General features: G+C 42.6%; 1 long non-coding RNA gene across 3 annotated transcripts; it reads right to left on the bottom strand.

The window, feature by feature from the left end:
* Positions 1–2,297: 2,297 nt before the first annotated feature.
* Positions 2,298–65,334, bottom strand: LOC310704814. 3 transcript variants are annotated; one of them, XR_014525038.1, is made up of 3 exons: positions 65,268–65,334; positions 63,448–63,555; positions 2,298–2,332 (listed from the first exon to the last, which is right to left on the bottom strand). It is a non-coding gene; the product is annotated as an uncharacterized lncRNA (long non-coding RNA). The 3 variants fall into 3 exon arrangements; XR_014525039.1 differs by lacking the exon at positions 2,298–2,332 and adding an exon at positions 45,529–45,618; XR_014525040.1 differs by lacking the exon at positions 2,298–2,332 and adding an exon at positions 62,900–62,983.
* Between the last annotated feature and the right edge of the window lie 78,845 nt (positions 65,335–144,179).

Consider the following 144,179-nt stretch of genomic DNA (forward strand, 5'->3'; position numbering starts at 1 on the left):
TTTTTAATGACAGTTAAGGAAATATATCTGAACAGAAAGTCATAAAAAAGATTAAATATTAATACATGCCAGAAGCCTGAGGCCAAAGAAATGGTTGATTCGTTCAAAGGCATAAGTGAAAGCTGCATTCCTTTGGCTACAGGCTCAGCTGCAGCAGAAGTTATCCTACAAAAAGTCCTTCAAAATGGCCCCTATGATAGGATAGAGAACCTCAGAGCCAGGGGAGAAATGTTCTCCCCCAGGCCTCTCTATCTAGCCCTTGTGGTTTGCCCAAAGCCATGTCGCCTCACACCAAACCACAACAGTGGGACTTGGAAACCACTGCCACATGACCCCAGTAAGCGAGGCTTCAGCACAGAGGATGGGGGCAATGGGGGCAGCATCTTCCCATTTCACCTCTGGCGTAGTCAATCATAAAAATCACCAGCAGCAGATCCTATGCATTTCCAGAGAGGGAAGATACAAAAAACCCACACGAACTACCCCACATAGAAAGGGCAGGAGTGGCAATTGTCCTTCCCCTTCTGACTGTCCAACCTAAGCACATCAGAACCATGCATTCAATGGTTGTTTTCTGTGAGTCTGTGTAGTTCATTCCCTTTCTAGCTTGTAGCAGTGGGTGGAAGGGGGAAGAGATGATGGAGAGAGAGGCATGTGAAAATAGATAAATTCATCCATTCATTTTTTATGTTGAGCTTGGTTCTGACGAGCCTAGACATAGTGATCCATGTTTTGGCCATGTCGAGGTTTGGCTACTGCAACACAATCTTCATTGGGTTGCCTTTGAAGATGGCTCTTCAGCTGGTTCAGAATGTGGCCACCAGAGTCCTGATGTGGGTGAGGCAGCTGGAATTTGCAAGCACTGTTTTACCCTTTAGATCCTTAAATAGATTTTGGGCCCAAGCTACTTGAAGGACAACTTGCACCTGGCATCAGCCTGTCCACATAGAGTGGTACCTCAGGTTACAGATGCTTCAGGTTACAGACTCTGCTAACCCAGAAATAGTACCTCGGGTTAAGAACTTTGCTTCAGGATGAGAACAGAAATTGCGTGGCGGTGGCACGTTGGCAGTGGGAGGCCCCATTTGCTAAAGTGGCACCTCAGGTTAAGAACAGTTTCAGGTTAAGAACGGACCTCCAGAACAAATTAAGTTCTTAACCCGAGGTACCACTGTATTGAGATAAACAAATGAAGTTCTCTTTATGTGTCTGTTGTCAAGGTCACTAAGGCTGGTGGCTGCAAGGGAGTCTTTTCCATTTTGGCCCCAATATCCCCCCCCCCCCCCGGTCAGTGGATTTGCAGTGATTTCCCATCCTTCAACTGTTTCAAAAGACCCTAAAGATAGATTTCTTCTGCCTTATTCATTATTGGTGTTTTATGGCCGAGACTGGGGTTCACTATTGCTGTGGAAAGTGTTTTAATTGGCTGGATGATACTTTTACTTACAGTTCTCTTAGGTTGTTGTATTGTTGATATTTAAAAATATTTATTATTCTAAGCTGTCTTTGAGAGGAATTGCCCAGAATGACTGCCTAGAAATATATTACATAAATCAAAATTTTTAAAAAAGTGTGCCGTGCCTGCTTTACTTCATGCAACAATTTGAGTAGGGGGCTCACATTGTTGAGTGACCCTACTTGAAATTCTCATCCCATCTTTACTTTGCACCCTTGATTTAACTCTTGCCTCAGAACTCCCAAACTCTTACATCCCATGGTCTTTGGACTTCTTCCTAGTAGTCACTTGTACAAGACTTAATCCCAGGCAAATTAAGAATTATCTCTTCCCTTATAAAGCTAGACTGAAAAATGTTTGGTTCTCTGAACCAAACTGAGCAACTGAAAATACTATATCATGACAGCTGCTCACCCAATCCATGTCAGAGGCTTCACTGCCTTTAGCACAAAGCAGATACATGGTTTATTAGAGGCAATCATCTCTTTTAAAGTTTCTTTATGGTGAAAAATTCCTTCAGTACTGGGAAGACGTCCAACCTTGTGAATACCTTTTTAATGCCAGGAAGGAAAATCCTATCACAGATAATGAAGTGATGACAGAAAGCAACAATAACATACACACAGACACATAGGAGACAAAAAAAAAAAAATACTTCAATAGGCTCTCTTTTATTTTAAACTATGGATTAATTTGCCAGCAATTTATACCAAATTGTTCAGGGCTTGTCATACTGCCAGGAAAATCTCTATTAGCTGCTAGCAACTTACCTCAGAAAGCTCCATATTTCCTCAGAACATGATCACTTCCTCTCAAGCTTCCCAATACTTCCATTTCATCATCCAGGAGAGGTGAGCCCATTGTTGCTTCTTCCATCTTCTGAGAAATGAAATTGTCAGCAAGGCAATTGAGGCATTTGTTGGACCTTACATTCTTAAAACAAACCATCATTCCTTTTTTTTTTATACTGTGTTATTCTGTAGAGACCAATTTAACATTTGTAAGCTTCTTTACACTTTTTTTTTGCGTTTTAGCTAATATTATGTGGTCTTCAGGTTATGGGTGCTTAATGTCACCTGTGACGTAACATGATGTCATGATGTCGTGACATTTTGTTGGTGGCACAGCGGTGCTTCTGAGGCCTTGTGGGGTCCTGGAGGTCACATCTGAGGACTTGTGAGACTTCTGATGTGACTTCTCGTTTCTACTGGAAGTTTCATTCAGAGGCTTGGCAGGGCCTCCAACATCACTTCTGAGACCTCACAGGGTCTTGGAGGTCACGTCTGAGGCCTTGCAAGACCGCCAATGTGACTTCTACTGGCAGTCGCCTTCCGAGTCTTTGCAAGGCCTTGGACGCCGTCTGGGAGGTCACATCAGGGCTCCAACACGACTTCTGGTAGAAACCAAAAGTCTTGGCGGAGCCCTGTGTTGTGGGTGCCTGGCACCTGGGGCCCCCTACATCTGGTGCCTATGGTGATCTTCAAATAACACTCCACTGTTTGTGTTTTAACTGACTTAACCTTCCCTACAAAAATAACCATCAAGTATGCCACAGGTCATTAAATGCTTTCTTTTTATTGTGTTCTAAAAAATGTGACCTATCTAACTCTATTGAGTTTTCCAATCTCAATAATTAATTTGTAACTTGGATAATTGTTTTGTCTAGAAGTATGAATAATAACAACAACAGCAGCAACAACAATAAATCCATCTGTGGCAATAGTGCTAATGCTTCATGGGTCTGTGTCAAATTGTGTATTGGAAACTTTGGAAAAAAGGCTTTCTGTCAAATGACCTGAAAGCAACGTAATATGGTCAGTGCAACATGTGGAACTTCATTGATAGGTGCCTCCAAATAAATGCTTCTAAAGCAAGTCCCTGTGGGAAGTTGTAATGCCCATGCGAACTTATAGTTAGCTATGGCAAAGCCCTAATGATCTGTTTCTTTTCAACCAAATATCCATCATCACTGGCAGAGAAGACAAGTGCCACAGAAATCCCCCACTTTTAAAAAGTGTATTTCATACTAATGGACGTCTGATTGCATCATATGGCCATTGCACTTTCTTTTGAATTTCCCAGTCTCAAACTTGGCAGTAACAAAATTGCCAACTGATACCAGTACTTCAGTGGCTCTTTCTGCTCCTGCACTTTCTTTCAGGATAATCAGGTTTGCCACAATTGACCCCTCACAGCCGGAGGTTCCCTACGCCTGGCTTAAAGACTATTCCGTACTCCAAGCACTAGAAGCATGTGACATTTCTTCCAGATAGTGCATCTGCTGTTATTGTGATTGCCACATAAAATGAAGCTGCACAAGGGTTGCAAGGTGCTGAACATTGTCTGTGTCACGGTTACTTGTTTTTAAATGAAAGAACTATGAAATGTCTGAGTCTTTAAAGCAGAGGCTGGATTAGCCTTATCAGGGATGCTGTAGAAGTTTACTGGATTGGCAGCATGGTAGACGACATGACCTTTGAAGTATCCTCTAATTCTATGATTCTATGCTCTTGTTTATTACTGTTATATATTTATCTTATTTTTTGGCTGTTTGTCTGCTTTAAAAATACTCAAAGCACTAGACAGTCTCTCCCCCACCCCCGCTCTCTCTCTCACACAAAATATCAAAAATGTTAACATTCATTACCCAACACAACCTTCTGATAAAGAATCTAAAACAGTAAAAATAGTTTTAAATTGAATATTTTCCAAAAGGGCTGATCTCACCCTTTGAAAACACAACCTTTTCTGGAAGTGTGTCCAGATAATTACTCAAAAATTGAAAACCTAAAGTTATTTAAGGAAATCTAGCTGCATCTTTGTTGCTTTACTTTTTGCAGGTCCTCCAGCCTTGAATTGTTCCTAACTGGTTGAAGACTGTTTACAACAATTCCATTCAGCCACAACCCTGGCAACAATACAGTGGTGCCCCGCAAGACGAATGCCTCGCAAGACGAAAAACTCGCTAGACGAAAGGGTTTTGCAGTTTTTGAGCTGCTTCGCAAGACGAATTTCCCTATGGGCTTGCTTCGCAAGACGAAAACATCTTGCAAGTTTGTTTCCTTTTTCTTAACACCATTAATACAGTTGCGACTTGACTTCGAGGAGCAACTCATAGAACGCGGTGTGGTAGCCTTTTTTGAGGTTTTTGGTGATTTTTGAAGCTTTTCCAAAACTTTTCAGACACCGTGCTTCGCAAGACGAAAAATTCGCTTGACAAAAAAACTCACGGAACGAATTAATTTCGTCTTGCGAGGCACCACTGTATAGGATGTACTTCCTTTTGTGTCCTATATTGAACTTTCTGACTCCTTTTGTTATCTGCCTTTCCATTTTAATTATCTCTCTCTAGGTGCCTTGTCAAATTAGTGTAAACAAATTACATGCTGTAAATTAAAAAATAATGTAATTACTATATAGCTTCTTATTAGCTGTTAACACATATGCCTTTGGACAGGCTTAACCCACATGCATTATAATGCTTAAAGTGACCTGCCAAGAGCTTTAGAGAAGTTATTTCTTGAAAAAAGATTGAAGCAACACAATTAATTAAAAGATTGCACACACTTGAGATGGTTGTTGGATCCAGAGTTTCTATTGTGTTTGAAAAGTCATATACATAAAGAGAGCCACTGAGGCTTGGAGACTCATATTCAAATCTCCACAAGCATAGAGTTCATGGGATGACCTTGGCCCAGTCATATTTATCAGGCTTAACTACCTCTCAGGGTGGTTCTGATGATAAAATGGGTCAGGGCAACTGAGAACATTGCCTTGAGCTCTTTGGAGCACGAGTTGGACAAACACGTAATAAATAAAAGTAAAGGCCAGATTCCCCGAACTGAGATCACACTTAGGTGTAATACCGCTGAGTGAAAATTGTAGCATTTTCTCCACAATAACTTTTGGTGGTTCTTTGAAAACCATGTGGCCACATCCATGAAAAGCACTATTCTACCACCCTAACAGTCATGGATTCCTATACCAGAATCCTGTGAACGGTACCTTTGAAGGTGACTCAGAAACTACGACTAATTCACAATATGGCTGCCAGACTGTTGACTGGGAGCAGCCACCGGGACCATATAACACAGTCCATTGGCTCCCAGTATGTTTCTGAGCACAATTCAAAGTGTTGGTGCTCACCTTTAAAGCCCTAAACAGCCTTGGCCCTGTATACCTGAAGGAGCGTCTCCACCCACATTGTTCAGCCCAGACACTAAGCTCCAGCTCTGATGGCCTTCTGGCAGTTCCCTCACTGCAAAAAGTGAGGTTACAGGGAACCAGGCAGAGGGTCTTCTCAGTGGTGGTGCCCACCTTGTGGAACGCCTTTCCATCAGATGTTGAGGAAACAAACAACTATCTGACTTTAAGAAGACATCTGAAGGTAGCCCTGTATAGAGAAGTTTTTAATGTTTGGTGTCTTACTGCATTTTAATTTGTTGGAAGCTGTGCAGAGTGGCTCGGCAACTCAATCAGGTGGGTGGCATATAAATAAATTGTTGTTTGTTTGTTAAGGGTGCAGGGTGGTGATAGACCGATTCCCTTTGTGGAGCTACAGTTCCCAGAATGGTTTAACAATCAACATATCATCCCAGGATCTCTGGGAATTGTAACTCTGTGAAAGGAACAGGGGTCTCCTAACAATCCTAAGCACTTTTGTAACTGGGCTTTTGGGGGTAAGCCATGTATAGTATAATTGAGCTTTAAATGTATGGCATGGCTATAGCCTGATTTTAACACAAAATCAGTTCTATGATGCTAAGGGGTTCTCACTGGTGCATAGTAAACATGTTCTTTACACCAGCGCCTTTTTATGGTTTTGTGTGAGGGGTTCTGTTCAACAAGGAAGGTTATAACAAGAATAGAGGGCTAATAAGCAATTTCATTAGCATGCTGCTATGAGATTTCCTGCGCTCATCAAAAATATATGCTGTCTGTAGTTTTATGATGTTAAACTCACTAAGGTCAGAACATCTCAAAATAAATTGGGCAATATTACAAGGTAAAAAAAAAAATCACACTTTGAAAGAAACTTACAGATAAGAAGATTCTAGTGTCACATTGAAACTTTCTAACTGGATGAAGAAAGGTGAATGGACAAAGCCATTTTATGCAAAAGTATGGAATAAAAAAACCCTACAAAACCTAATTGTTTATTTGTGTGGTTTTTTGCAATATCTTTGCATGCACTTTAAGTTCTACATAAAGGAACATTTTTAGCTTTGCCAAGCTTCCACATTACTTTGTTCAGAAGGAAGGGTCATGGAAAGACCAATTTGCATTGTATTTTTCTTAGATGAACAACTAAGATATTTAGAAATACATATGTCAAATGTAAATTGTGAATGTGACAAAAATGTGTATTATACAATTATACTTGTCAGGGAGTGATGACTGCCTCTCTCTGTTGAGTGCTTCTGTACGTGAAACCTGAAGAGTGAAAAGACCTTAACACTGCAGTGCTATACATATGTATGTGGGAGTAAGACCCATACTCCTTTTATCGTTTCCCAATGCTGTTTCCTGCTTTTAGCGCTGTGTTTTCAGGGAGTTACTGAATTAGTGTTCTGTGACCAGCAGATGACCTAAATTAGTTCTGTTGTGTGAATAGTTAAGTATGAGCCATGCATGCCCTTGATTTGTTTTAATTTTTTCTTTGTGCTAATTCATTGGGACTCATATAAATATGTGCAAGAAGCATTTATGGGATGTTGCAAGCTCTGCCCCTGGCTTTCACGCTCACTCATCCTTAACCCTGCTAGAATTAAGAGATATACATAATAAATGATTCATTATGAGCAATTATCTCTGGAGATTTTTTTTAATCTTATCAAACCATAGACTATGTCAATCATATGCTAATTCTCACATGGAATTACATCTAATAAGCATCCACTTTTAAGTTTGGTAACTCATTTCAATCACATAGTTTTGCGGAGAAAAGGATCTCTGATTCCAGGAAGAAATACAATGATACTTTATTTTAATCCATCCACAACCACATTAGCTATCAACAGAACAACCCCTGGAGTCTCCAGGATTTCTCATAAACTTTCATCAAGAGCAAATCAATCATTTCTGGGGGAAAATAAGCATCTAGATCCCAGTGGTTGAGTACAAACTTCAAAGAGATGACATGTATTAAATGAGATGTTTGATCATGTGATTCTGTGAACATGTGTTAATACTCATTTCTCATTGAAACAATGCCTTGCAACAAAGGACCCAGAGCAAATATTATTGGAAGAATAGAACACAACATTAATAATATACTCTGTGGTAAACATTAAAAAGCATTGGGGGAAAATACCAAATTGACAAAAATGACACTCTCAAGAAATATTAAAAGGCTAATATTCTGTATCAAGCAAGCAACTTCCATTAAGGTTAATTGGAAATGTGAGGCAAATTGCGTTCATGAAAAGAATACTTTCAGTATAATTAATCTGCTAGGCTATAGTACCGCTGGAAAGGACGGAGGAATTATAATGGATGACGAGTTTAACATGAGTCAATAATGTGATGCTGTTGCAAAAATGGAAAATGCTATTACAGGATCAATTGATGAACATCTATGATAAGCAATAGCACTGATTTACTGAAGGGAGGTGGATTTTTAAATTAGATTCTAGGGAGAGCTTCCTAGCCATGAGACCATTGGGCCAGTGGAAGAGCATATGGAAAGGTGGGTGGAATTTTATGATCATTTTACCAGGTTTATCTTATCTAATGTTTTGACTTTGCTTTAAAATAATGTGGATTAGTGACTCATGCATTATCCTAGTCCTGTAGATGATCCAAAAGACGTCAAAGCTTCAGATTAATCAGAAAGAGCTTTGCTGGATCAGACCAAAGGTCCGTCTAATGCAGCGTCTTTGTTCTCACAGTGGCCAACCAGCTGCCTCTGGGAAACCTGCAAACATGACTTGAGCACAATAGCACTCTACCTACATGTGAGTGCTATTCCCCAAAAGCTGATGTTCAGAGGAATGCTTTTGCTAATGTACTGAGACCCTAATTCTTCATGAATTTATCCAAACCCCTCACAAACCCATCCAAGATTGGTAGGGTACGGAGGGAGGAGAGGAAGGGGAAACGTCATTGCACAAATGAAATGCTACTTTCATGATTCTGGATAAAACCCAATAAATAAAATACAAACTTTGTTCTGAGTTGAATCAATAGCACACTTCCCACTGATTTTAAAATATGGGGTTTGGAGTGCCATCTTGTCAAGCTTGCAATATACGATGACTACAGTTATGTGTACTGTGGATTGTACTCTTAGTAACAAAATCCACACAGAACTGTAAGTGTAAGCTTTCTAGTGTTCACAACCTTTAAACAACAGCATAGCCATGTTTTCCTTTGCTTCCATCAGCACCTTGTGAAGAACAACCTGAGGTACAAAACTTGCCGGTGCAGAAAATAAGTAAACATAGAACAGAAAATAAGTAAGCTGTGAAACAGCGACAGTTGCAAGTTCCAGCCTCAAGGAAACATTCGGAGGATCAGATCACTTAAAGTGATTTTCAGTACAGCTGAGCAGCGATATTGGAATTTCAACTGGATTTATTCCAGTCAGTTTGTTCACCATTATTTTATTTTGTTTTTTATCATTTAATGAATTTATACTCCGCTTCCCACTGTATGGCTCAAAGCAACTTCCAGTGAAAATAAAACTTTGTGTGAGGGGGACAGACAAGGCCACAGAGTGACTTGGAAGCTCAGTGAGTACCTCTGATCCGAGATGCCTTCTTAACAGGTTGATCCAACTCAGAAATTTTGTGCAACCACAATCATTGCAAATATAGCTAGAGACCTGCAGTGAAACATCTCCACATTACTTCAGGCAATATGCAAAATACAAAGCACACAGTCATCACTGGTGATCTTTTTGAACCCTTCAATCCAACTCTCCCTTGTGTGCCTTATCTATTTTGTCCCATTGTTCCTGTCCTTCGTAAAAGTTGTTTCCTGCTAGGTAAGGTAAATTTGATTCCAGACTTTTTTTGCTTCCCCCTCCCTAATTATTGCAATAAAATTTTTTTATTCTTGTTCAGTTTTGCCTGTGAATGTGAGAAATACAGAGTTTTCTTTTGGGGAAAAAAACTAATATTGTGAAGGGAAGATAGAATTAGAGGTCAAAAATGAATTATTATTCACCTCCAATGAGCCATTAACGCTTTGGGGAGTTGAATACACTCTATGACTGACTCTTCAAAGGTGAATAATTGACTAATGGATACAAAGGGGGTTATTAATCTCCACTCCCCAGCTTGGGGCAAAGATTGTGGAGTGTCACAACCAATCATGATGGCTGTTTTGATGGACAGGTCCTTTGTGCACGCCTTTTCTTGAAAACCATAGGAATTGATTGGCTTGTGGTGTAAAATGAAGTCCTGGCAGGTCACTTTTTGAATTTTGCCAGAAAATTATAACTTGCATGACAAGAGCAGAGCAGCCCATTCCTAGGATGCTGTTTTTGCCAAATATGAAAAGCAGCTTTTTCATAAAAGCTGTTTTTTAAAAGATAAAAATAGAGGGGGAAATAAAATTTGATCTCTTTCTGTTGGAAAATGAAAACTGGAAAACGTTGCATGTTTTAACAACAGTAAGGATCCCCCCCACTCCTGTCAAATCTTATTTCCCCTTTTTTAAAAGGGAGCCATGATTGCCTCTCTCTTTTTTCTAATGCCACAACAGTATGTACAGAAAAAGTGAAAAACTTTAGCCTAAGGGTCTTCACAAAGTTATGAATACATTAAATGGAAGTATTTATGTGAACATTGAGGGCAACAGCACAGCAAACACTGTGGCTGTCCAATCCTTATTCCTTTCAGTGTGACTGTACAAAGCCTAGACAACTTCACATCACTGTGAACTGAGCCTCCTGCTACAGCACTGACATACTTAAAAGATGAGAGCTTCCATTTCAATCTTCTTTTAAATATGTGCCCTTAAATTACTTGCTCGCTTTTATCTATTTCAACAACTACTATGCACGTGTTTACAAAAGAGATACAAAGGGGGTAGTTCAAATTCATCAGAAAAGCTTACTTAAAATGCCCGCTGAAGTAATAATAGTAAAAGTTTACACCTAACATCAGAAGACTAACAATAAAGAGGCCTGCCTGCCTGTCCTCAACTGAAAGGGAGTTCCACAGGCTCACAATACTGAATGCAAGGCTCATAGCCAGAGCTGGCCCACCCATGCGGTGGGATGAGGCAGTCGCCTCAAGCAGCACCCCCAAGGGACAACACTCCCATTCCACCACCCAGCTTTGCTGCCAGTCTCCTCGGCCTCTAGGGGCAGAGAGGACCAGTGGCAAAGGTCTGTGGAACGCCTCCCCTTTGCCAGATCAGTGAGAGGGGAGGCTTTCTGCCATCTAGCTTTGCTGCTGGGCAGGAGGAGGAGCTCTCTCTCCCCCCACCTGACAGTGGGGCAGGGCTCTGGTGTATCTTCTCAAAGGCAGTGCAATGCCCCATTGCTGTGTGGGATTGCCAATTGGGGGAGAGACTCTGCAACACAGAATTGGAGATCTGGAAGGAACTACAGGGGTCATATAGACCAACCGCCATGTGTAGAAAGGTCCTCTTTTGCCAGGCTGCAATGCAGCCCACTATATAAAGGTAAAAGTAAAACCGGTTACTCTGCCCACTTCTGCCACCACTGGCATACGGGCTCCAGACAGTTGCACCCATGACAGAATGCAGCCCTCAGGCTGAAAAAGGTTCCTCACCACCACACAACTTTCTTAACCATTACTAGACTTCTCAGGGCCAAACCAGAGGTGATGCTTAAAAAGTTGCTTGAAGTTTTGTTATTTTTCTTGCTTTATTTATTTTTTTAGTGCCAATAGCTGTAATGTGGCAGATTTTTGTCAGGATTATGGCATGTGGGAGAAGAAGGGGTTGCTTATTTATTATGTATACTGTTTAATATGCAGAATTCCTATGGGGATTTTTTTTGTACATAAAAGATACTAAAACCAATATAACTATCTATCTATCTATCTCTTTCACAGAAGACACAAAAATGTACAGAAATATATCAATGAAACAGCAGTAGAACAAGCAGTACAATAAACCCTTATGAGCCAGGAAACGCCAACAGAAAAAGATAAAGTCTTCAGGAGACGTTTAAAGATGACTACTGTTTCCACCTCATGAGCTACACCCAGGAGGATTGCTGAAGTGGTGGCTCAGGCACCTGCAGGCTCTGCAATGCTCAAAAAATCAACGTGGGCCTGCATGTTGTAGTCCTGTGCTGCCAGCCATGGCAGAGCTCAGGGGAGGGGGAAGCCAGCCAACCAGCAGAGTCTCAGGGGGGTACTTGCCTGGAGGCAGAGTCCATATACAAGGTACAGTCCAGTTCTAAAGTCAGGAGTATCTCAGTTCATGTAGTCAGACTATAGGGGGGTCAAGAAAGCCAAGGATCCAAGGTCATGAGAAGCAAGAAGCAGCAAGGTCTGGTCAGGAGCGACAAATATTGTTTCCAGCAACTGACTGAGGCCAGAACCCCTGCTTAAGAAAGCTGGAGCCAGCTAGTTCTCATCAGGAACAAGAAGGCTGATGAGCAGCAGATGGAGTCACTTCGCCTTCTGCTCCTTCAGGCTGCTGCTCAGCAGGTGAAGCAGACTGCTGGCCCATGACACTGCAGGGCACCAGAGAGGAATGGGGCTCGGGCACTGAGATTCTGGCGCGTCGTGTCCCTTCCTGCTTCTCCCCACCTTCCGTGCGTCGTGTCCGCACTCCAGGCGCCTGCACTGCCCCGGGCACCCAAGCAGCTAGCTACGCCACTGTTCAGGCAAGAGTCTTTCCCATTCCTATGTGCAGATGATGGGGACTAAGCTTTTGCATGCAAACAGTTTGCTCTACTATTGAGCCGTGGGCCTCAGGTATCTTGAAGTTAGGGGATCATATCATTGTCCAGTAAAATATCTGACATACTTTCTCAGCATATCTGGCAAGTGTGCACCTTCCCCCTCCTTCCCACACTTGCATTAGTCGTGATCCTGGCCTTTGCGGTGAGATTCACTTACAGCCCAAAGCGCAAGAGCATAACCTGCTCAGGCTGAGATATAAATGATGTTTCTCTTGTCTACTAGTGGAGAACAAGTAATTTACAAAAACCAAATGGCTATTAGATGCTTCCATTAAGATTATACAACCTTACTAATTGTGCTCAAATGCTGTCCATTATGAAAGTACAGGTTCATATTGATCTGCACAGGGCATGGAAATGTTGCTCAGGTGGAAATGGGGGCCCATGGCTGAAAAAAGTTTCTTAACCCTGATATACAGTTCTCCATATTTTCCAGGTTTGTTGATCGCTGACATTGAAGACAGGTGCCAGGATTTAGCTCCAGCAAGCACAAATGAAGCCATTGCCATTGCACCAAAATAGCAAGCTGATCACCCATGTCATGGTTCTGATTAGAACATTATTTTCAATTAGACCATCCTCCGCTGCCCCAGTGTGGGATCTTATGGGAGAAAGAGGTGAGGATCAATTCATCCAAATGGAGGGCTTATCCACACTTTAAGGCACGATCTGCTCTTTAAAGCTCTGTGTCCGAGCTCCCTTTTTCTTGCTTCATAGCTTTCCCTGCAAAAACCCACTCTTTAAAGCTCAGTCGGAGCAAATTTCAGCTGGAACTCGCTGGAACTCAGTTCCGGCAGCTCTCTGGTGGATGTAGTTTCCATTATAAGAAAATAAGGGAGGTGTTCATAGTGAGTTCTGGCACCTCTTTTTCTAGAAAAACAGCACTACAAATAGCAATCCTTTTAAAACCCAAATTGATGTTTGCTCCGGTTGAGAGCTAAAGAGTGGGTTTTTGCAGAGAAAATTCTGGAGCAAAAAAACCTCTGTAACGCTTGAACATGGAGCTTTTAAGCACGAATCTGTGCCTGGAAAGAGCAACAGAAAGGTAAATAAGCCTGGCTGTACTTTCATTTTCTTTTATGACATTAAACCAGAGGCTGGTTGTTACGGTATATATCACAGCCCCATCCCTTTTTGAAGTCCATTCAAAGCTTTTCCATGTTGCTGTTGGATGACACATCTTTTATCTCTCTACCCTGGTACCATAATTAGTGCAACACCTTCGACAAAGTCACTTGTTTTTCCAACCTCTTTAGTTTATACTGTAAAGTGCAGATGAAACATGTTTTTCTACCACTGGGAGCCATTTAGTTTTAAGATGCATGTGAATTAGCACTTACGTATTTCTCCTTGTTGGGTTCCCCCCGCCCCCAATCTCTTGTTTTGAAAAGCAATTGCATTAACTGATGGCACCAACACCTACTGCACCATGTGGAAGAGTATTGTTAATGTATTTTCACAGGCATATTCCACTTGACTGTCAGGAAGGTGGGTACTTAGAAACACACTTCATTTAGTGCAATGTATTAAAGCAACATTATCTCTGCACCAATAAAGCAAACAGCATAATGCATCACAGGAAATATGGTGAGGCACCAGATGCTTGAGAGGCCAGGGACAAAAGAAGCCTCTAGTAGGCACAAATAGAAATAGCAGAGGCAAGTGACATAAGAAAAGGGAGGTCAGTACGCAGGAAGGGATCCATGGAGATAAATCACTCAACCCAGGCTTCTCTGGGTATTTGGACAGCATTCAAAATGAACAGTGATTGTGTAGTCCTCAATCATAACCCTTTGTGCATCTGCTTCTCAAGGCAAGTTAAGAACTTCAGAGCCTCATTTGCAGTGAAACAGATGATCAAAGAAGTTGATGCTCACAACACATATGTGTCCTTAACTAAGGATCCTGAAAAGTTTAAGGTCTCCAGTCACTTTCGGAGGAAGAGGAGTGCGGGGGGAGCGCACCGCCCCGGCAGCCCGTTCCTGGTGAGGTGCCATCACGACTGCCCCCGCAGGCGGTGCGCCACGCCCCCAGGATGCGCACAAGTCCTGCCCCCACCTGCTCTCCACCCCCGGTGCTGGAGCATGAAGCTCCGCCACTGTCTCCAGTAGCTAGAATCAAAAACACGATCAGACTGAAGAAGTCGCAAGATCCAACAGGTCAAAATAAAAAAGTTTGACAGTGATTCTATCAAACATAGTCAGTCCAGCATAAAAATGCCACATTCAAATGGTTTCATTCCAGTTCACAATGCAACCTGGTCCAGAGTGGGTTCAGAACCCAACACAGTTGTGAAAGGTTGTGCTCCCTGAAAATGTCCTCATTAAGCCTGGCATAGCCAGCTGATGGAGTCTGGGAGTTCTGGAGGTTTAGACCTCCAGAAAAAAGTGGCCTCCTAGACTAGTCCAGTGGCAAAGTATCTGCTTTGCATGCAACAGGTGAAAGGTTCAGTTCTCAGCATCCTCAGGTAGAGTTGGGAGGTACCCTGATCTGAAATCCTGGAGAACTACCACGAGCCAATGTAGAAAATATTGAGCTGGAGGGTCCAATACTGAGCTGACACAGTACAAGGCAGCTTTCTATATCCCTTTGTTCCTATAAGAAATAAAAAAGAGATCATTCATATATACCATATATATCCTTTCCTAGGAATCTAGAAAGCTCTTAGGCTATACCCTAATGCCTGATCACAAATGATGCAATGTCTTTCGTTTACCCTGATCCTGTTTGGGGTTATTGGGTTGTTCTTGTTTTTATTTTGATTATGTATTTTGTGATTTTATATTGTGATTTTATCCTGTGAACTGCCCTGAGACCTGAGGGTATAGGGCAGTATACTAATTTAATAAATCATCACCACCATCATCTGAGCCCATGCAGTCAATATTCCTATTTCTTTGCTCAGAGTAGATATCCAGGAATACTCTGTAGGTACATCCCAGAATCTTTATGTAATTGAAAATTAAGTGCAAGCCACTTAGGCTGCAATCCTAACACAGTTACTGAGGAGCAGGGGTAGGGGAGAAATTTGATTCAGTTTGCATTTAAATGTAAACCTATCTAAGCCACTCTTTCTGAAACAACGTGCAAACCAAAACACAGCCATCCTTTGAAATTCACGTCTCCTAATTTTGCAACACAGTTCTCCAGCCAAGTAGTGCGTACAAAAATTCATATATTGGAAAGTGTGCATAAACAAGTGAAAACAACTTACAAAAATGCATCATAATATAGGGATCTGCTTTGAAAAAATATTATTCAAAATGTATTAAAATGTGTATATTAGAATAAATTCACACTTAAAAGGTTGGTGAATTTTAATGAGTACTTTTAAAAAATTGCTGAAAGTGATGGGAATGTGGAGAGTTGAAATTACAATTGAAAAAACTGAGAGAAACAAAAATTGTTGAATTTGCCCACTTACTTGCATAGACTGCATTGTCTATAAGACGAATAACAAAACCTATCCAATACGCACATGTGTTTTGTTACCTGTTAAAACATGCCATTCCTGCCTTTGTCAATATATGGCCAATTTATTGGAAAAGTAAATAAAATTTATTGGAGATCTGCTCTCAAAGTCCCAGCGCTGTCTGTTTAAGGGGCACTATAATGATTTGTGACAAACCATGTTTATGAGAGAGAAGGAACACGAGCGCATAAATCAACATACCATATTGTTTTAGAAAATGAGTTGTGAAGTTATAGAGTAAGTCATGAACTTTGATAATGAATTTTAATAAGCTCTACTAACAGCCTCCTGAGGATGGATGGATGTGAGGTGACTATGTGATGGTCTTTTAATAGTAAAAGACAAGGGTGGCATTAAAAAGTTAGCAACGATGCCCAGTATATAGCGTAATCCCATAAGCTTCATGGGCATTCCCAAGAATCATGTTATAGGGACCCAGTTCTTATGTGAAGCTGCTATTGAAGATTTTATCCTGTTACTTTGACTGTGAATGCCCTACTGGGCTTTCTTTTGTCAACCAGCCTCCCTTCTTTCTTTGAGTTCAGAGATAGGGAATGTCAGCCCTGAGGGCGAAACCTGGGCTTTGGAACTCTCTCCAAGTTGCACCCTCACTCACCAGGAACTAAGGGATTATACAGTAAAGTCCCTAGATTTAAGAGTCAGATTTCAGTAGTTCAGGTTATCATGGCAGCGAGAAGGCCTCTGCCTCTCTTGACAGATGCAGGACATCTCTGCAGCTGTGGTGGCAAAAGCCAATATTTGCACTGGTATAGCTACAATGGACAGTGGATTTATAGGATTCTGTTTTTGTTTTTATTTACCCAAGTGTTTATATACTGCTCTCTCACATCAGGGTGGTGTATTGCAACATAAAAAACCTTTAAAAGCAATACAGAACGATGATTAATTGTAACTGGCTACTCCTGAAAATGTTAAACAACTGCTTAGGCCTGTCAGCGTATTGCTGGACTATTTGATTTGAATTTCTCTTTTATCCCTATCCTTAACCCAGCAATTTTGGGTTAAGAGCTAAATACACCAACTGATCATGCATCAACAGCAACACAAAGTGTTGACTGTATTGTCACTACTTCATAAAATGCTGTGAATATTTCAAGCTTTCATAATAAACAATAGATGGTACTGTGAGTTGAAATTTCTTTACCAGTAACAAAATGGCTGTTTTGTCGCTCTTCAGTGGGTTCTCTTAATTCCATGTTCATTTTACTAGCCATTCCTTAGCACTTCTTTAATTCCTTGTGCTTTATTCATGTTACAACTAACTTCAAGGCATAAGGGTGCACTTGCAAATCAGAAAAGCTTGTCAGAAAGCCAGACATGTAAGCTATGCACTTAGGACCAAACTACCTTTTACATATGTTAAAGAAACACACTATTACATTCATTGTGATCAAATTTTCAAAGCCAAATAGTGTGTGTGTGTGTGTGTGTGTGTGTGTGTGTGTGTGAGAGAGAGAGAGAGAGAGAGAGAGAGAGAGAGAGAGAGAGATCAGGTTCAGGGTCATGATGAGCAGAGATGAATTTAACTCTCTACTTTCTGCAGTGGTCTCGATGTAATTATTCCCCTAAAGCTGCTACATATTTGTATTGAGAGGGAAGCCCATATAGCGGTCAAAGTTTATTGAATTTTTGCTTTGGCAGGTTTTTGGCATCTTGGGCTGTTATTTCAATGCACTTTTAGTAGACTGATCTGTGGAGGTATAAATGCTGGGCCCCTCTAATTATGGAACACTATTGACACTTCATTTTCGCACGGGGAAGCATTTGTGTGAAATAGCTCCCATTAGAAACATTAAGAAGCGGGGGGGGGGGGGGGGATGCCTGCAAACTGCACCACCTCAAAAACAAATGTGCAAAATTGGCCTTATCATTGGAAGTAAGGCTAATTTCAGTCTATGAATTTGTTAGCCAGGGAAAATTAAGCATTTGATACCTTGAAGGTGGGGGTGAGGACCCATTACCTCTTTCCCTCAGCAGCCCCACACATGCCTAGAAAGCATCTCTTGAAGGTCAGGGCCATCCTAAACAATGTGGGGAGGGGCAGTTCGGGAACTTCATGACCAAATGTCCATGTACTCAGCCCATGCAAAAGCACTTAGGATTCTTTTGCCACAGTAGTAAAAAAAAAATGTTTCTTTTTCTACCTACCCCAAATGCAAATCACTAGAGGGATATGTCTGGTTTTCTCCATGTGGAGAAATCTTACTGAGCGTGTAGAGCAATGCCAAACTACCTGTGAATAATTTGACTAGTCAGCAAGCTATTGTATGATCAGCTCAGTTTGTCAAATTTGCTAAATGAGGGCCTTTTTCACATTCCTTCTGCTTCTCCCCATTGTAATAAATTTGGATTGCGTGTCAATTATCCAAATTTATTGGCTACCCGCCTCTCAGGTCTGAATATGTATGTGATTTTTAATTTAAGGCTTTCTCGAGGTACAACATTTATTATCAGTCCCCTCTTTTAAACAGCATCGAGTTAACCAGTATTTTGCACTCCCAAAACGTCTTCCCTTTTCAAGGTCATCAGTTTTGCGACACCGCTGGAAATGAAGTGAGACGTATGGTTCGGTTTAATCAAATTTCATGCTCTGCTGCCTCCTACTTATGGCCTTTCTGCTAATTGATCAAGTTTTCAATTAAAGTCTCCATCTTTGTTTTAATTCTTTGTTAAGGTTTTTATTCCATTACATGGTTTCATAGGATCTAAGTTGCTACAAGTACAAACTGTCTCCTCCTATTCTATCCACCGTCTAGTTACAATCACACACAAAGTCCTTGTTGGAATAACTGCATCTATTCAACTTATTTGTGAATGCTAAGAGAAATGGTTCATCTATCAAGAGGAGATTAGTTTGTGTCTTGTATTATCATGGGTAAGAATTTCTCCTTTCGGGGAAAAACAATTAAGCATATCATGGTTTTCAAAAATGACACCACACTGAATAAATAGGGAAATGAGAATTGGATGCTTCTCTGCTTCATTGAGGGCTGTTCTAGTAACCGAGTAAATGTCCAAATGTAATTTATTTGTAGGGCAGTGAAGATCCAAATGAGTTCCATGTCTGTTGTGATGAACTATAGTCACACACTGAGAAGCTGTGCCTCTGTGATATGAGTTTCCATCCTTGGAGCTGGAGACACTTCAAGTTATGCTATTTTTTACAAGTACAGAAATAACAATTCCCAGCCCAGGGCCATCTCTTAGGCAGCTCTTTTCGAGATGCCACGAAAGGGCACCAGATTGCAGGACTATACACAGGCCCCTTGTGTCTCCTTCTAATGGTCCTTTAAAAACGTTTCTCAACTGGTTCTGAGTTGTTCTGTGCTCTGTTCACTTTGATCTATGATTCAGGTTCTGAGCCAGCACTGCTTCGTCTAAAGTGAAGCTCTGCATCCCTATTTACTCTTACGGGGAATCTAGAAGACCTCAAACACCTCCTTTTGGCAGAAGCAGGTGAAATATGCCGGCACAAGGACAGAGGTAGCCCATCACATTTTGTCACCTGCGGAGAAATGGGAAGGTGCTGCACCTTGCTGCCCCTGATGAAGCATCGCTTACCAGGGTTGTGTGGCTGCAGCTTCTAGGTTCCAGTGAGCTCTCACTAGAGCCCTTTGAGATTTTGTAAGGCTTCCAAGTGATTTTGTGAGCCTCTCACAAGAGCTTTCAAGGCTCTCACAAGTTCTTGCTGGAACCTAGAAGCTGTCGCATCACTTTTCCTTACTTCTTTGGCAGGGGGTGCGGCATGCACACAGAAGCACCCCTTGGATTCTGCCAGTGGTGGCTGAAGCCACTCAGGCGCCTGAAGCGACATGCCCGGGGTGGGGTGAGGCACCCATAGGGGCAGGACGCACTGCAGGGCCTCCGGAGCCTGCCTGCTTCCTCCTACTCAGCCACCCTACAGCTGGGGGTGGGGAGAGAAGGCAGTAGGCGGACCGATTGGGCAACGTGGGACCTGTGCAGGCCCCGCGGTGAGTGCCACCTGGCATTTTGTCACCCCCTCAGTGGTGACACCTGGGGCAGTCTGCACCCACCGCACCCTCCTTCCTCCGCCCCTGGATTCTGCTGCCTAAGGCAGTCACCTCAGCCTGCCTCATGGATAGGACAGACCTGCCGAGGAGCCATTCCAGAGCGGATTAAGTCTACCAAATTGCAGCTCCAGGGGCTTTTGTGGGGTTAGTAAAAGGAAAACAGTTTCCTCCCTCACCCATATTTGTGGAAAAAATATCCAAAATCCATATCCATTCCGAATTTTGGGGGTGGGTGGGGAGCAGTGGAGGTTTATCGCTTGCTCTTTCTTACTCTAAAACAATTAAGAGGAGGTTGAGTGTTGTGTATTGCTTCTACTTTTTATTATTTACAGCTTCACATTGGCTAGCTTAGTGTACTTGCCTGTGTTGGAAGGGCAATTCCTCCAATAGGAATTTAAAGATGAAGCTGTTAATTCTCTTTGTGGAGTGCTGAAGAACTCCAGGTGATGTTTACCTCCAAGAAGAGCAGTAGCAGATGGATTTTTTAAAAAAAAAAGTTAAATGAAGCTTTTATCTTTTTTTAACAAAAACTTCTCTGTTTTGCTTTAACACAAAAAACATTCAGAGATTTCTGAGATTCTGGAGACAGCATTTGTGGGGGTCTTATAAAAAGTCTAGCTCTAGAGTAAGGAAACGCAAAGACCTTGAAAAACATATAACTGAAAAGTAGAGACTATGGAAAAACATGGTAACAGAGCTACACGAGGCTTTGTGAACTGTAAATCACCTCCAGCAAATTAAGTTACTAGCCTAATCCAATTCGGGGCTCTGACATCTCAGTTCAACTAGAAGGAGGGTAGAATCACCTCATTATTCAATCCCAGCACAGAGTGGTTGAACATTTCTAGCAAGTATTGCAGTTAGTTATTTAATGCTTTATTATATATTTTTCACTCCCTATGAAAAATTGGTTTTGGCGCTGTGGGTTAAACCACAGAGCCTAGGACTTGCTGATCAGAAGGTCAGTGGTTTGAATCCCCGCAACAGGATGAGCTCCCATTGCTCGGTCCCAGCTCCTGCCAACCTAGCAGTTCAAAAGCACATCAAAGTGCAAGTAGATAATTAGGTACTGCTCTGGTGGGAAGGTAAACGGTGTTTCCGTGTGCTCCTCTGGTTCACCAGAAGCGGCTTAGGCATGCTGGCCACATGACCCAGAAGCTGTACGCCGGCTCCCTCTGCCAATAAAGCGAGATGAGTGCCGCAACCCCAGAGTCGGCCAGGACTGGACCTAATGGTCAGGGGTCCCTTTACCTTTACCTAACAGTACAACTTGGCCAGCCTTGGGTGTTACTTACATAGACTTGGGGACAGGGGGTAAAACCTCAGGCAGCAAAGTTTATTTGACTGGCCCTGCCTCAACCCAATAGTCACCATCAACTGGACTTAACCCCATGATTCTCAGACACCTTGCCCTGCCAATATATAATATAGACCTAAGCTGGCTTGACACATGAGTAAGACAAGATTCCCTGTGCACCAAGTCAGCCAGCATCTGTTGAGACACTTTAAGTAAGGAGAGAGAGAAAATGCAGCTACACAAAGAAAAAAAATTCATGATTTTTCTAAGGCTAACAGTATCATAATCCTAACTTAGTTGAAACAGACTTATAGCCTCCATTGATGAAGGAGAATATTGGGACCTTCATTTGAAGGCAAAGAGGGACAGGGACAGAAAATCCCATCTCAGATTATATGAATATGAGCTCTAGTAGAGGTGGTGGTAGTTGGGCAAAGGGGTCAGACGTCAATCAGAGAGGTTTCTTCAGTCTGCAGGTTGAAAGAAAAGAATACTTAAGGTCTGGCCAGGCCAGGGTTTTTAAATTTTCCTTTTCATTTCTTTTTCATTTTGAATTGTTTTATTCTTGTTGCAAGATGTCCTGAGAATCTTGTTATACAGTAGCCTGTAAATATTGTTAATATTAACAACAGCCAGAAAAATTCTGAAAAAGAATTGACAGGCAAAGAAGATATGAGAGATGAAGATATGAACCCCAAGTTAAACCTCAGGTTTGCACAAACAAAAGCAAAAGATATTCTATGAACTTTGCTGCAGTAAAAATATCCCCCTTTGCACAATGATTTTCGACATTCCTTTCAATGGGGATTGGATACACAGCTGGTGTTAGATGAGTACTAACATGATGGCAGCTGGTAAATTACAATTGTGGGTGTTTTTAATGTTCCTTAAATGTCCTAAAATGGTTCTGGAGTAGCTGCTGTATTGCCACAGAATTTCCTTTGTTGCATTCATATAGACCAAGGAAATGTTTTATGCAGAAGATATGTACCACAGGCAAAATACTCACAGCCCATATCTCCCTCAAGTAGCTGTCTGTCACATTTGTTCAAAGTTTGCTGCTGGCAACATGGTAGTTATTAAAATCAATATTTTCTGAAAAGCTAAAGGAAGTGTGTCAATGGGATCATGGTAAATACATTCTATACAACAAAGTCTTGTTTATTAAAGCATAGCAATTAACTTAAAAGGTGGACTTTATGCTTGGATTCTGAGGCACGGAGCTCAGTGGCAAGTAGATTGTGGATTATTCCCTGAAAAAATTGCAATGAATGTCAAGTAGTCTTAAAGGTTTACTGTTCAGAGCATTTACAATGGGAAAAATTCCCATTTTATGATAATCTTCAAATATACAATGAAAGCCTATAAAACATTTTCCTGCTTAAGATGCAGAAACAAGCACACTTTCTACTCCCAGTGATCTGAACATTAAACCAGGACTGATGCACTGATCAGAGAGTCACTGTAGCTCACAACAATTCCACCGTGGTTCTTGTTACGCATTTTAGTATGCCGGCGAGGTGCAAAGTTTTTCTAGTTCTAACGGCTTTGCCCTTCAGGCATTCCGATCCACAAAATGTATTAGCTGGATTTAGATTGGCTTTACACTCTGATCTAAAATACATTTACTTGGAAGCAAGTACTGTTGATGTCAGTGGAATTTGGGAATGGAACCCCCTCTCCCCCCCCCCAGTTAATCTGTTTAGACCACATCCTAAAAGTCCAAAGCTGTGGGCCTTCATTAGCTACACCTGCTCCTCTACAGCCGAAGTGGTATTAAATCCAGAATAAGTGCCAAGCCAACTCCTCTGCTAGGAAAGGCTGACTGCACTAGTTTGGCTTGCACTGCCTTGCATTTGCTGTTTTCACTTATCAAGCTGTAATATTACCCTCCTCTTTATGTGTGATGGCCTGGGATTCCGAGTCTGATAGCGATCCGGAGGAATCCCAGCCGGCACAGGAGTCCCCGCCTCCAGGGCTGGCTGAACTGGGGCAAGGCCTAGATGCTGAGGAAACTCAAGAGCAGGCACCAGGTGAAACCATTCTGGCCCCAGAGGTGCTGGATGACTCAGTGGCCACAGGTGAGCCTCCTCCAGGGCCCAGTAACCCTTTGGCCTCTCCTGATCTGCAGAGGCTTAGGGCAGAGAGGCGAAGGGAACTGGTTGCCCCCAGGAGGAGTGCTCGCCTTAAGGCCAGAGGAGGCGGGGCTCCTGGGGGTCGGGACCGCCCCTGACCTTAGAAGAGGATAAAAGCCCAGTCAGGCCGGCCCCAGGTTGCGGGAGCAACGTCGTTGTTGGCTTCGGACCTTCCTGTGTTCTTGATCCCTGCTCGGCCTCCTGTTCCTGACTATCCGGTACTCCTGTTCCCTGCTCGGCCTCCTGTTCCCGACCATCCGGTGTTCCTGTTACCTGCTCAGCCTTCTGTTCCAGAGTTCCTGTTCCCCGCCCGGCTCTCTGCATCGGACCTCGCCCCTCTTCGTGTGGACTCTGCTACACTCACGGTACCTTACCCCCGGGACCAGCACAGTTTGCTCCCGCCACACCCGCACTCCCCCTTCGTAGGGGTGCGTTCGGGAAGAGTCAGAGGCCATGGCCGACCAAGCGGCTACACTGTTGGCAATAGCCCAGGAGAACCAGGCTTTGAGGCACACCGTGCAGCAGCTCAGTAACGCGGTTACGGCACTGCAGCAGCATTTGGACGCCCTACTGGCTCCTGGGGCCAACGCCCCGGCTTCTGGCAAGTACCCAGTGGCCTTGCCTGAGAAATTTGATGGGGCCCCGGCCAGCTTTCCCATGTTCCTTGCCCAGGCCAAGCTGTATATTCAGGGGTGCGCCCGGAACTTCCCTGACGACCGCACCAAGGTGCATTTTTTGATTAGTTTGTTAAAGGACCAGGCGGCCAAGTGGGCGTTGCCGCTGCTCAGGCAAGACTCCCCCTTGCTGACAGACTACGGGGGGTTTTGCAATCTGTTGGAGGCCGCGTTCGGCAACCCCCAGAAGGGGAGTCAAGCCAACCGGGCGATTCGGCGGTTGAGGCAGGGCAAGACCACGGTGGCCGCATACACCACAGAATTCCGGCTGCTGGCACAGGACTTGACCTGGAACGACTCGGCTCTCCGGGACCAGTATCTCGAGGGGCTTTCAGATGAGATACTGGACCAGCTGGCAACAATGGAACGCCCCACCACGCTAGACACCCTTATTCAATGGAGTCTACAGATTGACGATCGGCTAGAGGACCGGCGTCAGGCTCGGGACCGCCGGCACCTCCAGTTCTTGGCCCCAGTGTCTACCAGCAGCCCCACGGGCCCAGCTAAGTCATTGGAGGAACCTATGCAGCTTGGGGCAGTGCGGCCACGCCTCTCCCCCGCAGAGAAGTCGCGGCGTCGGGAGGGGAATCTATGTCTCTATTGTGGCGGAAGCGGACACTATGCAAGGTCCTGTCCTGAGAAACGCCAGCCGCAGGGAAACCACCAAACCCCAGTAGCTGATGGCCCTGGCTACCTGGGGTCCCAAACAGCACAGAATGGGGCCGCACCAATTGAATTACAACACCTTATGGTTCCGGTACATCTATACCCTCCAGGAGGGCCATGGATTCTTACCCATGCGCTGGTGGATTCGGGCGCAACCCGCTCTTATATGGACGCTGCTTTTGCTGCCCAGCATCGGGTGCCACTTCGGAACAAGCCAGAACCGGTGCAGGTGGAGGCAATCGACGGACGGCCCCTGCGTTCGGGTGCCGTCACTCAGGAGACCCAGCCCCTGGTCCTGTGCCTCCAGCAGCACCGTGAGATGCGAACTCTGGATATTGCCTCCATGCCCCGGTTCCCCCTGGTGCTTGGGATGGACTGGCTGGAGGCTCACAATGTGCGGATTGACTGGGTCAAACGGACTGTACACTTCCCAGACCCCAGTTCTCCTGCTGAGACTGAGATGCTAGCAGCTGCGCCCACTGAGGAGGTTGCTGCAACGCTCCCCGCTGAATACCGGGAATATCACGACGTGTTTGAGGAACGGGGGGCAGACCAGCTGCCGCCGCATCGGTCCTTTGACTGTGGCATAGACCTCCAGCCCGGAGCGCCTCTACCGGTGAGTCGCTTATACTCGTTAACAGAGCCAGAGCGCGAGGCTTTACAGGACTTCTTGCGCAAGAACCTGGAGCGTGGGTTCATTAGGCCTTCTACCTCGCCCACTGCTGCGCCAGTGCTCTTTGTTAAAAAGAAATGTGGGGAGCTCCGCCTTTGCCATGATTACCGGGCCCTGAACAAAATTACCATCCCGGACCGGTACCCCTTGCCCCTTATTTCGGAGTTACTGGAGCGGGTGCAAGGGGCGCAGGTGTTCACCAAGCTAGACCTCCGGGGTGCCTACAATTTGATTCGGATCCGCGCCGGGGATGAGTGGAAGACCGCATTTGGGACCCGGTACGGACAGTTCGAATACCTGGTTATGCCCTTTGGTTTGTGCAACGCGCCTGCTGTGTTCCAACGGTACATCAACCACGTGTTCCAGGACTTGCTAGACAAGTACGTGGTGGTGTACTTGGATGATATTCTGGTTTACTCCCGTGACCCGGCGTGCCACGAAGGCCATGTCCGGACCGTGCTGCAGCGCTTGCGCGAGCATCGTCTGTATGCAAAGCTCAGCAAGTGCGAGTTTCATCAGCGGTCAGTGGACTTCCTGGGTCACCGACTCTCACCAGGTGGGGTGCAGATGGATCCTGGGAAGGTGGCAGCGGTTCGAGAATGGGCGGCACCTCGGAACCGCAAGGACCTACAGCGTTTCCTGGGGTTCGCCAACTATTACCGGACCTTCATTGCGGACTATGCTCACCGCACCACCCCGTTGACCCGACTACTGCGCCCCAAGACGCCGTTTTCCTGGGACAAGGAGGCGGAGGAGGCGTTTCAAGGGTTGAAGGCCTGTTTCCAGAGAGCGCCAATCTTGCAACATCCGGATCCTTCTCGACCCTTTGTGGTAGAGACTGACGCCTCCAGTACGGCTCTCGGTGCCGTCTTGTCTCAGCAGCACGGACCGGAAGCGCCACTTTTACCCTGCGCCTTCTATTCCCGCCAGCTCCTCCCAGCGGAGCGTAACTATACCGTGTGGGAGCGGGAACTACTGGCCATCAAGGTGGCCTTTGAGGTTTGGCGCCATCATCTTGAAGGAGCACGACACCCGGTGGAGGTGAGAACCGACCACCGGAACCTGGAATACCTCCAGACCACCCGCAAGCTGAACCAAAGGCAGATCCGGTGGGCGTTGTTCTTTTCCCGGTTCCAGTTCCGGATCCGCTACATCCCTAGCTCCCAAAACCAGAAGGCGGATGCCCTGTCCCGGAAACCCGAAGACAACGTAGACACGGTTCAGCAAGCAGCACCCACCACGATCCTACCACCAGCTGCATTCCTGGCCACCCAGGAGGTTGAGCCACTGCAGGCTCGGGTGTGGGAACAGCAGCGGGTCGACGCTTGGGCCCAGGAACGACTCCGGGAACTGGCCGAAGGATCATGCCCTCAGTATCCAGGGCTGGTCTCACATCAGGGTCTTCTGCTGCACCACGGGCGCCTGTACATCCCATCAGGGCCGCTGCGGGCTGAGATTCTCCGGATGACCCATGATGCGCCAGCGGCGGGGCACTTTGGGCGGTATCGGACCACCCATCTGGTAAGCCGTGAGTTTTGGTGGCCCCGTTTGAAGGCCGACGTGGCTCGCTACGTCGCTGGTTGTGACGTCTGCAGGCGGGCCAAGGGGCCTACCGGGCGACCCCCCGGCCTTCTTCAGCCGTTGCCGGTTCCACCACGTCCTTGGCACACAGTTTCTTTGGACTTTGTAGTGGAGTTACCCCCGTCTCGTGGCTGCACCTGCCTTCTAGTTTTCTCCGACCACTTCACGAAGATGGTGCACTGTGCCCCCTGCCCATCCGTACCCTCAGCTAAGGAAACCGCACAGCTGTACCTTCAGCATGTCTTCCGCCTGCATGGCCTACCTGAGCGTGTAGTGTCCGACCGTGGCGTTCAGTTCACGTCCCGGTTTTGGCGTGCTTTGCACCAGGCCCTCGGGACAGAGGTCTGTCTCTCATCTGCTTACCACCCACAGACTGATGGCCAGACGGAACGGGCGAACGCGGTGCTGGAACAGTACCTCCGGTGTTACTGCAGCTACCAGCAGGACGACTGGGTTGACCACCTAGCATTGGCGGAGTTCGCTTATAACAACGCGGTGAATGCGTCCACCCAGCAGACCCCGTTCCAAGCCAGTTATGGTTTTCATCCACGGTTGTTTCCGGATGTGCTGCCGGCATCTGCGGTCCCTGCGGTGACAGAGTGGCTTCAGGAGCTCCAGTCCCAGCAACAGCTGTTGATGGAGCAGCTGCGCCAGGCCAAGGAGGCGTACAAGGTCCAGGCCGACCGCCACCGCCAGGTGGGGCCGGAACTTCACGTCGGTGACCTGGTGTGGCTTTCCACTCGCCACCTCCACCCTTCTCGACCTTCGCGGAAGCTGGACGCCCGGTTCACCGGCCCATTCCCTATCGTGAACCAGGTCTCGCCTGTGGCATTCCGTCTCCGGTTGCCAGCACACCTGAAGGTTCACCCGGTATTCCACAGGTCCCTTCTGAGTCCGGTGGCCCCACCCGACGAGTTCCACCCGAACCGTCCCCGACCGCAGCCAGTTTTGGTGCAGGGAGAGCCTGAGTACGAGGTGGAACGCATTCTGGACTCCCGATACCGCAGGGGAAGGCTGCAGTATCTCATTGACTGGAAGGGGTATGGGCCAGAGGACCGTTCCTGGGAACCAGCGGCCAACGTCCACGCACCTGCCTGCATCCGAGAGTTTCATGCGGCGTACCCCAGCAAGCCGGGTCCGGACCCTCAAGTGAGGGGGGGCCTGGGAGGGGGGATGGTGTGATGGCCTGGGATTCCGAGTCTGAGAGCGATCCGGAGGAATCCCAGCCGGCACAGGAGTCCCCGCCTCCAGGGCTGGCTGAACTGGGGCAAGGCCTAGATGCTGAGGAAACTCAAGAGCAGGCACCAGGTGAAACCATTCTGGCCCCAGAGGTGCTGGATGACTCAGTGGCCACAGGTGAGCCTCCTCCAGGGCCCAGTAACCCTTTGGCCTCTCCTGATCTGCAGAGGCTTAGGGCAGAGAGGCGAAGGGAACTGGTTGCCCCCAGGAGGAGTGCTCGCCTTAAGGCCAGAGGAGGCGGGGCTCCTGGGGGTCGGGACCGCCCCTGACCTTAGAAGAGGATAAAAGCCCAGTCAGGCCGGCCCCAGGTTGCGGGAGCAACGTCGTTGTTGGCTTCGGACCTTCCTGTGTTCTTGATCCCTGCTCGGCCTCCTGTTCCTGACTATCCGGTACTCCTGTTCCCTGCTCGGCCTCCTGTTCCCGACCATCCGGTGTTCCTGTTACCTGCTCAGCCTTCTGTTCCAGAGTTCCTGTTCCCCGCCCGGCTCTCTGCATCGGACCTCGCCCCTCTTCGTGTGGACTCTGCTACACTCACGGTACCTTACCCCCGGGACCAGCACATTATGTCTAGTAGCACGACCACAGAGGTGCCATGAGCAAGGAGAGCTGTGGGCACTGTAGTTTATTTAATTTAATTTATGAACTAGTTTGTACATTACTAGTATACCTGAAAGAGCACCTCCACCCCCATAGTTCAGCCTGGACACTAAGATCCAGTTCCGAAGGCCTTCTGGCGGTTCTCTCACCATGAGATGTGAGGTTACAAGGAACCAGGCAGAAGGCCTTCTTGGTAGTGGTACCCGCCCTGTGGAACACCCTCCCATCAGATGTTGAGGAGATAAACAACTAGCTGACTTTTAGAAGACATCTGAAAGCAGCCCTGTTTAGGGAAGTTTTTAATGTTTGATCTTTTATCGTGTGTTGTTGATGTTGTTGTTGTTGTTGTTGTTGTTTTGAAGGTATCTCAAAGGGATTTGCAAACAGAAAAATATTTAAAAAACACAACACATATCAAATATACCATCTAAATTAATGCAACATATTAGCACTAAGATGTTCACCCACAACTAATGAGTTACAAAATCATAGAATGTTGTTTCCCACCTAACATGACAAGCATGTAGATAAAATTCAAAGCCACCAAAACAAGAGCTAAACTTTTGCCTAAATGCCAGGCAGGGGTGGGAGGGAGGAATAAAAAGTATGTTCCTGATGTTCTAAAGATGCCAGTGTTGGTGGCAAGTGGACCTCCTTGGGGAGAACATTCTACAAATGGACAGGCATCACCAAAAAGGTCTATTATCTTTTGCCCACTTCCAAACTTCTCTCTCTAGTTGTGAGACCCCCCAGAAGCACTTGGCTGCTTGGGATGCTAGACTAAATAAACCTTTAGTATGATTTAGCAGGGATCTTCTTATATTCATATGGATTTGGTTCTTTACTGCCATGGCTGGCGTCTGATTTTGGCACCTGCCATGGCCCAAAGCCCTTTCAGGGACCACTATCAAGACACTCAGCTATACTGCTGCAAATAAAATGTTTTAAGTGTGTTGTAAAGTGCAGTATACAAATGTGGCACTAGATGGTGAAGGTGAGCTATGGCAAATCCAATTTATTTTTCAAAACATTTTTAAAAAAGTATTTTCATATTTTTTTCAATATGTGTGTAGATTCCACCATGGTTGGTGGAATGTAGAGAGCTTCATTTATAGTGAATCTGAACATTTGCCCATCTCAGTATTGTCCACCCATGTGGCCTTCAAGATCATCCATGACCACTGGTCATCTGGCAGGGTCTGCTGAGAATTAGAGACCAACAAGATCTGGAGGGACAAAAGGTTTTCTACCCCTGGTCTACACTGACTGGCACACTGGCTCTGCAGGGTTTGAGATGGGAGTCTTACTTAACCCATCTATGGATCCCAGTAATTGAATCTGGGTCATTCTGCATGCAAAGATGTACCCAGGGGATGGACCGGGGAGCCATTTTGCCTGGGTCCCAAGTGCAAAATGGGTCAAATATATAGACACTTATTTTTAGCATTTGACAAATTTCACAGTTTGACTTTATTCACATTGGACCAAAATATGACATAAAGGTAAAGGTAAAGGGACCCCTGACCATTAGGTCCAGGCGTGACCGACTCTGGGGTTGCGGTGCTCATCTCGCTTTATTGGCCGAGGGAGCCGGTGTACAGCTTCCGGGTCATGTGGCCAGCATGACTAAGCCGCTTCTGGCGAACCAGAGCAGTGCACGGAGAGGCCATTTACCCTCCCGCCGGAGCGGTACCTATTTATCTACTTGCACTTTGATGTGCTTTGGAACTGCAGTGGTACCCCGCAAGACGAACGCCTCGCCAGACGGAAAACCCGCTAGACGAAAGGTTTTTCCGTTTTGGAGACGCTTCGCAAAACGAATTTCCCTATGGGCTTCCTTCGCAAGACGAAAGCCCATAGGGAAATCTCCGGGACAGGGCGTCTTGCCCACTGTCCTCGGACCTCCTCCCGCCGCCAGGCTTCGGAAGGCTGCTCTGAAGCCTGGCGGGGGGCGGAGAGGTTTTTTAAAAACCCCGGGACAGCGGAGGATTTCTCCGCTGTCCGGGGCGATTTTAAAATGCTGGCGGGCGGCAGCGCTGCCGCCCAGCAACATTTAAAAAAACCCTGGGACAGCGGGGGACTTCTCCTTTGTCCCGAGGTTTTTTAAAATGCTGGCGGGCGGCAGCGAAGGCTTCGCTGCCGCCCGCCAGCATTTTAAATTCGCCCCGGACAGCGGAGAAGTCCCCCGCTGTCCGGGGCGATTTTAAAATGCTGCCGTGGGGGGGGGGAGCAAAGACTTTCGCCCCCCAGCCTTCTGAAGGCTGTCGGGGGGCGAAAATCTTTGTCCCCCCTGCCTGCCTGCCTGCCTTTAAAAGCCCTCCCGGGGGAGCGGAGAAACGCGCTGCGTTTCTCCGCTCTCCCGGGAGGGCTTTTAAAGGCAGACAGGCAGGGGGGACAAAGATTTTCGCCCCCCGACAGCCTTCAGAAGAGGTCCTGGACCTCTTTGTCCCCCCTGGCTGCCTTCCCGGGAGGGCTTTTAAATCGCCCCGGACAGCGGAGAAGTCCTCCGCTGTCCGGGGCGATTTTAAAATGCTGCCGTGGGGGGGGGAGCAAAGACTTTCGCCCCCCAGCCTTCTGAAGGCTGTCGGGGGGCGAAAATCTTTGTCCCCCTGCCTGCCTGCCTGCCTTTAAAAGCTTTTAAAGGCAGGCAGGCAGGGGGGACAAAGATTTTCGCCCCCCGACAGCCTGGACCTCTTCTGAAGGCTGTCCGGGGGCGAAAATCTTTGTCCCCCCTGGCTGCCTCCGCTGTCCTCCGCTGTCCGGGGCGATTTTAAAATGCTGCCGTGGGGGGGGGAGCAAAGACTTTCGCCCCCCCCCAGCCTTCAGAAGAGGTCGGGGGACAGATTGTCCCCGGACCTGGTCTGAAGTCGGTTTCCATAGGAACGCATTAATTGATTTTCAATGCATTCCTATGGGAAACCGTGCATCGCAAGACGAAAAACTCGCAAGAAGAAAAAACTTGCGGAACGAATTAATTTCGTCTTGCGAGGCACCACTGTGCTAGGTTGGCAGAAGCAGGGACCGAGAAACAGGAGCTCATCCCGTCACATGGATTCAAACTGCCGACCTTCTGATCAGCAAATCCTAGGCTCTGTGGTTTAACCCACAGCGCCACCCGCGTCCCTTAAAATATGACATACTAAGTACGCTGTCCGGGGCGATTTTAAAATGCTGCCGTGGGGGGGGGGAGCAAAGACTTTCGCCCCCCCCCCAGCCTTCAGAAGAGGTCGGGGGACAGATTGTCCCCGGACCTGGTCTGAAGTCGGTTTCCATAGGAACGCATTAATTGATTTTCAATGCATTCCTATGGGAAACCGTGCATCGCAAGACGAAAAACTCGCAAGAAGAAAAAACTTGCGGAACGAATTAATTTCGTCTTGCGAGGCACCACTGTGCTAGGTTGGCAGAAGCAGGGACCGAGAAACAGGAGCTCATCCCGTCACATGGATTCAAACTGCCGACCTTCTGATCAGCAAATCCTAGGCTCTGTGGTTTAACCCACAGCACCACCCGCGTCCCTTAAAATATGACATACTAAGTTGCAAATTTAAGAAAATAAGAGGTGTGACTCGTAAAAGACATATTTAGCTAAGTCATTGTGCTAGCAGAAGCCAGTGCAATGATTCTTAGTAGTGCAGTGGGACTTTTCCCCGCTCTCCTCCCCAAAACAACGTTCGTGTGTGTGTGTGTGTGTGTGTGTGTGTGTGTGTGTGTGTGTGTGTGTGTGTCGGGGGGAAGCGGGGAGATCATTCCATCAGGTAAATAGAACTGCTTTCACTGATGGAACAATCTCCTTAGCACTGTGTTTTCTGGTGTGGGTGCTTTGCATATTGCAGCCATTAGAAAACACCCGCAAATATTTTTAAACAAATGTGTGGCCTGGCTTCAAGAACAAGTGTGAGCCTTGACTCACTGAGGCTCAGCTTTTGAACCTTCCTTCTTTCAGTGTGCTTCACAATGTTTGAAGTTACAATAAAGAAGAGTGTCTTTGAGCATGTACAAGCTGCCTTACTTCCTGATTTCCTTTGCAGTCACTTGGGTGTTCCGGTGCCATTTGGGGCATTCCATTCATATATTCAAAGGCTGTAAAATATGGTCCATAAAACATTTGAATTCACTACAAACTGGGGCATAAAGGATCACCCCTCTAAGAACAGTGTGATGTCAGTTCATTCTGGTAAGGTGTGCACAAGACACTCATAAAATGTTGGTTGCACAGGTGGTAAATTGCAACAGATATCAGTATGCAATGGGGAAGGGTGGGGAACATATCCCAATCTGTCAAAACCTTTCTGCTTTGCATTGCATCAGCATTATACCCAGTAGATGCATTTGGCTGCCATAGAAATTCTTCCCAAATGAGGGGGGTAAATCTAAATCACCTTCTGGCCAAGCGCATGCTCACCCAAATTTGTTCTGATTTTTAAATTTATGATGTGTTCTGCCTTGTCACATTTGAGCCATATTATGCAATAAATTTAAAACCAATTTTACCTGTGAATGCATGTTATTGATTTAAATTCTACTTGCTTACAAGAGAGCAGCAAAGAAGAGCAAACAGGGGAAGGAAAACTTCAGATTTTTTTTTTCCTGACAGAGAAATGTAAATTTCTGTTGAATGCTCAAGGTCTCTGGACGGTTGGTTTGATTTCCTGGCTAAGTTTTTGGCAGCACTAGTTATGGATGTTCTAGAAGAGGGTGGTCCAACTTGTGGCCCAAGGATGCGGCCCTCAAGACTTTTTTTGTGGCCCTCAGCAACATTTGACGTTCTCCCCTGCAGGCTTCGTGCTGCCTTCCCAAAGCTGGGTAAGTAAGGTGCCTGACTTTAGAAAGAATGCATGACTGCTCTAGGGTTCTAGAGCCCTCCACTCTCCTTCCCAAAGCCTTGTTAGCACTTTCCCAGCTTGGAAAGAAAGGTTGGAGGATTCTAGGACCCTGGAATTTAATATGTGGGAATGTCTCTTCATGCCCACCCATTCCGAACTATACATTTTTAATATATACTGAGCCCACAATCAATATATCCCTAGTATCTGACTGATTCTTTCATCAGCACATCATACAGCTGACTGGTTACTTTTCATTTCAGTTCTCCACAAAGCTTTTAACACATAACTTATTAACTTTCTTTAGGGCACCAGCCAACATTGTTACACTGAGCTACACCATCCCCAGAGATAACAGCGTGATTTCCTGTAGCAAAAAGTCTGGAACCGATCTGCTTAACATTAGAACTTAATGACTCTAATGACCTTATTTTTAAAACCAAAGCATGTGCTGTGCTCCAAACAGATCAATATTCATGTCTTTAATGATGCAAAAATAAACAGATAAAAAAGTATACTATTGTGTTTCAAGATAATTCAGAGAGAAATGAAATTTAAGTAAGGAGATATGGCATATAATGTGTTCTTTTAGGTAGAATGCCCAGAGTAGAAAATTAGCATTAATTAATAATCTAATAAAAAGAGGTATATAATGAAGAACAAAATCTTTAGGTTACTACAAATTCTGCAACATTGTTAAATCCAAAGTGCAATTGAAAGCTGCAGTGCAATCTTATGAAAGAAAACCTAATGTAGTTCATTTTTAAAAAAAGTTACCAAGTATTTGTGATTAGCTGGAAGTTAAAATAATCATTTCTGGAAAAGCAGTTTAAAGTCTGAGGGCCAAACAAAACCCTTGAGCCAAATCCACCACTTGCTTCTCTACTCGTAAACCAAGAAATCTTTTCCTGCATGTCATCTAAGTCGTCTGTGCAACAATCTTGTAAGGTAAGGCAACCATTTATTCCCATAATGCAGATGTGGAGCTGAAGCCTATTCTGAACTTAAAAATGGAAAGTGTAATGCTGGTGGTAAACAAAAGAGGCTTAAAGACAGCCTCAAGGCAAATCTAAAAAAAAAGTAGTATAAACACCAACAATTGGGAAACACTAGCCTGCGAGCACTCCAGTTGGAGAACAGCCTTTACCAAAGGTGTCATGGGCTTTAAAGACATTCGAACTCAGGACGCAAGGGAGAAACGTGCTAAGAGGAAGACATGCTTGGCAAATCCACACCGTGATCAGCTCCCGCCCGGAAACCAATGTCCCCACTGTGGAAGAACGTGTGGATCCAAAATTGGACTCCACAGTCACTTATGGACTCATTCTTAAAACCGTGTTTATGGAAGACAATCTTACTTGGCTACGAGTGATCACCAAAGAAGTGAGAGCCAGTGTGGTGTAGTGGTTAAGAGCAGTGGACTCGTAATCTGGGGAACCAGGTTCGCGTCTCCGCTCCTCCACATGCAGCTGCTGGGTGACCTTGGGCTAGTCACACTTCTTTGAAGTCTCTCAGCCCCATTCACCTCACAGAGTGTTTGTTGTGGGGGAGGAAGGGAAAGGAGAATGTTAGCCGCTTTGAGACTCCTTAAAGGGAGTGAAAGGCGGGATATCAAATCCAAACTCTTCTTCTTCTTCTTCTGAATAGGGCTGAGGTGAGATTTGAAATGGACACATACAGGTTCAAAAAGTTTGGCACTCCTAGACAATACACTTCCTCAGTTATCATTGTAGGAGGACTTGGAGCCAGTTACTGTGAAAAGGTTAATATACTTAAATGCAGTGTTTTCAGATTAGAACTGTAAATCACCTCAAGTAAATTAAGTTACCAGCCTACAAGAGATAGGAAGACTTATCACCAAATCTGGGCACCCAATGCCCCAGCAGCATGCTATCAGTCTTTCAATGTATTGCAAGAGTTCCACCTGTTTAAATTGCCTCATCGAGCAGTTTTTGCTATGCAGTATGCAGAGTCTGTACAAAATGCACTGCAACGATTGGAAACAAGCAGATGGCATCCGCTGAATTAAAAAAAAAAAGCAACAACATTTTGAGACTACAATTCAATTTAATCAAAGTGCATAAGAGAAAGAGTGCTGCAGTACCGCATTGATTTCCATAGGTAATGGTTCTTTTCGAAATGTGGCTTCGAGCTGCTGCAGGAATCAGCATTGCTTTGATTTGGCTTTGTCAAAACTATTTAGATCCACTGTGTTAGAGAAAGCACATGAGACTCCACCTGCCAAACATGCTTCAGTTTAACCTTGAATTTTGATAATAAGAGTCATTCAAATTCCCAGGCTGGGTAAATTCCTGGGTGGGACATGAACCAGCCCAATCAAACTGGCTAGATAGGTCTGCTTATAAATTCTTTCTCATTTTCTCACAGAGTCTTATTTCATTTTAGTCCCTAGCTGATTTGTACCTGATTTGAGCTGCTAAGTCTGTCTAGTGTAGCATTCTGTCTCTGTCAGTAGCCTGTCCTGATAGAGTTCTCAAGGAAGCCAGGGCAGATTTTGGTAATCTTTTGTAATATGGCACCCTGTGTGAACCCAAAATTTGGCACTCCCTAATGGATCTTCTCAATTATGGATCCTCTCAGTTTTGCACCCTCTCTGCTTGGAACCACCTGCACCACACTAAAGCCAGTGCTGAAGCAAGGCATGAAGCTCACAGCTACTTCATGATGTTGGTGTCTAGCATCTGATAACATGAAGGTAGTCATCACGGCTCAAAGGCTTTGATTGATCAATCCTCCTGACATTTGTCCATTGTCCCCAACCCATATTGTGCAGTGAGTTCTAGAACTGCCCACAGATGCTCTCTGGCCCACTGGTAAGAGCAATTAGGTTGGTGAACATTAGGGACACGGCCTTCTCTGTTGTGACCACAGAACTCTGGAATGCCCTCCACAGAGAAATTAAGATGGGTTCCTCTCTGTTGTCCTTCTAGGGAAAGCTAAAGCATTTTAAAAATTATGGTCTGTATAAGAATGGTGTCCTGATTGTTGTTTTAAGAACTGTTGTATTTGTTCCTGTTTTAATGTTGATCTTTAAAAACAAAAACAAAACAAAACCTCACCCCTTGTTCAACGGTTGTAGCTGTAGCAAAATGTCCCTCTGTGCCAGGACTGAAGGACCCCTTTCAGCCTCAGGGACACATTCCTTTCTAGATAATCTTCCTGGGGTCACACGTGAAGCAGGGCTGCAGAAGGGTGTGGCTGTGATCTGGGGAGAATCCTGAGGGCCAGATAGAGAGGGTTGAAGGAACACATTTGGTCCCTGGGCCTGAGGCTCCCCATCGCTGCCTTATGCCAACAGTAAAGGTAAAGGTAAAGGGACCCCTGACCATTAGGTCCAGTCGTGGCCGACTCTGGGGTTGCGGCGCTCATCTCGCTTTATTGGCCGAGGCAGCCGGCGTACAGCTTCCGGGTCATGTGGCCAGCATGACTAAACCGCTTCTGGCGAACTAGAGCAGCGCACAGAAACGCCGTTTACCTTCCCACTGGAATGGTAGCTATTTACTTTCACTTTGACATGCTTTCGAATTGCTAGGTTGGCAGGAGCAGGGACCGAGCAACAGGAGCTCACTCCATCGCGGGGATTCGAACCGCCGACCTTCTGATCGGCAAGTCCTTGGCTCTGTGGTTTAACCCACAGCACCAGCCGTGTCCCTCTACACCAACTGTAGATGCATCCTTTTATCATGTCATGCTGCTATGCAAGGGAGAGTAGGTTCCAGGGTCTAGTCATTCAAGGTCAAATTCATAGGTTTTTGAAGTCAGTGGAAGTTGCGCTCTGGGCTTTGGGGAGAAACAGTAGCACAAGGGTTTGCAATTTCAATGGACGACATAAACAAGCAATATGCAAGTAAGTACAGGGAAGAAAAGATGGATGGAATGTGACAGCAGAAACAGTATGACAGCAGTGAAACACAATGCTTGCAGCTTTAGTGGCCCCATGGTGTTTGTTTACATTTTACTATTTTATTAAGAGCCAAGATTCTACAGTGAATCCCCCAAAGTCCAAACTTGGAGAAGATAAAACATTATTTTAATGCTTACCAGAAACCTGAAGGCTTTTAGCCAGTGCACTGTGACGGAAATATGTAGTCTTACAATCCCATCTGATTTTGTTGCCATAAATATATTGTCTGAGTAAATAAAACGTTTTGACTCCTGAAGATATTAAGCAATGAATTTGATCTCATTGCCAGTACAAATATTAGGACACGGACAAAGCCGTGCCTTAAGTTACTTTCCGCGAATATGGCATTGCTCAGAAGAGCAAGGAAAACTGAGGTTTTATATTTTCCTGTGATTTGGTCAAACAGAATAGTCTAGTCGTAAATCAGCCAGAAAGACAGGAAACCAAGTGAACTGAAACCTGCTTGCACAGAGTTGGACTGCTAAATCATCAGCGTTATCCTTTCCAATTAGACAGGCATACTTGCTGCATATATTTTAGATGCTTGCTAAAAACTTTTTTGTCTTGGCAATCATACCCAGATATCTAATTTAGGGTGGTATTTGACTATGCTTTGCTCAGAGTAGACTCATTGAAATATTAGGATCTAACTTAATCATTTTAATGGGTTTACCCTCAGTTGAACCCAGATTTGGTCCTAAAAGTGTGATTTAGCTAATCGTTGCTTTAATGCCGATGGTTTTTATGTATGTTTGATTTTTAATTGGCTTGCAGATTTTAACTGTGTTTTAGCTGCCTTTTTTTTTGTATACCACTTGGAGAGTTTTTTGATCAAGCTGTTTAGAAACATTCTAAAGAAATAAAGAAATAAAGTCTGATGATTCGGACTCACTGCTAGTGTATACTGCAGAATGATGCTACACTATTTTGGCCCTAACATGCTGCTGCTGTCATTGTCAACAGACTATCTATTCTAAGTCGATCTCTCAAATAGATCCAGGGCTGATAAAAAATAAAGTACTTCTTCATTCAGGCTCAGCATATAATTAATCTATGGAATTTACTGCCTCAAGATGTAGTGATAGCCTTTGACTTAGATGACTTTTAACGGGCTCAAACAGCAGGACCCAAGAGTTTTACTGTAGAGGCTGAATGAGCTACTGGCCCAATCTGTGCTACGTCATCGCTTATCACAGTGTGAGAGAGAGGGTACTACAGCTCTTCAATTCAGCTGGATCAGGAGATCTGAAGAACCCATCAAAGTCTGGCTCCAGGCCTGATTTCTCAGTCTTAGTAAATTGTCTCATTGAGTTCCCTAGGAAGAGGGATCTCCTGTTGACCTCCCTGTCTGCATTCCCCAGCAAGATCCAGGCTAGGTTGCGATAGGCGATCCTTCTCAGTGTGAGAAGAACACACCCCTCTTTCCTGCCCCCCCCCCCCTGGCAGGGGAAAGAGATAGACAGAAACATATTTACATGCCTTTATTTCTGTCTTTGCAGCGTTACAAAAAACATGACTGCTCTCTTCAAACTCCAGCAGTAAAAAAAACCACAACACTTCCTGCACTTCCTGTACAGGAACAAGAGGAAGAGCTCATATTAAACTCTGAGCTAATTCTGGTGCTTCGCACTGTGAATAGACTGTCCCTCGGTTTCCCACGGACTGTCCCAACATTCCCATTATGTTTTGCTTTCAAGCTACCAGCAGCTCCTGGCTGCATTGCTTCAATATCGTAACAAATTGATGGCTAGATCACTCAGTAAATTGTAGCTCTGTGAGAGGAACTAGCAAGTCTCACCATCCGTAACAAACCACAGTTCCCACAATTCTTTGGGGACTGTTAAAGTATTATTATTATTTTTTAGATTTATTTGACACCCCTCATCACAAGATCTCAAGACAGTACAACAGTGCTTTAAACGTATGGGGTAGATATTGTCTTAGACTTGCTGGCTGAATCTGGAATATGTCTGTCAGTCCATCCTTGACCACATGTTTTACCTCTGTTGCTTCACAACTGTCTTCACCAGAGTCTGATCCTTCAACCACAGCTTCTTCCTCTGGCCTATCTGTGCCACAACTGGACACTGGCTGCAGTCTATGTCATAGCTTGACAAGAGGTGTGTGTAAATAAATTCAGGAAGGATATGTCTACTAAGGGCCATTAGCCATAGTAACTGAAGTGGAACCTGAAGTTAATAATACTTCTAAATGCTAGTTCCCAGAGGGCTAACAGTGTGGGAGAGCCATTGCCTTTGTACTTGGAATGGGGAATCTGTGACCCTCCATATATTGTTGTGCTGCAATTCTCATTGTCCCAGCCAGCCTGGCCAAGGATCAGAGATGATAGGAGGTATAGTCCAACAGCATCTGGAGGGGCCACAGGTCCCCCCAACCCAGCTTTTTGTAGTTTGGTGGAAGTAACTCTGACTGGTCTCTGTGGGGAACAGGATGCTGATTTGGTTCAGAAGGCTCTTATGATTTGGTTCAGAATGTTCTTATTAAAGCTAATAAGATTTGTATATACTAAGTCCGCTGTAAAGCTTTCCTGTAAAGGCCCAAGAGATGAATGGGAACAGAACAAGCAGAATTTGCTTTTACACTTCCCCCCTTCATGTCAGCTTGACTTGTGCAGGGGAACTACTTGGTGGATTGTGCCCTGCAACAGTTCCCTTCATGGGAAAGGGCTGGCATTGCCTAGAATCAGCCTACATCCTACATATTGCCTCTGTATGCACTTACACATACGTCTTTCTTTATTCTGTGCTGTTAAAAGCCGGCTATACATACCAACATTATGGCTTTTATTTTTAGCATCAGGTATCATAGATCTGCATGGAGTTGCCAAGATTTTTGCAAGACAAGCAAGTGGCCCTGGAGAGCAAATGATCTAAAGTTTCAAAGCAATGACAGCAGTATTTATGGAACATACTGAATAATTTTATACCTTCAGCTTTTGGGGACTTTTATAAAGAAATTAATAATTAAACAAGCCATTGTGACTTTAAAATGCACCACTCTTTAGAGGGAAAAGAAAACTGAACGTGATTTATCACAGGGGAGATATGTTAACGGTGCGTTTTCAGCTTTTGTACGATGAAAATGGTGGAATGCATTCTAGTGAACTGTGGGTGTCTAATAGGCCCTTCAGTTTAAGCACTAGTTTGAATTTCTTTTAATTCAGTAATACAATGACAAGCTAATGGAATTTATGCAATTTCAAAACATTTTTCATTCTGCAATTAGAAATGACTTTCTGATTGGAAGATATTTGGGAATATTGGAAAATCATTGTGATATGTGGAAATATCTGAGAAAAAGTGGGAAAGCTGTAAAATGGGTGGATGAGTTTTGAATGAAGGCTTTTCTAAAATTAGTACAGTGGTACCTCAGGTTAAGTACTTCATTCGTTCCGGAGGTCCGTTCTTAACCTGAAACTGTTCTTAACCTGAAGCACCACTTTAGCTAATGGGCCTCCTGCTGCTGCCGCACCGCTGGAGCACGATTTCTGTTCTCATCCTGAAGCAAAGTTCTTAACCCGAAGCACTATTTCTGGGTTAGCGGAGTCTGTAACCTGAAGCGTATGTAACCTGAGGTACCACTGTACATACTGACTGAACCTATGAATATTTGGATGTGGGCGGATAGGCAGGAAATGTCCTTTACTGAGAGAGTAATTTACCTTCCCATATTGCATAGATTTAACAACATAGATCAACTTCCACAAGCTGGTGCCCTCCGGATGTTTCAGGCTGCAACTCTCATCATCCCTGCCCATTGTTTTTGGTGGCTGGGGCTGATGGGAATGGAAGTTTTTCAATTTTACACTTCTCCAAATTTCATAACACACTTCTTGGCTCAAAACAAACTACAAAATGTGTATTTTGGGACATCTGTACTTTGAGAGAAAGTATTTATTTAAATATGAACACACACAAATTAATGCAAAAATTGGATGGAAAAGATTTATGAATTAACAAAGACTAGAAATTGATTGCTCTGCCCACCCATAGGCTAGATGTCAGCTTCTCCTGACACATAATATCTGCATGATTTACTGGTTATCTGAAAAACAGAGCTTAAATTATGAGATCTTTCCTATATCAAAGGAGAGGCCAGAAAATGTAATGCACAGTTCTGATGAAAATTACACTAAGAAGAATAAAGCTACCTAATATTAGACCATTCTTTTGTGGCTTTGAAAATACCTAGCAATGACAGAGTTAATCTCACCTCAGCATGTCCCCCCCCCCCATGATAAACAGAAAACATGAACAAAAATTAAGTTATTAAACTGCTTATGCCTTTGAGCAAAAATGAAGCGCTGAACATCTAGCCCCAAACCTGCCTGTTCTGCTAACTCGTTCCACTGATTATGGCAGACAGAATATATTGCTTCTAGTGATCTCAACAACACTGAAAGATTTCGGTAGCACTGAAAAACACTCTCACTCTGCCTTGTGCAGATAAATAATTGACACACCATTCACTTGAATATTTGGTGGGCTTGAAAAAAGAAATATAAAATGTAATTAGCTCTTATCTGCACCATGATTCCCAACACAGCATAATGAAATGTAAGAATTTAGAAAGAATGGATATTTTCACATACACATAAACAAGCTATACCACTTGTACTTGAGTTGGTTTTTCAGCTCTGTTATTGCTTAAGCATGTGCTTCATTGCTTACCCACAGCTGTACAGGCACAACCAATTTGCAATAAATAGGGAGCCATTCAAGAAATGTATGACTCTGGAAAGTGGTTTTTAAGCTACCCATTCATAAATTACAAGACAGGGGAAATCGCCCAAATAAATACTGGCAGCATTGGATTTAATTAACCAACAGTGTTTCGTTCCCATGTTTCTCCAGCTCTTGTAAGCAGGGATACTTCAAAGCTGAATTGGGATCATTCCACTTGAAAATAATATGATTACCCACTATTCAAAACCAGCTTGTGCCTCTTGTGTGTTCAGGCAAAATCTGTGCTGCCATAATCTTGCCCTAGTTGCAACAGCCTTTCAGCATGCCCACGAAGACACTACCAAAGTCTTATTGTCAAACCTCCAGGTGGGCTTCCTAAGAGTCAGCAGTTTTCTTGAATCAAGTATTTGTGGATGCTCTCTTGGGTTTTCAATCAGCACTGAGGAAGGCACATGTCTTCTTCAGATGTTACGCCCCTCCTGGGATGACAGAGAGAGTGGCGAAATCTCCCTCTGTTGCATTACCGTCACTTTCTTTGCTGCCCTCCCCCAGTTGGAGAACAAATGTCTGCAGCAAGGATCTGTTGCACTTGTGTAATTTCCCTGTGTGACTTAGAACCTGATCTTCCAGGGTTCCAAACTGGGTGATGAGTAAAGAAGGATTTTCACTTGCAGGTGTTACCCTCCTAACATGCGGTGAGCTTGACCTGGTCAGGGGAGAGTCAGAGGAGGTGGGGTGAAGAAGCACAACCCACTCTTCTCAGATTGAATTGCATTTGGGAGGGAATGTCTGAAGAGGGCTATAAACTATCCGGTCCTATGGACTCTCTTAGCAGGCACAAAGCACTGTGATATAGCTACAGTGTTTAAGGGGACAGAGACATCCCCACCTGCCCACCTGCTATGTATAGAAAAGTTGTATTGCTGTTCTTGGATGCCTATCTTTTATATATGGTGGTAAAATGTTGCATCCTGGATTTACCAACTGGAACAACCTATCACTGGCACTGTGTAGGAAAGGAGCTGCAGCAGAGAAGGTTTCCTCCATTGCTACCCTGACGAAGCTTGATTAAAAGGTTATTTGCTTCAGTTGGTCAGTTTTGATCAATTGAACACTGCCTATACTCTAGTAATCTACTCTGCCCTTTCCAGCTTCAAGTTCTCTGTAAATAAAGGGGAACTTGTACCAGTCAAGTGACAAAGAAGGATGTTTGGAAGCAGTCTCAGTTTTGAAGTTGGCCTGGTATCTCTAGTTGAGCTTTGCTATCCACAAAGCAGTTGTTAAATTTCCCCCAGATCTTTCTACAATCCCATTATTATTATTATTATTATTATTATTATTATTATTATTATTATTATTATTATTATTATTTTATATACTGCCCTATACCTGCAGGTCTCAGGGCAGTTCACAGGAAAAAATCAGAATATAAAACCACAAAGTACATAATCAAAATAAAACAACAACCCAATAACCCCCCCCCCATTTTAAAAGGGCATAGGATGTCAATCAAATCAACTAAAGGCCTGGTTAAAGAGGAATGTTTTTGCCTGACATCTAAAGGTGCATAATGAAGGCACCAGGCAAACCTCCCTGGGGAGAGCATGCCTCAGATGGGGAGCCATTGCAGAAAAGTCTTGTTCTCGTGTTGCCACCCTCCAGACCTTTTGTGGAGGAGGCACACAAAGGAGGGCCTCAGAAGATGATCTCAGGGTCCGGGTAGGTACATATGAAAAGAGGTGACTATTCCATGAGATTGTAGGAAGAGAACATCTTAATAGGTTGGTCAACCTATTTGTGTAACAGTAACCACTTGTACTGATGACACGGTACATAGAATGAACTCATGGGGAGAGGTCAGAATCATACTTGTAAACAATTTTCAGCAGTTCATCTAGATTTTTGTACCAAACCCACATACAACAAGAAGTGTCAGGTCCATAATATAAGTGAAAGGTATAAGATGAAGATCAGGTGACATCCACACATATGGGTATACTTGCAAAGAGCTTGACTATCTGAGGGGGTAACCTGGCCCAATCAGCACATACAGAGGAGTCCTTCATACATATGGCAGTGTGAGTGAGGCCAGTCTGTGCCTGCAACACCCCGCTGCAGTTCACATATTATTTCCCATTCATTATTTTCTATGCTGCTCAGGTCATCCAGATAAGTGAATTGGTATACATTTATCTGCTGTGCTGTGTTCAGTTTTAACACAGCAGTTGTCTATTTCTCTCATGTACTAGCAAGCAATCATATTAGCGAGCATTCCAGGAAATTCTTTTTGAAGTTCACACTCTAAATCTGGTTTTGCTCAAAACTTGCGGGCTACTGGAAAAAAAAGGAAAGAATTGTGTTCTGTTCTGCAAAGTGCATATCAGTGATTTGGTCCAATCTAAATGGACACTCAGTTTCTTTCACTGAACTTCAAACCCACTCCCTCGCTGTCAAGAAATAAAGGAAATGCATGCACAGCCAGCCTCCTGATTAAAGCAATTGTGATAATCAATGTGATTAGTGCCCTCCTTGCTTTGACCTGTATTTTTATTAAGCATTTAGAAGCATGCATCTACTGCAAAATCATGGATATTCTCTATTTTCTTTGCCTCGAAATCACATAGATGGAACAGTTTAGTTTGTTCCATCAATCAATACGAGTTTCACTGAATTGCTTTATTCTTGGCATAGCCTTGAGAACATCAAACATAGCAGAATCAGACTGAGGGCGGTGGTGGTGTCTATGCAAAGGCATAGTCATATACTACGATACGTAGTAATCATGGAAGCAAATTCAATAAGTAACACTTGCTTTTGTCTATCTCTGAATCTTTCAACAGTCAGCAACATAGGGTGGCCTTGGATTCTAGTGTCTGGTGAGTTCTTGACGTGGAGCTGTAAATTCATTGTTGCACTGAAATCCTTGATTGACCTCGGCTACTAAGAGGCATTGAAGTCTGTAAATGCTCTTTACATGGGCATAGAGCAGGCAGCACTATTCTAGACATCCTAGCACATAAAAATAATATTTCTACAATGCATTTGTTTTTTGTTTTTAAAAGAGCCTTGTATAATGAATTTGTACTTGTAGTTTACCCCAGAAGTGTCATAATGTATATATTAGTTTCACATTTATAGAAACACAGAAATTCATTAGACATGAGGAGAAGAGAAAAATGAAGCATTTTATATGGAGCAGGATGGAATGTAAATTGTTGGCTTTTTGTGACCTGTCTCTCTGCCAAGTTGCAGTCTAGACATTAGAGAATAGAAAAAAAAATATTTAGATAAGCACAGTAATGTAAAATATACTGTCAAACTTCTAAACTTACTTTTTTTGTAATAGAGCTGAATGTTTACACTGCTGAGCTGAGTTGAAATATGTGCCGGCCTCTCAGGTGCTACAGTAACTTAATAAAGGTTCAGCTCTGTAAAAACAACAACCCCTAATAGGATTATCAGGGCTGATCCAGGGCCACTCATGAACCAAAACCTAAAATGTCAGCAATCTGTGCCTCTTGACAAGTTTTGGTTAAAGTGTTGGCACTCTTCAAGCGTTCCTTGTGTGATGAGATCAAGCATAATGAAAAAGGTTGTGAGACCATGCAGTTAACTCCAGCCCTAAGCTGCATGGCTGCACATACCCTTGTTGTCACTCACTGTATTGGGCATAACTTCTGAAACAGGGAGAATGTTGTACATATGGAGGTTCACTGAATGTTGCTTGAGAACTGTATTTACCCAAGTTTCTATATTGTACATAGGGACTCCATGTATAGAGCTATCTTCATAAATTATGTCCAACACAGCATAGGCAATGGCAGGGGTGGGAGGAGCCCTATAACTTTGAAGGCTAGGGATAAATACTAAATTAAGCCTAAAAACTAAACCTTGTCTCCATCTCTAGCCAAAATCATAGTAAAAGCCATCCTCTGTGTGGCATTTGGTATCAGAGACAACCCCACCCCAAGCTAATTGCCATACCAGGGGGAATTAACCTTGGCTTACCTTTTCCAATACATACTGTACATACACACACTGCTCATGGAACTTTATTTCTAAAATCCAATGATGTGATTGCTAATGTAGAAACATCCTTACAGTGTATTTTAAATCTCAGCTGTTTATTCACAAGTGTACAGCTAGAGGAGATGGAACATGACCAAATATGCAGGCTTTATTAGTCCCAAATCAACATCTCCCAGGTATAAAAATATTCTGTAAAGCAACGAAATGAGAATCCACCAACATCAAGCACCATTAATCAAAAGAGCATCATTCCCCATCATTATATGCCAGGCTTAATCGCGAGTTCTTTGCATACAGAAAGGACTTCATGACCTATTCAACCTGCTCCTAACTGTTCTTTAAAAACCAGCACATTGTTGACTTAGCCTATTGCATTACAGTAAACCATAAACTTCTTTTGAACCTCTTATTGGCAGCCCATTCCTCATGACCTAAAATGTCTGGTAAATCACCATGGATTACTGCTGTTATCAGTGCAATACCTGTGCTTTGAGAACAAGTTTTCTGGCATCCTGTAGCTAATCTGAAAGTAGAGAGAGTAAAATACTTCCTCAAAGATACATAAAAGGAATTTTGGACGAGTCTGTTACTACTGTAAACAAGAAGATTATTAAATTCCTTTTGACTTTACTTTTCACCTGCCATGACTCTCCTTCAGCCTGAGAAGTGTTCAAGTATTTGGATCATGAATTGATGGAGTTAAAAACTATATATAGAAAAGTATTCATTTCCATGAAACTGCTAACACTTTGGAAAGTTGGCAGTTCTTAGGAGGCAATGAGGTTTATTTAACTAAGCCTGACACTAATAGTCGGAAATCTCTGAGTTATAATCCCCTAAATTTGGGTGAAATCACTTTGGTCTCAGTTTTGGTCCCGAAAAATGCATAAGGCTTCTCTACTACTGCAGTTTAGCAGTATCAACCTTTTTACTTCACCATTAAGCCTTTCATCTGTGGGCATGTTATAAACTACTCTGTGGGCGGTCCTATTATTAGGCGCAGTGAGGCAGCCGCCTCAGGCAGCAGCTCCTAGGTGTTATGAAAAGATGGTGAATGGTTAGTTGTTCAATTTACTATTGCTATATTTTTATTACTAGGGAGGCGTGCTTGTGGGAGTTTATGTTTCAGACGCTAGAATAACTTGTCTGACCTTGGATTAATAACTTGTCTGACCTTGACAGGGGGTGGAGTGGGGCACCTTAGGCAGCAAAATGTCTCAGTAGGACCCTGAATCAACCAGGTACTTATGTGGTAATGGATTATTCCATGACAAAATTTTTTAAAAAAATGACAGTAAAGTTTTAACCAGCCTTCCAATCAATTATGTGCTTGCCTTCAACACTCAGATCTAATCCTTTAAAAAAGTTTTATCTCATGGAGAAATGCACTCTTACAGATTTCCTCCGCACTGAATAATTACAACCGAGGAGCCACACAGGGAATCTCTTCCTTGACAAATCCTCATGATCCAACGGCAAAATAAGCTTAACCCTCTTCATAAGCATAAGTCTTGGGAAGGGTGAATGAACTCAGCAGGGGGAAAGGCAAATGGTGGCACAAAGCAGGTCCTGTTCAGCATAAGGAGGGGTGGGGAAGGGCTGTAAATAAGCAAGGAGCATTTGCTCAACAGTGGCATCTCTGACAGAGGAGCAGTAAATAAAGAAGGGGAAATATGCACTCCGAGGTAGCAAGCCCTGTCTCACATATGAAACCTTACCAGACAGAAATCTATACATTTCCCATCAGCACGCACAAGCATCTTTACTAATGACATTCAGATGCATTTGAAGCAATGCATAATGGGTTGGTTTAATGAGTGGGTGCCCACTCTCCGTATGTTGTGAACTGCAATGACAGCTCCTAAATCTATGGTGAAGCAACCTGTGGAAAGTAAGGCGGCACACAGAGTAACAAACAATTGTCAGCAGCTGGAGAGCATAATTCCTGAAGCTGCATGTTTGTGAGGAAGTGAGAGGGAAGAGGGAGTGTTTCGTGTTGCCAGTGTTCAAGTCTTATGTCGCAGAGCACATGCCCCCTTCTTACTTGGGGGATTCCAGTGGAACATTGTGTGGAGTAGCTGTTTATTTTCCTCCAAATACCTGGGCTTTACCTTATGCAGTCGAAGGTGCTCATGATGTTAGCCGCTCTGAGCCCGGCCTCAGCCGGGGAGGGCAGGATACAAATAAATTATTATTATTATTATTATTATTATTATTATTATTATTATTATTCAGCAGTGGCAATGGCTCGTACGGCTGACCTTTGACAACAGAGAGCTTTTCTGCAACTGGGATAAGTGCCTCACCAGAGAGTGGGAGATACTTCACTGTTGATGGGAAGAATGAAACACAACTCACACAAGACACAGTATTGACACAGAACAAAGAATGTGTGGAGGAGACTGAGATATAGGGAACAGTCATGCCAGCTGCACAATACAACATGGGTTTCCCAACCTTGCATACCTGTGCTTTGTCTTGGCAGCCTCTGATATAGAAGTGGAGTGAGTAGAGTTTGGTGATGGGTGTTTTGTGTCTATAGCTCTGAGAACAGTTATCTGTGTTAGGAGGCTAAGCTGTTGGTGCAAAGTGCTTTCCCCTCTTAATTCCCACCACTAAAGGTATGCGTGTCTGTGTGTATGCACACGCATGCACGCACACACATGCATAACATGGGACCATAGCTCCAATGACCTATGGCTCTTTATCAGAGTTATGGTTTCCTTGTGTGTGATTTATATACTGGTGTTAGTATGCTGTGATAGTATGCTGAGTTTTACCATATCCTAATTCCAATAGTGCTGATGTGGGCTTCAGTACAGGGTGTAATTCAATATAGGGGAAGCTTTTTTAAAAAACAAAACAAAACCCTCCAACAGAAGTCAGTTGGCAACTCAAATGAAGCCAGTGTGGTGTAGTGGTTAAGAGCGGTGAACTCGTAATCTGGTGAACCAGGTTCGCGTCACCGCTCCTCCACATGCAGACCTTGGGCCAGTCACACTTCTTTGAAGTCTCTCAGCCCCACTCACCTCACAGAGTGTTTGTTGTGGCGGAGGAAGGGAAAGGAGAATGTTAGCCGCTTTGAGACTCCTTCAGGTAGTGATAAAGCGGGATATCAAATCCAAGTGATGGAAACATGCACAGGATTTCCTAAGCTGACTTTGTGCTGGAGAGAGGTCAGGACCCTGGACAAGAGCAAGGGTGCAGGTTTAGAGCTCAAGAGCAAGTATTTCAGGACCATGGGCAACAATTTTGTAGCTGTGATCAGGAAGGAACAAGTCACTTCAGTACTGTACTGGCATGTTGCAAACTCCAGTTTATAGCCTGGCCTGGAGGATCTAGAATTGGAGCTGCATTATCCTTTAGTGCAGCTGTCAACTCCTTTTAGGTAGCAGGTTTTGGGCTGTGAAAACTAGGTTTGCAGGAGTTATGTAGGACTTTTTTTTTTTGATCCACAGGTGAGTCAGTAGTCTATTCCTCAGAGTCATATGTAAAGTTACATCCTCATAGTTTGTGGGACTAGGTGCAGAATATGATACTAGCGGATTTACTTTGGAGAGGGCAGGGAGTGAGTCTGTTTCCTCTTCAGAGCTACTGATGCTTAAAAAAAGGTAAAGGTACCCCTGCCCGTACGGGCCAGTCTTGACAGACTCTAGGGTTGTGCGCTCATCTCACTCTAGAGGCCGGGAGCCAGCGCTGTCCGCAGACACTTCCAGGTCACGTGGCCAGCGTGACAAGCTGCATCTGGCGAGCCAGTGCAGCACACATGGAAATGCCGTTTACCTTCCCGCTAGTAAGCGGTCCCTATTTATCTACTTGCACCCAGGGGTGCTTTCGAACTGCTAGGTTGGCAGGCGCTGGGACCGAGCAATGGGAGCGCACCCCGCCGCGGGGATTCGAACCGCCGACCATGCGATCGGCAAGTACTAGGCGCTGAGGTTTTACCCACAGCGCCACCTGCGTCCCTTACTGATGCTTAGGGACTGTGAATTGGAGAACACAGGGCCATGACATGATTAGGGCTGGAGGAAACTTTGTCATTGATTGTGTGTGACCATGGACAGAAGTGGAAGAGGATATGACATTGGTGTGCTCCTCACCCTGCTGACATATCTTCACTGATGGAACAGCTCTGCTGGTATAGTATTCTGCTGGGAAATATGGGGTTCTACCAGCATATCTGTCATGGCTGACAGTTTTCATATATGTATGTAGCTTTAATTCTATAAATGTTTCATTTTTATAATTGATCGTCCTGTGTTTTTAATGGTCCTTATTTTTATCTATAAGCCTCCTGTGTCCTGTCAAAGAGAATGGTGAAGAACAAATATAACAACAACAACAACAACAACAACAACAACAACAACAACAACAACAACAACAACACAAGTGTAGTAAGACCTCTCCCAGATTCTAAAGACTCTTCAGCCAGGCTATCTCAACTATAGGATTGCATTTCTGGAGTCTTTTTGGTTTCTGATGGAAAAGGCACCAGATTGTCATTGGACTCAGAATATATAATATAAATAACTTATGAGATAAAGATTCATCATTTCTGCACTAAAAATGAAGAAGAAAATCAATAATATCATTTGACTTTAACCTGAAACAATGCAATTTTCTTTTCTTTATAAAAAATAAATAATGTGATACTTTCTTTTAAGAGGAGGATGACAGGAAAGCAAATAATGCCAGAATGTCATTAGTGTGTCCGATCCTCAATGAATTCCCTCAATAAGGGCAAAGTGCAACTTTATGCGAAGTAAAGGGTAAACTGATGCAGAGAATCTATCCTTCATACCATTTCCTCCTATATTCAGAATATCCTCCTAATGTCTGTTTATACTTAACAAGCCCTGACCACGTAGTGGAGATGGATATGATATTCTTTTCCCCTTGTTGCAAATTATTTTAATTGCCTGTGCAAAGGGTAATTGCCCCAATCAGCAGAGGTTGGCGGATCATCCGAGAACATTTATTTTGCAATTTATCTATTTTAAAGTATGTACTTTCCACATGTATTTTGGATACTCTCACTACATGCAAAGAGTGCCTTTGAGTATTTTCTTGGAGTCCTTTTGACCTCAAGGTTCAAGAATTAATAAATTCATTTTGGCAATCAAAGCCAAACTGAATGTTAATGTAACATTTGGACTGATATCTTTCATGAAAACAAGATGTTTGTAAGTGTAGTATGGCTCTGGTTTTTTATACAATGAGAAAGTATAATATACTGAATAATTGTTGAAAGTACTTGGCCTCATGCAGAGTATTTGATATTAAAACATGCCTACTGGCAAGCTCTGAAATGGATGCCTCCTTTTTCATTTCTGGGTAGAATTTGCACCTTTGCTACAATAATTCCACTTTGCATCCCCCCCCCCATTATTATTCTGATAAAGGAACAAGAAATATATGCAGGAGATGCTGTTTCAACAGCAGGAAGTTATGTTACATTAATGAAATTTGAACTTTTGTTGCGAAAACTATGTAGCTGAATTCTGGGGGCGGGGGGAATCGCCCTCATTTGTGACTTACAAAATCCAGTAAAAAGCAAGGACGCAACAAATATCTCTTGTTCAGCTCTGACAGGTCACAGTGTAGGCTGAATAGATATAGTTTGCAGCAATTTGTTTCTGCCTCTTTGACAACAGAAACATGTTTGAATTTGGTTGTGGTCAAGAGTACATGTGAGCTGCGTTTCCCCTGCTATTTGGAAACTGGGCTTTGTGGAAATTTCATTTCCAGAAGAGAATACGAATCAGTTATGATGTGGTTGGAAGAGTTCTTTTTGGGACAGTTTTCAAAATAAGGGTGGTTGCTGAAATGAAAGCAAATAACTGCCAGAGAAGGTCAACTTAAAGGAGGAGGGATGGGGGACCTGTAGCATCCAGATGTTGCTGGAGCAGAACTCCTATCTTTCCTGACCCTTGGCAATGTCTCACTCAACCCGATGGGGGTTGCAGTCCAACATATATTTTTTTATTAGCTTTATTAACATCTCTTATATTATATGACACATTTCATATAGCATATCTCATATAACATATACATATACATGAGTATTGTACATCTTCTTGAGTAAACGTATATATAATCCGTGTAAGCAAAAACCATATACAAGTAATATTGCGTGGACAGGCGGAGTCCCCAGATCCTGCATGGTCCCCCCGTCATGTGGAATAACGACTCAAGACAACGTGCTATGGGATTAAATTGGCCACAACTTTATTAAATTTCAAATGTGGGTAGACCTTGGCTCAGGCATTGGGCGTTCTCCCTCCCCGGTCCCCAGCCGGGGACCTAGGGAGCATCAGGGTTATCCAGTGTGTGTGGGGGGGATGGGCCGGCTCTGGAGAACATATGTTCAAGCAGAGATGGCCGCCCCCGTAACGCCGCCGCCGCAGGAGAGAGCAATGACGACCTTTCGGTGTACGGCCAAAGCCTCCCTTCATAAAACCCCTTTAACGGGGAACCCTGGTATCGCCGCCGCAAAGAGGAAGATGGACAAAAGGATTCCGCCCAAGGCCTGATACCGCCAAAGTTGTGACGTTTTGCTACGGGAAAGGCGAAACCTGCCAATGCAGGGAAATTCCTTTCCGGCCCTTTAACAGCGACCTTAACGTAGCAGCGCCCGCATACCTGTGAAGAAAAGTTAACCTGCAAAACCTGTGAAGACAAGTTAACCTGCAAATTAAGACATTAACTGAGGGTGGGTAGGGTGGGAGAAGCTCTGGAGCCAAGTGAGGATTCCTAGGTAAGATCCTCCCTCTATTGTGTGGGCAGGTAATCCCTCCCCTACCTGGCCTGGTCTCCTTGGCAACGCTTCCCCCAGGTGGGACTGGACAACTGACTGAGGTAGGCGGAGACCTCCAGGTATCACACCTGAGGGAAGGCAAAGCCAAGCCTATGCTGTTGGGGCCACTCCAGATCTAAGGGCTGCACGCGTCCACGCAAAGGGCGCCCCCCGTTTTAAGCGGGGAGCGGTCATTCTGTTTACTTACATAAATTAGTCTGATTCATATTTTTCCTATCTTTTGTTGTCTTATCTATTTATTAACATGAATTAAAGGGGGGAAAACCAAGAACAAAAAAGAAAGAAAGAAAAAAAAGGTGTAGTTGGACTTCCTGTCATTTCCCAGTCTATAGTCTTATTCTAGTAATGAATGTACCTATCATTATTGGGTTATTCTTTATATTCCTTCTAATACATTCTTACAACAGTTAGTACCTCTTGACTTATTTGTCACATGTTTCATTATATAAGGGTCAATTAAATGCTGCCATATACATTATACCACTGTTATAATTTAATAAATATTTCTTATATTTATCCCATTTTTGTATGAATATTTCTCTTGCGTTGCCTCTCAAGCTATTTGTCAGTTGCGCCATTTCTATATAATCCTGTAATTTATTTTGCCAGTCCGATATGGTAGGAACATTTTCCCCTTTCCAGTTCATTGCTATCAATGTTTGAGCTGCAGCCGTGGCATATAGAAAAATTATTTCAGATTTTTCAGAATATTGTTGCTGAGAATGCTTAGCAGAAAAGCCTCAGGCTTTTTTAGAAAGGTTAATCCAAAGATTTTTTTCAGCTCATCATAAACAAGAAACAAACATTCTCTGATCTTTCTACATGTCCACCACATATGATACATGTTGGAGTCCAACATTTGGAGGACCACAGATTCCCCATCACACTGTTTCAGGAAGTGTGAATTAGGTAAAGGTAAAGGGTAAAGGGACCCCTGACCATTAGGTCCAGTTGTGACCGACTCTGGGGTTGCGGCACTCACCTCGCTTTATTGGCCGAGGGAGCCAGCGTACAGCTTCCAGGTCATGTGGCCAGAATGACTAAGCCGCTTCTGGCAAACCAGAGCAGTGCACGGAAACGCCGTTTACCTTCCCGCCGGAGCGGTACCTATTTATCTACTTGAACTTTGGTGTGCTTTCGAACTGCTAGGTTGGCAGCAGCAGGGACTGAGCAACAGGAGCTCACCCCGTTGCAGGGATTCAAACCACCGACCTTCCAATCGGCAAGCCCTAGGTGCAGTGGTTTAGACCACAGTGAATTAGGTAGGTTTGCATTAAAAAGTGAACTAAAACAAATTTCTTCCCTATCCCTACTTATGTCCATGTACACACAGGGAGAGAGAAACCCAGCTGATAACTGCATTCCAACAACTCATTTCTGCTGGACTTCCGTTGACTTCTGCAACAATTTGCATTCCCCCCAAAAAAATATCCCCATGAAAATTCAGCAGCATTTTGTGCAAATTTCTAATATATATGTATTTGCAAGCAACTTTCCTAAATATAATGCATTCTTCAATGTTTACTAATATATGCATTTGAAAACACTTTCCCCTAAAATAATACATTGTTTTGTATACATTGTTTGGTATATTTGTGGTGCATTACCACTATTCAGAGAAGTGCAGATTATGGAGGACAGCTGCGTCTAGTCATGTATTGGTTTGAGACGTATGCATTAGGTAGGTTCTAATTAAAATGCAAACAAAGTGGAATTTGTCTGCCATTCTTAGTGTAAGGAAATGAGAGCTGGTGCATATGTTCACACTCGATTTTCTTTTCTTTTTTAAAGCACCCCAAACTCTATCTGAAGAGTAAAAAGAGAAATAAAGTTGATTTATCAGGAATACAACTTTCAGAAGAGGTAGTCTGCTCCTGCAAAAACAACAAATAATTTTGGTGTGCCTTAAAAATGAGCACATTTACTAAGTTATCATGGACTAAAGTCCATTTTATAATACATAAGTACCAGAAGACAGAGCCTGCCCTTATAAATTAGGACAGTTGGAATATATAAAGCAGCCATTTTGAAATTACTTGTCAAGGTGCTATAATGGAACTTTAATGGCTCCATGAAATGTTAACTTTCTGGGACATTTTTAAAAACCTGCTCTTTTTTCTTGATTCAGGACATAAAGTCTGCTTCTTAACCATTTCTAGAAAAAATATATATAATATGCTCAGTAAATCAAACAACATTTGTATAGATCACTAAGAACATTTGTGTGCATTTCTCTCACTTTGTTTCAGCTCTTGTTGCTACAGAAGTTTGTTCCAATTGAGAAAAAGGTGCTTGTTCAGATATTCCTGCTGTTCTCATGTAGAAGTTTGCACACCTTGAGCTTCACTGTGTAATGCTTTCCACTTTCTATAACCATGCAAGGTGAGTCAGCCAGCAATTTTAATTTCCTTTGCAGTTTGTGGCTTTTGTTTCCTTCCTCATCATAACTATATTGGGTGTTCTGTACAGTGCATTAGTTCCGTGTCCTCGTTTATCTATTTACTAGCTAAGACAATTGCATTGTTTTATAGAAGCTACAAATGGGATTGTCTTTAACGAGGATCCTGGTTACGCATGGGCCCCTGAGACAATCCCTGCAAGGTCGAAGGTGCTGGGCGTGGCCCAGGCCTTGTCTGTATGGCCCCACAATCACACCAGGCCATTTGAGCCAATCAGTGCAGGTGGCGTGATTGGTGGGGGTCTATAAAATCAGCAGTGCGACATGGCTGAGGTACTTGCTTTGCGCTGCTGAACACCCACCCTCCCCTCCCTATTTGTAGGTGTTGCTGCTTTGGCCTTGCTTCGGATATTGGTTGGTTGCCTGTTTTGGAACAGGGGCCGGGTAGTAATTTCTCCATTTGGCAAATTGGCAGTGGCCACTTGGTTTTCACCTACCCCCTTAGCAATCATCACAACTTTGTAAGGTTAGGTGGTTAGGCATTGGCTTAATGAAGTGTGTGGGAGGGGAGGTGCGGCCATCACCTGCCCCTCCATGAATAAGGGCATCCCAGTAAAGGAATTTGGGGGTCCTGGATCTCGTCTGAAGTCTGCTTGAGGGGCTAGCTAGGGCCATGCCAGGACCACAGGAACCCCGGGGTGAGCTTCGGTTGATCTTCATCGATGTTGTTCCCTCGTTTGGTGTTTACCCTTTCAGACTACCAGCCAGAGGGGCAGGAGTCAGTTATAGTCTGTTGCCAGTGCCTAAGCCAATACCACTCACTTTGCTCTAATCAATAAAGTTGTGGCCTAACTTTTGCCCATTAACATAAACCAAAATTATTTGTCAGTGTAAAGTTATTTACCAGGGGAAGGGATTAGGGGCCTTGGGGGCACAACCACAATCTTAATATACAAACCAACAGGCAACTGGCAGGGTTTCAAGGGGGGCAGCTCATCCTGAAAAGGGTTCCAAACACAAGGATTGAGATCTGGATTTGGAAACCCTTTGTGCAATGAACTGGGTTCTTTTAGACTCAGCAGATCACATACCAGCTCAGGAGCATGTTACCTTGGGTGTTAGCCATGTGCATTCCTGCAGGCCACATTGTACGTTCTACAGTGAGTGCCTAAACAGGACACTTAATTGGTAATATGCCCCAAAGTTCCATAAATATGCTTAGGATTGTACTGTTGAACCTATTTTTCCACAAATGAAATATTATGCTTTATTTGAAAAAACCCTCACAGAATTCTTTTAAAAAATGTATTCTTAACTTTTTCATCTCAGATGCATTAAAAGAAATTGTGGTCTCAGCCTTAGACAACAAAGAAATAAATGCAGGAACTGCCTACCCTGAAAACGAATGTTTAAGGTTCCTCTAAGATGATCTTTGTAGAAATGTTATAAATAACTGGAAATTCAACAAAAGCAGGGGATGTGGGAAGAAGTCAAGTAGTGGTCACAAATGTAAGACTTGAGGAGGAGAAAGCACTAATGTACAAAAATAAAGCACTTAAAAAACAAACAAAAATAAGAAGCTCTAAAAGCAAGGATTCTTAGTCAACCACAAGCATTTCTAAGCTTTGTACTGGATGAAAAGAAGAGTATTCTTGAGGAAGAAGCCTGCCATTGTCATGTTCAGTATTGTTTCAACCCAAGAAAAATGCTTCGGGAATCAAAACAGGGTGACATTTAAAATAAATAACTTTGGATTCTGCATAGACTATATTAAAAGAAAGTATTTTGGGGAGCTGAAAAGGCTTAGTTTGTATAAAGCTGAATTACAACAATGTGTGGAAGAAGAAACTTTTTCTTCGCATGGACATCTAACTGTTATGAAAGTTTAATTAAATCTTTTATTGAATTTGCATAGAACAGGCACAAGACTTACAAGACTTACATGCCAAAATGTACTGCTGCAATTAAATACTGACTGAATATATGAATAAGTAACAAATTATCTACATAGGGAAGCATATGTTTGGTTTTCTTTCTGGCCAATTTGTTACTACCGTATCAGATGTATTCTGGATGGTTTATTTATGAATTCTAGGACAAAAGGCACTACCCTGTAGAATTTGTCATTATTTTGTTATGCTGTAAATATCAGTAAGAATAGCAGCAACGCTTGTTATCTCTATACTGTAATTTGTAGAGATTAATTCCCATGTGATTTTTGATGTACTTGTTTGTCTCAGAAACTACATTTTATTTATGCATTAAGTTATGTTCAGAATTTTATTTATGTTTCTATGGATAAAATCAGTTAAAATGCACTTCTGAAGAAATCATTAAAGGTTATAGTTATTTCCTAAAATTTATACACCACTTGATTGTAAAAACAAAAACAAAACAGCTTAAAATCAGTTGTGTAGCCAACATAGTTACATATAATGAATTCCATGCATGGGATGAAAAAAAGCTCCATTGAATTCTGGCCCATTTCCATGAACAATTCAAAGTCTCACACAACTTGGGATACAGGAATACAGGAATGCCCTATACCAAGTAAGACAATTGGTCCAACTAACTCAATATTGTCTATGCTGACTGACAGGTTTCTAGGTGAGAGTCTTTCCAGCCTGGATATACAGGGACTGAACCTCAGACCTTGGGTCCACAAAGCATGATTTCTACTGCTGAGCTACAGGCCTTCCTCAAGGATTCAGGTACTTGGGAAGCCTTCTTTTACTGCATGAATCTGCTTGGGTATTAAGACCAGCATCCAAAATCCCTGATAACCCTGACAAGTGAGGCAGGTAATCACCAGAGAGGGGGCCTGTTTAGCTGAGGCATCCCACATGTAGAATTCTCCCCTCAGAAAGACTCCTCTGCCCCCTGTGCTATTACCTTTTAGGCACCAGGTTAATATATTTTTGCTTTCCCGGGCATTTTAAATTGCTGATGCTGTTTTATTATTGCTAGGTAATGTTTGATGCTGCTGTTAAGGATTGCTCCATTATCTGTTTTTTTGTTCGTTTCTGTTTTTTAATTCTGTTTTGTGAGCTGCACTTTTTTTTTTTTTTAAAGGAGCAGTCTATAAATCTTTCTAAATAACAAAAGGAATTTAGGAAGCACTTCACATCCAAGCTGGGATAAGTGGAGTTTGGAGCAGGCAGATCTCTGACTGAGCCTGGGCTGGATCAGGGCTATGCCAGCTGAAGTCTCTGATCCTGGCTCAGCTGGAGATACACTGAGGTAAATCTCCAATCACAGCTCAGCTGGGCTCAGATTAGGCCAGAATAAATCCTTAAAAAGGATCTTTCTGGGGGCATAACAGGATGGGACAAGGCATGGGGAAGAATCATAGAATCATAGAATCATAGAGTTAGAAGAGACCACAAGGGCCATCGAGTCCAACCCCCTGCCAAGCAGGAAACACCATCAGAGCACTCCTGACATATGGTTGTCAAGCCTCTGCTTAAAGACCTCCAAAGTAGGAGACTCCACCACACTCCTTGGCAGCAAATTCCACTGTCGAACAGCTCTTACTGTCAGGAAGTTCTTCCTAATGTTTAGGTGGAATCTTCTTTCTTGTAGTTTGGATCCATTGCTCCGTGTCCGCTTCTCTGGAGCAGCAGAAAACAACCTTTCTCCCTCCTCTATGTGACATCCTTTTATATATTTGAACATGGCTATCATATCACCCCTTAACCTCCTCTTCTCCAGGCTAAACATGCCCAGCTCCCTTAGCCGTTCCTCATAAGGCATCGTTTCCAGGCCTTTGACCATTTTGGTTGCCCTCCTCTGGACACGTTCCAGTTTGTCAGTGTCCTTGAACTGTGGTGCCCAGAACTGGACACAGTACTCCAGGTGAGGTCTGACCAGAGCAGAATACAGTGGCACTATTACTTCCCTTGATCTAGATGCTATACTCCTATTGATGCAGCCCAGAATTGCATTGGCTTTTTTAGCTGCCGCGTCACACTGTTGGCTCATGTCAAGTTTGTGGTCAACCAGGACGCCTAGATCCTTTTCACATGTACTGCTCTCAAGCCAGGTGTCCCCCATCTTGTATTTGTGCCTCTCATTTTTTTTGCCCAAGTGCAATACTTTACATTTCTCCCTGTTAAAATTCATCTTGTTTGTTTTTGCCCAGTTCTCTAATCTGTCAAGGTCGTTTTGAAGTGTGATCCTGTCCTCTGGGGTGTTCAGTTCAGCCATGTGACCCAGCAACGCAATAGCAATGGAAACCCCCCAAAGGGCCAGTGTAAATTCTGTAGCACTGCGTTAAAATAAAAGCTTGTTTTTCCTCTGCAGGGCTTGGACCAGCTCAGCTTGCCCCTGAATGGAGTTTGGAGTGGGCAGGTTGCCCTGACATAATTTACCTTGCTGTAAATTATGCTGGTTTCCTGTAGTTTAGATTCCCTGTCAGTGCTGCAACCCCCTTTGAGTTCCTGATCTAGGAGTAAGATACAGTATAAAATTGATGTTATTGTGAGATGTTTGCACATTCTAAAGGACTATTTTCAAGTGAGGCCTGCAGCACAAAATTAAGAGTGGGAAAATTTTATTAATTTTAAGAGAACTAAAAGCAATATCAGAGAGTCAATAGCCCCATGATGTAGATACATTACTTTTGTTCCACTGTTACCTTGAGTCAAATAGATTTTTCCCCTTTATCAAAGACAAATGTTGGATGACAATACAGATCAGAAACACTGATTTCTCCTTCAACATTGAAAAACAAAAACAACCCACCAACACCTATTGTTTCTCCTGCTTTGTGTGTTATAGCTAAAGTGGCTCAGACCTGAGACAATGCTCATTCTGGATGAATCTTAAAACTTAAGAAAATCAGAACTAAAAACACCCACAATCCTCTCAGTTCAGAAAGTAATAAAAATTGCAATTCTCATAGGAAAATGCTTTCAGAAAATGTAAGAAATGTAAGAAATCACTTCTCTCTCTGAAGTTTAACTCTTATTAATCATTCCATTCAGACATTGCTGTTGTGTATCTAATATGCCAAATGTATTTCAATTATTTAGTAGCTGTAATATTGTATTTATTTTATCCAGCACCTCTATGGTCTGTGATTGTGATTGAGTATTGCTAATGCACAAAAGGTTTCCTACTGCTTTGATGTTTTGCTTAGCGATTCTCAAAACCCTTTCATTTTTGAAGGTTGTAGAGAAGTGTTGCTTAAATTTGTGAGGGTTTTAAAAGCCTCTTGTAATCAGACACAAAGTTAGGAAAATGGGATGGAAATGACTGAAGCCATTTTTATAGGTACAAAAATCCACTTAGTGAGACAGAAAGACCTGCTAGCCCACAGGCAGTGCTATTTTTCTAGAACTCACCATGAACCCTTCTCTCGTTCTCTTAGAATGGCAATGGCGCCTACCTGAGTGGTGCTGAAAAAAAGCCCTGTCCACAGGTATATCACTCAACAATCTTTACTAATATTATACATTGGATAAAGCAAAAATAAAATAAAAGGGGGGGGGAGGAATCACTTGAGAGTATTTTTAGAACTAGGCACGCATGGGTCTGTTCCTCTAAATAAACATGTGCAGGATGGAGCTGAATAATACAAAAAGGGTTTCAAAAGGTGCATTCCACCTCGAGAACAGCAGTGAGGGGGTTAAAAGGACCTAGAGGCTCTCCATTAAAAAGAAAAATACACAAGTGCTCATATTTCTGGATCAAAGCCGAAGTGTTTGGAAAGATGTTAATAGTGAAGCACCTGGATCACCATGTTTTTATGGGTGTAGCTGCTTTTGCTAGGTAATTTAATATGGCTCATTCACATCTGTCATTTCAATTTTTGAAGTCCTATTAAAAATGGAGCGTTCTCTGTCAGGCAGAGAGTGCACGGATATGGTTCAGCTGCTGCCTAGCTTATGGGATTTCAAGATTGGACTACGTATATTGAATGTGTACAGAAACAGTATTTATATGTCAATAGCAAATATGGATGCTAAATTAACTATACCAAAAGCTTTGGCAACCATCCGGTAATGCTCCAGCTCTGATTTTGCCCCTCATTCCCCCCCCCCTAGTTTTTGAAATGGGGAAGTGAGAGGAAAGAATAGGAAATATAATCAATGCTGTTGGGACTATTCTTCTGTTGTGAACTAATACTAATTGTATGAAAAGAACTTCCCATGAAAATTCTTGTGATAAAGAAATGATACATGTCCATTCTTGGAACAGTCTGCAGTTTTCATCTGAACCTGTTATGGGTAGATTTCCATGACTGTGTCCTACTGCATAAATTGAGGTTTCTCCTTAATTTCTATCAGATATAAATTGGCATTATTGAGGGAGCAGCTGCCATTGGTCTTGAGAGTTGAGAGGTCATCTAGCAGCAGCCATTTCAGCAGGTTTCCTGAACTGTTTCCATCCCAATGGGTTATTATAAGAATTGCCGCTTTTAAGAATATGGGCTTGATCTTGCTGCTTCCTCTTCCCTCCCCATTCCCCCCCTTTGTGTGCCATGTCTATCAGTCTACTAAAGAATTCTGTAACCCACTCTGAGAGTGCTCTTTAAATAAATGCATATTTCAGATTTGAATTTGGTTCCACTAATGTCCAATGCTTGAGAGCACATGTGCTTAGCTGCTTTTATAGTGCTTATGTCTGTGGCTGCCTTTCTTGTCTATAGGGCTGCCATACACCCAAATTTTCCCAGACAGTACTGAGATTTCAAAGGTGGGATTGACGTCCAGGGTGGGGTCGGGGTTTCTGAAAGGCAGTGCTCTGTCCTGGATCTTAGGCAAGTCAATTGAAAAATTGCATTTTTTTGACGTTTTGTGGGGAGCTCAAGAATTTTGGGGTCTTCTTAAAAAAAAACCTCAGCAACTTTTGTGATGTTGTGCTTTCCTATCAATAGGATAGACCCTGTTGTCTATCCTAACCTCTTTCACTGCTTGGAAAAAAGGGTATTTCCCTTGAGGAGAGAGTTTTGAATCCTTGTTCCAGGAAGGCTTTTGTATGTTTTCAGCAGGCCTCTAGCCTTAACATTTACTTTGTGCTCTAAAGCAGTGTTTGAGTGGAACATATGATGATTCAAATCTTGGGATACCTTGGGATGAGCAATACTGGAGTCATTGCTGGCTGTGTTGCTGGGGTTGATGGACCATCTTGTATGTTTCCTGTGTGTTTTGTGTTTGTCTGATGTCAGTGTGTGTGTGCGCCTATCGTAATTAATTCATTGGCTGCCTCCATGCATGGGGGCATAATTTGTTTGTTTTATTTATTTATACAAGTATTTATAGACCACCTTTTTGCAAAACACTAGGGTGGTGTACAGCAGCATGAAACACATTCAAAAGCAACACAGAAGGATAATTAAAATGACTGGCTGCTCAAGAAAATTTTAAGCAACTGCGTAGGCCTGTCTGCGTAAGAATGTCTTCAAGAGGAACCTGAAAGTCACAAGTAAGGATGCTGTTCCACCATCATAGCAGCAGCAGCTCTCTGTCTCCCCGAGTGAAATTTGAGCATAGGATTGTTCTGTCCATTCCTCATGGCCTTTTAAAAGTCATCCTGCTTTCTTTTCCTTAGTATTATCACAAACAACAATAATTTATCAGAGGCTGATGACTATCCAGAAACATAATTAATCATGATCATCTATGTCATGCCTAATTATGGAGAGCTATCCCTGGGGACAGACTCCAGTTACGTTCTGAAACCTTCAGACTGTAATGATTTCCCATTGTATTGTAAATATTCTTGGTCCACACTCACAGAAATATAGAGTGTATTTATGGTGCCAGGGGTCAAAAGAATACAATGAAGTGGTATACAATTAAGTGTGAGTACCCCATGTATTTAAAAAATACATACTTCAGTTCTAGAAAGTTTAATTTGCATTCTTCACACATGGAAATATAAAGAATATTTTTCTATTATAGTTTTCCATGTGGGATTGTGCTTAGCAAAATCTGAAGAGATGATTTTCATTCTGTGACTTTAGTGCAAAGTAGATTAAAAGTTATGGAGGGGTGAATTAAATCTTACCTGCAGGGTACCAATTCTCAAAAACATGTTCATTCCAAAGATGTGAAAGATATTTTTTTTTCAGAAGGAATCTAATTTCTGCTAAGGAGAAAATGGCTTCTGGTATTGCTGAAAAGAAGAAAAAGAAGAAGAAAACTTTAGATGAAATTCTGACATTATTTAACCCAGTAAATAAAATGTAATAGAGATATGTATGATTATGAAGAAGATGCATATAGGTTTAGATGTCAGCAATTACATCCCTGGGTGATAACAAAGCTGAACACGTTTTTATTCAAGAAGAAAAACACTAAAATTGTGCTTGAAATGTAAAGACCACAAAACACAAGCTGCCTATTTGGTTTGTTATTGAAAAGCATACCACACAACAAAGTCATTCCAGAAAAAATGAAAAAATGAAGAACTATTTATTTTTACAAGCCAAGGTGGGTCTCTGAAGGGAAGGTACGAGAACATTGTTTCAGCATTGCTATAACCAAAGGCGATGTTCTAAGGCAGAGAGATTTACATAATAGATTTGTAGAACTATGCTGGAATGCCTGCTGTTGTACTTGATTTCTCAGGCTGTTCCAGAAGCTAGCTAAAGTTAGAATTAAGCTCATTGATTGTACTTTTTTAAAAAAGGGGAACTTTTTTTTTACTTCCTCATGTAGCCTAATAAGCTGTCAAGGCACCCCCATCTTCTTAATGTCAGTGGAGACAAAATTACAATGAAAACACAAAGGGGGGGGGGAGACAACTTTTCTAGCTTAGGTCATCCATGGATGGCCATAGACCAGTGTAGATGACTGCAGTCAGGGAAAACTGAATACACAGAAGGAAGAAGCAGATCACTTCGTGGAGCCACTATGCTAGGTTCCTCGCAGGTGGGTCATATTGCTGACTGGGAGGTACCACTGTGCTCTCATGGGAAATGTTTTTCTGGGACACTTGCAGGGTATGCCATTAGAGCAAAAAGGGAGTCACCACCCTATCAATCTTAGGCTGCCTTCAGCTGAGTCAACCGTATCAAAACATTTGCTTTAGCTACAGCATAACTTCCTCACATAGCCTTGAATATTTCACTGCTGGGCCTTGTTTTTCCTGCTACAATTCCCAAACCTCTGCAGGCTTTGACTGTATGTAACCCTCAATAAAACAAAATCAGAGAAATATTCCCTTCAATAATTCATAGTGTTTAAATATTAAGGAAAACAATGAAGATTCATTATTTTAAAATGTTAAAAGGGAATATTCCTGTTAGAGTTCAAAATCAACAAAGCATTCTCTCTTCAAAGGAGTAGGTAGATAATGCATTTAAATGGTTTGCTCCCACTTAACATATGGCTGGCAGGCACCTTCCTGTCAGTGACCTTCCTGGTTGTTGTTTAAAACAGCATCTTTATATGCGGCAATGGAGTAAGAAACCTGCTTGTGCAAAGCACTGGTCTCTTTCTCAAACGCACAATCATCTTTTAAATCATTCAAACACCTGCATTGTGGAATGTGAGAGGTTGGCTTTTGCCTCCTGCTCTTGAAAATGACTAATCCTCTTTTGCATTAGAAAGTCATAATGTCTCCCTCATTATTTGGGAAGGGCACCCCATGTTTGGCAATGTCTAAGGGTTGCATCCAATGGAGAGCAATGTGAATGTTCTGTCAGTGCAAATATTTCTGCTTGTGCAATGAAACTTCCTCCCTCCCCCTGCCATGCGCCCTCTAAATGAGTTCTGGGGGTTCCCCTCAACCCTTTGGAACAGAGTTGGGGAGAGTGTGGGGAACACAGATGTGGCAAACACCTGTGTTACCATGCCTATATGAGGACCTTTTAAATTACTTACCACAGCACAATGATGAAGCACTTCCTGTGCCATTGCTGTAACATGTAAATGGAATCCCATGGAAGGGGCTCTCTGAGCATGGAATGCAACTGCTTGAAGAACCTGTTGCTTTGAGCTAGGATTTGAGCTAGGATTCCAGAATGTGAAACAGACTTTTTGTGTTTGACGATCTTACATAGAGGGCAGTTATCAGGAACAGGCAGAGCACAGAAGAATTATTTCTGTAAAATAAAGGCATGGTGTGAAGGGAGCCATAGCAGTCACGAGGAATGTGAAACTAAACACAAGAGGAAGAGGAAGGAAGGAATAGTTAGGTTAAATAAATTAGATTAAATATTATTTTTATGCTGCTTTGCAGCCAACACCCCCCCTCCATAATTCTTATTTAAAACTTCAGAATAAACACTTCAGCTAGAAATAGAGGACCTCATTTTTAAATAAATAAATAAAATCCTCCTTAGGAAAAAAATGCAGCTGATCTTCCACCCCCACTACAGAGCCCCTTTCTGATTATTTCCTTTCCCCGTTGCCTTTGAGGTGAATGAGATGTAGCCTGTCAATTTGCGTCTGTCAGACTTTGTGGCCTTGAGGCCAGACTACTTGTGACTGAGGGAATCAATGCACGTTTTTGTCATTGATTGCAAGAGAACCTGGATTAAATCCATTATGCTTAAAATTGACACTCTTTTCTTGTTGAGTATGACAAATAGTGTTTGGTGGGAGTTGGGGTGAGGGGAAATACCTCCCACATTGTCCTTCCAACAGGCCATGCTCTCAAAGAGTGAAGAAATGAACCATACTATTAGGAAGAGTGATGCAGTTGTCTAAGGTCTGAAGTGTTATGAAAAGGCAGCAAGTTGTTAGTTCTTTAATTTATTTTCATTGGTTGTTATTTTTACCTCCTAAGGAAGCATTTGTGGGATTTTCTGTCAAAATAGCTGGGGTAGCCTTGGGTTCTATGACTATAGCCTTGAAGGGGGGACATAATTTGCTATTCCACCTCAGCCAGAAAACTGTATTTGTTCAACCATGATCATGAAAGGCGTGCAAGGCTGTCTCAACACAAATGTTTCTGCAGAAAGGTGCCTGAGGTGGCAATTCCAAGGGGCCCAGACAAATCTGGAAATGTCTTCTTCAGCGGGAATTCCCATCTAACATTTTTGTGTCAGCGTGTTCTGAGGTGTGAAGGTAATTCTCTCCCCACCCCAATGCTCCCAAATCTAGATCCTTATACCTAATTCTGCACACAGGTGAATGGAAGGAGAACCTCTTCCTTTTGCCCTTGAAATGTTCCTGGGCTTTAGCTCCTGCTCAGCATGGCAACAGATGATGGGGTTGCTGTCTAAAACATCTGGAGGGCACCAGGTTAAGATTGCTCTACAAGAGATTTGAACCCCTTCCTCTGAAATTCTGCTGAGACCAAGGCATTTGGGCAGCATCTGATTTTCCAAGTACTTTTCTTCAACATTTGCAATTAGTTTTCTGCAGGAGAAGTAGAGTGTTTGACCAACAGTACTAAATTTGCGTTATCAGTTTTCTTTACTGCCAATGATAAGGACATGCAAAGCAGCATAACTTCTCTTCGAGAATCATCTAAAGCAGATGTTACATCAGAAAGCGCTTATCCCCAAATACTGCCACTGCAGTAATAGCAAGGGAAACACAGAAAATTGCTTGCAAAGTAAATTGCTTTTTCTTTTTCTTTGCATGATGTACAAACTCTGTTTCTTCAAGTTTTCCCCTGAGTGAAAGTCCATCTTTAAAGAAATGGGCTTCAATATTGGTCTCTCAAGATGTTGTTATAAACAACAAGGATAAAGAAATATTTTACAGTGATAGGAAAACAAGGACATATAACTCAGTGGATCCCAACCTTTTTTTGACCATGCCCCACCTAAGCATCTCTAAAATCCTGATCCCCAACCCCATGACATATAGTTTTTATTATTCAAAAAGTGAACTCCTATTTATGTGGAGGAAGCCTAGAACTGTTAATAACTCATTCTCAAATTGCCCCCCCCCCAAAAAAAAATCAAATTGCCCCCCTGTGGGGCATGTGCTCCACCTTGGGAACCACAGGTCTAACTAGTTTGTTATACACACTCACACACACGCACACATACACACACATGTGTATTGTGCATGTTTATTCAGGAGTAAACCTTTCAGTGGAACTTGCTTCCAGGTAAGTGTGTACAGGATTTTGAGCCTTAAATCATTCCTTCAGATTACAGGCTTGACTTATCAGTCACAGCAGAGCTCTCTCTCGACCCTCTGCTCTTTGCACATCTGCATTGCATGTAGAAGGTCATGGGTTCAATCCTTAGCATCTCCAGGTAGAGCTGTGAATGCCCTTTGTTTGAAACTCTGGAGAGCCACTGTTAGGCAACATTGATAATACTGAGCTAGATGGATCCATGGTCTTAACTCAGTATGAGGCAGCTTCCAGTGTTCCACCATCACTCCATCCCTGTGCTATTTCCAATACTGTATGTTAAGCTTAGTAACATTACTTTCACTATTAACAGGTGCTTGTCTCTGCAGGGTTTTATCATTTTATAACTGGGTTGCAGAGGCACCACAAAGCACTTCAGGTGCTGCCACTTTGACCCATGCTGCCTTACACGGATCCTGCTTTGCCCATGAAAAGTCCCAAATCCCTCCAAGGTACCCCTCTGACGCTCTGGATTTTGAAACCCCTGATGCACACCCCTTTAAGATTGCTGGGGTCATTAAATAGCCATGAAATAAATTGGTCGCTGAATTTGTTGTTGTTGCTGTTTTGCAATACATGTACATGGAGTAGAAAAGGGTATTGAGGATTATTATTATTGTCTCAAATGCTGAATTAGCTAAATGGCTTTGGCCACTGTGAACTTAGAAGTGGTGGTGCCAAGTGTTTTTCCATCCCAGAAAGCAAGATGTTTTGGGCTCACTTTGGCAAAGCTCTTTGACAGCTAATTTGTCTGAAAAAAGAACATAAATGTAACAAACAATCCTACAAAAATATGGTTCTACTGCTATCAATAGCTCATTAATGGATGTCTCATGGCTTTTTCAAATATTGGAGGTTAGCCTACAGAAATGATGAAGATATAAGGGATGTAGATCAGCCTTTCCCAACCTGGTGTCCTCCAGATGTTTTGGGCAACAACTCCCATCACCCTTGTCCATTGGCCATGGTGGCTGGGGCTTATGGGAATTGCTTTCCAAAACATCTGGAATGCACCAAGTAGGGAAAGACTGAATTAGATGGGTGACCACAGTTGGCCTTTGAAGTTCACAGATCTGTAAATGAATTAGTTCATGAAATATTTGCACATGGATTAAGTTGGAAAGTATTCAGGGTGTGCTGTCCCCTTTATGGATCAGCTTCTTCTTCTTCATCTTCATCTTCATCTTCATCTTCTTCTTTGTTTTTATGTACCTGCTACCAACTGAAACTGTTTGAGTCTTCTGCTAATGATATTGCAGGGAGAAGAAAGGATAGCAAGTAGAAAGAAGGTGACATCCTAGCCTGCTGAAACACTGCTAGATTCGTGCAGTCTTGTTCACCAAAGTTTTCTGTTGAGTAGTTCAAAGTGTCTGCTTGATTTCCCCCAACCCCACCCCATCATGCAGATTATAAATAGTCAATGTATTCTTCAGAAAAGCATGGCACACTTGAAATCGTCTATTAGCCATGATGGGAGCATCATATGTTTTTGTTTTTGTACATTGAGTGTCTGAATAATGTTGATAAAATACTCAAGGAGAACTCAACAGAATATTCAAGATAGCAAAATGCTCAACATTAAAAGTGTGTTCAGCCTTTTAGTGTCATCCTTTCCCTTCTTTGCTTTTTACAGGTCACTCTAGTATTAAACAACTGGCTATAAAATGTTTTCTAATATTAGCATTTCTGGCAGGCTGATTCTGTGGGTGCCTGCAAATGTTTGCGGCTGCACTTGCAGTTGAGTGCTCTGGCATTTATTGCCTTGTGGCATGACAAGGCTTTAGCCCTTGTATTTTTGAGTCAACCTTCCTGTTTTGTGGTTGCAGTGTGCAAATGGAGGCCTCTTTTGTCCTGTTGACATGGCAAGTTCAGACACTTTCCTGGCAAGCAATATGACATAAAAGCCTCTAACCCTACTTTTGTTTCCCAGAGAGCAAAAGTATGGATACCCATAGCTGCCAAGACTGGTTCTAGTCTCATTAATGCCAGCTAAAAGGTCTCAGCTGTTTTTCCTTCTGTCTCTAAATTCAAACAGGCACCTTTATTGCTATTTCTTTGTCCTGCCCGCAAATTCTGATGGGTGTCCTGGTCGCAAAGATGGAGCAGTTTTAGAGCAATTGTCCCAATTTTTCAGGGACACTCTTGGAATTACGAAAGCCATCCTGGCTTCTGATTTGATCCTGGGATGTCCCTATTTCCCCCATCAGTGCCATCATTGCTGAGCTTGGGGAGGATTTGCATCTAATCTTGCCCCTTTCTAAAAAATATTTATTGGTATGTGTGTTTCTCTTTTAAATCTACCAAAGATTAAAATAAATAATATAAGGATTAAATGGTTTTTTCAGGACAGTGGAGGGAGTGTGTCCTGTGTCCTGTTGGTGATGGTGTCACTTGTCTTTCTTCTGATAGGAACTGCTCTGCCAGGGGGTGGGTTGACCAAAAAATGCGGGGCTGAGAGTCAGTTGCAGGAAGTGAGAAATGTCCCAATTTTCATCTGAGGAATGTTGGAGAATGCATTTGTATTTTAAATCTCTTTCTCTCTCTCTCTCTCTCTCTCTCTCTCTCTCTCTCACACACACACACACACACACACACACACACACTTAACATCAAGCAGTTTGGCCTTTGGCCTTTGCCTCTTTGAGTCATCAAATCCAGACCTCTCTAGTTCTAAGTGGTCATTTAGGAAAACACCCCCAGTCATTAAGATATATTCAAATTCCTTTTGACAAATCCTCTATTACCAATTAGTTGAGGGGTGGAGAACCTCAAGCCCAGGGCCCATTTGCAGCCCTCTATGCGAACCCTTTTGACCCATGGGACTTTCCTCGAGCCACATCCAACCCCCAGGGCACACCTTCCACTGACTCTACTTTGCATCTTCCTTGAGTGTTTTTACCTAGATGCAATGTGTCCTTGAACTAGGATAATGTCACTTGCTTTCCTGGTTGAGAAGTTGTGTGTGCTTTTGTAGAAACCTCTTGACCTTTGCATAGATGGAATGTAGCTTACTGAACAAAGGTAAGAGGCATAGCCATTACTCTGCCCACTTTTGCTTTTCCATGTCCACCTTGGCCTCTCGTTATGTCCGCTACTGGTGTGATTTCTGGAAATTGGCCTTTGGCCTGTGAAAAGATTCCCACACCTGAGTTAGTTAGTCTGCAAAGTGAAATCGTAGTGATAGACCCATTCATGCTAATGAAGACAGCAAAACTCCTAACAATATTTGATGTATTCAACTAACTTTTACTCAGAGTAAACTGGTTGAAATCAATGAATCAATGGCCATAACTAATTTAGATCCATTAATTTCAGTGGGTCTGCTCTGAGAAAAAACTAGTTGAATACAACCCATCATCTTGGCACAAATGTATCAAAAAGCATGTCTGTGCTTGTTTAATGTGTGCATCTCTCTCTATCCAAGTTGAACAGCAAATATGAAATGTTCTACGTTTGTTTTTGTTTTTTGTTTTTTAAATCTATTTCTACTTAAATGAATTTATTCAGGGGCTGGCATGGAATCAGCAGTGAAATTTGTGTAAATATGAAGTGTGTGTGAGAGAAGAAAAATTCCAAGTTAGCGAATAGGAAAATGTCCAGTTCTTTGGCGGAGCCTACTGTTATACCTTAACAGTGAGTTTTGATTGATTTAAAACAAATATAGAATCAGAGAGTGCCAGTTTTCACTTTGGAAACATTTGGAATGTTCCTTTCCCCCCCTTTTTTGCTGAGTGGGTGACTTCATGGCGTGGTGCTGCTTCTTTGTAGTGTTGCCTAGCAACATTATGCTCTTAGAGACATCTATCCATCAGAATGTAATAGTTGAGAGTCAGTTGGGGGGGGGGGTTAATTCTAATTGTCTGCAGCAGAAAAGTTTTCAGTTATATACGAAGAGTCATTCCCTCATATACCACACCAATGCACTAAGGCTTATTGTTTTATTCTGAGACAATAAATCGGGACTGGTGAAAGTAATAATATTAATAATAATAATTCAGGAACAGGAAGCTGTAGATTAGAATGATCAGTGAAACTTCTCTAACCAGGTGATACCCAATTGTTGTTGGACTCCTGCTCCCATCAACACCACCTGTAGTTTCTGAATAAAGGCAGCCCCACATATAATATATTGCAGTAATGCAAACTAGAGATTACCAGAGCATAGACAACAAATGTTAGGCTGTTAAAGGACCAGATAGAGGCACAGCTGGGCCACCAGCCCAAACTGATGGCCAGCATTCTGCTTCACTGAAGTCACATACCTGGTCCTTCAGAGAGAGTGAAACCCTGTCTAGAACAGACCACATCCCATCCATCAGTTCTAGGGAATAGATGGTCTTGCAGGTCATATTTAATCCACTTTTGCCTGGATTAAACTCCATTTTATTGGCTTTCAGTCCATTGCTGAGGTAAGATATCAATCTAGCACATCCATGGCCACACCTGCAGATGTAAAGGAGAAGTGGAGAGCTGTGTCATTGTAAAGGTAAGGTAAAAAAGGTAAATGACCCCTGAATGGTTAAGTCCAGTCAAAGGCGACTACGGGGTGCAGCACTCATCTTGCTTCAGGCTAAGGGAGCCAGTGTTTGTCCACAGACAGCTTTCTGGGTCATGTGACCAACATGACTAAACCGCTTCTGGTGCAACAGAACACAGTAACAGAAACTAGAGCGCATGGAAACACCGTTTCCCTTAATGCCACCTATTTATCTACTTGCACTAGTGTGCTTTTGAACTGCTAGGTTGGCAGAAGCTGGGACAGAGCAACGGGAGTTCACCCCATCACACAGATTTGAACTGCTAACCCTCTAATTAGCAAGCCCAAGAGGCTCAGTGCTTTAGACCACAGCGCCACCTGGGTACCTTAGAGCTGTGTCATCAGCAGGTTGCCGACCATATACTCCAAAACTCCAGATGACCCCACTCAGTGGTTTCATGCAGCTGCTGAACAGCCTAGGGGATAACATTAAATCCTGAAGAACTCCACACTGAAGGCTCCATGGGAACAAACAGTATTCCCCAAGCATCACTCTCTGAAAATGATCATCCAAGTAGGGCTAGAACCACTACAGAGTAGTGGTGCCACCCCCAACTTGGACAGCTGTTCTGGAAAAGTTCCATGGCTGATGGTATTAAAAATCATTTAGAGATCAATGAGAATTAACCGGGACACATTCCCCCTGTCTCTCTCCTAATAGGGTGAGCAAGGCAGTTTCTGTGCCCAAACCAGGCCTAAACCCTGATTGAAATGGATCTAGAAAATCATTCATTCAAGAGAGTCTGAATCTGGCCCATAACCATGCTGTCTTACCTTGCCCGAGAAGAGGAGATTCGTGACCTGTTAATAATTACTTTGATTTTCTGAATCCAGGGAGGATTTCTTAAGGAATGCTCTTATCACAACCTCCTTTAAGCAGGCTGGAACCATCCCTCTTGCAATGGATCCCTGACTCTAGTTTTTATCAGCCATGAAGGTCAAGGGTCAAGAGCATAGGTGGTCATCTGGACCAAACCAAGCACCTTGTCCACATCCTTGAACCTTACAACTCAGTAGACAGTGAACACCACCAAAGATTCATCTGCTAAAATCAGGACAGGAGGACAATTGTCTATTATATGTTTTGGCAAGTGATTTGTCTGCTTGCCCATTTGGATTCCTCTTGAGATATAGTCACCAAACTCAGCATGAGGATTCCTGAGGTACGACAGTGGACTTTGTCACCACTGGGATGTCAAGCACCATTTTGAATGAAGTTGTCTGACTGAAACGTCACTTTGGTGTGACTTCACCAATTTTTTGACATAGGTTTGGCCTCCTCTCAGGGTATCATTGCCAAACTTGGTGCAAGGCTTTCTGGAGTGAGGGTGGCAGTCTTCATCAATGTTTGGATGAAGGCACCATTTTGAATCAATAATGTGGACTTCAGCATGACTTCAGCTGATTTTTTGTGGAATGTTTCCAAACTCACCAACTGCAATACTGGGAAGGAATGGCCTTTAAGGTACCAAGGTTTCATGTCATTTAGAGAGAATTCCCCATAAAAACACATCCCAGATTCTAGAAGCACATGAGGATGAAGGCTCAGTGGATTTGTAACTGGCTGACTGACCGAACCCAAAGGGTGCTCATCAATGGTTCCTCTTCATCCTGGAGAAGAGTGACTAGTGGGGTGCCACAGGGTTCTGTCTTGGGCCCAGTCTTATTCAACATCTTTATCAACGACTTGGATGATGGACTCAAGGGCATCCTGATCAAATTTGCAGATGACACCAAACTGGGAGGGGTGGCTAACACCCCAGAGGACAGGATCACACTTCAAAACGACCTTGACAGATTAGAAAACTGGGCCCAAACAAACAAGATGAACTTTAACAGGAAGAAATGTAAAGTATTGCACTTGGGCAAAAAAAATGAGAGGCACAAATACAAGATGGGTGACACCTGGCTTGAGAGCAGTACATGTGAAAAGGATCTAGGAGTCTTGGTTGACCACAAACTTGACATGAGCCAACAGTGTGACGCGGCAGCTAAAAAAGCCAATGCAATTCTGGGCCTCATCAATAGGAGTATAGCATCTAGATCAAGGGAAGTAATAGTGCCACTGTATTCTGCTCTGGTCAGACCTCACCTGGAGTACTGTGTCCAGTTCTGGGCACCACAATTCAAGAAGGACACTGACAAACTGGAACGTGTCCAGAGGAGGGCAACCAAAATGGTCAAAGGCCTGGAAACGATGCCTTATGAGGAACGGCTAAGGGAACTGGGCATGTTTAGCCTGGAGAAGAGGAGGTTAAGAGGTGATATGATAGCCATGTTCAAATATATAAAAGGATGTCACATAGAGGAGGGAGAAAGGTTGTTTTCTGCTGCTCCAGAGAAGCGGACACGGAGCAATGCATCCAAACTACAAGAAAGAAGATTCCACCTAAACATTAGGAAGAACTTCCTGACAGTAAGAGCTGTTCGACAGTGGAATTTGCTGCCAAGGAGTGTGGTGGAGTCTCCTACTTTGGAGGTCTTTAAGCAGAGGCTTGACAACCATATGTCAGGAGTGCTCTGATGGTGTTTCCTGCTTGGCAGGGGGTTGGACTCGATGGCCCTTGTGGTCTCTTCCAACTCTATGATTCTATGATTCTATGATTCTAAGGCCTGGAAAAGCATTATTACATGTATTAGGCTGTAGAAAAATGGGATGGCAAAAAAACCCTGTACATTTTTGAAGGCACAGGCTTGTTGAAGCCTGTAGCAAGTTGCAGAGGAAGCATGTTTTCTGATATAACTTAAGACACTGTTTCTGATTACACCGGATATTGTTAGACTTCTTTTAAAAATGTGGTCCTGTCTTTTTTACCCCTCCTCCCTGAATACTCTGGTTGCTTCACTAATGTTGCAAGAAAACATAAAGACATCCCAAAGCAAGCAAAAGTTACAAAAGTGTCTTAGTTTGCTACTGCATTCTAAGGTGGTGGGGATCCTATTAAATTTAACAGGTGAAGAATAAATATTTTCCTGTACTCTAAGTTACATAAGCAGGGATGCGGGTGGCGCTGTGGGTAAAACCTCAGTGCCTAGGACTTGCCGATTGCATGGTCGGTGGTTCGAATCCCCGCGGCGGGGTGCGCCCCCGTCGTTCGGTCCCAGCGCCTGCCAACCTAGCAGTTCGAAAGCACCCCCGGGTGCAAGTAGATAAATAGGGACCGCTTACCAGTGGGAAGGTAAACAGCGTTCCATGTGCTGCGCTGGCTCGCCAGATGCAGCTTCATCATGCTGGCCACGTGACCCGGAAGTGTCTGCGGACAGCGCTGGCTCCCAGCCTATAGAGTGAGATGAGCGCGCAACCCTAGAGTCTGGCAAGACTGGCCCGTATGGGCAGGGATACCTCTACCTTTTTTAAGTTACATAAAAAATAACCCATCTGTATAAACTCTCAGCCTGAGGGAGATTCTGTGATTTTTCCAAACTCAGCTTGATCTATACATAAGCAAATGTTATTATTCTGAAATGATTAAATGAAAAAATAACCCTGATCTTTATCATTTTTCATATCTGGAGAGTGGTAGAACTTCAACTATAACTCAAGATCCACCTTATTTTATTCCATGTTTTATGTGCAGAATGCTTTTTTTAATATAGAATTCTTCTGATTCAGATACTTTAATAGTCTTAATGAATGGATGGCCAACAGTTATTGTTAAAGGTGCTTAAGCACTGCAAGGTTTTGCTTGTATTGAATATGCCCCATTTATTTCTAACTGTAATTATGCCATTACCCAAAGTGTCAGGGCTTCCATTATTAACTTTGGTTAATGAGAGTTGATAACATAGCCATAGAAGGTCAAGCCTGAAATAAAAGGCAGTAAATGTGATATTGAAACAGGTTAGTCTCCTACCTTATTTTATTTTACTGTAATACTAAACTTGGGCTAGATCCTCATTTTGCAAGACACCAGTAGCCTTGGCAAACTGCTCTGTGGTTACTGGAAACAAAACATGATCCATGAGCTTTGCTGTTCTTATTCTCCGTTTTCTGCAAACATCTTCTCTACTGGTGGCTCATAATAACTTTAAAGCCCTGCTGGATCAGACCAAAGCCTATGTAGTCCAGTATTCTGTTCTCACAGTGACCAATCAGATTCCTATCGAAGCCCACTACCAGGAGAGGAAGGCAATGGCACTCTCTTGCTTATGATCTCTAGCATCTGATATGCAGAGGCATATTATCCTTTCAGACTGGCTAGTAGCCACTGGCAGCCTTATCCTCTATGACTTTGTGTAAAACCATTTTTAAGTTGTCCACATTGATGGACTTCACAATCACTTATGATAGCAAAATGTTGTCCTGTCTTTTTACACCTCTCAAAGCTTAAAGTGAAACAGTTGATGGATATATCTCTGCTCTCTCCTTGTCTGTATTGGCCAGTTGTCCATTCATACCACCCAACACTCCATCCCAGGGACATTTGAGTCATCCCCTGGGTTGACCTGAGTGTAGCAAATTCACCCCCACATAAGAGTGGGAAAGGTATTCTAGCTCTTTTTCATGTGTGGCAATCAGAATTGTACATAGTGCCCAAAGTGTGAATGCACCATAGATACTGCATGTAGAAAGGGCTCGTGAGAATGGCAGTTTTATTTTCAATCCCTTTCCTATGGATTCACAGGAAGGCCTTGAGTTTGGAGCAAAAGGCACTCTTCTCTTTCTCTTCAAACCAACAAAGAAACAGCTGCAGCAACTGATTTACCACAAAAGGCAAAGAGAAGGAGTTGAGGGAAGGAAGAGCACTGCAGACCCTGAGGGAATGGAAGCAGTTGATAGAGGTTGAGAGGCGTAAAAGAGCACTGTACAGATTCAGAAGGCCTGCACAGTGAGGTCTAGCACTGGGCTGAGACCAAATGTTCAGTACATGCAAAATTGGTAGCTGGTGGGAAACTGAGCATCTTTCTCTAGCTACAACATCTGTTGCGGGGAAATTTCATTTTTTCCAGCACTTAAACAGCAGCATTATTTTACTGATAACAACATACAATCTTCAAGTCCCATAACTGGAAGTATATACTGCCTTTTGCAAGGTTTCTTCTTCTTCTTCCCAGATTCTGATGGAATAGAAGAGTCTCAATAGACTGATGGAAGCAATGAATAAAGTCAGAGTAACTTTTGATAAAGAACATCCTTCACAATGGGAGATACAGTGTGAGCAGCCTTTTATTATACCTATATCCTTCTCTTAGGATTCTGGGTGATTATGTTGATGTAATAATAGAAGCTGGGATAAGTTTGCTTCTGAAAGGTACAGTTGCTCTGTCAAGGTGTTTCATTGTCCACTCTGTTTAGTACTCTAAACCTTCCTTAAACGGTACATTTTCTTCCTGCCAATAGTGCACAGTTCTTCATCTCACTAATCCTAAGAGGTTTTGCCCAACCCTGCTTTCTCCTTCATTGTTTCTCTCCCCCCCCCCACTCTCAGGTCTCTGCTGTTCTGTCCACTGTTGTCTTGGCTGGCACATCTGGCACGTCCCATTTTGCACAACACATACATCAGGTGAAGCCAGTGTGGTGCCCTTAAAATACTGTTGCACTCCATCTCCCATCATCCCTGATTACTGATCATGATGGATGGGGCTGATGGGAGTCAGGGCCTTCTTAAGTATATCCGGCGCCGTGGTGCAAAGATCCCTCCGGTGCCCCCTACCCCCGTTTCCCACAGTTGCCGACCTTTTCACGGTGCTGCTGGCAGCTTTGCAGGGCTGGAGGAGGCAGGCAGTGGCTGGAGGGTGGCTCCTATGGCAGGGAAGAGGCAGAGGCCCTGGGTGTGGTGCTGCTTCAGTGAGGTGGGTGAGGGCGACAAGCTGATGCCGGGAGGTGCTGCACCCAGCCTCTGCCTCTTCCCTGGCACCCGTGCTGCGGTGGTCACGGCAGGCAGAGGCTCCAGGCACGCGCTGCTTCAGCACAGCATGGTGGAGGCGGGCAAGGGCAGCGAGCTGATGCCAGGAGGCGCCACGTCCAGCCTCTGCCTCTTCCCTGGCGCCCCCTAGAACTTGGTGCCCTGGCACCTCGCACCACTTGCCTCTATGGGCAAGACGCCCCTGATGGGAGTTGTAACTCAATGATATCTAGAGGGCATCATGTTGGCTACCCCTTTCTGACCCTAAATGCTGTGAAATGTCTTTACAGACCTCCCTCTCATTGTACCCTTCTTGCTTCATCTTCCTGTCTCTCTGACCTTTTCCTCAACCTTCCTTCTCCTTCACCAACCCTTCTCTCAAGTTTACATTTCTCACTGCACTGCTTCTTCTTCACCTTTCCTTCAACCCCCTTATCCATTGACTCCTTGCTTTTTCCTCTTTCTAGTTCCCAGTCTGTCCCATAAAGCTACCCCTGCCCACAAGACCTGTGTTGATATTTTAATCTCAACACTTTCCTTTCCCTCCTACAAAACAGATTGCATTTTTTCTGACAGCTTTTATATTCATTCATTTATTCATTCAACCATTCAGTTTTTATCCTTCTTTCCCACTAAATATTTTACCTAAAGGAGCTTACAAAAGCAGAAAACAAAGTGAAAACCATAGGGGGGAAAACCCTGTTTCAAAATCCAGAATCAGACAATACAAACAACATCACCAGATGGATCTAACTTAAATGGCATAGCATTGCATTGGGGTGGGGGGAAGCCTGCAAACAATTTGGCTTTAAAAAATAAGGAGATAGATACAGCTTGATTGATCTCATTGTAGAGATGAACTAATCTGTCCATTTCGGTTCCTTTCAATTCTCATTTTTCCAATCTTAAGTTCAGTTCATCACATTTCCACACCAGTTTGAGATGAAAACATCATCAAGGAAGTGCACATTTCTCTTAATATATACATTTTTGTATGCATTTTGTTGCTGTTATTGTTGTTGAATTACATCACAGATTCCAGGGAAGTGTGGATTTTGGGCAGCTGTGTTTCAGTTTGCATGCTTTTCTTTCCCCAGAAAGCACAAATTAAATAAAAGCGATCCAAAGTGGGGAAGGAGTGTATTCCACAATGTTGCTCTATCTCATGTAACTACCTGCTGGGCCTTTAAGGGTGACGGGACAGTGAGTGGCCCCTGAGGCCAATTTCAAGTTGGACAGAACAATTCAAAGCCCTTTTGTATTGGACTGGGGTGTGTGCGTATGTGGATTGACTGGACGTATCCCTCTGCCTGGCCTGGCTAGCTTTCACTGCCATCTTTTTGGTTGCAAAGTGATGCCAGCATCACTCCATCGGCACAGACCTTCGCCATCTGCCTGTTGAACATGCTTATTCTAGCTTAGCACTGGCTCAGCCAAGTAGCACCACAAGATTCAACATCATAAACAAAACACAACATAAGCAAATTGAATGATTCATTGCTTCCTTAAGTGCCATATGTATGCCCCAAATTTCTCATTGAACTGGAAGGAATCACTTCTCTAATTAAACATGAATGGACTCTAAACATCCCACTCTTAAGCATGCTATATAAAACAAAGCTCAGGTTTCCAGCAGATAATTTGGTTTTATAAGACTCATGTTCTAAGTGCCGCACAAAATCTGGAGGTTAATAAATGATGGCATTTATGTTCCTGATCCTATTGCTATTACCGCTGTTCCATATTTATGTAGAACTACCAGTGTGCTGACTCATATGCATTTCTTTGCTTATTGAGTCTCTTGTTGAGTGGCCTGGAGGGATAGGAAGGTTTGAAATTTCTGCTACAATGTTGCCCTGTGGCAGTGCAGGTGGCCTCAAAAAGCTTCCTAACAAGGCACACGGAATTTGCAGCCGTATGACAACCATCTGATTTCTCAAAAATAAGAAAACTCCCTTCTAGGCAGAGCAGTAGAAGCAATTGTTACAGAAAGCATAATAACAAAAACTAAAATTCCTCTAAAGGGGAAAAATATAATCAACTGTTCCTTCTGACTGTTCCTGGGCTCTTTTCCTTTCAGGAAACACAGATAGAGTCAGGTTTCATGTCCCATTATGCACAGACAAAGTGAATTAGGGATTGGGGCCAAGGGCCAAGTTGCATTCCGATAATGGCCCAATATTGTGTCAAATCAGGATGGTGCAACTGTGCATTGCACAAGTGGTCCAAAATGGTAACAAATGTGAGGCCATCACACATACTCCTGATTCAGTGAGGGATAGTGGCACTGGTTCCAAGTTGCTTTTTTTTTTTTTTGCAGGGCATGAGTGGGCTTTGGCAAGATGCTCTCAGTGGGCCCTTTTCCTGAGTGGGCCCACTTCTCTTTCCTACTGTTGCCAGGGCCACTGCCCATTCATTTGCCTTTTTCCTTTGGGTCCAATCTGCACAGCCACCAGGAGGGAGAACCTAAGGTCAGGAGGGAGGTCAAGGTATGTGAAGACTGCTTCTTTGCTCACTGCTCATTCAGACTCACTGAAAGCAGGTAGACAGGCAGTAGTAGCAAGGAGGAGCAGGGCCAAGAGGCTCCTGATGTTGGCCTTTTTTCAGGGGTGTGTGCCTTGGCAGGTGTCCAGTGATGTTGGCTTCTGGTGTCAGCTATGTAGGATCGGATGCTGACCAACTTGCACTAGTATTTACAGAAACCCATCTTTATGAGCTGCCTGCCAGTGATCTTCCAAGGAAAAGGGAAGGGAGGAATATAACTTTAGACAGATGCATGCAGTCTCACACATATACAGAGGGAGAGTGGGTGTGACATTCGGAGACCTCTTCATACGAGGGGCACACGTTTATATGGAGAATGTAATGTGTGAGGCAGACTTCCATGTATGTCAAGCTAGAAGCAATTTCTTTGATTGCAACAACTGAAAAAGGTACTTAGAAAATTCTGGAAAATCATTGTGGAAGCTGCTGATATCTCAGGCCACAAATTACATTCTCTATCCAAGTGCATCCCTGGTGACAGAAAGGAAACATTGTGTGGGGAAGATGGTGAACGTTCTGAATCATCTCACATAAATATGCTCCTTCAGGGATCAGCTCATCATATACGTTAGTGATCCAAAGGGGAATGAAATATAGATAGGTATTCATTTCCCAGGCTTATTGCAATTGTCATGGTAGATAAAGCTGGAAGATAATTTCTTGTTATATGCCCAATTTTCAGACAGTTTGTAATCCCCCCCTTAGAAAACAAACTATTGCCTTGAGATATTTCTTGTCACTGCATGTTAACTCACTCGTAAGGGCTCTCTTAATTTCCCTCAGGGGCAGATCTCCGCACTGTGTCGGTGTAGTTAGCACAACTGTGTGCCACTCTGATGGCACAAAGCTGCTTACTGCTCAATTTAAACAGTCCCTGGAGAATCAGCCTTATTGGGAGGGATCATGGGGTGCTGGAGTTGCTGTGACTTTACCTGCATTATTTCCATCTCTGCCGCCAAAGTTAACGTGATGGGGCAGGACCACTGTTGTCTGTCAGTTCCCCTCCACCATGCCAGAACTGTAGGACTTTAAAGGCTCTCCAGAGTGACTTCATCCACTGTACTCTGAGGAGGCAAGTTGCAACATGCACTAACCTTCCCTTGCAGCTTAATCCTTATAAACAGCCAAAAGCAACTGATCAGCAAATGCAACAGCAGCGTTCACTTAAGTGGAAAATGGGAAGGATGAAAAGGCACAGCTTCTAAGGGGCAAGCAAAGGTTTTGCATGCCTACTTGAATCAAACATGAATTTGGTCATATGTTGCAAAACAAAGTGAAATGCCAGTGGCTATGGTCTAGTTTCTGCAAACAGCAGAAGAGGTGGCAAAACTGTGTGTTGAATGTACCGTTGAGACTTTGGTGCAAGCTTCTATGATGGAATGTCCCTTGAAAGAAATCCTACAAAAAGAAATCATATAAAAGAGTGTAAACCCACCTTGTATAGGAAGGCGGAAGTTCAGATAAAGCCTAATAATAATAATAATATTTCTATTAGTTAGGGTAATATATTTAGGAGGAACAACTAAAATGTCACAAAGCAGTAGGCAAGCTTTTGAGTTCACCAGAACTCTTATTCAGGCTTGATGTTTATTTTATTTAGTTATTTTCCCCAATAATTTCATAAATAATAACAGACAAAACACAAATGCTACAACTCTAAACATAATCATTCACACTATTATTATTTATTGCATTTATACACTACCTTTCTCCCAAGTAGCTTGAAGTGGCATATATAGTTCTCCTCCTCAATTTATCCTCATAAAAACCGTGTGAGGCTGAGAGTGAGTGACCAGCCCAAGGTCATTCCGTGAGTTTCCTGGTTGTATGGAGATTTGAATCATGGCCTCCTAGGTCTTAGTCCAGCACTCTAACCACTACACCACACTGGCTCTACACCTTATTAGTTCAGTATGTCTTTCCAAAGGACATGTCTGTTTCCTGGAATATTTATTGCCCCTGTTTCTATCTCACACCATGCTTCAATTTTCGCACTCTCATCTTCAGTCATCCTGTAAATAGTTCATGGATGAATAAAGTCTTTGAATTCCAGAAGCTTATTTCAGTCTTATTCACCCAAGCTTCAAGGTCTGCTAACAAAGTATGCTTAAAGCTGTAAACCAATTATGTCTGGAGGACCACAGGTTCCCATCCCTAGGCCAGAGGTGTGATTAATTACAGCTAGTTAGGAACCTATAGATCTGTCTGCATGGTTCTCCTTAATATTCACCCCACTCATCCTTCTTTATCAGTAGCAAGTGGTCAAAACAATTCTGCCTATTCTCTTCGTTAGAAGAAGGTGAACAAAAGTTCATGCTGTCTACCAAAGATAGTATACAAAGCTGGGCTTTAGTGTCTCAAGACAGGCTTTACATTATCTTGTCCTGTTATAGCTCATTGTTAAGTTATCCATGAAGTCTGGAGTACTTCTGTTTATGTCCTGTGCTGTTTTGCACTTTCTCTAAAGCATTAGGGTCAGACATTACATACTCAGTTAGGAAAACTTGTTCTGAACCATTCTTTGTTTATTCAAGAATTCACAACAGGATAATAAAGTATTAGAAAAACAGAAAAACAAGGCAAACCTCCGCCTGTAAATGAAATATAAATGAAATCCCAAGCAGCAGAATTATCAGAAGCAGTGCTTAAAAGTAGAGTGCAGTGACAGACACCTTTTATGCACTTCAAGGAGAAATGGTAGAGACACTTTGCCACCCACTTGTAACATTATGATAACAAAGGATGGCATGATGAAATTCTTCCTACTGTGTAAGTGGCAAATGTACAACACACCTATGTGGAGGAGCAAATGACAGGTTGCTATAATTGTTCCCTGTTCAACATGCTTTTGATTTATTTTGATCCTTTCTCAATATGTGAATCAATTCACCGTCAATTAACGAAAACAGCTTTTCTTCCTATATACATAAACATGTAAGGCTGTCATCATGCAGCCCCCATAGGATGATTTTTAGTGCTGCATCATAATCCTGGATTTGCATGAAGTCAGGGTGGGGCAAGGGAGCAAAAGAGAAGGCAGGTTGTGCAACACCAGTGGCCATGGCATGGGAGCGAGAAAGTAGAGACACTGGCAGGGGGAAAGTTGAAGTTTATTGTGATGGAGGGAGCTGGCAGACATTTCAGACACTCCTGTTGAGGCCAAATCCCACTGTGGAATGATAAGATGCATAGACATGTGTATTGACATGATGACTCCTGAGTGCCACCACCATCACTATAGATCACCCTAGTACCCTAGTGACCTGTGTGTGATGAAGACCTCAAATATCTCAGAAACTGCCTCTTTCCCAACTGACTTTGAGGATCAGCAGAGAGGCCCCTCTTGGTAGTACTGTCTCCATTAGAAGTTTAGGTTTGTGTGTGTGGACCAGAGATGTGTGTTTTCTGGTCACACTCTTTTCCTGTGAGTGTAATCTGTTTTAAATATTTGTCATCCTGAATTTTAAATTGTTGTGACCTGCCGGTGAAGGCTGAATGATGACGACGATAACAAACAATAGAAAGGAATCTTCTTATCGTTATCTAGTGCTGCTGTTTCAGAGGCAGGGAAAGAGTGATATGCAAGTAGACCTCTGTTTCAGGAATGGGGGCAGGAAGTGATATGGAACTAAGGCTCTCCACTCTTGATTTAGGCAGCAGAAACAAAACACCAACTTGCCTTCCTTTGAACCCTCACATTCTTGCTGGCCAGCCAAGAACTTCAGTTCAAGTGTTGCTATCTGAAGAGGGCTCTAGCCAATCCAGAGCTTCATACTGCTTGTCTTTTGCAGATAGGGTAGTCATATACACCCCCTACACACACACAACCCCCCCCCCCACACACATAAACACGAGAGAGAGAACAAAAAAGGACACAGATTTGTATTAATTGCCCATATGTTAATTTATATGCCTAGATGGAAATTTAAAAATAATCTTTATATTGAAGGGAACTGTGGCTAAATGACCTGTGTGTCCATTGATGGTCAACGTAAGGTTCTTATTCTCTCTTCTTACATTGTTTTTGGTCATAGAATTGGTCTGGACTGCCCTTCAAATAGAGACTTGGTCCAGAAAGCCTTTCAGATAAAGGACACCTTCAAACAGGAGACTGTCCTCTGTAAAGAAGGACACAGCGTCTACCTCAATATCATGGGCTGATGTTGCATATCTTGTTCCTTTTTCTATCTGGAAAAACTTCTTTATGCACACACAGCTCACAGTGGTTCACTAAACTGGGTCTTAGCCAAAGGCTTTAAGCTTCTGGTTCAAGCTCTCAAACCCCTGAGAGTAAAATTCCCACTCTCCTCTACCTTTTCTCCAATGTTCTCAGCTGAGAATAACTGCGAAGCTGAGACTTTATGGCATTTTCATCATTCTCTTGAATTTTGCAGTAACTTTCCAGTGTGAAATCAAAAGGAGGATAGAAGCTTCATCTGTCATATTCAGCAACTATGAACTTGTGTGACATTTAAAGCAATCTTGAAAGCTGATAATCCCTGGTGCTAGGATAGCTGCAGAGAAGTCAGGTTAATCCCAAAATATTGATGCAGTTGCTGGTGCTGACATCCATCGGCTCTTATTCTTCATGTTGGATGTGACCGGATATGAACTTTAAAGCCCTCCTTGTAGGCAAAAGTTATTTTGATCTCAAGATGTTTTACTTGAACGGTGGCTTTTGATTAGTTATTTATTTGTGGTCTTTGGGGCAAATTCATCTTATTAAGTAGCATTGTAGTTAATATACAACAGAAATTGCTGTAGATATTCTCCCCCCCCCCCCAAGTTTGAGTTAATCTAAAGGAATTTAGAATATTGAAATAAGATGCTCAGTTGTTACTTTGAGTGCTTAACTTCTCATCCCATAATTCTCTCTCTCTCTCTCTCTCTCTCTCTCTCTCTCTCTCTCTGTGTGTGTGTGTGTGTGAGAGAGAGAGAGAGAGAGAGATGTATACAAATGGAAAGCTGCTTTGATAGAAAAAAAGTTGCAAATGATAATGAATGACAAATCCAAGAAAGCAAAAGAGTGCATTTCCCTTTGAAAATTCCCTTATATGTATTAACAAAAGGTTGCAAAATATTATTGGCTTCCACACTTCTCTGAGCCAACCTGGTCTCATGGCTTCTATGCAGCCTCTTCTTTGGAGTCCATGAAACCCTTGTTTGATTTGCTGTTTCACAGGTTGGGGATATGGCTGAGCAGAACTTGCCAAGGTCTTCTCTTGGAGTTCTGGTGGCTTAAGCCAGCTTTTATCTAGCAGAATGGGCTATAGTAGGTAAAAGCTGGCTTGCGTAAGCAAGTAGCATCGTTTTACATCACTTCAAGGCTCAATGGCGATATCTGGCTATCTCATGTTTTTCCTCTGGCCTCCATGACTCTTGGCTGCTGTTGGGTCAAGAGTGACTTGAAGATGGACTCTTTCACAGAGGGACTCTTCTGTATGAATAGACTTGCCAGACTGTGGATGCATCCTATGGACTTTGCATTCCTTACAAACTTTCTCTCACTTCCTGCTTTGGCCTCAAGTGCCTTTCACCAGCTTTAACAACTCCACAGGCTGCAGCCTTTCCTAGAAACAATGAACCTGATATCAATGATACATGCCCTAGTTACTTCCATATGGGCTACTGCAATACTGTCGATTCCAGGTTTCCTTTAACAAATAGTTCAAAAATGACAAATTATTCAAAATGTAGCTGTGAGAGCAGTACCTGGATCCTGAGGATCAGAGCTCCATCCTCTACAAATTCTCCTCCTGAACTCCCTAAATCTATAATTGCTCACAAAGACTTAAACCCCTCTAGGATAAGGAGTGGAATGCTCTTGAAACAGTTTCTATTTCAACCAGCTTTTAATGTTAATGTTTGATTATTCATTCTGCTGTTTTTCAGGAATTGCTCTGACCTATAAAGGATAAACTCTCCCCCTCCATGATCTATCTTTACGTTCCCACAATATTATCTTCAAATGGATACTGGACTTTAATGCCCTTAGTCTAATATGAATTGGCTGTGAATGGGGAGAGTGAGGGGTGAATGTTTAACTTAGAAATGAGCACTCCGCTATCATGAAAGAAGCAAGAGACTGTTAGCTTCATCACAATTTTCAGCGCTGAAAAAAAAAGCTAGGTGAAGATGCGCCTGATTTTTGTGGAACTACAAGGAGCAGCACCTTGTCAGGTCCCAGTGAGTGTGATCTCAGTCTATAACACTCAAGGATCAGCACATACATTATCACCGGTGTTACGGGACTAACATCTTTCTGATTATGTGTGGACAATCTGGGGTCAAAATAATTGGGCATATGAAAGAGGAAGACTTGAGCAAATCGCCCCCTGAGAGCTGGGGAAAAGATTTTAAGAGCCTGGGTATAAAATCAGCATCTTTTGGAGCAAGATGAAACACTCTCTGGAAGGAGCAAGAGAAGTCTGACGCAACAGCCTCACTTCACTCTCCTCATGACTCTGAACTCCCAAACCAGCCATCTAACAGTCGGAGCAAGTTTTCCTGGTCACGATATCTCTGCTGTATACATGTAAGCTATGTGCATATGAGAACCTTTTTATTTTCTGAGCTGTTGTGTTCTTACCTCCCCACACATACAAGAATATCAGTAGTTCCTTAACAATGGGTTTATGAACAGCACCATGTTGTGTCCCATCAAAGCAGTGACTAGACACAGATCAGCTTAATTTCAGGATAGTGACTGCATCATCATGTACCCTCAGATGATGCTTGAAGTCCTGGGTCCTGCAATCCTTTGGTCCTGGAGTGTGTATGGGGATCAATAAAAAGTTATGGATGCATAGACTTCATGGTCCCCCAACATGTGCCCATGACAGCCCTGGAGCTGGTGCAGTGTTCCCAATGGCAAGGAACTCAGTAAATACATTTTTAAACCCAGAAAAGGATGGAGGAGTGCAAGAGTGTTGCTCCTCTCTTATTTCCACCATGTTAGTGGGCACTGGGCAGAGTGGTTCAAACACCTTTTTGTACTCCCCCCCCCCCCACTTTAGGTTTCCAGAGATTCTAATTTCTAGGGGATCTTGGGAGAAAGCTGAACACTGAATGGTAATTTTTGCAACTCACATTTAAAATATTAAATAAGGCATTGCAGAAAGGCTCAAATAGGAACCATATTTGAACAATGATTTGCCAGGACAGATACCAGAAAACAGGAACCTGTCCTGAGGATATAAGGCTAGTTGGACTGTGTGGAACAGTTGGAATGAGCCTGTAGTTCATATTGTAAGGGTACCTCTTCTGGGTATCACACTTGAAAATATATTTCATTGAGAACCCACAGAAAAGCTGCATATCATTTTTTAAAAATGTTATGTATCACATAGAAATGGTAACCTGAAAAGATCCCAACAGCACATAACAGTGTTTTCAAACAGTTCAAAGCCTACCACCCTTCGTGTTTATAATCCAAAAAGGGTAGGCTTTTTCAAAGGAGAAGAATTTTAACTAGCTATGTTCATATCAAGATAATTTATCTCATTATGTTTCCTTTGGGGCCCCATCCTGCTGCCTTATTCCATGATCAACCCTCAAAAGTGTGCTTCAGAATCTTCTTAACCAGTTTGCTAGGTGGAGCTTACTATGGTTTTTCTGATGACAGAAAAAGGAAAAGAAAAAACAGTTCTCAGGAAACAGAAAGAAAACTTGATAATTTTATTTTTTATATCTTCTGTGGCCAGAGGTGGGAAGAAAGGGAAGATACAAAGAGCTGTATTAGAACTAGGGCCATACTTTATTAACTTACAATTAAGTTTTTGCGGTGGATGGTGACACTGCAGGAATTATCTGATCTATGCTGTCTTATCTGTATTGGACAAGCAAACCCCCCTGAATAACCAGAATCCTTAAGCCACACCCATTCAGGTGAGTAGGGAATCCTTCTCAAGTCTCCCACTATTGGGCTCCAAGTCCCGTACTTTTGGACCCCAGCAACTGTAATGGGATAACTCAGGTTAGTTTCCTTCTCTATATCCTATCCATGGTCTCACAGCCCTGAGTGACCAAGTCTTGGGTTTAGTTCTGAGGGCCTTCTGGCGGTTCCCTCACTGTGAGAAGCTAAGCTACAGGGAACCAGGCAGAGGGCCTTCTTGGTAGTGGCGCCCGCCCTGTGGAACTCCTTCCCACCAGATGTCAAAGAGAAAAACAACTACCAGACTTTTAGAAGACATCTGAAGGCAGTCCTGTTTAGGGAAGCCTTTAATGTTTGATGGATTACAGTATTTTAATATTTTGTTGGAAGCCGCCCAGAGTGGCTGGGGAAACACAGCCAGATGGGCAGGGTATAAATAATATGTTGTTGTTGTTGTTGTTGTTGTTGTTGTTGTTGTTGTTGCTGCTGCTGCTGCTGCTGCTGCTGTTGTTGTTGTTGTTGTTGTTGTTGTTGTTGTTGTTGTTGTTGTTGTTGTTGTTAATGCCTGTCACCCTCCAAGGTGCATAAAGGCAACTCACCTTAACTCATCCCATACATGTTAACCTTCACACACTTTCCTACTCAATGTGAACAATCCACTTAACTAACAGCACCTGCACTCTAGTGGGCAAAAAACCCACCCGTCCACCAGGCTGATGCATTGATAGGCCAACAATTTCTAGTTGACCCCAAGGTAGCCAGTAAGAACCTGCACTGTAAGGGTGGGAGGGTGCTGAGAATTTTTTTACAGATCCCAGGCTGGAGTGCAACAAGGGCTTAAATAGTCTCATGACTCCACCCCTTCCTGCCATTGGTGGAGTCTCCTGCTTCTTCCACCCTGCCCGAAAAAGACAATTCTGTCTGATACTATGGCATAGGCATTGAAGCAGGCAACTGAATGCCAGGCATGGGGTTTCCTTGCTTGCAGCTGAGCTATAACCTGTTATACTTCATCTGGTTCTTCTGTCAGACTGTAACACTGCAGGTATTATTTTCAAAGGATCTGTTGTTACTTGTCTTTCCTGAATCTCAAAAAAATAAAAATAAAAATGGAAGAAATTTTCAACTGTGGAAGAATGCAAGCCTCACTGGGACCACAGAAGAAAGAGAATTTATTGGAATGCCCTGCTGTTCCATGTCATAACAAAAACTTTATATTTATCTGAACCATTTCTCAAAACCACTTGCAGAGGGGGAGTAGAAGACCATCTCTTCCTGTGTCCCTGTCTTCACTTAACCTTATTCAGTTGGTGGCATTTCACTGATTGATTTTTTCTTCTTCAATGTAGCTGTGTCATTTACACTAATTTTGCTGGGAACATTTGAACTATTGGCTAACTCCCCTTTTATGATTTCTACACCAAATAGCTGCAAGTTCAAAATAAGCTGAAGAGCGATTTCTGGTGTTGCCTATCTAAGGAGATTGTAGTCACTTAGCTTTAATTTATAAAATGCAGTGAGTCATGCATTAGGCAGAAACACAATTTATTTACTCAAAGCTATGAGACAGAAATGAAAATGGAGAACAAACAGATAATGTTCATTGCCTAGAGATCTGCATTTAATGAGTCATATTCCCATCATCGCAGTGCTCAGAATGTTTCCTGTGAGTTTTTCCTAAGCACAAATCCTGATGACCTCCTGCTTGCTGCTAATTCTGGGGCTACTCCTTCGTAGTCTCATGGAGAAACAGTCTTTAACCAAGATTAGATGGTCAAGGCAGTGATATGCAAGGGATTTACATGTTTTATTAAATATTATAACTAGGGCTTGGCAAGACCGAGCTGAAAGTACTTGCATGTTTTTACAAATGCATGCGCGCACGCATACACACATAGGTGTATGTGTACATAAATGTGTTTTTGCCATTACAATGGTACCTCAGGTTACATACGCTTCAGGTTACAGACTCTACTAACCCAGAAATAGTGCTTCAGGTTAAGAACAGTTTCAGGTTAAGAACTGACCTCCGGAACGAATTAAGTACTTAACCCGAGGTACCACTATACTGAAAACCATGTCTTTTTTCTTGATTTATTTGGTACTCCACACTTTCTCTGTGACATCATCAGTTAGCCAGATCTAATTGGTCATGCCACACTACATCATCAATTAATTTATGACCCTGTTTGACTAGGATCATCCCTGTGACTATCTGAGGACAACAGAGGAACAACCAATTTGGGGAAAATATGCTACTGAAGCTGCAGGCGTGAGAAGAAATGATTGCACTGGACAGTATTAATGAAAGGTGAATGATCACACCTCTCTCTCTAACTGGAAAATATTGTTTGTGATCTGTATATAGCATCTCATAACTATTACTTGCTTGTGTTCTTTAGAAGTTTTTTTATTGCTTCAAGCACACCAGTAACATTTATAAGGAATGTGTGTGTGTGTGTGTGTGTGTGTGTGTGTGAATGAATTCATTTATTTTTTAAAATATCTTTATGCTGACTTTTGGCCCTATTAAGGGCCCCCAATGTGATTTACAAAGCAGAAAAGGCAAAAATCAATTTAACAGTAGCAGAATTCAATCAAAGCATTAAAAGTCAAGAAGAGCAAAGTCAACACCCTCAATCAAATTAAAAATTATTACAAGCCAGGCAGAAAACGAATGTTTTCTACCTGCCAAAAGCAATCAGGAATGGGACCACTTTGATCTTACAGAAACAGCTAGAAACAGTGTCCCAGTTAGTGACTTGGATCTTATCTGGGGTCAAGTGTACATCCTTAGCTTATCAATCTATCACTATTTGACACAGCCTTGGGGTCAGACTCCCCTTCATCAGAGCCAGCTCCAGATATATGTGTTCAACCAGAAGCACTGGCACAAGAGCAGCCCATTGTGCCATTTGCCTCTGTCTGAGGCCTCCAGTTCAGAAGCCACAGGGGAACCACAGCTTCTCCTGCTCCATCAATATTAACAACAACAACAACAACAACAACAACAACAACAACAACAACAAATAATAATAATAATAATAATAATAATAATAATAATAATAATAATTTATTTATACCCCACCCATCTGGCTGAGTTTCCCCAGCCACTCTGGGAGGCTCCCAATAGAATATTAGAAGCACGATAAATACATCAAACATTAAAAACTTCCCTAGAGCAGGCTGAGCCCCTTAATGTAAGAAGGATGTTGACAAGCTGGAATGTGTGCAGAGGAGGGCAACCAAGATGATCAAGGGTCTGGAAATGAAGCCTTACGAAGAGTGCTTGAAGGAGCTGGGTATGTTTAGCCTGGAAAGAGGAGACTGAGAGGAGATATGATAACCAGGACGGCTGTCACATGGAAGAGGGAACATGTTTTTATCCTGCTCTGGAGGTTAGGACTCGAACCAATGGCTTCAAGTGACAAGAAAGGAAATTCCAAGTAAAATTTTGGAAAAACTTTCTGACAGTAAGAGCTGTTCGACAGTGGAACAGTCTCCCTCAGGAGGTGGTGGACTCTCCTTCCCTAGAGGTTTTTAAGTAGAGGTTGGATGGCCATCTGAAGAAGAAGAAGACGAAGAAGAAGAAGAGTTTGGATTTGATATCCTGCTTTATCACTACCCTAAGGAGTCTCAAATCGGTTAACAATCTCCTTTCCCTTCCTCCCCCCAACAAACACTGTGTGAGGTGAGTGAGGCTGAGAGACTTCAGAGAAGTGTGACTAGCCCAAGGTCACCCAGCAGCTGAATGTAGAGGAGCAGGGAAGTGAACCCGGTTCACCAGATTACGAGTCCACTGCTCTTAACCACTACACCACACTGGCTCTGTCATGAATGTTGAGATTCTTGCTTTGCAGGGGGTTGGACTAGATAACGCTTGAGTCCCTTCCAACTCTAAGATTCTATGATTCTATCCCATTGCAAGTGCAGCTGAGACAGAGCTACAGTTCCTACAGTATTGAAGGCTCAGTTTGATGTTGTTGTTAACATCTGTCTGTCTTGAGAGAAAATGGAGTGTGCCTCTGGGGGTGATCAAACCAATGGAGAAACACAGTGCCTGTTGTGGCTGCAGAGACTAGTAATTGTTCTGTATTAGTTTGATCCTATAGCCTTTTTTAAATGAATAAATAATAAGACTATCACCAATAGGGCATTAAGCTAAGTCTCTCTCTCTCTCTCTCTCTCTCTCTCTCTCTCTCTCTCTCTCTCACACACACACACACACACACACACACATTTAAAATGCCTGTACAATAAGAAACATGGATTTATACACATGACCATTATTTTTTGGGGGGTGGGGCAAAAACTTAACAGCAAGATCGTGGCTTTATGTTGATGAGCCATTAAGAGAAAGATTTTTGTTCACACCTCCAGGAAGCTCTGAATTGGAAAAAAAATGCATGAGTGAGTTATCAGAGCGGTTGTGAGTCCTTCCTCCCACTGCCTCCCCAGTAAGAACATTGCTAACTTGCCTGAACCTGCTGAGCAGCTGCTTATAATGAAACCTGTGTTGATCCTGACAGCGAGATATGAAGAAAGTGAATATACCTCAAGATATATAAAAGGCATGAAAAAGCCCAACAGAAATGTACGAAGTGTGAACGAACGCTTTGTATGTTCTAACATATGAGGTTCCTTTGCTATGCACTTAGAATCATAGAAAGGTAGAGTTGGAAGGGAAGCAGAGGATCATCTGGTCCAAACCCGCCCCCCCCCCCAGTGCAGGAATATGCAGCTGGAATCGAACCTGCAGCCTAGGCCTTATCAGCACCATGCTCTAACCATGGTGATCTTATCACACACCCTCCCCTTTTCCATCCTTCTATGCAGCAGGAACTCAGTTGGAGAAAGATCAGGTGAGCAATCCAGTTCCACCAGGCTGCCTGCTGGTTTTAGTGGAAGTCAAAGATAGCTCTTGGTGGGTAGTATCGTTGTCCGATTAATTTGAGGTGTTATTAGGATGCTGATAACAAAATGTTCTCTGGCATCCTGGTGTCCAAGTCCAGGCAAATGAGTTGAATATCTCTCAAAGAGGGTCATGGCTAACCTAGAGCCCAATGATTCCCTGGGTCTACTCTGCATGCAGCTCTGATTTTTTTGTTTTGAAAGCAATGTGTACCTACACATGCAGTTGCTATTGTGCTCTGTTGTTGTTGTTGTTGTTTAGTCGTTTAGTCGTGACCGACTCTTCGTGACCCCATGGACCAGAGCACGCCAGGCACTTCTGTCTTGTACTGCCTCCTGCAGTTTGGTCAGACTCAATACGGTCTAAAATGTGATACGTTTCAGGAAATAGAAAATGCCTGAGTGTGTAAACACTGTGACTTGTATGTTGGGGTGAGAATAATGACTGTCCTCCTCTGAAAATATCTTCCCACATTATAAGGCACTTTGCCTCATTCTATAATTACGTATGATTGCTTGAAAATCACTTGTGCTTGCAGCCCACTTGTAGTGTCAGATCAATGGTTACGTTCTCTTTGGCATTTTAAAAAAAAGGTGTTAGATGGCAGCAGGCATAGGTGCTGTGATTTCAAGAGGCGAGGAGGAAGGGGGAGCTGTATGAGGTACACAGGCATAAGTATTTGTATACGTGTTCACATAAGCTGATTCCCCCCATCACCAACACAACCAGGAAAAAACAAACATATTTCATTACATGTTTGTGAATGGGAAAACTATGCTTCAGATTTGCAGAGGTGATTACCACTTCACAAATCCTTAATTTGTACTGCACTAATTGGTACACTTAAGCTCAGTTTAAATTCACTGAGGCGAACCAGGTGCAACCTAATTTCTATGGGGGAAAAAACTGGGAGGGCAATGTAATGTATGGGTGCAGCTCTGCAATTCTCTCTCAATAGATTTTTTTAAAAGGTTATTAGTTGGTGTTATGCAAGCAAATTAATTCAGGCCAGAGACACTGGAAGCTCTCAAAGGGTGAGAGTGTGAATTTAAATATTATAACACTGTTTTTTCAACATTTCCTTTGTATCCAGAAGCAGGAAGAGGGGTCATGAAGTACCGTATTTTCCCGTGTATAAGACGATATCCCCCCCTTAGAAATAATAGTCAAAAATTGCAGGTCGTCTTATACACGGAAAGCAGAGGGGGGCAGGTGATTCATGGCAGCAACCAGCAGGAGATTGGCAGTGGTGATTGGGTGTGTGATTGGTTGCTGCGGCAAGGACTAATGACAATTGGCTGTGGCTGGGGCAATTGGACGTTGATTTAGCGAGGCGTGCGTGCAATTGGCTGTAGTTGTGTTGAGTGGGCAGGTGGTCTTTTGGTGGTGAGTGTGCAGATGATTGGTGGCCACACATTGATGTGTGCGATTTGCAGTGGCGGGCAGGCTGTAGAGCTATTTGCGGTGGTACCCTCCCCAAAAGAAAAGCGCAATAACTTGGGCAATCTCCCCCTCCAAAAAAAGCTCAACAACTTTGTTGCAGTCCCAAAAAATAGGAGTTGTCTTATACATGGGGGCATGTTATACACAGAAAAATATGGTACTTAGCTTCTAAAAACCTGGGGCAACAGGGCACAGAATTAAGCAGCAATGATGCCATTCCTGCAGCTATGATGATCCGAAAATATGCATCACCCCGTCCCCCCAGCAATCCTACCAGGCACGTCTTTGATCTTTTGGCTCTGTGACACAACATGATGGAGTTGTCGAAGGATGGGGGAGAAATGTGTTGGATTCACATTTCATGTGAATCTGCCTTATTCACATTTCTTGAACCAATACACGAACTAAAACACAGCTATCCTTTGAAATTTGCACTTCTCTGAATTTTGTGATGCAGTTCTCCCCAAAAATGTGTACCAAAAATATTTTTGGGTAAAGTGCTGATAAAAATACAAAATTAGGGAAAAATCACATATAAAAATGTGCATTTTGGCAGAAATGCACTGAAACCGCATACAATTTTTAATGCAGACTCTTTTAAAATTGCAAACTGATATGGGCAGGCCTTCAACTGAACTTAACTGGCAGTAACCACACCCGGCATTTGTCCATCCTTAGAGTAGTTCCATATTTGAAATTGAAAGAATTTTATCTCTGTTTCACTGCTTTCCCCCCAAGTAAATCATGAATTGAAACTGTCTTATGGAACTTGCACTATGCCATTTGCTAAAAGCACAAGTAGAACTAGAGGATCCACAGAGTAGGAAGGAGCAATCAATAGTAAAATTATTTCAGGAGTGGCGATGGTGCTCATGGTTTCTAGCCATCCATAATGACAAGCAAAACTACTTTTGCATGACAAAACTACTTTTGCATTGACAAAATTTGTTCACACGATCAGTTCAATGTAAGGTAAAGGTAAGGTAAAGGACCCCTGGATGGTTAAGTCCAGTCAACAGTGACTATGGGGTTGCGACGTTCATCTTGCTTTCAGGCCAACGGAGCCAGTGTTTGTCCACAGACAGCTTTCCAGGTCATGTGGCCAGCGTGACTAAACCACTTCTGGTGCAATGGAACACCGTGACAGAAACCAGAGCACACGGAAACGCTGTTTACCTTCCTGCCACAGCGGCACCTATTTATCTACTTGCACTGGCGTGCTGGCGTGTACCTGCAGCTGCAATTAGTAGGATTTAGCAGGCAAAATGGCTGTTTTGTATTTACCACCCCTACAGCTTTCATGGTCCCAAACAATTTATCCTAGTTGGTTGAAGAACTTAAGCTTGCATTTAACTTTGAAAACCACTGAACTCTTTACTTTCCATGTCAAAAGTGCGCCAACTCTGTAGATTCTAAGAAAGCTCAAGCTGTTCAGAGTAAATTATGTAAATGTGAATAAATGTGGAATGCATTGACACAGCTGTTTCTATGATGGTTATTTTAGCAAATCCTTAAGCAAAGAGTTTCTCAAAAAATGTTTCTACTGTGAATGCATAATGTCTATGGGGTTTCATGACATGTTGCAGGCTGTCAGGGCACAGCGATTAAGTTGGTATAAGTACTTAATTGGACAGGTATACCTTTGTGAATGAAAAAAAATTCATACCATCATACCTTATACATTCATAGCTTTCATCTCCTGGAAAGCAATTTGATATTGGGTCAGAGTCTCTAAACGTTTAACATCTTATGGCAGGTTACAGAATTTATTTTTACATTGGAACACAAAAGTAAGCAAGAGGTAGAATAGTAGGAGTAGTTGAGAAATGTGACTTACAGTGGGGGATTGTATGAATAGAGAACTTGTCATCCAGGCAATTACCTTTCACTGAAATGAGGTCGTAATGCTCTGACTTGTAGAAGTACAGAATACCCCATTAGTTTGGATGGCCTCACTTGGATTTGGCGCATGGAAAAGTCCTACTTAAAAAGAAGAAGAAAGAAACCTTCCCAAATACCAACTTTCCGAACTCCGGGATTCTATATAAATCATGCCTCCAAGACATCAGAAGCATGATTCTTTAGCACCCTGAATGGTAAGGAGTGTTGCTAATCTGCTAAACTGTCTCGATACCTCTAATTACCGATTCAAACGCTCTGATTTTCATCACTGTGTGCTTGGTTGGGGAGATATAGCTGTGCCTATTGGTTGCCAGAGCTGATTATGGTGCCCAAGTTAAGAACAAAAGACTCTTTGCTTGACTGCTTTTCTGTTTAAAATCTAACAAAGCTGCAATTATTCCACATGCTACTTCCCATTTCACGCCAGGCTTGTTCACACATTACGCTGAACACAGGTATACTGAGCATGTACAAGTGCTTCTGTGAAAGACTCCATTTGCTGATTGCACAGCCCAAGTAGCGTGTGCACTAGAATGTATACTAATTGAATGTTACATGTGAATAAATCATATGAGTGTACAGCTCAACTATTTGTATACACGGTTGCAGTTGAAAACATATTGGGGAAACCAGGTTGATGATGGGTGCTGTATGGAGTAAAACCACACCGGCAGGGGGGTGGCGGACAGATATTGACTGGAAGGGGCCTGGGATTGAAGCGTTTCCTGGCTTCCTGAAAAAAGCGGCAAGTTTATTATCAAGAGCACGGATAAGGTGGATCAAAATTACGTCTTTCTTTCTTGGTGCTGCCCTGTCAAACAAACAATAAGAAAATCAAGCAGACTGTGGTGTGTTAGCTGTCAAATGACATGAGTTACAGTTCCTTACATATATTTTGACACTTTGAATGGGTGGTTCGGGGAAGGAAATCAAGATAAATATAGTCAATTCTGACTTTGGGGCAAGTTATACAGGACCATTCCTAAATCAGACAGCTCAGTGCAGACAGTGGGGAATCATTTAAATGCTAAGCCTTAGACATTAATATTACTTAAAGGAAACATATAATTCCGTCTCAGTCCTCAGCCTATTCTGCCACTTTCCTTTGGCCATATTTCATGGGGGAAAAATTAGCCACTTAACTTTTGACTGTTTGCTAGTTTGTTAGATTGTAGAGCGTGTTGGTTTGTGATGAAACACCTTTTTCAGATTAATGGCCAGCAGTGATATCTGTTTATTCCACATAACTTCAGATTTAAAGAAACTGGTGTTTGGTAAGGTAGGTGTATGTGTAGGGGATCCTACCCCTCTTTGAAGAACAGAAACACTGGACACAACCAAGGCTTTAGAGCAGGAATGGCTAACCACTAGCTTTCCAAATGCTGTTGGATTCTGTGTCCATTTATTTATTTATATCCCACTCTGCCCAGGAGTTCAAGGTGGCATACATGGTACTCCCCACAACAGCCCTGTGAGTTAGGTTAGGCTGGGAAGCAGTGACTGGCGCAAGGTCACCTGGTGAGTTTTGTGGCCAGATATAGTAGGTTTGCCTGGTGTGTTTTTTGGGGGTGCCATTTTGAGGAGGGGGGTTAACCCAGGCCTTTTAAATAGTTTGGGGTCTGCTCCACTTAGTTTTTGTTTTTTAAAAGGGTTTTAATTGTGCTTTTAGTTTGCATAGCTCTTATTTTTTGATAATGTATTTTAATTATTGCATTTGTTTTGTGAGAACTGCCCGGAGAACTTACGGTGTGGCCCTATAAACTTGAATATTATAAAATATAGAATAATATAAGTGTGGTTTGTTGTTTAGCAGGGACTACTCGCTTTCAGGATCTAAGCAACTGTTCTATCTGTCGACTTTGCCACAAAATGGGTGAACGGACCCTATGGGAAGGCAACCAGGACATGCATGCCATAGAGGGGAGTGATCCATAGGAAACTGCCTGCACCCAACCATTTTCAACAGAATACCGGCACCAGGAGACCACGTCACATTCCCCATGATTAGGTTGGCTATTATCAATGCAATTAAATGGGTTCTGAAGTAATTGTGTAGAATTATGTTATTTGAGGCTGTAATTTTGTTACTGAGCTGAACTAAAAAGCTTGCGTTAAGGGAAATTCATAAAAGTGATTCAGAGTAAAAAGTAAAGTAATTATTTGAAACTGGGAAATGGTCTTGTCTCACTGACTTCCCTGCAGGGAATGTGCTCGCATAGCAGGCCCCTGCAGAGAGCAAGATTTAACTCCCTGCTCACCAGTTGATGAGTGGAAAGTATAATCCTGCCAGATGCTGCTTTGCCACATTCCTTCTGGGGAATATCTTGGCAAGGCAGACTCGTCCGCCTGCCTCTGCGGGTCAATTTTGACTGGCGGCCAGGACTGTCCACCTATCAATGAGACCATTGATTTCAATGGGTCTGCACCCATTGGATATCAGCCAGTAGCTACAGCATCTGCGAGCACACTCTGAAGAGGGTTTCTTCCCTACCATCCTGCCTATAAATAAATCTAATACTAAGTCCCAGTGCTCATTCGAATTCCTCTCCTACAGCAGCTTCCTCAGCATAGCTTTATTCACAGGCAATTGGCACCTTCAGACGGAGTAGCCTGCCTGAGTACTCCAGAAATAATTTACAGTCTCAGGTAAGCAATCTGATTGAGTTGAACATGATTCTGCATCTGTATTGTTCATGCTTGTTCTCTTTCTCTCTCTCTCTTTCTCACACACCTATTCACACTCTCCCCTGTGTCCCTAGATTGGTTATGAGCTTTTAGGGGCAGCAGCACAGAGAAAGCCTTAATGGCATGTTGCATGTTCAATTTCCCTTAGTTAATCTATTGAGAAGAAGCATACAGCTCATGATTGCAGACCACGCTTGCTCCAAAGACCAAAGTCAGTTTGTTGTATTACCCAGCTATAACTACTTATTTCACCCATTAAATATCCATCTTTCAGTGCACCCCACGGAGATCATCAGGGAGATGGCAGTTTGCGGCAGACTTCAAAGAATGTTTAACTACACTTGAGTTTTAAACACAGTAGCAAATGGAGGGGAAAAGGTTTATGGCACACTCTGGAGATGGAAGATGACTTCATCTAACAATGCTGAATATCTTTAAAACAATAATCCCGAGCCAGTTTTCAGATTAGCCCATAACAACTTTTAATCCTTGGTGTATATTTAGTGATTACCGTATTTTTTGCTCTATAGGATGCACCCGACCATAGGACGCACCCTTTAGAGGGGGAGAACAAGAAAAAAAAATCTCCCCCTCTCTGCACAGCACCCCTTCAGCGAAGCGGCAGGAGAAATGGAGCCCCTTCCATTTCTCCTCCTGCTTAGCTGAAGGGGCGCTGCGCCTTAGCTGAAGGGGCACCTATCCTTCAGTGAAAGGAACCCGAAGCCTCCAGAGTGCAGCAGGAGCTCCCACCACGCTCCAGAGGCTTCAGGTGGCTATCTTTGAAGCCTGGAGAGTGAGAGGGGTGCGCACTGACCCCTCTCGCTCTCCAGGCTTCAGCGAAAGCAATGTGAAGCCTCCGGAGCGCGGCGAGAGTGCTCCCACTGCACTTCGGAGGCTTTGCGTTGCTATCGCTGAAGCCGAGGAGCCTGCATTCACTCCATAGGACGCACACACATTTCCCCTTAATTTTTGGAGGGGGAAATGTGCGTCTTAGAAAGCGAAAAATACAGTAGTTCTACTGGATATCATTTTTGGTAGTTTGGTAACTTCAGCTGGCACAGAATGCAGTTGCTAGGATGCTTTTGGGAGCAAACAACTGGAGAAAGGAACACCTCTGTTGTACAGTTCCATTGGATGTTTGTTGTTGTTGTTTAGTCATTTAGTCGTGTCCGACTCTTCGTGACCCCATGGACCAGAGCATGCCAGGCACTCCTGTCTTCCACTGCCTCTCGCAGTTTGGTCAGGCTCATGTTTGTAGCTTCGAGAACACTGTCCAACCATCTCATCCTCTGTCGTCCCCTTCTCCTTGTGCCCTCCATCTTTCCCAACATCAGGGTCTTTTCCAGAGAGTCTTCTCTTCTCATGAGGTGGCCAAAGTACTGGAGCCTCAACTTCACGATCTGTCCTTCCATTGGATACCTATTTGTTAAGAAAGACCTTTAAATCCCAAACGGTTTGGGACCACACTATTTGATAGACCACTTGCACCCATATGAAGCTCCCCAGGGCTGAATTAGAAGGCCCTGATCATGGGCTCACGATTGCAATCTGTTGAAGGGTGGGCATCAGCAACAGACCCTTTTGAGTAGTTGCACCATGCTTGTGGAAAGATGGTATGGCCCATATTCTTTTTTTGGTAAAGTTCTTATTATTTTATACTGTATATAAAACACAGAGATTGATTTTATAACAAGACAAAAATTTAAAAAGGTGAAAAACAAAACTATAAAATAGACACATAGAACGAGTAGTTGCACATGAGTTAAAATAACAAAGTGCAAGTAAATCAGCTTTTGTCAGATCATCAAGGTTGTCTTGTATGGCCCATATTCTTGAACAGACACTGGAAACTTTTTATTTCAAACTGTTGGTTTTTTTTAAAAAAAATAAAAATAGATGGTAGTCTCTATTGTAACTTCTGCTGTTTCAAAGTCACAGCATTTCAATATTTTAGTTTTAGATTGTGGTTTTATTGATACCCAGTGCATTATGTATTACCGTTTTCATGCCAGCTGTCTTGGGAAGGTTTTTCCCTGAAATGCAGCAAATAATTTTGTAAAAAGTAAATAAGCAGTTGCCAGAAGATAAATTATGGTGCAGTTTTACCTTTGCTGTGTCCTAGCTGGGAAAGGAAGTTTTCATCTCAGGTCACACCCCCTTGTCCTTCCCCCTATTTCCAAGGATTTCTCTAAGCATTGGCTGAGTTACCTGCTTATGCTGGCTGCTTTCTCTTGCTCTGTGACAGGTAAGCAGATGAATATACTTTCACCAAGTCTGCACTAGACAGTAAAGCTTTTTATGTACAGTTAACAACAGTTTAAGTAAGCAAGTGTACTTCTACAGCATTGTGAAGGGGAATAAAAACCACAGTGCAATGATTCTGTATGTGACAATGACCTGTGCTGGGGTAGATACTTGTTGCTTAATTGTTTAAGAAAACAGTCCTATTTTGGAAAGATTTTAATATTATTTCCTCTCCAGATAATACACATCAACTATGCAAAATAAGATAGTTTGGCACTTCTAATCCTAAATGGAAAATTTAATTCTGTTTATATGTCTGGAGCCAATAATGAATCCAGTTTCTTCTAACCAAACTCTGGAATGGAATCTAGAATGTACTGTATAGTCCAATTTTGGTACTTCTAGAAAGGTATATTATGGCCTTGAAGCCGCAGGAAGCTAAATTCTGTCCTTTCACTTGGGCCTCTGGGGTCAGTGAAGCTACTAATTCTGCATCCTATTGGAGAATTCTACACTTATGGGGTTAGACATGCCATAGCATAAATACGACTCCAAACCATGCTAGATACATCTGTTTATCTCAACAACAGATCTCCAGTTGTGCTATTTCATGGACCTTCAGGTCCTGTATCTAATCCAGAAATCATTATGCTCCAACTAGAGCTCAGGTTTTTGCCCAGATTCTGATAATCATAAAAACTATACACGTGCTTATGATTTTTCCTTTGCTTCCAATGCTTGAAAATAGGAATGTAAAAAACTGCCTTATACTGACTCAGACCATTTGTTCATCTAGTACAGTATTGTCAATCCTGATTGACAGTGCTGTCTGTGATTTCAGGTGAGTATTTCTGATGCCAGGGATTGAACCTGGGACCTTCTGCATGTATGTATGTATGTATGTATGAATGGATAGATGCATTATTTGAATGCTACTTCTTCATCATCTAATGAAATGCAGAGGCACTGGAAATGAAATCCGATTCAATTGCTTTGTGTATTCTTGAATTTATTTTAATTCTAGGAATGGGGTAGGTTTTGTCTTCTCTTTTGTTCTTAGCAAAACCAAGCACAGCTTGAGCAACTGAATAAGATGAAATTAGATCTATAAGCAGGCTAGCCTTGATTGCTAGGAACACAATGAAAGGGAACAATTTCAGGAAGAAATATAGACTCCCATGCCAGAAGGACTCTGGGTCCAAGCTTTGAGATGTGTCAAGATTGGATACCAGCCAGCTAGATAACTTAAGGGAATCAGTTTGTAGAGAACCTAAGAAATACTATCAGAACACCCTTGAAGAAAGAGGTTAAGATTTGGATCAACAGAGACTAGAAATGTCACAGATGGGACTTTTGATAAATATCCTTTAAATTTAGGGAGAGCCTAACAGAAGATCCATAGCCATTAATACCCATTCAAATTAAGAGATGTCAGATAGAGAAACTGCTGTGCAGGGAAGCCTATGTGGCTACTGTTCTAGTCTTCTTTGCAAGAAGTAGCAATAAGGCGCAAATAACAAGACTGTTCCACAGTGATGGGATAAAATCAGGCCAAATCTTCTTTGACAGCAGCAGGCTTGATGTGGCTTAGGGGCCAAAATCAATTCATCATTCCACAAACCCCACATTGATGGAATGGGTCTTCTGGGTTTGCACTGCCCTAAACCCATTCCATGGGAGTCGGCCAGTGCTGAACTTTGCCATGGTGCAAGCCAAGCAAGCAAGTTCTCACTGGGTGATGAGGGTCAGAGTCCAACTAGGCAGTTACCCCAACCCTGGTTTGGGGGTGTCATGGTCAATCTTTCCCTCAGCCCCCTTCAAGATATGTTGATCCTCCCCAATGCCATTTCTGCCCTCAACAAAAAACGTTCTTCCACCTAACAAAGGAAGGCCATAATTTCATTGAGGGAAAGGCAAACCCGCCCCCCGCCCCCAAGTGCCAATCAGGTTGAGAGAAAAAAAAATCATTTCTGGCCCTGTCAACCCATGACCCAAAATTGCTCTAGCCTGAGGGTGGGTGGGTGGGAAGCTCTCAAGGCAAAATGGCCCTGAGCTCCAGGAAGCAGCCTTACATAGGCTTTCTCCTCCCCTTTGCAAGGGCTCATGGGACAGCTTTTTTCCAATAAACTCATGGATACTGGGCAAAACCTAGCCTAGCATTTTGCTGCAGTCTATGGGCTCCAGTGTCACCAGTCAAAGGCATTCTGTGCTTATTGAACACAGAATGAGGCTTACTACTAAAAATACAAAATAAAGAAATTCCTTCCAGTAGCACCTTAAAGACCAACTAAGTTAGTTCTTGGTATGAGCTTTCGTGTGCATGCACACTTCTTCAGATACACTGAAACAGAAGTTGCCAGATCCTTCTATATAGAGAGAAGGTGGGGAGGGGTATTACTCAGAAGGGTAGTGGGAATGGGAGATAGGCAGATAGCTGAGATGAGCCTGTTGACGATTCTTAACGACTGCAATAGGTCTTGCAGGAAAAGGCTTTAATCGCTGTCATCCCAATCGCTGTCATGGCTTCTTTGCTCTTTGGGGCTGGGGGGGGGCAATAATTCCCCCCCTTTATTCCCTCCCCCCCAAAAAAATAAGTGCGTCCTATTGGCCGGTGCGCCCTATAGGGTGAAAAATATGGTACATACAGTTTAGCATATTATTTTTTTCTCATAGGATTGATGTCTTCCTGTAATCTTTTTTTTTTTAAATCCCTTTTTTGTTGGCCCTGGAAATTCCTCTCACTTAGGTGTAAAATATTCCAGCATGCAAAAGGTTTTCTTCCCACTCTAAGGTCCCATAGATACTTACTTATATATAAATTAAGCATCATAAGTTACTTGTGATTATGGCCTAAAACAAAATGGCACTATGTGGTAAAATAAGTATGTAATGGGGGGGGGGGACGGACAGATTTGCTATTTTGGGGGCAAAATCTGGTTTTGTGATCAGTGCATTAACAACACATCCAAATACTGGACGTGTAAAAACATTTTGTGTGATCAAGCTCTAATGAGAAAAGAAAGCTGTATTCTTTAGCTGATATTAGAAGGCCATGCATGTTAGAGGTAGGTGGAAAATGCATTTATTTTAATCAAAAATAATAAAAAAGAGAATATATGTATAAGATCCTGGCACGATGGAAATAAATAACAGTGTTGCTAAACTTGGCAGAATTCCTCTGAATTCCTGTCTATATATAAATTGATTGAAAGGAATAGGAGCACTCTTATAAGGTTCCAAGAAAGATGCTGGAGATTTAAGTGATGACGAAGTGATGATATAGAGGTTTTGATTAGACAGAGTTCACATTTATGCTCAGGACACAAATTTAAGAGATTTAAATGAACAGCATATGGTGTGGGGTTTTTGTTTTAGTATATATTTAGTGATGAAATATGCTCACTGTTCTGCCAAATCATCTATAAAATGAAGAGTCAAGACATTTCTAAAAGAAAGTAAGAATGTGTTCACCCACACGCTGACCTGTTCTCATCAGAGTCATCTTTAATTGGAGCTTTGGAAGCAACAAACTACACACAGTCTGTGCCCCCATTCTAATATTATTATCCCCCCTGCTGATTTAATTTATGCGTTTAATTTTGGTTTGTAGGGTGCAATATGGCTAATTACTTGAGAGCAGCATAGCCTTACAAGTGAAATTTTGCTTTTTAAAGATTTGTGGCACATCAAATGCAATAATGTACATTTAATTTCTTTAAAAAAGATAATTATACTAATAGAATTATTTGGATAAAAAAATTGCACTTTGCAGAGGATAATGTCCTGTCTCCTAATTTATACTAATGTAAATCTCTAAAGAATCCTTAATGAGCCACTTCCACCCCAGGCTGGCACAAGCTGGGAAGCAAACACTAATGGTATGCTGAGCCCTTTATGGGGATTCTTGTGGCTTAATAGTTAATCCCACCAGAAGACATATAAAGGATACAAACTATGTGGGGCCTAACAGAAGTTTCACCTTGTCTCACACTCTCAAAAACTTTCCAGTCACTTTCCCATGTAAGTACAGTGGTGCCTCGCAAGACGAAAAGAATCCGTTCTGTGATTCTCTTCGTCTAGCATTTTTTTCATCTTGCGAAGCAAGCCCATTGACGGATTAGCGGATTAGTGCTATTAGCGCTATTAGCGGCTTTTAGCTGCTTTTAGCGGCTTATCTGCTGATCGGATCAGCTGATAAGCGGCTTAGCAGCTTAGAAAAAGGGGGGAGGGGGAAAAACCAGCAGGAACTCGCAAGGCATTGTCGTCTTGCGAAGCAAGCCCATAGGAAATTCGTTTTGCGAAGCACCTCCAAAACGGAAAACCCTTTCGTCTAGCAGGTTTTCCGTCTTGTGAGGCATTCGTCTTGCGGGGCACCACTGTATAGGGTTTGGACATTCAAAATAATGAATTGTTCTAGTGAACTCTATTTGGAATAAGTGTTGTGCATGTTCCTTCTAAGGCATAGGTTCCAGTGATGGTTTGAAGGCACACAATACCAGGCAGAGCTGAAGCCCAGAACTGTGGGTTGAAGCTGTTATGAGCCTGCATTGACACACCAAACCTAACTCTGTCCTTTCTACAGAAATAGTACATCAGGTCCCATTAGGTACACACCCATGTGGACTGATGACATCACATTGTGGGAAAACAGGAGGACCTAACCGGTCAGTCCAGTTTGATGATGTCACAACTGTAATAAACTTTAATAAAAATGAACCAGCTCATGTATACAAGACTGGTCTAGATGCAAGATATACAATTGCTTTTGGGAAGGTTCCATCTACTACAGCTGCCATTCTTTACTACAACTGCATTGATTTCTGAAGCAAAAAGGGAAAATTGCTGAAGTGATCTGAGGTAAATATTCCTGTTTAAAATGACATTGATTGTAACATTGGATTTGTATGGTATGATTGATTGATATCTCAATTGTTGGAGAATATTTTTCATCACAAGCCTTGCAGTGCATTTTTACAAAGTTCTGAGTAATACAAACAACAGTTGAAAGATGTGGCCTTTTATGCTAAATTTCATGTCTAAATATGTACTCATTCCTTGCTCTAACGTGACAAAGAGGAGAACAATTTTCGCCCAACAAGGCTTTGTATCTGTATCAAGCCCAATATAAGCAGAGCCGATGGCCGACTGGGGGTGGGGGGTGGGGCACTGATGGGAGTGGTCTCAGCCCCCTCCTTTTGTTCTTCTTTGACAATCACTTGTAGCTGAATAAGATTGTTTTCCATAAACACAGTTTTCAAATGTGAGGCTGTAAGTGACTGTGGAGGCCAATTTTGAATCCACATGTCCTTCCACAGTGGGGACATAAGTTTCCAGGCAGACGTTGATCGTGGTGAGGGTTTGCCAAACAGGCCATCCTCTTAGCGCATTTCTCCCTTTTGTCCAGAGTTTGGGCGTCTTCAAAGTCCATGACACCTTTGGTGAAGGATATTCTCCAATTGGAGCGCTCACAGGCCAGTGTTTCCCAGTTCCTGGTGTTTATACTACATTTTAAAAGATTTGTCTTGAGAGACTTTGAAACTGTTTTGTTGACTACCAACATTATGCTCACCATTTTTAAGTTCAGAATAGAGTATTTGCTTTGGAAGACGATAATCAGGCATCTGCACAACATGACTTGTCCAATGAAGTTGATGTTGAAGAATCATTGCTTCAACACTGGTGATCTTTGCTTCTTCCAATACACTGGCATTAGTTCGCCTGTCTTCCCAGGTGATGTATAAGTTTTTTTGGAGAAACCATTGATGGAATGTTTCGAGGAGTTGGAGATGGCGTTTGTAAGTGGTCCACATTTCACGAGCATACAGTAAGGTTGGTAGTACAACCTTTTGTATTCTAATATGAAACATAATTGGGGCAGACGTAAGGCTTTTTCTGGTGTTACAAATATGTTATGATTACCATATGAGGAGGACGGTGGCGAAAAGCATGATGTCTCAAACTATCACACACCCAGCCTAGCCACAGTTTTCATCACTTTCCAACTTCTCTGAAGTGTACTTCTGGAGTCTCCCTGCACCTTATGGAACCCTGAAATATAAGGGTCTCCACTCCACAGGTTGGAAGGTGATGGTGTGTCAGTATGTGTATTGGAGTGAAAAGATAGCATGTTTGTCACCACTGCCCCCGCCTCATGGCAACCTTCCCATGCAGTTGTACCTCTGGTTACATACTTAATTTATTCCGGAGGTCAGTTCTTAACCTGAAACCGTTCTTAGCCTGAGGCACCACTTTAGCTAATGGGGCCTCCCGCTGCTGCCACACCGCCGGCGCGTGATTTCTGTTCTCATCCTGAGGTAAAGTTCTTAACCCAAGGTACTACTTCTGAGTTAGCGGAGTCTGTAACCCGAGGTGTTTGTAAGCCGAGGTGTTTGTAACCCGAGGTACCACTGTACTTGAAATGGTTGAAGAGGGCTGCTCATTTGAAAACAGGGTCTGCCTTTCATGTCGCATATAGCTTGACCCTCTGTTTATGGCCAGCAAAATGTGTTTGACAGGAAGTCTTGAAAACTGAAACACTTCTCCAGTACATAAGAGGGAAGGACAAGCCATGCCAACTTCTATGACACCGCTGCAATTGTAAATCACAGAGTGATTTCAAGTTAGCTCATTATATTCATGCCAAGATTACAGACAATGGGGGTAATTTGCAGTAGGTTTAGCTATTCACCTTTAAGAGCTGTATTACTGGTCAAAGTGACCTGGCTTGAAAACTGTTACAGAAGCACAGTAACATCAGTTTGCATAAATCTTTGTAGAATCCAAAACATAAGAAGCAAGATGATGGCAGGGTAATCCTACCACAACTTGAAGAAAGGTCCCATTGCACAGCCACTTCTAGTACTAAGGTCCCCGAGAGCCTTCCCTTTCTCTTCCTTCCTGAGACACCAGGAGCTGTTCGCTATTGTCTAGCAATAGCTTCATGCACCTCTCCTCCCATCCTCAAAAGGAGTGGGGAACTAGTGGCCATCCAGACGTTGCTGGACTTCAACTCCCATCAGCTCCAGCCAGACTAGCCCGTAGTCAAGCACGTTGGGAGTTGTGGTCAAGCAACATCTGGAGGGAAGCAGGCCCCATGTTGCTGCCGTAAACCATTTCAAGTTGTAGAGTGGGAGATGGGGGCAATATAAGAGATGATGGAAGGAAGGCACTTAGATCTGATCCAGGAATGGCTAGTCTCTATGGCACAGTATCAGTGATAGGATGGATAAACTGAAATTGAATTCAAATAAGACAGAAAACAGAGTTTTCCAACCACCATTTGTGGTTTGTTTGTTTGTTTGTTTGTTTTGTTTGTTTGTTTTCAAGAGGATTGAGTTAATGAATAGTTGGGCAGTGATGCTATTTGGCTGCCACCGACCTACTAGTCTTGGACAGATGCTACTTTTTAGGGTCTTCCAGAGAGAATTCTTGCTTTAATTCTATTTCTGAGAATCAGTTCAACTTTTTTATTCTTTTAGGACCGAAGCTGATACATGACGAACCCCCAAAATTGCTGGGCCCATGGGCAACCTATAGATTGCTTTCTATCTTTGCAATATTCTTCCCTAAAGTTTGAAATGATTGTGCCACCATTCTACTCTAGAAATGATAAATTTGCAGCTCATCTGACATCATCTGCATTTTTTTTTTAATGGAAGTTGATCTCACAGCAATAAAGTATTACCTGGGAGATTTATAGTACTGTATGGAAATATGAGTTAAAGAAAGTATTCTGATTCTGTTCCCCAGGGTGCCCTGTTTGCTGGTTTTTGTATTTTTGGTTAAAATGGGAAATACTGTATGTTAAAATTAAAGGATAATTCCCTGGATGCTTAGAACTAGGTTTGGGACAAGTACTCTTTGGTGAGAGAGCCCTAGCAGAGATTTAAAATCACACAAAAATGCAGCAAAGTGTGGAAATATAGGTGGTTATACCTTTAAAATATCCCCTCCTAAATTGTTTCCAAAGTTCCCCGCTTCCCCTAGAATAGAAAAAGACCACATATTTGCTAAGTTAAAAATGGTTTACTTAAAAACTCTTGAAACGTCATTTTCATGTGTTTTTCCATAGAGCAGCAATAAAAAACAACAACAAGCAGCATATCTTAGGTTCCTAAAATGGTAAATGTTTCTAAATTATTTGTATAGAAACACAAAGATGGCTTGTTAAAGCCATGTGATCTAAGCCTGGGAGCATTCAGTTTATACCTCTTTACTGGTAGAGTTCACATGGTGGAATGAAACAAAAAAGAGTTTGGTAACCCTTCCTCCCAAGGTGAGGGTCTGGGACCTGACTAAGCCCAGCAGGACAGCTCACTCTATGATCTTAACCCTTTGACTGCAGAGATGTGGCAGCAGTGGCTTCTGGTGAAATCGTGCTGGAACCTGCCATCTTTCTTACTGCTCCATGGGCTCTGCTGTGTGACCCAAGTAAGGAGGCTTCAGTGGGGGTGGATTGGCACCTTCTTATTTCACCTGAGGTAGCAAAACACTCTAGGTAGTGTGGTTGCTGACCTTGAGCCAGACATCCTGGAGAGTGAAGTCAAATGGGCCTTAGAAAGCACTGCTAATAACAAGGCCAGTGGAAGTGATGATATTCCAGCTGAACTATTTAAAATTTTAAACGATGATGCTGTCAAGGTGCTACACTCAATATGCCAGCAAATTTGGAAAACTCAGCAGTGGCCAGAGGATTGTAGAAGATTAGTCTACATCCCAATCCCAAAGAAGGGCAGTGCCAAAGAATGCTCCAACTACCGCACAATTGCACTCATTTCACACGCTAGCAAGGTTATGCTTAAAATTCTACAAGGCAGGCTTAAGCAGTATGTGGACCGAGAACTCCCAGATGTGCAAGCTGGATTTCGAAGGGGCAGAGGAACCAGAGACCAAATTGCAAACATGCACTGGATTATGGAGAAAGCTAGAGAGTTCCAGAAAGACATCTGCTTCTGCTTCATTGACTATGCAAAAGCCTTTGACTGAGTCGACCACAGCAAACTATGGCAAGTTCTTAAAGAAATGGGAGTGCCTGATCATCTCATCTGTCTCCTGAGAAATCTCTATGTGGGACAAGAAGCTATAGTTAGAACTGGCTATGGAACAACTGATTGGTTCAAAATTGGGAAAGGAGTACGGCAAGGCTGTATATTGTCTCCCTGCTTATTTAATTTATATGCAGAATTCATCATGCAAAAGGCTGGACTGGATGAATCCCAAGCCGGAATTAAGATCGCCGGAAGAAATATCAACAACCTCAGATATGCAGATGACACAACCTTGATGGCAGAAAGTGAGGAGGAATTAAAGAACCTTTTAACGAGGGTGAAAGAGGAGAGCGCAAAATATGGTCTGAAGCTCAACATCAAAAAAACGAAGATCATGGCCACTGGTCCCATCACCTCATGGCAAATAGAAGGGGAAGAAATGGAGGCAGTGAGAGATTTTACTTTTTTGGGCTCCATGATCACTGCAGATGGTGACAGCAGTCACAAAATTAAAAGACGCCTGCTCCTTGGGAGAAAGGCGATGGCAAACCTAGACAGCATCTTAAAAAGCAGAGACATCACCTTGCCAACAAAGGTCTGTATAGTTAAAGCCATGGTTTTCCCAGTAGTGATGTATGGAAGTGAGAGTTGGACCATAAAGAAGGCTGATCGCCAAAGAATTGATGCTTTTGAATTATGGTGCTGGAGGAGACTCTTGTGAGTCCCATGGACTGCAAGAAGATCAAACCCATCCATTCTTAAGGAAATCAGCCCTGAGTGCTCACTGGAAGGACAGATCGTAAAGTTGAGGCTCCAATACTTTGGCCACCTCATGAGAAGAGAAGACTCCCTGGAAAAGACCCTGATGTTGGGAAAGATGGAGGGCACAAGGAGAAGGGGCCGACAGAGGACAAGATGGTTGGAAAGTGTTCTCGAAGCAACAAACATGAGCCTGACCAAACTGCGGGAGGTGATGGAAGACAGGAGTGCCTGGCGTACTCTGGTCCATGGGGTCATGAAGAGTCGGACACGACTAAACGACTAAACAACAACAACAGCAAAATAGGACACACTGCCCACGCAGAGCCGCTACTGTCCAGGCGTAGAGGGAGAAGGCTGGATAGCAATGTCCAAACTGAGGCTCAGCAGACAGACATGCAGTAGAGGGGAGCGTGCACAGGAAGGCCACAGTGGGAGCACTGTTGGAGCTCATGACCAGATTAACTGGCAGGGTTTTGGTCAGGGTGCCAGGACCATGAAGTATTGCTCCAGCACTGAACTAGAGGGCTGAAGAGGTCCTGTAAGGCTGGGTGTGCCCTAGCTCTTGTCTTGCTTCTATTCTCAAAGGGGATACATTCTGGAGTGCATTCTTTGGAGGCTTTCAGAGCTTATAGTGGGAGTTGTGTGGAGATGAAGGGCTGATTCCCAGAGTCAAGGAAGTTTCTAGTAAGACGTCATGAACATCTGAGGGTATGAGCAAGGAAACCTTTGAAATTTGAATGATGGCATCGGAGTTCCATGGGAGACTGTTTTATCCTGTAGAAATCTCTGACAAAGGGGCTGCCTTGATGAAAGGCAGTATGAGAGAGCATCTCCTGCCTTCTGAAGGTCCCAGGATTCTTTTGCTGGTGTCTGAGTCATGGCACAGGGATCTGATAAGGTGAGGTGAGTTTTATTGTGGTTGATGTCTGTGCAAATAAACAGTTATGCTCAAGTCTGAAGGTATTATTCTTCCACATGCCCATTGGAATCAGTCAAATTAATATCAGAAATCCCTTCTATGAATTGTTCAGCATCTTTGTTTATCAGCGTGGGAGCTTTGAAAGCCATATCAGCTTCCAATAAAGTAGGATAACAAGCAAATCCCCTACTAAACAAAAGCAACCTTCTAGATTGGGATCAAATTTCATCCATCACTTTATAAGATGTATTAACATCAATCAAGAAAAACGTAATGTCTGAAGGCCAGTGTGCATTCCGTAGGATATCTTTCACCCTGATAAATCTCTGACAGAGTAAATTCTCATTTGTTTAGAAAGTGTAGCAAACCAAATGTAACTTGTTAACTCTGTGCTGCTGCATTGGCTTTGCACCAGTTCACAACACAATCATCTCCATCCTAAAGAGTTCTTTGTGCCTGAGGCAGCCTGCAACCATCTGCTGAAGAAGCACTGAGTCCTGGTGCTCCTTCAACTTCCTGATTCTTGTACCTCTGTCAGTGTGCAATAAAGGTCATCCTAAAATTCTCAGTCATGATGGGAAGTGATCCTACAGCTGGATCTCATCAGTAACCTGCTGCCATATGAAACATTGAAAGTTGTCATAAAGGTAAAAAAGAAAAGAAAAGATTGGTCCTTCTGTATTGTAGATGCTGATTGGCAGTGAATCTCCAGGATTTCGGACAGGGAATGTTCTCGGTCCTTGGTTTGCAAAATGCAAACCAGATTTTTTTGAATGAGACACTTTTGACTCTTGATTCTTCTAATAAGACTAGTAGCCAAGTAGAGAAGTACAGGGTGAGTCCTTTAAAAGGGGCCCCGTGGATACAGAGTACACATGTTTCACAGGGCCTCTTTTAAAAGACTCACCTTGTATAAAGACATGATGTTTTATGTTATATTATTAGTAAGCAACTATCATAAGAAAATGAATAAATTAGGAGTCCCAGTGAAGAGGATGGGGGGGGGGGAGCTGGGGAGAATGAATAACAGATGGAAGGCATTTGTGTGCAATCCAAACCCCACTTACCTAGGAGTAAGCCCCACTGAATTGAATAGGACTCACTTCTGAGTAGACAAGGCTAGGATCGTGCTGTTAGTCAGATTTCCCTTGGCCATGCTCTGGAATGAATGCTCCCTACTCTATTGCAGCCATTTATTTCTTTTTCTTCATTCTTCCTAGATGAGCAATTGGCTTTGCTCAGGGCATCTTCCTCCCTTCCTGTACATCATTCATATCACATAACCTTAACAAGATTTTACAAAGGCATCTCATCAGTCCTGACCTGTCTCTCCTTTTCTTCATTCAGCACTGTTTTTCTCTCTCTGTTCCTGACACCTACTCATTTTACTATCAATTTTAAAACATTAAATCCAACTCCCTTTATCTTCCTTTCAAACCCCTCATCATTGCACACTTGCTCTTTTATTCTTGACAGCTTTACCGTCCTTTCTGTCAGTCATGTCCGCAGCCTAGCTAGTGTCTGATTCCCTAGTCTCTCTCGTACTGCAAGTGTTCAAATTGCATTGCTTGTTCCAACTTCCCCAGCACTATTGTAGAGACCAACTTGGCTGGAAGGATATAAGTGACTTGGCATGGCCCTGGTGTATCAAGGGAAGGAGAACCTGTGGTCCTCCAGATGTTGTCAGACTCAAACTCCCAGCATGACCATTGGCCAGGATTTAAGGGAGTTGTAATACAGCAACACTGTGGGATGCAGGAGGCGCTGTGGGTTAAACCATAGAGCCTAGGACTTGCCGATCAAAAGGTCGGCGGTTCAAATCCCCGCAACGGGGTGAGCTCCCGTTGTTCGGTCCCTGCTCCTGCCAACCTAGCAGTTTGAAAGCACGTTAAAGTGCAAGTAGATAAATAGGTACCGCTCTGGCGGGAAGGTAAACGGTGTTTCCGTGAGCTGCTCTGGTTCGCCAGAAGCGGCTTAGTCATGCTGGCCACATGACCCGGAAGCTGTACGCCGGCTCCCTCGGCCAATAAAGCGAGATGAGTGCCGCAACCCCAGAGTCGCCCACGACTGGACCTAATGGTCAGGGGTCCCTTTACTTTTAATACAGCAACTTATGATAGGCCACTGATTCTCCACCATGCTCTATAGACTGTGGGTTATATGTGTGCTTTAGATTGATGCTTTGAAATTTGAATGTGATTGAGGTACCACATCGCATAAGGCTTAAGGCACCCCCTCACTCCTGCAAGCCAGAATGGAAGTAAATATGGTCATTTAAGAGGGGTAAGGGGAAATGCTGGCATCAAGCAGCTGCCTCAATATCTACACTGTCGAAGGGATTGGAAAGAAATGGAGCAGGGAGCACATAGAGGGACGCTGGCATTGGAGAAGCAGTGAAGAAATCAGCCTTCTCAACCAAGCTGAGCAATTGTTCACAACACTCCCTGTTGGCCAGATGAAACAAAAGTGTGAGGGCACCACAACACATACCTGAAGGAAGATCCCTTCCCTAATTATGGAAAAGGAAGAAACCCATTAGGTTGGCACATCCATGCAAAGCTACATATTTCACATTTCCTTAACCAAAACACAGCTGTCCTTTGAAATTCACAACTTTACAAATATTGCAGTACAGCTCTCCAACAAAAAAGTGTATGAAAACAAGTATGTTTGGGGAATATGTGCAGCAAGATGAACGTATTGGTGACAATAGAGTACAAAAATTGCATTGTGTTAGGTGGAAATGCATGCAAAAAGGTACACGCAAGGCAAAATTGCATACAAAAATGTATATATAGGAAGAAATATGCATATAAAATGAATGAATCTTCAACAATGAGTTTTTTTAAAAAAATAATCAGAGTCTGAAACAGAAGTAGAGTGAGCTGAAAATTCAAGACTGGAAAAATGGGAAACTAAGAGAAATCGAAAATAGTTGATTTATCTACTCTTGCATCATACTCACATTCTCATTCTCAGGCAGTGTTAATAAAGCTACATACCTTCATGACATATATTCTTGCCACCTGTGGGTGCAAACCAGACAATGGCTAAGTCCCTTTACTAATCTTACACTGAGAAACACTTCTAAAATGTTGAACTTTAAGTCTTGTTGAATTGTAAGATCATATTGCTAAGCATTGCCCACCTTGTAAGAAACATTAATTCAAGTGTTCAATTCCTTATCCTGTGCTTTATCAACACCCATGCCTCTACTGAATATACTGAACTGCTCATTCATTCTTTCTAGTCTCCTGTTCCAATCATGGGAGCTGTCTTTTTTTAAAAATGACACTAAAATCATTCACTGCATCACATTAAATTCAAGGTTATACCATAATTGAAGATGTTAAAGCATGCTTACTGTCATCATGTTCTGTCCTCAGCCTTTTTTTTTTTTTTTTTGGCACCAATTAAAAATCAAGAGCAGTGTTATCCTTCCTTCAAATACTTTCCCAAAATGTTTCTGTAATGTTTCTTTGTTTTTTTGTGGGGGGTTTTGAAGGGAAAAAAGTTTTTTTTGGGGGGGGGGGTCAATAAAAGACCAACAGGCGTAATCTGCTATGGCTCCACAGAAACAGATTGGTTTTGTGTGATGAGGTTTCATAAGGAACAGCTTGCTTTATCAGAAATATGAAGTGGATTAAGAAAGTAATAGGCACAGTTATACTAGAACTAGGGATGTAGAAGAAATTTGTAGAGTCCATATTTCAAAACCAGCCAACTTAATTTGGTTCCATACTAAATTAGGAACACATCTTTGCTTAAAAAGCCACACCAACCACACAAGGCTGTATATTTTACAAAAATGTGTGCAAAAATCTGTCTTTTGGGGAAAATTCATTGAAGATAATACAAAAATTCATATTTTAGGGAAAGAATCTTAGTTAAATATGTACATTTTTTAATTAAAAAATGCTCCTTTTTAAATCTGCAGAAACTAGGTCAAACCTATGATTGAACACATGCTTACACAGAATACAAAAAGACTGATCCATCTATCCCTAAAGAGAATGCAGCTGAACCTGGTATCTGAGTTTCTTGAACACTTTCAACTGGTGATTACCAGGAAACTATCAAAATGGTAAAAATGATTGCAAGGGGAGAAGGAGTATGCCTTTGTTGCCTTGGTAACTGGGCCAATGCTCACTGCTACACTGTGCCACACTAATGAAACTAAAGTGTGACAAAGCAGGGAGCATTAGTCCTGATGTACATTGCTCTCAATGGGATGTGTGCATCAATGTGCATTCCAATTATCATTCTGGCATGATGACTACAGCTGGATTGGGGCTTTAGAGATGGTGGTAATGTAGCTTTGCTTGTTGTTGTTGACATCACACACAGCCAAATTTGAACAGTCTGGGGAAGCATCGTATCTGTGACCCCTAATTGGCTTGAAGTGAAGGAGAAGGAATAAGCCTTTAAGACTTACATATTAAGACAGGATGGACATTGTTTAGAATATATAAATAAAAATGAAAAATTATGCAGAAGCCACAGAAAACCATGAAATGCAATGGCTGTGAAAATATGCCAAGAATCTACCCCAGATTTTCAAGGTGCTTCCACTCGTCTAGCGAGTAAAATGTTTGAGGATGAAAATTTGGTGCAGCTCCAAAATACACATATGAAATTAGATACCTTCAAAAATTAAGCTAAGAACAACGATTAGAGAGATGTAAACATACCCATCTCGAAAACCATTGCGCTAATCCTGAGTCTAACAGGCAACCTAAGCATTTATCATAGCATAAATATTAATGCTTAATCATTACGAGAGCATGGGATGCAAATTCAGTACATAGCCAAATGGAGGGTAATTATTTTTTGAGCTGGGAGAAAACCACTTAAGCTCAAGAAACATGAGTTAGCTTCAGAGTTGCAAGGAAACCAGAAACAGTGATGTCTTCCAGCGAAGCGCAGTGAGGAGCCTTATCAAAGTTGTTATGGGAAAACTGCATCCCTCTTGCACCTAGACTTCATTTATTATCCACATCTTTTCACTAGCAAAACAAATTCTGGCAAATTATACTGGAGGAATGAAAATGCAACAAATATGATGGCATGTTTTGTTTCCCCCCAAATGCTATAGCCAGAGCTTTGTTCCTTCATATGGTATAGTCATTGTTTTCTGCACAGAAGAAGGGGCAAAACAGACTAAACACAATCTATGGAAACAGTGGGCCCTTCCCTGATCTGTGCCATCTCTCAATCCAGACCCTACCCCAACCTTATAACTATTTAAAAATTCTGAGGAAGCATCCTGTTTTCTCTGTTCTCAGTAACACTTTTCCTTGGCTCAGGACAGGACAACAAACTTCACTTCAGACCCTTTAAAGTAAAATAAACCATGTGTGTGCATGCACATCCACTATACTAGCCTGATCAGGAACCCTAAACTACCAGTAGTGGTCTTCTCTTGCTATTTCCCAATCGGAAGCTGCCTTATACCAAATCCAGACCATTGGTTTGTTTTGCTCAGCATTTTCTACAAGAGGTGACTGGCAGGGTTTCAAATGTGGGAGATTGCCAGGCCTACCTAGAGATCCCGGGGACTGAACCTGGCCGGGACATTCTGCATGATGTTCTGCCCCTGGGCTACAGCCCTTCCGTGTTTTATCTCCTTTCACCATTTTTTTTTGCTATGAGAATCTCTATTCATTTTGCTTTTCATTCATTAGGATGCCATTTGTTTTGTCAATAATTCTGGCCATTCTCGTCATTTCCATTTGTTTTCCTTCCCATTGATTTCGGTAGGAGACTCAGGTGGCCTTGCACCGCCTGCAACTTCCATCTGTTAGAGTGGTTGTTTCCAGTAAATGCTACTCAGTAGTCACTAATATTTTGTGCAGGATTTTTGCAATATAATACTAAATTCTGTAGGGGAACTCTCTCTCTCTCTCTCTCTCTCTCTCTCTCTCTCTCTCTCTCTCTCTCTCAAATCAGTGATCTTCAGCATCCACTGTGCACTATGTATAAGGTAAAGTGTAACAACTCAGACTAAACATTGTTATTCACTTTACAGGTGGCATCTCAACAATATATCTCAGCTTCTTCAAAAACACTAGAGAACCATTTCATCACCTCGCAGGATGCCCCTTTTATTACAGTTTCCTCCGCTGAAAACTGCTGTAAGGATATATATTGACTCACAATATAAAAGCCTTCTCTTCTCACATTGTTGCTGTGCATTTCTCACTGGCTTGTTTCCACTTGCCTCTAACTGTTTTGTTGTGATTGACTGAGCGCATTTAAATGCATCGCTGAGCTGGGAGCCACGAGCGGTCCCTGTGAACACAACAGGCCTACCACCAAAGTTCACTGCAGCAGAACTGGGAACTAAAGTAACTGCACACTCCCCTTAATGGAATATACCCAAGGGTATCATCGAGATCCAAACAGGTCTCATTATATATCTAAAGACATTTACTGCACAAAGGCTTGATGTCAGTGAGGTCATCAACCTGCTTCTGGGCTATAGCAGTGCAGATAGCAAGAGGCGGCTGTACAAATCCTGCATATGGAAAACTAGATGGCAGGAAAAAAAGGTTCCTTTCCCCTAGCATTTCCGTATTGCTTGATATTGGGTTTTTTTTTTTTTTTAAAGAATCAGTTATGCTTGCCTCCACTTGCAGTGGACAAGTCCTGTTTCACACTGACTTCCTTATATAAATCCTGGCCGAGGACAGAGTAAAACACAACCTTCACACAGATTACATTCAATCCTGCTGCAAAACCCACAGAGCAAGCCAAAATTCATGGGGACAAAGTAATGAAAAGTGTCACCTCTTTTTCCAGGGACACCATTTCAGTGGGGAGGGGGGCGGCGGGAGATGTTTCTTTCCCCCTACAAAGCTACAGTCACTGCCTTGCCTCCAGATGCTCTTAGAAAAGGAATTATGCTCAGAGGCATCTCAAACACAATGGCTTCATTTAACTGTCAGCGTACAACTTCCCCGCACCTAGTCCCCCGAGTTCATTCCATGCTACGAGTTCCTGCGCTAGTCATGAAGTGACGGGGTCTCTCGCGGTGCCAGCTACTGAGCTCATTAACTTGTGTTGCTGACAACTCCTTTCCTCCCAGTTTTTCTAAAGGTGCTGTAACTGGCCATCATAACACCTAGCACGATCCCTTCCATCTTTTGCGTTCCTGCGGGCTCATTATCCAATAAAAGTTAACTTATAGCAAAGTCAAGCTATTCTCTCTATCCTCTGTGTCTCTTCCTGTACATATATTCCCAGAGCAGTCTGTATTGTTAAGGTGTCAGCATGTCACTGGAGTTTTCCACTCTGCTGCTGATTAACTCTGAAGTGCCCTGATGTGTTCTCCATTGCTTTCCATTCCGTCACTCTGCCATATGTTACAGTCTAGCCGGGTGTTATGTGGCCATTATCAAATCACTTGGGCGGGGGTGGGGGGATGACTTTAAAGCATGATCAATACATTAAATATATCTTCCTTACCAATGAAGTCATTCTCTAAGGCACTGCCATGGAAAAACTGGGAGCTTTTGAACAAAATACTTTTTTAAAAAATCCCCAACAACCCTGCCATTCACTTACTTTTTAAAATGGTGATCATACTGTGTGGATTGTTTTGAATAAAATGAAATAGCTGATGCTTTCGTAAACCTCTTTGGTTGTTTTTTGTTGTTGTTTTTTTACAACCAGTTTATAATTTTTATGAAATAAATAAGAGATCAAGTGTGGCACGCACTCTGCTGTAAAGTTTCCTGCTTACAAATCTATTCAACGTTATAAGCATCAGTATAGGAGTGTGGCAGCAATCTTGCACATCTCTCTCTTATTTTAGAGACTACAGAAGGCTGGTCAATGTAACAGAAAAGGGGAATAGATCCCATCTACTGAATCTGTGGCTGAAGAACTGTCCAGACCCAGCTCAGATCAACTTTCTGTGTCTTTAGAACACATCCCAGGTTCTTAATAATATTTTATTTCTGCATTTATTTATAAGAAAATCATTAAATCGCTAACTCTCAAAAAATATCAAGGTGATGTACAATAAAAGCAGTAATACCTCATAAAACTATGAAATCCTAAAACTATAAAATACAGGGTAAATGATCAACACTGAATCAAATTAATTCCCTAATTAATATAGCCTGGATTACTGTGTTCATACCTAAAGGTAATTTGATACTGACCAAGGATCCTCAGCTATATAAAGTCCTTTGCATAGCGCATGACCCCCTCAACTGCCTCCAGATGACAAGGTGATTTGGCAAAAGATGGAAACAGCATATAATGGATAATATATGCAAACTAGGGTTGCTTTTCACCTTTCTTGGGGGAAATGGTTGCCTTTCCTGGTATATGTTGACACTTAAAAGGGAATGTGTAAATGACCTGCTAAACTCAACTTACACATCCAATTAACAGGAGCCATTTTCATTCAGATTCATTGTAAGCATAACACACAATATATTAAATAAATAAGGTGATATTAATATATTGTGTGTTACACTTCCAGTGATCTCTGGCAACTCTGAAAAGAGACTATGTAACTGAAAATTGGTGGTTATATTTGAAATGAAAGCTTAAATGTAATGTTGCCTAATGAAATGCTAGTTAATATATTGCTCTTATGAAACTGAAAAAAAAATATCTTCAAATAAAGTAGTTAAAATGACATTAATTATTGGCCTTACTCCCCCAAAAGACTATTGTGAGACTCAGTTAAATAAGACTGTTAATGCATTTGGAGGCATGTTGCCTGCTGCACTGGAAAACAATCAAACAGAATCAGAGACAAAGGTTGCCACACAATGGAGCATCGCATGGTGCTACAGAGGCACTGACAGTCAAACTATGATATTATAACTGTGCTAGATCGTATGTCAGTCTTGAAAAAAGTTTGTTCATGTACTACTTTGCTGTTCAGGTGAAAACAGGATATGATGATGTTTGGCTTACCGGTATGATATAACCATATTCACCAAAACAACAATACAAGCCTTAGGTTGGAGTCCCGCTGTGAATTGAAAATGTTCAGAGGAGATTTTGAGAAAGAAGAACATGTGGATAAGATCCTCATGAAGACGACAAGTGGAGGCTTCTTGGAGGAAGCACAAAGCTCAGATTTAAATGAGTTTGCAGAGGATCCAAAGTTTGTCCAGGGGAACTGGAAGAGAGAAAAAAAGACCAATAGGAAAGGGTCAAACTGAGAGAATGAAGGATGATTGGATAAAGTCTAAGAAAGTTCTAGTAAATGGTAGATTGACTTCCTGTCCAATGAAGGCTGAATAATCTAAAAGGTTGACCTGGAAGAATGGTCTTCCTGAAAGGATTTACCTTTAGAGAACAATGATTATGGCTTGAAGTTCTCTTACTCTTTCGGGAACTGCCAATCTGCAATTCTATGGGATTCACGGTTGGTTGAAGGGGCCGGCTTCAGGATGTCAAATCCTGCACCTGGTGCCTTTTTGTTTTCTTATCAGTTATCTCATTATTGCAACTTAGCTTCCTGAGGAGAAATTAATTTTTTGGATCCTCACGTTAACACTGGCAAGATCAAACAAGTCTGTACATAAGGTCACAGGTTATTTCCTATTATCATCCACTTTAGCTATATTCATACATTTGAGTATATGCATGTTTGTACACATTACGTAGCTGGAGAAATGCCTTGCAAAATTGAGAAGAGTGCAAATTTCAAATAATAGCCATATTTTCCAGTCTACGGGGTCATGGGGAGCACACCAGAAATGTACAAAAGAAAAAGCGTCCCAAAGCACCAAAATTCTGACACGCTTTTTCCACACAAAAGGTGGTAAACATATACCATCAGTCCTGGAAGTTTTCCAAGCTATACCCGAAGCACAGTTATTATATGGGGCTCAGTTTGGACAGGCACCTACCCTGGATCTACAGAAGCTGTCCAATCAACGTTCTCAAGGCAAATTTTCTTTGTGCCACCCTGTGTCCCAAACGCATCATTGTGCCTAGAGGCTAATCTTCCCTTGGTAGAATTACAGATCTGGTGCAGGGCACTTAACTACAGGCTTCACCTAAATGCAAATCCCCTCAGTCTAATATCCCTAGTGCTGCAAGATTATCACAAGAGCTCCTGGACTGAAAATGTCTATCAAAAAATTCACTCTTGTGTCTTATCACCACAACAGCTACTCACTTTGGGTTTTAGTAAAGCAAACAGTCTAATTTGTCAGCGCCTAAATGATATTGAGCATCAAAACAACTTGGCCACAAAAAGGAAATTTTGCCCATGGTATGACTATTTTCCACCTTCCCATTTTGACTCTCTGGTACCCTATCTGCATAACCTAGCAATTCTAAAATATAGACGCACTTTTACTTGAGGGACGATTCCAACAGATTCCACACGAGAAACGCTTATGTCTCTGTGGAGATGGTAGTACTGAATCGGTGGTGCATGCCCTTCTGGCTTGCACTCTTTATAAAGAAATGAGGAATGAGGTCATCACCCCTCTTTTATTGTCTATTCTGGGTCACCCAACCACTGCCTTTCTCTCGGCAGATCAGGATGAGCAGGCGACAGCAAAGGTTGCAAGGTTTTTAGCTGGGGCAATTAGAATAAGACCCACTATTTGACTATTGATTCAAAACCTTAAACTGTATTTTATATAATTGACTTTTTATTTCTATTCTATGTATATCGTATTGTTGTTGTATTGCTATGGCCAATGGCTGACGCAAATAAAGATTCATCCATCCATCCATCCATCCATTCAAATAATAGTTGTGCTGTGGTTAGTGTATTGTTTTGGGATGTGCCAATTTGGTAGGTTAAACTTTAATTATGAATCAACTTGAATCCCACCCCCCACATCCCTAGTTGGACCCTTACATTTTGTATAACCTTTGTTTTCAACTTTTTTTGGTGGTGGTGACAAAATATGCAGAACAAAGTAACAGTTTAATTACATTCTTAACAGAATGCAGGTCTCAGTGCAGACAAAGGCCTAGGACTGTTCACCTGTTTCCTCTTACTAGCTGACTGTATGCCTGACTCCACTCTCTTCAAATGCTCAGTGGAAGTTCCTTGGAAAAGTTCTAACAACTTCAGTTTTTCTTTTTTTAATCCAGTAAAAGGTTCGCTCTTAAAAAGTGCTTTTAACTCTAGTTCCAATTTCTGTTCCAATTAAACGTTGCCAATTTTGTTGAAAACTTTACCTTGGAATTAATTCTGAGAGAATAAGACATCAAGCCTAAAGTTCGTAGTTAACCAGGACTTGTCAAATGGGGATTGCAAAGCAAACTCATAATGCAGTGCTTACTATTGCCATCCAAGGTACCCATTAAAACTGGCTGAGGCCAATATACAAACCTGTGGGTTAAAAATAATAGAAACAACTAAAGAACATAGCTTAGAAATCCAAAGTTTGGCTACTTGGTTAGAATGCAAATAAATCACAAGGCAAAGCCTTTGCTTTGACTTCAATGCTTTCTAACACATTTTAAAGTCATAATAATAGAATCTTTATTCCCCATGGAGCATGGTTTTGCAGCTATTCCAATTAATTACACACATCTTGTGACAACTTCAAAAAACTGCAATTATGAAAGGAAGCAAGCTGGAGCCCCACAGAGATTGCTCTGCTAAAACCTAACTTTGGCCCATAGAGGCAACTTCACAACTTTCTAATCCTTTAGGGGAAATCTAAACTGCATGGACTCAGGTAACAGCAAATGGGGAAGGAAATTTTTGTAGAGCTGGTAATTGGAACTCTCCAAAGCAAACCTCTAAACATCAGTGCATTCATAAAATTTGGGAGACTGTGATTATGCAGAAACTTACCCAGTGAGTAAGTTTTATGAAATACATTATTTTTAAGAAATAAGTATGTGCAGCAAGCAAGGAATTCTCCCCTTTTAAAAAATGTGTGTGTGTGTGTGTGTGTGTGTGAGAGAGAGAGAGAGAGAGAGAGAGAGAGAGAGAGAATTTGTTTGTGGTAGACCAGGCATAGGCAAACTCAGCCCACCAGATGTTTTGGGACTACAACTCCCATGATCCCTAGCTAACAGGACCAATGATCAGGGATGAGGGGAATTGTAGTCCCAAAACATCTGGAGGGCCGAGTTTGCCTATGCCTATTGTATAGCCTATATGGAGCTCCCCCCCCCCCCCGTTCAGGATGAGGGAACCTCTAGCTTGCAGGCCTCATCAAGCCCACCAAGTCTCTAAATTGGGCCCATCAAACCATTTTAGGCAAACCACACCACCTATCAATCACAGATGATGTCACTAAGATCTAAGTGCTAAGATCAAAGATCAGGGATCTTATAAGTCTAATATGATGTCAGGTGATTGACAGGTGGGTGGTCTGAAGAGGTGGGACAATTTTGTATCAGCCCCTAGGCTGAAAAATGTTTCCCACTCCTCCTGCTAGTTGTCCCACAAGCAGGCAGCACAAACGAGGAGGGCAATACAGCTAAATGCAATTGTAGCTAAGGACTTCTTGTACTGGGAGGGGAGGAATAGACTCTGTTCTTTCCCCTTCTCACCTGAATTCTTGCGAGCTTTTGGGCCAAGTCTTTGACCATATGGGAATCCAGGTGCATCCAGGTCTGATGCCTTGCAGGGGTATAGCATTTAGCGTCTCTCTCCTTCCTTGCAGACATGGCTGCAGTAGATGGTAGGGACTTGTCTTTGTCATGGTTATGCTGGCAGGGGTGAGAACAAAAAACATTGCCACTCTGAACAGAGATGGTCATGGGATGGCATACACAGAACCCTGTAGCAGAACACACTAGTCTTCCAACGATGGTTGGTTCCAGACAGGGCTTTTTTCATATGGATCTCACTGGAACTCACTTCTGGCACCTCTCTGGTGGGAGTTGTTCATAGTGAGTTCTGGCACCTCTTTTTCTAGAAAAAATAGCACTGGTTCCAGCCATTTATGGATGCATGAGGAAACTCAGTGGGTACAAAGTTCTTCATGTGTCACAGGCATGCATATCTCCACAGTGGCTTCCTACAGAGCATGCAGCAACCATCACACTAGGAACTGGTTGTGAAAATGGGCTCTGAATCTCATTGAAATCAATGGAGTTGGAGATATTTGCCACTCTCTTTCATTGGATTGTGCCCAACTTGCTCAATTTCATGGCTCAGAAGTTGTCTGTTCATATCTGGTGAGTTTTTAAAGATTATCTTAATGGAATAATGACAGACCACAGCTTTGCTGAGTCTTTGCTGAAACTGCTAACTGATTGTGAAAGGTGATGATGGAAGCAATAGATTCTTTAACAATTCCAGTGCACTGAATGGGAAAGGGAAGAGAAACCCCCTTTCCCCCAAAGGCTTCTGGCATGAGAAGGATGTTAAATTAGCATACCTAGTATTGTAGATTTTCCTTGGCCAAGCACTGAAATAAACAGCAGCACAAATGGCTTTGAACTGAAATCAGCTTGGAATGCACACCAGTAATTCACAGCCACTTCTAATAGCCACTTGTGATACTGCAGGCATTCTTAACGCATGTCAGAAACCTCTTATTCTGCACCACACTGTGATACATTATGTTTTTGCCACTTCTTAAAAAAAATAAGAGAATCTTTTGGTAGATTTTTATTCTTTATTTTATTTATTAAATTTGTATAATGACTTTCATCTGTAGATCTCAGGGCAGTTCACAACACAAAAACAAGATAAAATAAAACACACAAACAAGATACATAATAATCTCCCTGTGATAAGCTAGTGCTTTTAGTATAATAAATGTTTATATGGTGCTCAGAGGGGAAGTAAAATTACCAGCAATAAATTTAATATAAGTTTTAGAAATCACTTCAGGAAGCAATGGCTGTGTCTCTGAGCCAAGTAAGCTACGCAGAGTATGAATCTGTTGGCCCGGTTGACAGCAACCCTCCAACGCTAATGGTATATATTCAAATACAATCTGAACTGAATCGTAAGACTTCTCTGGGCTCAGTAAAAGGCAGTGGGAATTCCCCCCCCCCCCCATTGTCTATTTTGTGCTCTCTTTTACGATCTCTGTGTAAATATCCTCTCATATTTCCAATGAGATTATATGGCTTGATGCCATCAGCCTATTATAATCATCCTGAGCCCAAACTTGGAAGAGGCTCCAGCAACATAAAGCGAAAGTTGGACTTCAGTTCAAGATAGATAAAAAGAAGTTCTTCACACAGTGCTTCATTAGCTTATGGAATTCACTGGCACAGGATGTGATGATATCCTTTCCTGGAAGAGGAGAAGTCTATCAATGGCCATTAGTCAAGATGGTGATTTGGGATCAGCATGGACAGAAGCATGACACCCCTCAATACCTGTTGCTGGAGAGCAAGAGCAGAAAATGGCTGTTGTATTTGAGTCCTGTTTGTATGTACATCTTGGGGCACCATCATTGCAAGGGGAAGACCAACCTGGCCCCATCAGCTGGCTAGCAAAGGAACAGTTCGCAATACTCACTTTCCCCTTCACTTCCCATTCCTTATTCCTTAGGAAAATATGTATTATATGACAAGGACTTTAATAATGGAACACTTCATTGATAAATATCAATTAAGATTCAAGATAATTTCTGTATTTGCCCATTTTAAAGAGAAATTGTCCTATGTCGTGTATATTGATAAAAGTAATCCATCTAGATTTCTTATGATAGTTGATGCTGAAGGAGGCTGTGATCTCCTTGCTCTCTCTCTTTGTTTAAGCATCCCACTCCAAGGGGGAAGTGGAATCCCAGGAACATAGGAATCTGCCTTTATACACAGTCAGATCATTGATCAATCTAGCTCTGCATTGCCCATACTGACACAGTACTGTCTTGCTTTCCAGCATTTCAGGGAGGGGGTCTTTCCCAGTCCAAGATGAAAATGCCAAGGGATTGAACCTCATACCTTCTGCATGCCAATCAGATCCTTTGCCACTGAGCTCCAGCCCCTCCCCATGTTATGTGTGCGAGGATGTGCATGTGTGTAGCCTCTGTGTATTCCCCATCTGTTCAAGAATGCTGGAGAAAGGAGCATACTGTCTTCCAACATCTGCTGCGGAATGCTTTCAGAATTTCCTTACCTTCCTTGCCTTGCAATCCTGGATGAATTTGAACTACTATTTTTCACAAGAATAGCATTGGGCCCTATTAATTGGACAAGAGCTTCTCTCACGGAGTGGGCAAATGTGGCTGCTATCCAGCTAAGTGTTCTATTGTAATCAAAACTAGGTCCTGTTGCAAGTCCTGCTGGGCAAGGGGGTGGGGCTTCTTCTACATCTTTACTCAATATGCATATTATGGGATGAACCATTCCCATGTCGTCCCAGGATAAGGCTGATTGTTTGATTGTGTGAAAATATCCTAATTTCTTGCAGTTGGTCAAATGCCCACCTTTCAGCATGACAGCTGTGATAAATACAGAAAGTGTAACCACAGCTGTGGATTTTCTCCCCCACCCTTGTGAATTTTATTCGCAAGATCTATTTGTTGTTGTTGTCTTAAAAGAAAAACACTACATGAAAAGATAGCGGATGTTCTTTCCAGATGAGTTTAAACGATGTGTGTATCCTCGGAACTGAAGTGAAATCTATGTTTAAACTTGTCTTCTTAAGAGACTCTAACAGGAAAAGTAGCAAGCTGGATCATGGGGGTTCTTTTGTTTTTCTCATCCTCAGTCCTGAATTAATCCCTTCGCTCGTTCGGTAAAGAGGACATGGGAAATAAGACTTTGCTTAATTTAGCTGCACAGTCTACTGACCTACTGTCCAGACCACTGGGCTGCATCATTAACTAAAATGTGCACTGGAGGAATTGGTGTAGCTGACAGAGGAGGATTTAGCCCACAGGCCTACAAAAACTCTGTGGAGTAAACACTGAAAGCCCAAAGACTCATTAGTACTCCCTTATTTCAAAGGCACATAAAAATACTCCTAATATTCTGCTGCTACTGATCTAGATTCTTTTTAAGCAGGATAAAAGCAATAATTAATCCAACCAATAATCACGCTGTGCTGTATAATGAGCTGCTCACAGTTTCGGGGACTCTTTCATTGTGCGTCTCTATCTTTCATCTGGAGAACAGCAGTGACAATGTTTCGCAAAACTGAGTTCCCATATGTATTGCAGGAGGGAAGCTGCCTTTCTGGCTCATTGCCCATTAAAGACACAGGCGAGGTGCACTGCCTCCAGCTGTTTTCACAAAGCGATACTTACTCCCATCTCCGCCCACATCTTCAGCTTTGTCACAGGCAGGTATCAGGCTAAGTTTGGAAGTCACCCACCACCATTTCTGTAGCATTATGTCTCGAATTAATCTTCTGGAATGGGTGAGACAATGCTGCTATTGTACCTCTTCCTAGGATATAGCGGGGAGCTGTGCTTTGGCTGCGTGTTGCAATGGGGAATTCAATTTCTGATATTATCTGTTTGACACACTTGGATGTTTGCGTGTGAGAGACAGAAAGCACATCATGACTCTGCTGCCTCTATAACTTTCCTTCAAACAGTTGCAAAGCCTGCTGTTTATTTTTAAATTAAAATTATAAATAAAATATGCAGAAATTTAAAAAATGCAGAAATGCAGGCACAAATAAAATATAAAATTACCTGATGATGAAGAAAGTCATGCAATATATCATTCAACTAGTGCCCCCAAAGCATGCAACATCAGGATTTTTCTATCTTTTCATGTTTTTCCTTCTCTTTCATAAATTCAGCACTGTTTCTCTACTTTTATTATTAAAAACATTCTTCCTCCCCTCCCTCTGACACAGAGACTTTTATGCCCTGTTTTCATCAACCCCCTTCTCTAGAAGCAGCATGTTTGATTTTATGTTTTCTGCCAACAAATTTATCATTGAAAAGCTGATTTACATTAAATAAATGATGCCAAATAAGAACATAAGAACCACCTGCGGGATCAGGCCAATGTCCCATCTAGTCCAGCATCCTGTTCTCACAGTCGCCCAACGGATGCTGGTGGGATATTAGCAAGCACAAGAGAACTTTTCCCTCCTGGGGTTTCCAGGAGGTGTGGTATTCTGATTAGGACCATGGTGGGACAAAAGGCTATATTTCCACATCTCTCCACACCACAGTCCTGAGCTAGCTGAGTAACCCCCACCCCACCAGTACTGGCCATTTGTTCATAAAAAATCAGCTATGCAATGCTAAGCTGACCTTTGGCTTGGAATCCACCTGGCCTTTGGCTTGGAATCAACTTGATCCCCTTCCCCTCTGTCCTTTTTCCTTTCTCCTTCTGTGATGGAACTCCTATTTGGGGACTTCCTTGGCTTTTTTTCTGGCCCACGTAGGACTAGTCTGGACAGTTGGCCTTGGTGTAGATTTGACGTTTTCATCCCAAAAAAGTTTTTGATTTGAGTTTTTAATGAAATGAGGCTGCATTTTAATGTTGTATTTTAATCTTGTTTGTAAGCTGTATTTTAATCAATTGTCTTATACCTGGTGTTAGCCGCCCCGAGCTCAGTCGTGGCTGGGGAGGGTGGGGTATAAATAAAATTTATTACAGTGGTGCCCCGCAAGACGAATGCCTCGCAAGACGGAAAACCCGCTAGACGAAAGGGTTTTCCGTTTTTGAGCTGCTTCGCAAGATGATTTTCCCTATGGGCTTGCTTTGCAAGACGAAAACGTCTTGCGAGTGTTCCGATTTTTTCCGCTCCCCCCCTTTTTCTAAGACGCTATAGCCTTTTAGCCGCTAATCCGCTAAGCCTTTAATAGCCGCTAAGCCTTTAATAGCGCTAATCCGCTAAGCCGCTAATAGGGTTGCTTCACAAGACGAAAAAACCGCTAGACGAAGAGACTCACGGAACGGATTAATTTCGTCTTGCGAGGCACCACTGTATTATTATTAAACTGCATGGCAAAGTTCTATCTGGAGGGTTTGCTCCTATAGTGATGGATGACCTGCAGACTTACCCAACATTTTACCTTCTCACAATGCCCCAGAGTGATACTATGTCAGGGGCATTGTGGGTAATCGACATGGTGGCTGGTTCCTAGATCTAGCCACCAGTGCCTCAGCAGGCACCTGAAGATCCCAGGTGGTGACACCAGCCCTGGTTCCTCCAACGTCTTGCTGCTTTGGTTCACCAAGGGAGTTGGGGCATCTCAGGCTGGTGTAGGGAACCTTGGAAGCTGCTGGATCAGCTGCATGGTTTCTTGAAAGGGCAACCGTGTTGGAACCTTGGTGCTACTTCCAGTAGCTGATAAATATCAGACTAGTCTATATAAACTTTAGATGTTACACATTTTCTATCACTAAGTTTAGCAAAATAGAAAGAATAGATGAGAAGGGGCTTGCAATCTTAGGTACGTTCAGTGTGGAGTAAATTTCGTAGCAGGACTTATTTCTGAGTAACTATGTTTAGGATGCTGCTGCATAACTGTCTCTTCAATAACCATGCCCAAGAAATTAAAACTTTAAATAGATCACTTTTACTGCACTGATTATAACTAGTAAAACTGGAGTGTTGGGAAATCTGCCAAATTTACAGTAATTACCCAGCAGGTTCACTATCTTCTGTAGCTATTTTAAGACATACATTTCTTCACACTGGGTTACTTGGTCACATGAGTCCCAGTTTTTACTCTAATGGATGGACATTCATTTTTCTGTTTCTCCTTGTATTGCAAGAGCACATAGAGGGTGTACCTAGTCTGAGGACATGTTTTAGCAGCTGTTGCACAGACATGGGGCCACAATTCCGGTGAACTTGCGGGGGGGGGGGCATTATCACATAGTCGGAACACTTGCAAGTGAGTTATATTTCACATTCCATTTGAAATCCACACCTAAAGACGGTTTATGAAACATTCATAGCATTTGATTCTCCCATTTCTCTGGCTATGGCCAGCATCTACTTTTTTTGTGCAGGTGAAATGAGGGGTGTGAATTGCATTAGCATCGTGGCTAAAAATGAACAGCAGAGACAGCCACCAGGAATTGCTCCTGGATTTCAATGTTCTGTTAGTAGCTCTCGCCCTGTACCTGGTGTACTTACAGTACAGGTGGTAACAGTAAGGACTTTTGACACAGGGAGGAGCTCTGCATAGCTGCAGTGAGGAACTCTGGATTCTTCTGGTGTAGCATTGCTCCAGAGTGATGCTATGTTGGAGACATTAGGGAGGCAGTAAATGGGTGGTTCCTTTGCTCTTTCACACACCCACACCCTCAGCACCAAGCAGCAACAACAAAAAGCTACACCGAACCTTTTAAAAGGCTGACCCCCAGTCTCGATCCCCCCACAGAGGGTTCTGAGTAGCTGCAGTATACAAGGAAACAGTCTGATACTTTTATGTTGTATCATCACTGCAGAGTAGCACCAATAACTTGAAACCACAGCTTTCATGCAAGGTTTTGCTTCCTTTAATAGAAGCAGCTTCCATTTGCAGAAAGCCAAGGTGCATTTGTGGAAGAGGTTTTTCTGCTCTCAGACCCCCTTCCATGAGTACAATTCCACTTCTGTGAATGGAAGCTCCTTCTGCGGGTGTAGTAAAAGCTTTGGATCTGTTTAAACAGCAACCATGCTACAAATTTTTGGCAAAGGCACATATACTCATATCTTTCGAAATCACTTTTCTGTTCCAACCTCCACTATTTCAGGGATGGGGAAGTCCATAGTTCTCCAAACATTGTTGGATTACAACTCCCACTTTTCTTACCATTGCCATGCTGCCTGGGGCTGATGGAAACTGGACTCCAGGAACATCCGGAGTGCCACAGGTTCCATATCCCTGAAATGAAAAATACACATTGGTTGGAAAGTAAACCCAATTTTAATATGACTCTCTTCTGTTTTTGATGCCAATGTGGCCTATCCCAGACAAAATCAGTATCTTAGTGGCATATGTGAGAACATCCCTTATATTTTCTAGATAGTGTTTTCTTCCTACTTTACTAAATTGTATTGTTTATCTGAATTTGAGGCAATACTAGAATTGCATGGTCATCATAATGTTTAAGCAACACATTATCTTGACAAGACAATGAATCATCAACACCAACTTCCTTTACTAGCGCAATTGCTGATACCCATTGCAGGCAATGAGTCACATGTTTGCTCTGAGTTACTTCATGACTCACACTGTAATTGCTTTCCCAGGGGAAGGACAGCCTGTTTTCTTTCTTGTTAGGTGTGCATTCCTTGATCCCGATTCAAAGGTGGTCTCTATTTTAAAATTCATTGCCATTGTAACTTTTGTTTGCTTTGCACAAATTTGAAACGCACTAAGCACGCAGGGGCTGTCAAGTGTAAACCGCCCATTTTTAAAAGCTTTCATGCTGAAAGTGTAGGAGATGAGGTGTATAGCTCTTGACAATGCAGCTGCTAATGTGATTGTTATGAAGATTACTTTTATTGTAAACACTTTTGTGCAAGATGAATACATCCCTGATAAAAATCCTATAATTCAGAAGTATGAATTTTAAAAAGACAAGCAGAGGGCAGAACTACATGTGATGCTCAGTATAAGGGACGTTGCTAAAACCTGCATTGTGAACCACCCTGAGATCTGTGAATAATAACACTGGGCAACAATTTTTTACTTTTTGAATGTTGTCTAGATTTCTACAACTGATTTAGGGTATTTTTGCACTGCTGAATCAGGAAATGGCATCTGTTTCTCTCCATCAGGTCTGTAAACTGTTTTACTGTAAACTGAATGATGGGCATTGATAAAGGTAAGTACACGTAAATTGCATGTTGCTTCACCATTTTTCAAACTTCAGGGCTTGAACTTTTGTTTCTTGGAACTCCTGGAATGCTCAGCAGCAGGGAGGTCTCTCTTCAGAGTCCAACAGTAGTCAGCCATCATGACTGCGTCCCAGCGACCCTGATACCTGGTCTCCATCTCTTTCATGTCCTGATGGAATCTCTCCCCCTGCTCGTCACTCATTGAACCCAGGTTCTCAGGAAACCGGTCCATATGTGAAAATAGGTAGTGCATCTTGACGCTCATGTTGCAGCCAAGGTTTCTGAAAGCAGTCAGCATGTTGTTGACAAGTTCTGCGTAGTTTCTGGCCTTATTGTTGCCAAGAAAGTTATTCACTACCGACTTCCGGTCGGTGCCAGCGCTTAATGGCGGTCCTAGCCCCGAGCTCCGGGGAAGGACTGCTTCGCAAGTTCGGGTCTTACCTGCTACGGCAAGCGGGGGACCCCTAAAATCCCAGGCGCTGAAGCCTGAGAACAAGGAGACTCGGTGGGCACCTTTGCGCCCCCCGGTACCGTGAAAGCGACACCGGGAGCGAGCGCGGTGCTGAGAGTCGCTACCCAGCCTGCGAAGTGAAGCCGCGTCGCCATTAGCGGAGAGCGCCGATTCCTTCCTGAAAAGAAAATTCGGACTGAATTCCCGTGAGTAAGACTTGAAAAAATAACTGGGACCTCTAAACTTTAAAATTTGAACTAAAAGCGGGGGAGATCTAAACAAAGGAAGTCTGCCTCCCCCCGACTGCATGAAAGTGAAAGCAACGGAGCTCTAAATTTGCATCCGTTTAAACCAGCTCTTTAATCAGCTAAACCGGACATTTGGACCTTTGATCTCCCCTCTAGCTAGCAGGGCAGAGGGGAGGTGAATTGGACTAATAATTGCATGATCTATTGGAAGTTAAAAATCTCTGCCGTCTCACCCATCTGAAAGTATGAAACGGTCTGCCTTTTTTTTTTTTTTTAGCACACTGAACTGACTTTTCCCTGTAGAGTGATATCTTGATACAAAGTTCCCACAGTGTCTGGCTACTCTGTAGTATAAGAAGAAATAATACAAACTGGATAACTGTGGCAGCTTAAAGCTACAAGCTTTCTAGCAATATTGATTTGGACTGTGTTAAGCTCTTGTTTTGTATTCTGGACAATCTCCCCTGTTCTTTGTACTTGGAACATTGTTCTATGGCCATTTTGATTTGCTCCCTCTAGAGGATAAAGTAAAGTTTGCCACAGCTTGACAGTGGAACTTTCCAAGGGAGAAAATTCCCGTGGGAAGTGACCTTGACATGAGTGGCCCACAAGAAGAGATAGTCACAAGAGCTAAGACCAAGCACCATCAGCAACAACAACAGCTGCAGCAACAACAGGCAAAGAAAAGAGGATCAATTTCAGGCCCAACAACTGGAGCAGCAGGAACAACAGGACAAGATAAAGGGACAGCCGTCTCTATGGAAGCTGTGACAGATGCGCTGCTTAAGATCAACCAAACTTTGGAGTCTTTAACAAAACAGACCTCAGAGAACACACTAAAATTAGCAGAAATTTCAGTAAGATTAAACCAGAATACAGAATCTATAAATAAACTGGTGGAGGAAAATGCCACTACGCGTCAAATTGCGGAAGATGCCAAGGCTACGGCGGGAGAGACACAGGAGAAATTAGAGCCGATTGCCAAGAAGGTCTATGAGCATGACTCAACTTTGGCCTTGTGGGACTTACAGAGGAAAGAGAGAAACTTAAAATTAAGACTGATCCCGGAGAACGAAAGAGACAACCTTGTGGAATATCTGACACGGGAGTTTGTGGACTGCTGGGACCTTGAGGAAGACGAATTCAAAATTACGACTGCTTTTAGATTGGGAAAAAAGCAAGACAGAAAGACCCCGAGAGACTGTTTGATCACATTCAGATCCAAGGAGGAAAGAGACAAAATATTAAGACTACACTTTGAAAAGGCCTTGCAAATTGGAAATTCAACTGCACAGTTCTTCAAAGACATCCCAAAACATATTTTGGATTTAAGAAACTTCTACAAGGACTTAGCTCTTCTGCTAAAGAAAAATTCCATCCGTTTCAGGTGGGAGTTCCCACAAGGACTGTCATTTGACTACAAGTTAAAGAAGGTAAAAATAAAGACAATTCAAGATAAAGAAAAATTTTTGGCAAGATATCAGGAGGAGCTACAGAAGGGGATTGTGGACGTACTTGGAGAACAGAGGAGAGCACTGGAGATCCTGAATCTCTCGACTGGACAAAAACCACCACCATCAGAAGAAGAGCAACAACTTGGAGCTGTTGGAGGAGCCTTAGAAAAATAACAAGATGGCTCTGCAATTCCTTAGTTGGAATTGTAATGGACTCAATGTGCCTTTGAGGAGAAGACAAGTATTTCACATACTGAATAGAGAACAATTGGACTTGATATGTCTACAAGAAACTCACATAACCAGAGCCCACAGGAGACTACTTATAAATAAAAGGCTAGGACAAGAATTTATCTCATCAGACAAAGTCAAGAAGAGAGGAGTTGTAATATATGTTAAGGAAAAATGGGCTCCAAAAATGATATTTAAGGATGAACAAGGGAGATATCTGGCAGTGGAAATACAAATTCAAGGAGAAAAATTTTTAGTGGTTGGAATTTATGCGCCAAATGAAGGCAAATCTGACTTCTTTAAGAGACTTCATGAAACTCTTTCTGACTATTTGGATTACAATATGATAATCATGGGAGACATGAATGGTGTGGTCTCCACCAACATGGACAAGGCACAAAGACTAACAGTTAGTAAAGAAGGGAGACTCCCTAAGACTTTTTTTGAAATGACAGAAAATATGGACTTGATAGATATATGGAGAACAAGGAACCCTCTGGAGAGAGAGGGAACCTTCTTCTCCCAAGCAATGACGACCTGGACCAGAATTGATCAAATTTGGGTTACTAGTGGAATGGCTCCAAAGATTAAGAAAGTGGAAATCTGCCCAAAAACTTGCTCCGACCATAACGCCGTGAAGATGGAGATGAAACTTACAACAACTGGTCAATTCAGATGGAGAATGAATGACACCCTCTTTCGGGACAAGGAGATTCTTATGAAGGCCCAAAAGACTTTAAAAGATTATTTCGAAATAAATATGAGGACCGACGTGGAGAAAAGAGTGATCTGGGATGCAAGTAAAGCGGTCATGAGAGGATTCTTGATTCAACAAAATTCAATAAAGAGGAAAAAACAAAACGAGAAAAAAGAGAAGCTATTGGAAATGATAAAGGAAGGAGAGAGAAAATTAAGAACAAAACCAAAATCTCAGGACATCTTAAGAGAGATCAAGTTATATCAAACACAATATATGGAATTGATGAACCAAGAGATTGAATGGAAGATAAAGCAAATGAAGCAAAAGACTTTTGAATCAGCAAATAAATGTGGCAAACTCTTGGCATGGCAATTGAAGAAAAGGCAGAAACTAAATACAGTTACAAGCCTGGAGGTGGATGGAAAGAATATATCTAAACCTAATGAAATTAGAAACTGCTTCGTAAGTTATTTCAAAAAGCTTTACACTCAAGGCCCCCAAAATGAAGAAGATATAGACAAATTCCTGGGAAAATATGGATTACAAAACATCTCTCATCAAAGTAAGATGGACTTGAACCAGAGAATCTCAGAACAAGAGATAGAGGCTGCTATTCAGAACATGCAATTGGGCAAATCTCCGGGACCAGATGGATTGACTTCCAGATACTACAAATCGTTGAAGGAATGGCTAACTCAACCACTAAGAGAAGTGTGCAACGAGATCCTTGAGGGAAAAAGGGCCCCTGAATCGTGGCAAGAGGCATATATTTCACTCATACCAAAGTCAGAGACTGAAAAGACCCAACTTAAGAACTACCGCCCAATATCACTCCTCAATGTGGATTACAAAATTTTTGCAGACATTTTGGCAAAAAGATTTAAAAGAGTATTGATGGAGAAGATTCATAAGGACCAAGCAGGTTTTCTCCCCAAAAGACACCTGGCAGACAATGTAAGGAATGTAATAGACATTCTGGAAAAGCTAGAGGTGAATATAAACACTAAAGCAGTACTGATTTTTGTGGACGCGGAGAAGGCCTTTGACAACATTTCTTGGAGTTTTATGAGAAAGAATCTTCATGGGATGGGGGTAGGCCAGGGTTTTGAGAATGGTATGGCTGCAATATATTCTGAACAAAAAGCTAAACTGATTGTAAATAATGTTATGACGGAGGAACTTAAGATAGAAAAAGGAACACGACAGGGGTGCCCGATTTCCCCATTACTTTTTATTTCAGTTCTGGAGGTGTTGCTGAACATGATAAGAAATGACCAGCAGGTTAAAGGTGTGCAGGTCGGAGCTAAACATTACAAGTTAAGAGCGTTCGCAGATGACCTGGTATTGACTTTGCAAGAGCCAAACACTAGTACAAAAAAGGTTTTAGAAATAATACAACAGTTTGGCCAGGTAGCTGGATTTAAGTTGAACAAGCAAAAAACTAAAGTTTTAGGGAAAAACTTAACAGATATGGAAAAGGAGAAATTTCAAGAGGAAACAGGTTTGACTGTGGTAAAGAAGGTGAAATACCTAGGGGTTTATTTAACATCTAAAAATCTGAATTTGTACAAGGACAATTATGAAAAATGTTGGTCAGAAATTAAAAAAGATCTAGAAATATGGTCAAATTTGAAACTGTCAATGCTAGGCCGAATCGCTGTGATTAAAATGAATGTATTGCCTAGAATGCTTTTTCTGTTTCAGACCTTGCAGATTCTCGACAAGATGGAATGTTTCAAGAGGTGGCAGAAAGATATTTCGAAATTTGTCTGGCAGGGCAAAAAGCCCAGAATTAAATTCAAAATATTAACAGATGCTAAAGAAAGAGGGGGTTTTGCCCTGCCGGACTTAAAATTGTACTACGAGGCAGCAGCTTTCTGCTGGCTGAAAGAATGGATGCTCCTCGAGAACACTGATATCTTGGATCTGGAAGGTTTTAACAATGCTTTTGGTTGGCATGCATATCTTTGGTATGATAAAGTAAACAGCGCTTTTAAAAATCACATTGTTAGGAAAGCATTGATTAATGTTTGGATAAGATACAAAGATCTATTGGAAAATAAAACCCCTAGATGGGTGTCACCAGTGGAGGCCAAAGCAGTGAAGAGACTCAATACGGAGGCCGGATGGCCGAAGTATTGGGAAATCTTAGAACAGGATGGAGACAAGTTCAGACTACAAAGTCAGGAGAAATTGAAGCATAAAGTTGGAAACTGGTTTCAATATCGTCAAATAATGGAATTTTTTAAACAGGACAGGAAAATTGGTTTCCAGGTGGAAAAATCAAAATTAGAAACTGAACTGTTAGAACCCAATACTAAGATTTTATCTAGAATGTATAACTTGCTGTTGAAATGGAACACACAGGATGAAACAGTAAAATCTGCTATGATTAAGTGGGCTCAGGATGTTGGACATAACATCATGTCAGCTGACTGGGAATGGTTATGGAACACCGGTATTAAATTTACGGCATGTAATGCCTTAAAGGAAAACATTATGAAAATGGTATACAGGTGGTACATGACCCCAGTCAAGCTGGCAAAAATCTATCATTTGCCTGATAATAAATGTTGGAAGTGTAAAGAGACTGAAGGTACCTTTTATCACCTTTGGTGGACTTGCCCGAAGATTAAGGCCTTCTGGGAAATGATCTATAATGAAATGAAAAAGGTACTTAAATGTACCTTTCCCAAAAAGCCAGAGGCCTTTCTTCTGGGCATTGTCGGCCAATTGGTGACAAAGAAGGATAGAACTTTTTTTATGTATGCTACAACAGCGGCAAGAATACTCATCGCAAAGTATTGGAAGACACAAGATTTACCCACTCTGGAAGAATGGCAGATGAAAGTGATGGACTATATGACATTGGCCGAGATGACAGGCAGAATCCGTGACCAACGAAAAGAGACGGTGGAAGAAGACTGGAGAAAATTTAAAAGTTATCTGAAGGACTATTATAAACTTAATGAATGTTAAAAATGTCGTGGTTTTCAGAAACAAGGGGGTACAGGGATATATGGTTAGAAGATAGAAAAGAACTAAGTTGACAGAGACTTGAAAGCAATAACTGGGAGTTGCTAGTTGAAGTATGGACATTGGGATGCAGAGAGGGGGGGTATGGGGAAGTCCAAGAAAAGAGGTTTATAAGAAAATATGTACGAAACTATGCGTGTTTGTTTGTCATTTTCATTGTTTGTTTGTCTTTTTAAAACGTTGTAAAACCAATAAAAATTTTATAAAAAAAAAAAAAGAAAGTTATTCACTACCAGAACAAATGCCTTCCACGCTTCCAGTTCCACTTTGTTAATTGAGTTTCCGAACTCTGGATCTCTGATGAGCTGAAGGATCTGAGGACTGTCAAAGATGCCAGCTTTCAACTTCTCCATGGTCAATCCTGGAAAAGCCTGGCACAAGTAAGTGAAGCAGTCACCATCCTTGTCCAGAGCCTTGGTGAACTGCTTGATTAAGCCGAGCTTGATGTGCAGTGGTGGGAAGAGTATTCTGTCTCTGTCCACCAGAGGGTCATTGATGACGTTCCTTTTTTTTGCAAGGCACCAATTCCTCCCGCACAGGCCAGTCCTTCTTCATGTAATGCTGAGCACGGTCCCTACTATCCCACATGCACAGAAAACATGGGTACTTGGTGAAGCCAGACTGTTGCCCCAACAAAAAGTTCACCATCTTCAGGTCAACACAAATAAACCACTTATGCTGATCATAAGCAATTTTCTCCAGCACATACTTCACTGCTTCATAGTTCTCCTTCAGTGTACTCGAGTGAGCGAGGGGTATAGAGGCAAACTGGTTGCCGTTGTGTAGCAGAACACATTTCAGTGATCGCTTGCTGCTGTCAATGAACAGTCTCCAATCTTTGGGTTTGTACTATGGCACTCCAAGCTTGAGTAGAAGCTGTGCAATATCTGCACAGTACACCAAGTCCTTCTCTTCCAAGAAAAAATGGAGGTTTTATGACTTCAAACTGATCCCTTTTTGACATAATCACCAGAACTATCGGACCTGAATCCTTCTTGCCATTAAAATAATCATTTACAATCAAAACAATTATTCGACATGACATTTTACCCCCACCAACTTCTTCTAAAATGCTCCACACAAGCGTACATGTGAACAAAAACCTAAAAAAATGACATGTGGCCATAGCTCAAAAACTTGACCTGATTGAGCAAAACCAATGTGATTTTTGGATTCAGCGCATCAGATTCATCCTAAATCAACTGAAAAAGCGCAGACAACAAATTTGTTGTTGACCAGTGTAATATGCCATGATGATGATGATGATGATGATGCTGTGGTCTCCCTAATCCCATATAAGCACACACTGCCAGCCACACACATTAAGTGGATTCATGTGCGGATGGAAACCAGTGTGGTGTAGTGGTTAAGAGCTGTAGTCTCGTAATCTGGGGAACCGGGTTCGCGTCTCCGCTCCTCCACATGCAGCTGCTGGGTGACCTTGGGCCAGTCACACTTCTCTGAAGTCTCTCAGCCCCACTCACCTCACAGAGTGTTTGTTGTGGGGGAGGAAGGGAAAGGAGAATGTTAGCAGCTTTGAGACTCCTTCGGGTAGTGAGAAAGTGGGATATCAAATCCAAACTCTTCTTCTTTTTCTTCATAACAAGATCCACCTCTGATCTATTGCATTTATTAGAATGTGTGCCACAAGCTCTCTCCTGCAACTTTCTGATAGTAAGAAGAAGAAGAAGAAGAAGAGTTTGGATTTGATATCCCGCCTTTCACTCCCCTTCAGGAGTCTCAAAGCGGCTAACATTCTCCTTTCCCTTCCTCCCCCACAACAAACACTCTGTGAGGTGAGTGGGGCTGAGAGACTTCACAGAAGTGTGACTGGCCCAAGGTCACCCAGCAGCTGCATGTGGAGGAGCGGAGACGCGAACCCGGTTTCCCAGATTATGTGACTACCGCTCTTAACCACTACACCACACTGGCTCTAAGAGCTGTCCAAGGACTCCCTTGGAAGACTCTCCTTCCATTGAGGTTTTTAAGCAGTGGTTGAATGTCCATCTGCCATGGATGCTTTAGTTGGGATTCCTGCATTGCAGAGGGTTGGATTAGTGCCTTCCAACTCTATGATTCTGTGATTCCTGTGTGAGCGAGTTCCGTAGTTTAACTATGTCCTGTGTGAAGAAGTGATTTCTTTTATCTGCCCTGAATCCAAACACTGAAGGAACAGGTAGCTGCAGCTGACAGAATAAACTGCTATCAAACACCACAGAAGAAACATATAGGGCTGAAATAATTAAGAAAGAGATCAAAGAAAGAGGGGGATAGAAACAGTGCAGGATGACGCAAGTTATTACACTCATGTTGGAAATTGGTTTTTTTAAAAAACACACACACACAGAGACACATACACAAACTTAAAAGGTGGGTGGTCTGCCTGCTATGAGACTTGCATCTGCTTTGGCAGAGCAGCTAATCTTTTGCTGACCTTGTTGCCACAGACGTGGTGTATTTTCATATCAGGGACATGCAGATTATGTTACAGAAAGCATCAGGAATATGTCTAAGGCAGTAGGGTCCTCAGATGGCGGATATTTATCCTTCCAGGCTCGAAGTCTCTTGGCAACCATAAGAATTCCCTTTGTTGTCCTGTCGTTAATCCCCATGCTATAGGAAAATAGCTTAAAGGTACATGAACATCTGAAGATAAGTTCGTACACTCCTTGTTCCTTTTTTATTTTTAAGTGACAAATTTAAGAAACAGAAAGCCACAAAGATTATCAAGGCCAGAAAAAAATCTATAATAACATTACAAACTGATAGCTCACATTGAGAATACAATAGCCATCAGACCTCCTAAGTAAAATTAAACATAAATTGATATAAGCTTTCCAGATGCCCAAACAGGTATCCACATGAAATTATAAATATATTTTTTTTAAGTGTTCAAGTGTAGCAAAGGCAGTGAGGTCCTCATGTGGTGGGCATTAATCCTTCCAGGCTTGAAGTTTCTTGGCAATTGTAAAGACTGACAATGTCCAGGATTTGTGTTGTCCAGCCGTTTAATCCCCATGTTGTAGGGATATAGTTTAAAAGCACATGAACACCAGCAAATATCTAAGTACAAAATTGATACAGGCAACAACTTCAGATCAAAAAGAATGTATCAATGGACATGCCCACATCATATGCCTCAGTGAGGCCAATTCAGTATTACCTCCCCAACATCTACCTGTATTAGACAGTGCCTTCCAGTACAAACATTGTGAAGTCCAATATACCCCAAACAGCTATTTTCTTTTGCTGAATCAATCTCAAGTTCAAATGTGAAGAAATGTTGTGTAGAGATTCTAAAGCAATTTTTCATTGTTTAGGTTGATAGCACATTCTAATTCCTTATGCCACAACTCTCTAAGTTCTTGAAAGTCTGCTTTACAAAGGTCCAATAAACAGCAGCTGTGAATTAAACTTTCTAATTCACAACTGCTTTGGCTCTGTATACCTGAAGGTGCATCTCCATCCCCATCGTCCAGCCCAGATACTGAGATCCAGCTCCCAGGGCCTTCTGGTGGTCCCTCACTACGAGAATTAAGGTTTCAGTGAACCAGGCAGAGGGCCTTCTCGGTAGTTGCACCCACCCAGTTGAATGCCTGCCCATCAGTAGTCAAGGAAATCAACAGCTAATTGACTTTTAGAAGGCACCTGATGGAAGCCTTGTGTAGGGAAGTTTTTAATGTTTTTGATGTTTTACTATGTTTGATGTTTTCATTTATTGGAAGCCTCCCAGTGGCTGGGGCAACCCAGTCAGATGGGTGACATATAAATAAATTCTTATTCTTATTCTAAGAAGATTCAGTTATTTCCTCCAATAATTTAGGGTATGCCAAAGCACTCAAAGCAGATAGCCTATAAACACACACAAACAGGTGGTTTAATTAAATATATCGTCACCGATAAATTATATTTATTTCAAATGAGAAGTATGGTGGAAAGTTATCCCAAATAAACCTCTGAAATATACCACTGATATTTTGAAAATGCACTAGAGGAACACATAAATAAATACCTCCTAATACATACGGTATATTGTTTGTGACAAAAATGTCATCTTGAGTCATGCCCATCTTTCCTGATCACTAGAAATCTCCATTATCATTATATTTAAATTAATTTTAATCACGTGGGAGATATCTCTCAGAACTAAAACGTTTACATATTGGTATATTATCATCTCTGGGCACCAGTAAAATTGACAGTTAGTATACAAAGTATGTAATTTACAATTACCCACTGGATTTCATTCAGAATTTATCCAGTTAATTGTGTACCCTCAGTTAGTACCAAAACTATTAATTGCCCTTATTAGTTCTGGTATAGATGTTTGTGATGTATTAATAAATAATAGGAGAACATCTGCATATAATGCTCATGTACATTCTCATGCTCATGTACAATATCAGAAATCTCCCTATTATGTCTCATTGCATATGCCAATGGTTCCAAACATAAATCAAATATCAGTGGAGAAGGGGCAGCCCGTTGCTTTATCATTTTCCAAGACAAGTGGATTTGAAAAGATTCCATTTGTCCTCACCTGTGATTTAGGAGGAGTATAATATTCTAATTCACTTCTTGAGAATATCATTTTTTTCCAAAGTAACAAACTTATCCAATTCAATCCAAACAACTTTATTTTACTAGCCATTGGCCCTGGCAAATCTGAATAAAAAAATAAATAGAAGCAAAGGGGGTGTCGCACCACAAATAATGGTCTCTATTTAGATCTCTGTGTCTCCAGTGTGGTGTAGTGGTTAAGAGCGGTAGTCACGTAATCTGGGGAACCGGGTTCGCGTCTCCGCTCCTCCACATGCAGCTGCTGGGTGACCTTGGGCCAGTCACACTTCTGTGAAGTCTCTCAGCCCCACTCACCTCACAGAGTGTTTGTTGTGGGGGAGGAAGGGAAAGGAGAATGTTAGCCGCTTTGAGACTCCTGAAGGGGAGTGAAAGGCGGGATATCAAATCCAAACTCTTCTTCTTCTTCTTCCCTTACAGTTCACAGCTATATTGACCAGGGTTTTCTTTCTGATCTTTTTGGCTGCCAAAGCAAAAAGGGTGACTTTATGAGTCACTGAAGCATTTATATCACTAAGAAGCCATAAGACCTTCTCTGTCGGGGAGAGACATCTTTCCTGACCCACTACGAGTGAGCATTTTTCTCTCTCATAAGTCATTATTTACCACATCTTCTCAATTAAATTCTTGCAGAAGTGTAGTGGCAACTAAGGGCTTGCGGGGTTTGTGAATAA

This window comes from Podarcis liolepis (assembly GCF_965112155.1).
Source record: "Podarcis liolepis genome assembly, chromosome: 4".
Classification (NCBI taxonomy): domain Eukaryota; kingdom Metazoa; phylum Chordata; class Lepidosauria; order Squamata; family Lacertidae; genus Podarcis; species Podarcis liolepis.